This window comes from Tetrao urogallus (genome assembly GCF_951394365.1).
Source record: "Tetrao urogallus genome assembly, chromosome: 1".
Classification (NCBI taxonomy): domain Eukaryota; kingdom Metazoa; phylum Chordata; class Aves; order Galliformes; family Phasianidae; genus Tetrao; species Tetrao urogallus.
The window spans coordinates 68471974-68612667 of NC_136813.1; the positions used below are offsets into that span (position 1 = coordinate 68471974).

General features: G+C 33.7%; 1 protein-coding gene across 3 annotated transcripts; it reads right to left on the reverse strand.

Annotated features, from left to right (window-relative positions):
• Positions 1-13018: 13018 nt before the first annotated feature.
• Positions 13019-121385, reverse strand: NLGN4X (neuroligin 4 X-linked; the record flags this gene model as incomplete). 3 transcript variants are annotated; one of them, XM_079538778.1, is made up of 6 exons in its annotated part: positions 13019-13868; positions 20994-21783; positions 24054-24239; positions 75230-75382; positions 78895-78954; positions 120914-121385. In XM_079538778.1, 6 exons carry the CDS (start codon positions 121383-121385, stop codon positions 13019-13021), a joined length of 2511 nt encoding a protein of 836 aa, XP_079394904.1. The 3 variants fall into 3 exon arrangements, with proteins under 3 accessions (XP_079394904.1, XP_079394905.1, XP_079394906.1); XM_079538779.1 differs by lacking the exon at positions 78895-78954; XM_079538780.1 differs by lacking the exon at positions 78895-78954 and having other exon boundaries at positions 120860-121247.
• Between the last annotated feature and the right edge of the window lie 19309 nt (positions 121386-140694).

Below are 140694 nucleotides of genomic sequence, written 5' to 3' on the forward strand. Positions count from 1 at the left end.
CAAATACTGTGCTATCTTTCTTCTGCTTCTACTTTCACTGTAAGTGTATCTTTCCTTTGGGTTTCACTCTTTTCTTATGCCTTTCCATTCTTTCTTTCCTTCTTGATAGTTACATGACTGCAGAGAGACAGAAATACAGCAACCCTCTTCATTTTCTGTCCCAATGGCATTTATTTATTTATATTATTTTTTGCTAGATTTAACTAGCGTACATAGAGCAGAAGTCAGAAAAAACTATTTCTTGATGCACAGGTGAGGATAGCTTGAAGGATGTTTAAAGTTGAACCATGATGGAGCAGTGCAGAGCTGCTGAATTCTATATCATTATTCCCATCCTGAATAGCCGAGGACTCCTTGCCTTGGTGCAGTAATATCAATCACTTATAAATTAGGAAGCAGAATACCAGCAAAAGAGAAGAGCAAGAAGAACTTTCTAAACTACTAAGACTTTCCTCATAATACCTGTGATTTCTAAATCTGCAAATCATTATGATGTAAGGTATATAAATATCTGCTATTTAAGTGTTATGGAAGACAGCCAGAATATATAAAATAGAAAGAATTAAGGAATATCTGCATTATCCAAATGCTTCAGCAGCAATAAAAGCTTTTTGTTGTTGTTATTGAGATTGCTTTCCTACTTCCAGTTTGCAAACTACACGTTTGAGTTTACAAGTATTCAGTTTTCACTCTCTCTTGTAAAACATGTATATAGTACATACTTCCATTATATAATAATTAAAAGGTAATTAGTTTTGATCTTTCAGATTAACTTATTGTGATAGGGCAATGAATTATGAAAAGTGGACCTTAAAAGAATGTTTTGATATCTAGAGTTCTGATATTCTTGGTATGGCTTATAGATAACTAAAGCTCATTTTCTTCTAATATCACTATCACACTGTAGATATCTTATTTGTTATTTCTACTATGGATAATGTGTTCAGAGGGACTACAGACAAGGTACCACAGAAATGTTCAAAGGACTTCAGACAATAAAAATGTCTAAATGACAGAAACACCTGGTCATTTGAAAGTCAAATCCTCCTTTCCAAAATACAGTAATTTGAAAGACTTTTTTTTAACATAAGGTACTGCAATTCTTCATGCTCTTCAAATATTTCCTGCAATTAAAACCAAAGTATTTCTTTTTCTTTTTCTTTTTCTTTTTCTGTTTCTTTTTCTTTTTCTTTTTCTTTTTCTTTTTCTTTTTCTTTTTCTTTTTCTTTTTCTTTTTCTTTTTCTTTTTCTTTTTCTTTTTCTGTTTCTTTTTCTTTCTTTTTCTTTTTCTTTTTCTTTTTCTTTTTCTTTTTCTTTTTCTTTTTCTTTTTCTTTTTCTTTTTCTTTTTCTTTTTCTTTTTCTTTTTCTTTTTCTTTTTCTTTTTCTTTTTCTTTTTCTTTTTCTTTTTCTTTTTCTTTTTCCTTTTCTTTTTCTTTTTCTTTTTCTTTTTCCTTTTCTTTTTCTTTTCCTTTTTCTCTTTCTTTTTCTTTTTCTTTTTCTTTTTCTTTTTCTTTTTCTTTTTCTTTTTCTTTTTCTTTTTCTTTTTCTTTTTCTTTTTCTTTTTCTTTTCCGCTACCTTTTTTGTTTCCTATCTTGATTTCTATCCTGTTACCATATTAATTTTTAAATTCAGTCTAGTTTGAAGTTAATTTAGTCTAGTTTGAAATCAAATAAATTTGACTAAAATGCTGCAGTAAATCTTATACATGTGAGATTCGGATACTCAGAATAAAGTAATTATCAACTTTGCATAATTTCACTGACCCATAAGGAAAACAAAATATTTTCCTCAGATTTGAGGATATCCTTTTTTTGTTTTGTTACTTGATTTGAAATTACTTCATGGAAACTGCATTATTAGTCCCTCTGACCTTCAACTTTTTCATGGTGATATAGGTTTGATAAATTAAAATAGGATATTTTGCTTATTTGAGGTGTTCAGATGTTCTAACTCCATCATTTAAAACAGCTCTAGAAATGCAGCAACTTAGGTTTTAATACAGTACACTCTGATAAAATTATCAAATGTCAGGTGTTTTTTAATTAATATAATTTCATCAGGAGTGCAAAATAAAATAAAAAAATATTATCTAAGCTTCTGTTTTTTACTTTGATTCTTTAAGATTATGTGTGCTTTCATGCCTATTATTTGTTCTAAAAATGTCATGTTCCTGGGAAATCTTGAGAGATTTAAAACTTTAAGTTAATGATTGTTCCGTAGATGAAAGAGGAAAAGTGAAATAAAATGGGATTTGAAGTATAATTTACACAAATTTAAATTAAATGAAACAATATTTTACTCGTGGTGAAGAACAAGTTTTTAAAATGTTGATTTGTACTTTTAAAAACAGAAGTGATGTGCTCAGGCTGGTGGAAGATACTCAGCTCACTAAAACTGATAAAAAAAAGAGATTTAAAACTATAATACTCACTATGTCTGAAAAAGAAAATAAACCATAACATATAACTATCCATTCCTTTTTGCACAGTCTAGTGAAAAACATGTTGTTTCCAGTTGTAATATTTAAGTAGAAGATGTAAGCAGGGGGAAACTATGCAGCCTAATGCTGACATTCATAATTCTTATCCCCAAAATCTCAGAATAAAAACTGTTATCAAAGTGAGTGGCAAAACACAAGAAATATGGTATTGCCTAGATTTGGTAATGCCATAGGACAGAAGTAAAACTAGGCACTGATTTTGAAAAAGTTTTGCCATCCTGAAAATTAGTAGTAATAGCAGCATTTTCTTGTATACATCCATTCACATCATACTTGAGTGTCTGGCATTCTGTGTTAGTGTCAGGAAAGTATAACATAAAATAAAATGAGGAAGTAGTTTGCCACTAACATGTTTAACAAAAGATTTGGAGTTTTAAAAGTAAGTAACCAACAGATTTAGGCATACTATTAATTCTGTGTCTGCTATATTTAATGAAAAAGGGAAAGCTAGTTCTCTTTTTCCAGTATGTCCAAAGTCAACATTGGGAATTGGTTTCTTTTTTAATAGAGTTGAGCAGAATTTCAAGACAAGTACATGTTTTGCAAATGGCTTCAAGACTTTACAGTTTAGGAAGCATTTTGTGGTTGAAATCAAAGGCAGTGAACCATGAACTGAACATAGAAAGCAAGATAGAATTAGCCTTGACAGGGTGGGAAATGTCCATCACTTTATATCCCAAAGACATATTCATAAATTTCTAGCCTGTAAAATACAAGAGGGACAATAACTGATGCCAGGTTGTGCAGAAGTGTCAGAGCATTTCCTTTGCATCCATAGATCTCTGTGATTTGCTTGGAGACAGGGGGCGCATCGTAGATCTACTGGCTCAGTAGGTATCTTCATAGAAATTGATTCCAACTCTGCCCCAAGACTGCTTATAATGTGAACCAAAGTTTACTTTGTGAGTAAGTTTTGATAAATGGGAATTAGGAGATTTTCTTTTAAAATATGCCCTTATCCAAATGAAAATACTAACATAAACAGACCTTAGAAGTACCGAGTTACTTCGTGCTCTCTGCACTGTTTTCTGAACTATTATTCTCATTGTGTGCATCCTGTCTCCTCCTCTTTTCTGGTGCATCCTTTTTTTTTTTTTTTTTTATTTTCCCTTCAATATTCCCTCTGTTCAGTTAATACAGGCACAAATAACTTCTCTGTTTCTCTTGTGTCTGCGATTAACAGTCTCGTCTCTTCTGTAGCTCCTGCCATCCTCCTGACTCAGTTTTGTCCATTCTGGATCACTCACTTTTACCTACACTATTGTGCATAACCTCACTTCACACAAGTGAATGATATTCATTCTCTTTTTCTGAGGAATGATGAGAACTAGATTCTGCAACAGAATTATGACAGCTGAGGACTCATATTCACAAATTAGTGAAGAAAAAACAAGTTATATTGTCAGGTACCCCTTAGTTATATTTTTTTGTGAATCTTTGAGAAAAACAAGTGTACATTTCTGGGGAAAAAAAAAAAAAAAAAAAAAAGTTTGAAACAATGTGTTCCAAAATACCGGTGAAATGCATTGGTATCTTTCACAGTCTGTGATAATAAATAATTGAAAGTAAGTTGTATAATCTGACATTGAAAACTGGTAGCCAAGAAGTAAATAATAACCACGTATATCAATATGTCATAATTATACCTATACAATAGGTAGATGTAGAAATATGTACTGGGTGTCTAAATAAGTAGCCTTCTAGGTTCCTGGACTAGAAAGTGTACTTACAGTTTGTCAAATAGGATATGATATAAAATGATTTCCGTGTTTTCATGCTTTCAATTTTACAGTACAGAAACTGCTCTGAAACTGGTATGCTAAATTTGTGGAGGTATATAACAATCCCAGAAGTAAAAGCAATACAGTTTTGTTCATTTTATATATTTTTTTTAATTTTTTTTTCATTTAAGAACTATTCTGGTTTACTTTTTTTGAATCAGCTCACATTTGTTTTACAAGTTTCTATATTATCTCCGAGGAAAAACTAAAATAAATAAAAATTAAAATTTTCAAATCCCATCGGGAAGGAGAAAAGTACTAGTATGCCTTAAGTTGATTTTCTTAACAGATGAAAAAAAAATAACAGTCATCTACTTTAGCTCTACTGCAGCTGTTCCTGTGAGATTAAGTGGATAGTGTCATTCTCCTTTCTTATGAAAGCAACATTAGGAAAATTTGAAATATTCAAATTATAGATGTAAAAGAATAAATTTGACAGTTGTAGAAAGATGTATGACACTGTGTATCTCAGAACAATTCAATTGCCCTGTTGTTAATTTTTGTACTTTTAGGAAGAGCAGAGTAGTTTTCTTCAAGATCAAATATGTAGGCCACTAAACTATGCAAGGTGGCATCAAAACCAGATAATTCCAGGGGACACATAAAGATGAGGCAAACAGAGAACTATCCTCAGTTTAGTATAAATCCACAAACTGGGACTTGTGATTATCTATTCCTCCAGGATTACTTGAGGGCTTTACATTATTAAATGTTAATTCCAGTTTCAGAAGAATTTATAGAATTTGCTGAATTACATCAAACTACAATGATTTCATTAACCAAAATTATCTGCATTTTCTGTTTTGTAGTTGGTATTGTCCTTCACAAGATCCTTATTGAAAAGATTTTTACATTTCTTACTGTCCAAGTCTTAGTAAACTGCTGAGTGCCAAGAAAAATGTTTGTAAACCAGCTATGTGAGCAAAGTTAGCAATATATTACCATGTTTTAATCTGTACTGGTCCCTAGATAGATGACAGCCTTCAATAGGAACAAACTGTCCTCCACAAAAAAAAAAAAAACTTTACACACAAGTTCTAGATGGTGTATTGGTAACAGGAGATGAAGAATATCTGATGCCTGATAGAACTGTCAGCTACCCAAAGCTCCAGCAATTAGAGCGTTTGGTTGTCTTTAGTTATGTGCTGCAGGTTTGAGAGCTGCTGGCTGTTATTCCATGTGTCCTTGGCATATATTTATATCCATAGACTCAGCAAGAAAAGGTAAGTATCTTTGTACTTACCGTTTATTGAAGCAGTAATTTATGGAGCTGTTGCAAATGAAATAAAATATTTTAACTATATGCATATTCACCTGATCTGCATTTAGATCCCAAGATCCAAGCAACTCTGACAAATACCATTTGTTATGTCTTAAGGGCCAGTGGTTACTGGAACACAGCATCCAGGAACACAGTTCTAGGGACCTTCCTTTTCCACTCCTCTGCATCAGGAAAGCAGATTTTGAGCATTATCCCTGTCTGTTGGCCTCTACATACAAGATGCATCTCCAGATGGGACATGTGCCTCATTTCTATTTTCATTATTCCCTATTTATCAAGTTTGGCACCTTGTCTTTCTTGGAATTAAATGATTTGAAAGTTTCTTTAGTTATTTACAGACACAAGAGCACATTTCACTTTGCTGTATTTTCTACCATAGCAGCACTATATTCTGGCAAAACTAGGGCATCTTGGGATCTAATTTTGTATTTCTCAATACCCAGAGGAGTACTGTAGATTATATTCAAATCTAAACCCATATGATATAGCGTTATGACACAATGCTTTTTTTCAAAATCCCATTATAAACTAATTATCTCTACTGATTTCATTTGACTAGTCCCTGTAAAAATCTATCCTTTGCAAATTTGTTTTTTTTCTTCTGTTGATCAATCTACATAGAAATCTGTCACATTAACTTCATATCTCACTATGTCATATCATTTGGTATTTCTGCCTGTCAAAGAAAACATGCATATCTAATTCCTATTTATTTTACACTCTTATCCCTTCAGTTTCTTTGCTACTGCTTTTAGGGACTCTTGAAAGTACAAACTCCATTAAAAATGTTTTGTCAGTATCCTGAAACATGCAAATTCCATTCTAGTTTCTGAAGTGGGGTATACAGTAACTGAAGTGTAGAAAGCACTCTGCAACAACTCTCCATCAAATTCAGCTTGTTGCTGTTACAAAATAATCACCAGTGCAGGAAACTAGAGTATGATCCTCAATATCTAAAGCTTCTGTGAGCTTTGACTTAACTGTTGTTTAAACATTATTGATACAATGTAATATCATTTTTAAGCATGAAACTGGTAATTATATTTATTTCTATAGATATTAGAAAGAAATATCTTTATCAGGCGGTATATGGCATATCAGAAATATGCCATAAATTCCTGTCATTAAAGGCTAGCTGTGCCAGGCATCTATTAGTTTGCTCTGATGACAGACCTTTTGTAAAAGGTTTAAGAAATGCAAATGTTTTTGATTATTTTTGCTGTTGTTGTTTTAATGATACAGCACAATTTAAATCGTGTACCTAAACAAGAATTAAAATTATGAATAATGACATACTAGTATTTGAGAAAACTTGGTGTGCAATATCACGATGGACTAGCTTAGCTTATCTTTGATTCACAAACAATAGAGAAAAGAAACAAATACTGACAGTGAATGATAGCAGAGTAACAAGAGAACCTGGCTCAAAGCTGACACTTCCCACTAAGACAAGCACCACGTCAAACTACAACTGTTGGACTGGCACAAAGTGCAGGCAGCATAGAGATGAAGGCATGAGGATTACAAATTGTTATGTAAATACTGTTATGTAAATATTTCTTTAGAGGAACATTCTGGGCACTAAAAACTGCAAGGAAAATGACAGATGAAAAATGCTCCCTCAGTCATGCAGCAGAGAACACATCTGGGGTTAAACATAACTGTTGTGACAGCAAACAAAAACAAAAACAACAACAACCAAATAAAGCATATAAATTCATCTTTATCACTTAGGGAAAATAGATGAAATAGAGATAAGACATACAGAATGATGAGTAAGTACTGTGAGTTGGTACAGATAAAAGCATGACATGAGACATGACAAGCTGAGAAAGTGGTCTCTAGAAATTAGATATTGCTTTAAAATACAGCATATTTAAAGTTCACAGTATTTTTTTGTGCCATGTTTTGGCATGGGGGAGAAAGATAACTACTTGCTAGCCTAAGTATAAGTCTGTTCTAGTCTGGATTTCCTTTACTATTAAACTAGGAATTTGGGTAATGGGACTACCTTGAAGCATCTAGATAAACTCTAATTCCTGATAAGAGGTAGGAGTGGAAAAAAAATTATGCTTTCAGTACCCAAGAGTAGGAAACAAAAAGATATTATCTGTTTTGTTTCTCATTTACCTAAGTGGATATTCAAGAAATGACTAGAACTGGCTGGAAATATCTTGTTATTTTTTATGGGAAAGGGGCAGAAAATAAAGCTGGGAAAATGTACATATTGTAAACATCTGTCAATTTTCAATTGAAAAACATCAAATGTAGCTAATTTATTACATGCTTATTCTACATTTCAGTTATTGCAGTACTAACGTGTATTCTCATTAATTACCTTTGCAGTTCATTTGGCTTCTGACAAAGCTCTTTGTCTGATCTGGGTTTTGTGATTGGATTGCAACAATGAGGGCAGCTCCAAAAGTAATGCCTCCTATTTTATTATGGTGGCCAATGATGTCAGAGGCAAATGTTGGTGTTGTGACAGTAAAGGGGCAGTCCGACAACATGGTGTCCGACATAGAAGTGTGGATGAAGGAAAAGTATGGAACTGAATTCCTCCATGAAGAAAAACCCACCCACTAATACTCATTGACACTTGCCAAATATTTGTGGAGACCAAACAGTGGATGTGAGCACAGTGAAGTGTACATTTCAGCAATGGTGACAGTGATGTGAAAGACAAGACGTTCCAAACGGCTGCACAGATTTTTAATCATTGGAGAAAACACATAGCTAATGGTGGAGGCATTACTTTTGGAGGAACCTACATATGTCACTCCTGTGTGAGCTGGGTTTTTGGATAAACTAGTCTGAAAGGGCCATAAAAAAATGAAAGCATAACTTTCAAAAACATAACTACCAGAGTGACAGCCTTGGTGGCCACAGCTGAACAACAAACAAAATATTTTGAATCAAAACTGCAACTCAAAGTGATATGTTGTTTATTACACTACAGCTCAAGCAAGTTATTTAAACATTTCCAAATCCCTCCCTTATTTTTCATTTGCTTCAATAAAAGGTCAATATCTTACTTATTTTGAGGTGATGAGAAATATTTTTAAACATTACGATATTAAATGCATAATATCATAATTTCTAGTGGGATGAAAATCCCAGTTTTACCAGCTGCTAATGGCCTCTGGAGAGGTTCAGGCTGATGAGATTTGTGATGTCAAACAGCTGTAGACAAAAATATGAGAAACAGTTGACACTAATTAAATAATACAGATGTATATCTACAAATCTGAGACAAGCACAAAATTATCATTGTATTCTCTTGTACAATTTCTATGTGATATAAAATGCTATTTAATTATCATACTTCTAAGTGCAAATAGAAACATACTAATCTGCAGATTTATATGTCAGACAGCAAAGAATGAAAACAACACAATATTTAATTAGCAAGAAACTTCTGAAGCTTTTTTTTTAATGTGAAATCCATAACTGCAAAAAAGGTTATTTATTGAGTTCACCCAGTAATTTAAGGTGAACGCTCACAGAAATGACACAATTATAGCCTCTTTTCTTGTGTATGAATTATCTATCTCTAAGCAAGCTGTGAAATTTCAGTTTACCTGTAATTAAACATATTTTCTGAACAATTCCAAATCTGCAGTTTATTTGCAAAAGCTTTATATACAAATTGAATATTCAAAATTCAAGCTGCTTGATTAAGTCAGTAGGCACATAATATGTTTCTGTCTCAGAAGCTTGGTTTTCATATCAAAAATCTGATATGAATCATTCAGAATTTGCTTTTTGCAAATACTCTTCAATAATACACTCGAAGTTCATCAAACCTTATTGTTAGTACCTCCACTCAATAGAATAATTACAGAAAGCAAACAATATCCAGCCAAAATTACTAAAATGTCTATGTACCTTTCCAGTGGAGGGAAATCTGATTGACAAAATGAATTTAATAGCATAAAAGAACAAACTATATTTGCTCACTGAACTTTTGAAGGAAGAATGATCTTAACATATCTGCAATACATGTAAATCCCCTCCACATATATGAGTAACTTATATTGCTACTCCTACATATTTTTCTTAGAAAACTTGTCATTTACCTGAATTTTAAATATGAAGTGAAAATATATTTACTTGTGGAGGCTGGATGTATTAGATTTTCTGAATAATTTTTAACCTTAGTTTGGAAGATATATTTCTCAGCTGCTAAGCTACACGTTAATAGGGGAAGCTGCTTACCTAAGCTCTTTTTCAGTGCTACAGAGAATACTAAAAGAACAATTAAACCATTGCTTTGATGGGATACAGATGCATCCAGATAATAAATATAAGGAGTTTATTCTCATGTCTTCATTGTCTTACTTTCTTTCCTTTTATTGGTAGCTTTATAGAACTAGAAAAGCCACAAAAGCTCAGTGCTAACTTAATGGTGTGACCTCTGGTATTTTAACATTCGTGTATTGTGTATCAAGGCATCATTTACATAAGATAATGAAGTGGAGATGGGGCAGAAAATGTACGCCTGAAAGACTTTCTATAAAAAAAAAGGATGAACACGTAGTTCTTTGCACAAAGCATTAGAAAATACTGTGATATTTATTATTAAAAATGCTGCTGAAAAGTTTATACATATGTGTCCAGCCATATATATCTTCTATCATTACTTAAGGCAAAAAAACAAAAGATCGCAAAACAATAACAGGAGAAACCATTAAACCCTGCGTGCCTCGTAAGGTCAAGAATATAAGCCTGGGAAAGTACTTTTGTTTTTCTTTTACAGTTTTCAAAGTATATTTTGTTATTATTATTATAGAATTCTAATAAGACCCTATAAATCTGTTCCCTCTATAAATCATATGTCAGTCCAGATGTACTGAATTATTAAATCAACTTGATTGCAATTACTTTTAAAAGCTAAAATCATTCACTTACAGGAACTTTTTTTTTTTAACCCAAATGTCACAAGCCTGACACAGTACTGTACATATTGCTAGCAGAAGACAATTGGAAGTACTAAACAAATACTGTAATTCACATTACAAACATACCCAACTGATTATGATGCCAAGCATCAATACCTTTTTTCTTTTTTCTTTTTTTTTAACTATTTTCTTTTTTTTTTTTTCTTTTTTTTTCTTCTTTTTTTTAATTATTATTTTAAGAGATATGAACTGCTTCATCTCAGCTGAGGCATCACATAGATGGTGGAAATGGTCTGGTCTAGAGTAAGCATTAATCAATATTATGTGATGGATCAGTGAAAAAGGCAGTTGTCCATTTGCTACGACTTGTACTTTGGGCTTGTTGCTTCATCGTATTCCAACCTGAGCATCCAGGTCAGGTAATAGTACATTTATTACAGGTAAGGGATTATATCAGCCACATGTTGTATTTTTTGTCGAATAATTAACTTTCCTTTTATTTCTTTCCTTCAGAATCTGCTTTACTGCATGCTATAACAAGGAGTTGTATTGACTTCAGTGAATCATTTTGTCACCTTTATTCACCAGAAGGACTATTCCAAGATGTCTTATTAAAAAAAAAATAAAAATAAAAAAAAAAAAGAAGTAACAAAAAGAGGTACAAGGCATCCTGTGTTAGATTACTGTGGGACATATGGTATTGATGCAGCTTAGTCATGAATTTATAATACAAAATACATCTGGGATAACCATGTTCAAGTGCAGACCAATTTTGTTCAAATATCTTTGGTTACGATCTCTTGATGACTCAGTAAATTTCTAAGACAAAATGCAAAGCAATCTTCATCTGCGAGAACTTATTTTTAGCTTTTCACATTCAATTCAGTTGTTTGAATCAAATTGCTAAGTTCCTTGTTTGATAGCACTGCAAGGCTCTTCCAGGTGAAGGAAGGGCAGAAGGGAATAATCAGCCAGGAGTTTTGACTTTCCTGACAATAATATTATCTAGAATTTGAAATTACATTCAGATGCATAACATCTGATGACTTTGCTTCTATTTCCATAATTTTCACTAACAATGGCACTGCTGTGTAATAAAGCAGCAAAGTATGTTCTGACAGGAAGATTCTTTCCTCAAGTGCAAAACAGAATACTGGGCAGAGAAGTTCTTTCAAATTTCACTTTTTCTTTAGTTTAGCAAAGCTGAGGAGGTATTTTCTCATCTGAGATCCCTCTGCAACTGCTGGTGAATATAGAGCTATGTTTGCTCAGAAAATGCTAACATAAACAGGGTCTTTTGTTGCTATTGTCAGGGCACAAGACTCTTCCTAATTTATCTCAATAACCAAGAACTACAAACTGGACTTTTGAACATATACTACTGGATGTCTCTTCATTCAATAAGCTTATGATATAGTAATTGTTTTTTGTTTGTTTGTTTGTTTTGTATTATTTTCCATTTTCATATCCATTGCTGTGTTGCAATTTAACAAAAGCTAACACAAAATTAAATTATTGAAAAAAAATGTTTCAGAAAAGAACAGCAATCTCCTATGAATACTTTAACATGCACTAGTGTAACCTGTAAGAGAAAATATGCAGGTCACACAGACAACTTTATCCTCTGCATGACACCATGGCCTCATATAAATGAAATGTTAGAAAAACCTCATGTTTTTTGTTTACCACTAGTAATTAAGAAGAAAATCCTCCTTTGGCCTTGGAGGAAAGAGAGGTGATATGACTAATGTATATACACATAGGTCACAACTGAATGCACAACCTTTCTAAAAGCTCTTTTCAAACTGAAAACATCAATAAAAGCTTTTTTTTTTTTTTTTTTTTTTTTTGTAGTTGTTTTTAAACGCACATCTATGTACATTTTTACAAAGTTTCTTTAAATATAGTTCAGGCTGGCAAGTCACCTCTGTGCACAGAACTATACGTATTTTACTGCATAGTCAGTCCTCCTCTTTTTTTTTTTTTTCCATTTTTGTTATTAATAATAAAATTCTATTTCCCCCATCTGGATTACAGCTTCATATGCTGGGTAAAAGCCCATGATGATGTCTTTGTTTCAACAAGGGCCATTCATCGTATGGCACATAAAGATTTTTTTATTTATTAAAAAGAAACCAAACAAAAAAACCAAAACCAAAGACAAAACCAAAAACAAAAAACCAAAACCAAAACATTTGTACAGTCAGTGGCTCTGTGTTCCAGAAGAGTCTGCTTTGCTCGATATGCTCAAAACATCATTTTAAGTGACTTCTTCTGGCCTCAACTTTCAATTAAAGGGGTTGAGATCTTAAAGCAGTATTGTAACAGCAATGTACACTTTTCACATTTCACAGGGTTTATAGTTGATCTTTAACATCAGAGAGTTTCTTTGGGAAGGAACAGTAAGAAAATAATGTCTGTCCTTCTCTTTTACTTGTTTTTACTTAAGATTTGGACAAGGTGTTCAATGAATGGTATTATAACTTTTTCCTCTTCTTTTTTTTTTTTTTTTTTTCTTTCTTCCAGGTGGCTTGTGAGGGGGAAGGGCTGAGCTATACCCTAGTAGTTGAATGTCCATGGGGCAAATTCGTACTGTTTTGTCCTCCACTGAAGGTGTTGAAAGTATGCAAAGGCTGCATTCCTGTTAATGTATTTGGGATCATGGTTATGGTGTTGGGAGTCATGAGTGGAATGTCGTCTGGAGACCTTCTCAAAGTAAGCGTGTAGTCAGGTGGACAGGTTAGTCTCAGCGTGTCATGGGCCTGCAGTGATTCACACTCATGGTCATGTTCCAGCTGTTTCATCTGCAATGACATGATCTCTTCATTTTGTATGTGTGCGATATCATTGGTTGTGTTCCTCTGGGGGCTAGGGCGCCTGTGAGTCTCGTGACGCCGCTTGTCTTTCTTGTAATATAATGCAGCAAATGCTAAAATATTGAGGAACAGCAAGGATGCTCCCACAGCAATGGTGACGCTCAGCTCAGTAGAGTAATCTCTCTTGTTTTCTATCAGAACTGTTGTATCCTCGGGAGCTGTTTTATGAGTGTCTTTTGAATGTTTGGGATTGTTGGCAGGTGTCATTGCTGGGCGTTTGGTGGCTGGCCACAATTTACCAGGAGAGCGTCGGGTAACATAAGGAAATGATGTCATGTCAGGAGGGGGTACTTTAGTTGTTGTGGAAACATACTGAAAAATTTCATTCAGGTTGTGAAGGTGTGGCACAAGCTCCAACCAGAAAGCAACTTTTGTTGCTCTGTAGTGATCACGAACTCGTGGTTTCAGGCCAATATGCAGATAAAGCTGATCTTTAGGATTGTATTTGGACCAGGCTACTTCTTCAAAGCGGTTTGGTTTTGTGTGGATGAACTTTGTGTCTTGTGGAACAGGCTGGTTTGGATCTCTACAAAAATAAAAAGCAATGTTATAGTCATTTTAGAGCAGCAACAACAATAACAAAATTCTGTCCCTTAATTAAGGGTTAATCCTCCACTTAACCCAAAAAGAGAAGCTTGGAAAATTTCCCAACATTTACACTACACGTTATTATGTAAACAAAAGTCTAAATACTTACAGTACAATGTATCTTAGATTCAACAATTCTTTCTTGAATGAAAACAAAGAAAGGATGTGTTTCAGTTACCAAAAGCTCATCTGGAGTTTTGTGAGGCAGTCACATACACTAAAGTAGTCTTAGAGAAGTATTAATTATCTTCTCCCATAGTTTGCAAAGGTTTAGGCTCAGTTCTTCTCAAGATTTGACATCAACATTCTCAGTTACTATACCACTACTTCCACTGTTGTAATTAGGCATCTAATCTCTATGAAAATGTTGAAAATACATGTGATCATGAAAGTTTATAATGAATGTGTCTTACACAGGGCTTCAAAACACAAGTATCAGGGCTAATACAGGTATTTGGGACAATATGTCCCTGTGTTCCTTTACTGAGCTATTAATACCCCTTTGTTCAGATATCTGCTTTGGGATAAGACTTTGAACTATTTTTCTGCCACAAATCAGTCCATAATTTGCATTTTGCATTAAGTGTTCAGTGCACAAGGAACTATATATGGGTTTAGAAGCTGTAGTTTTGTCCCAGCTCCTATAGATAAGACCTACATTAGCTGACAAGTTTTATATTAGTTAACAAAGTAATGGCATTTAAAAACAATTGCAATTAAATATTTGAATTCAAAAAATGTTATTATCCTTTTTTACTGAACTTAACCCAAATATTTTACTGCAATTATGTATCTTCTATCTTTTCTTCTCATTTATTTCTTTCATAAAGATTCAAAATAAAGACAAGTCTGTAACATAATAGGTATTTAAATGTGGTTAACATACACATACCCTTATAATTTTGGCAAGCCTTACTTAGATAAATATAACTTTCTCTGGGCATGAACAAATAAAGAGTTTAAAATAAATCTATTAGTTTACTATTATGACCTACATTAGTTTTAATCCTCTCTAGCCGTAAAGCATATTTTCAGAGACTTTGTGATATATTTTACTGAGAGCATATGATTTATTTTCTGTGCCTTGCTCTGAAAACTTTCCATTCTCCTTTCCATTCCCATATGCATTAGTTTATTTCCAGTGAAAATGATTCTAATATTTTCCTTTTCTTCCAATATACTGTTATGAATGTTATGGGAATATGAAGAACTACTGTTACATATTTTAAAGCTTTTTTTTTTTTTTTTTCATTTCTGTTTCCAAAGGCCCATAAGCACGATTGCCAAATTTAGTGCTCCTTTGTTGTTTGTAAATATCTATTCCTTAACCGTTCTCAAAATGGACTGATAATTTGGTTTTGATAATCTTATGATTCTTTCATTCCTCTGTTTACCTGAAATATTTTTTCCTTTTTCAAGTTGAAGAAATAATTCATTTTCTGTGTAATTTAAGTACTTTGTTTTGTTTATGTATGTGGGTTTCCATATTATACTGGATAAAGTATTTCCCATCTCAATAGGATATAAACTAAAAGTTCAAGAATGGTAGCTATTTTTTATTATTATTATTTTATATAAATTCTGTAAATTCTGAAAATAGTAATTTTTTATTAATTATTCACTATGGCTGAAGCTTGAAAAAAAAATCAGTTTCCAAGTACTGAGGCATTGGATTTTAATATGCTCATACTTTGAAGGATTGTAACATGCATTGAGGAAGGAAATGAAAGTATTTCTTCTATTCTCAAAGAGCACAGTGAAGGATTTAGCAAATTCAAAAGGGAAGATATTGGCCCAGCACAATATATCTGCCACAGTGCATTTGGGCTCAACACATAAATTCTAAAACAAACAAAAAATCAACATGATTATTAAAATGCAAAGCATTTTTCTTTCAGACACTCAAAATCCTGGAAGAGTTACAGCTAAAACGCCCCTTGTGTTCTTCCCTCTTGCTGTTCTGATTCAGAACAGACTCTCAGACTCACAGACTCTGGAAAGGATCCTACATAAGACGTAAATTAAACTAGCTCATGTAAATGAGTTGTACTTCATTCATAGTAGAGGAGATGAAGAAGTTCAGTAGTTCAGCTAACTATACTTTGTTTCTAATCCCTTCCCTCTTCTCATGAATAGTTTAAGAAAGAGGAAGGAAGAATCCAGGACTCGCTGAAAGTAAAAGGAAATTGAACTTTATCAAAACAGAAATTACCAAAATGTTTAGACTTTTTTTTTAGTGTCCATATACAAATGATGCAGACAATGATTTTAGCAAGTAACTTTCTGAAATGAAAATTCTTCCTCTAGAAACAGCCTATGAATATATAAATATTAACCTTCCTTTTCTTTCTTGCTGTTCTATTTGGTAACTCCAGGTCTCCTTTTTAACTGTCTATTAGGAATACTGATTTGTACTGACTCCTCCTCCAAACACAAGAGGGAAAGCTACAGATACATGAGACTAGTCTTATATACTGGGATTTGTTTACATGGCCATATATTAGCATGAAATACCCCAATAAAACAATGAACAGAAAAAAAAGCAGTCAGTCGTAAACACAACGACTGCATGTGAGTTGATACTAAACCGTATTGTTGGCATCAATTCTAGGGTTAATCAATAATTGAGTAGATGGTCTTAATATTGTGTAACTGAACTTGGAAGATAGGCACCTAAATAATTTTTTCATAAGAAAATGACTAAATATAGTTCTAGCTAAAGGATCTAATACACAGTAACATAACTTACCACAATCATCCTGTGGATGTAAATAAGAAAATTTTTATTTTGTCCCTCCTTCTATGCTCACTGGTGATATTTCATAACATCATAACTTTACAAGTTATGACATGATGAGTCCTTTCCTGGTGATGTTAAACAGTTTATCTTATAAATATTTTTTTCCAGTATCCTATTAAAAAAAAAACACGTTTCCAGTATTGTGGATAGCCATAAAATATAGATGTACAAAGCCTGCTCCAAAAGTAATGCCTTTTATTTTATCATATTGGCTCAAAATATCAGTAGTAGATGATGGTGGTATGGCAGCAGTGGGACAGTCTGACAAAATGGCTTCTGACATGGCGTGTCATTGAATTCCTCCATGCAGAAAAAATGGTACAAATTGACACTCATTGACACTTACTGAATGTTTCTGGAGACCAAACAGTGGATGTGAACACAGTGAAATGGTGGGTGGTACATTTCAGCCATGGGGATAGCAGTGTGAAAGGCAAGCCATGTTCTGGATGGTCAAGCACAACTGTCATGCTACAAAATGAACAGCATCTCAATCAGCTCATCACATTACTCAGAGTGGTGACTATGTTGAAAAAGAGTGTTTTGTAGCTGAGAATTTGCTAGTGTTGCTGTGCTCTTTGCATCTGTTGTAGTTTCCATGGAAATAAACAAGAGGCATTACTTTTGGAGGGACCTATGTAGATACTGTCTTTTCTCCTATACAACTAGCTGTTCAAAAAACTTTTGATCTGCTACATTAACTATAACTTCTGTTTTCCTTTTTTTTAGCCTCTCACATCAATTTGGTGTTTCTGGACTCTCGTATGGTTCCAGTGTGTAGTTACAGAACAAAAGGAGACAGAAGATTTTCCTTTAAAAACACATTCTAATTATGATGATAAAAATACAATCTGAATAGTTTTTCAGTTCTATACTTTTTCATGTAACAAATCTCACAGTGCATAGCTTGGTTCCCAATCTCAGTGGTTGATAGGGAGGAATATTTTTTGTTAGAATTTTTTTTTGTAATTCTTTATTTATCCTATTGCTAGAATAAAAATAATGTTTGTTGTTGCTCTTATTTCCCTCTGATGATTTGTTTTCATAATTTATAGAGTTCAGATTAAACAGATTCTACCCCTGAAAATGTTCCTGTCGTGAAATGCATGAATTTGTCTGAAATATACATGACAATCTTTCTTATCTTACATTTTTTATTAAAATGCAAAATCATCTGACTTCACCTATCACTTTCTTTTTCCCACTTTCAACCTGCACTGCTTTGCTCAATTTAACATGTTGCAGTTTATTGTCATTAAATTCTCACCTTTTGGGTTACAAATGTACATTTTTTTTTCTGAAGTGCTATGAAGTAAATGTGTCTGCAATAAATGCTGACTGAAGAGTAGCACACATTCCTGTTCACAAGAATTAGTAGGTGACCCATAGGGCAAATAAGGGAACTCTATTTCATAGAGTCTTCTGTTTCACCAGAAGAATTTTGAGAAATGTTAGGAAATTTTCTCTTATCCAGAATTCCAAATAGCATGTCGAAATGACATTTTTCTTTTATGTAATTTTGCAAGAGCATTAACTATTAGTCACCATAATGGAATTGTTACATTAATGCATTTCATTTTTGGTGTCATTTTTTTACTTCATCAGAGAGTAAAATGTCCTGACAGTTACACAATGAGTCTGCTTCCAAACCACTGAAAGGCCTACTGGTAATTTATTTTCCTTAAGCAGTCTTCTTTAATACATACTTAAAAAAAAAGAAAAAAAAAAAAAAAAAAAAACTCTGTAGAGTTTCTTCACACTTTCCTTGATTTTTTAAGTAATCTCTCATTATTATTATTGAGATTGCCATTCCTCCCTGAAACACTGCTACACAATCATGGTTTTGCCTATATTTCCTTCCCTCACTTTTACCTGTTCCCACTGTTGCCATACTTCCAATCAGCTATGAGCTACTGAGGAAAGCAATGCATAAATACTGTTTCATCTGACCAACAGACTCGCTATTGAAAACCGTTATTCCTTCAGAGAAAAACATCAAAAGAAATGCAAAGTTCATAAAGGAGTTCACAGAAGATTGATTTGAAAATACATTTACTCTTTGTAAGTTTAATTATGTCTTCCTTTAAAAAGGCAAACTGAACAGATATCCTTAATAACTCAGTTAACATTTTGCTTCAGAATCAGTGACAATAAAATAATTCAGGAGTATTCCTCTGAATTGCAAAGAAATTTGGGATTTGTTCTTTACACGTATATCTTTCCCACATCTGACTTGAGAAGAGATGGATAAGTGTGGACAAAGACTCAGAGTACTTTAACTACTCAAAAGAGGGTAATTTTTAGAAACCTGATAAATGTTTCTGAGAACATAGTTTCATATCCACTTTGTGAAACTGCAAACCCTTCTTCACAAGAGTGTCACTTTCAGAATATCCATTAAGGGCTGGCACACATCCCCTCACATCATCCCCGCTCCCTCTGCTGATGTATCTGCGAGGAGTATAACACACGGCCCTAACTGACAGAACATTTGTGCATATAAAATTACAATTTCTGTTAGGATAGTACTACTGACAGTGGACTGAAGCTTTAAGTGCACCTCTTAATGAAGCTCTCACATATAATTTTCCACACAGTGGAATCAAAAGCCATATATTCATGCAATTTTTATATCCCAAATCTAGTTTGTCTCACCTGCTCTGTAACAAATTACTTCCCTATTTCTAGGCTAAGCTAGAAACAAGGTTTTGAAAAGGCTAACACATGGGTTCATAACTGGATGATGGTTAAGTGTAGCTTGCTGAAATTAGCTTTCAAGTAGAAACAGCTGCAAACTGCTTGCAACTATGAGTAATAGTGGCAGTTGGGGCTGAAAGAAACTTCCTAAAAATTGTTTAGATGCAACTTACTGTACAGGGAATAATCATAAAAGAAACTGCTACTAACAGTGGGAATGTGGAGATCTCTGTAATAATTCCAATCTTGCACATTTGCAAGAACCTCATGTCCTCTACGTACACGTGACACTTAATTCATACAAAAACAAAATCATGATAAAATACTCTTTTTGAATGTGCACTACAGTCAACGTGTGGCATTATTTGTCCATAAGCCAAGCTTTCACCAGTTTGTCTACCCCAATCATCCAACTGATGTCTTATTGTTTCCACATACATCTAAATATTTCACAGTTTATTCGCTTTTGCGTCAGTGCTATGGGATTTCTGCATTCAAAAGTACCTGCTTGTCTACAATGCACCTAAGTTTTCTTTTGCTTTGTAAAGTGAGCTGAAATATTGGATTGTGTTTTAATTAATATCAAGGTTTTTGTTATGACTGCAAAAAGTCTCTGCCTTGAACATCATCTTGATATGTTAAAGATTGCTAAGAGCTGTAAGTTTCACAATGGGCGTCTTTTAATTTTTCTTATAACGCTGCATATTACTAACTGCACTGCAGTAAAGCTGTGATTTTCAGAGTCCAATCCCGCCACTAAGCATGGGAAGATTTACAGCACCGTTGTGCCATAAGTATCTTTGTTCAGTACTGAAGACTCAAGGTCAACAAAAAAGTCCTTGCTGTACATGTAAAATACCAGAATAATATTTAGAGGAATGATACAGAAAACAGAGAAATTATTAATAGCACTCACATATTAAGCTGCTCTGAGGGTTTTTTTCTTTCATGTCTATAATTCTTTTTCCGCAAAATATTGATGTATTATTTTGTAAGCAGAATTAACTTGAATTTTTAACCTCAAAGCAAAATTTATATCTGAGTCTTTTCTTCATCCCATCCCACTATTCATTATGGCCATTACAGCCTACAGAGGGAAAAAAAAATAATCTTTCTAGTGTCTGCCTTTCTGATTCACTTTTTCTCTGAGCTCCCATTCCTATGAAGGTCACTAAAAAGAAAACAACTTTCTTACTTTTCTAAGACATAAGCTCTATCTGCCTGACTGTTCTTTCTTCTGGTAGAATACATTTCCTCTGATTTTTCAGCATCTTAGTGAACTGCTTTTTCTCTAAAAAAGGCTTTTTCTTAATAATTGCCCTATTTCTGAATCAAAAATACAGTGCATTATTCTTCTCACTGAGCTACTGAAAGAAAATAGTTTGCAGGAACACACTAATTAAAAATCTATTAAATATGAATAAGCCCCAGTTACATAGTGCCTCACACATACTAAACAGTGCTATAATCGTAAGTCACAATACAGGCTTGGAGCCACTGCTATGGTAATTTGACTATTTTAGGAGCGTGTTATCAACAAGAAGGAATGCTAGAGGTCAAACTTACCCAGTTTTGGCGAAGTTTGTCCAGTATGTCATAACAACTGCACTGAGCATGACATCATTTTTGGAAAAGTTACAGTTGAACAATTCTGTTGGGCCAATCATAGGAATGCCAAACACATACGGGACTTCATCACCATGAGCTGAATCAGCCCAGCTTGGTTTCATTTCACTTTGGCAGTGGTGATAAAATGCATAGAAATACGTTGGAGATCCATACTGGGCATGCAGATCAGCAGTGGCAACAGCAGGAGCAACCCACTGGTGGTCAGTAAAAAGTGCTACCAGGGTCTTTCGTCTTGTTTCAGGGTTTTCCTTGTCTGCCCAGTCTGTATACATGAATTTAATGGTCTCTCGGAGTGTATCTTTTCCTTCTGGATAACCATATAGATTGTCCACAAAATTGGAGACAGAAAAGTCAAAATCATTGGGAGAAACACCATCTTCATTGTCTACAATGCCATCCACAAATTTTAAACCTTCCCCTTGATTCACACCCAGCATTATATCATAGTTAAGGAATTCGCCTTGCTCCATGAGAATCTGAGGGTCATCTGGAATCACATCTCCATCTATCACAGGGCCAAAGGCAATGTGGTACGTGGCTGGAGTGATGGTCTGTTGAATGAGTTCTTTGTAGTTCTTATTCCGAAGGCATTCAACCAAATCAGTGGTATCCAGCATGTCGCAGCCGACTTTATCTGCCAATATCCGAGTGTACTTGGCAGGCTGATAGTTCACTGCCCAGCTGGACAGGGCTGTTCCACTCTGTATGATTGCCTTTTGGAACAAACCTGCAGGTGCAAATTGTTTAAATGCAAATCAAATTATATTAAAAATAAAATAAAATTAAAAGCAGCTTTCACTAAGCAAAGAATGCTTTTGACTAAAGAATGCATATTCCTATATTTCAATTCAGTTTGCATATAATTTTCTCTCTATTTCCTTTTTACAGTGTCTGTAATAGGCTATTAATTTAAATCTCTCTTGTTCTTGTTGCTCATATAGAGAAAGAATTAAGGTTTCAGATTATTGTTTCAAGAATAAAACTCATGCTTGTAATGCAGTTTTCTTTTTCTTTAATGGAAGTCCCCTGATTTTAGCACAGTGGTAGTCCTGTAAAATTTTTCTGTAAAGGGGTGGCAGCTACAAGCAATCATAACCTCTTTGCCATGTCGATGACTCTCATAAATGCACTCTTCAGTGGTTTAAAGGTCAAACGAGAATTACACACTCTCATTTCTTTCACAGAAGCCATGCATCATTTAATACAAAAAAATGTGCTCTGCTAAAATCAATTTAATAAGCTTAATCCCTCTCCTCTGACATTTTTCTTTACCACCTTGAAGTATACATACGTAAAGAATATACATACATATATATACATATATGCATGATTGTGTGTAGTACTACCTATATGGTGAATTAATACGCATGATTGTATGTAAGTACTACCTATATGGCGAATTAAAATATGTTTGCATGTTTTGGAAGAATATAAGACAAAAATAAATAGTTCCTTGTGGTTGTTTTAGATGTATTAATATACAGAGCAAACAGAGACTAGGACTGAAGAGCTTCTTTGTGACAGCAAAGCACTGAAAAGCAATCGGAGCTTACTGGAAGATCTGCCTCATCTCCTTTTTCCTAGTAAAGTCAGTAAAAAGACCTATTGTATACTTAAATTAAAATGCTTGGGCCTCTTCTACACAAGATTTCTGCATTCAAACTCTTGAAATACCAAAGACAGCAAGAGCTACAAAAGCATTTGAAGACCTTGAAGCATTTACAAGGAAAAATGACTGAGACCAATAGACCCTTGGTGGTAACAACTTACTGCACATATCACAAAATTTCAGTGATGTCATTGGTTAGGCTTTCCATTGTTCCATCTGCCTGTTTTTGGCAGGGCTTACTCAACCGTTACTTACTGTATGCCATTGTGTCACTACCCTAAATTGTCAGGAATAATTCTATGTGCTTCCAAATAGGATGTGTTTACAGCAATCATTCTACAATGGCTTGCTAGAGCTGAGCTTTCTTCCATACATTTCTGTATGATAGGAGTAGCATGGTATTATGAATATGATAGATATTTAGCTGTATTGGGCTTTTTTTACAAAGTTATTAGTTCAGGAAGAACAGCACTGTGGGAGGGACCCACGTGGAGCAGGGGCTGAGTGGCCATGGGGGGGCGGCAAGGATGAAGCATTATGAAATGACTGCAGTCTCCATTCCTCATTCTCCTGTGTTGCTCAGAAGGAGGCAGAATAGGATGGGTGAGGGGAAGGTGTTTTTTTAGTTTCTCACTGCTCTAGCCTGTTATTAGCAAAATACAATAAATTGCATTAGTTTACTTATGATAAGTCTGTGTGGCCTGAGAAGGTAATTGGAGAGTGATCTCCCTGTCCTTATTCCAACACATAAGCTTTTTTCATCACATTTTCTTTCTGTCTTCATTTGAGGAGTATGAGTGAGAGTGGCGCAGTGGAGCACAGTTTCCCACCAGTGTGAAACCACAGCAATTTTTTTGTCTTCTATTATAATTTTTTTTTGCAGTGTTGGTATTACCAACAGGTATCTATGAGGGCTACACTGAAAATAATGCTTCCTATTTTATTATATTAGCGTTACTTTCAGAGAAAATTATGTATATGGTACCAGTTCCATACATTCCTTGTATTTTGCTGTTTTTTGTTTGTTTGTTTGTTTGTTTGTTTGTTTGTTTTCAGGGTAGACATTCTGCCAAAATCTTAAAAATTCTGTGTAGGATCTCACAATAACTGTGGGGAGTTATATTAATTTTTTAAGTTTGAGTTCTGTTGTTATTAATTAAGGAAATAATCTAAATACATGTTGAGAGGGTAGACAAGAATGTTTATGATGCAAAATACAAATCTAGAACAATAAATAGTGGGTATTTTACAAAAATTACAGATGTAGCATAATTCTATCTACTGATTTGGCTATTTTTAAAATATATATATATATTCTGTTTTATTTTGCTTTGTTTTACAAAAGATCATAAAAGAATCATTTCTCCATTACTGTACGCTTTCCTTACCTTCTGAATAGTGAGAGAGCGTCAGAAGACTGACACAGGAAGCTCCTGCCCCAGATCCAAAAATAGTAACTCTTTTTGGGTCTCCTCCAAAAGATCCAATATTTTCTTCAATCCAACGCAAAGCTTGGATTTGGTCAAGCAATCCGTAATTGCCTTTTGCAGCTTGGTCCCCAGTACTTAAAAAACCTATAAGGCAAAAAGGGATAATTTTAGTTCACCAGACACAGAATTGGCTGCAGGATATCCACACATTCACAACACATACTCTCATATTTTCATCTTCTGGGCTATTTTTTTTCCCCTTTTTTTAAAGGTTACGGTCCTAGTTAAATGTCTCCAGCGCAGGCAGTAGAAATAATTCTGCACACTGTTTGATTTTGGTTTGTTTTGCTCTGCTGCAAAGGTTTTATTTTTGCAAAATCATTATTTTCTTTTTCTGAAATAACATCATATCAGTGAAAATATACAGACTGAAGATATTAAACATTTAATAGCTGTATGTTATTAAGGTACAAAAGCTTAAGAAATTGTTTTTCGGTAAAGGCAACACACAGCAGCAAATCATACACCAAATCTTCCACTAAGAGCAATGCTCCCTTAACACATTCATTTAAATGCTTCCTAACCTGGACCAGCATTCTCCTGACCTACATAGCTCTATAAATCACTCTACTTTTGATAAGGACGGACATGCTCAGAAAAAAGAAAATAGTAAAAGGAACAGGAAACAATGACAAAAAATCACACTCAAATTTTTCAAAGGGTTTTTATTAGGAAGACAGCAAGTAAACTGTGAACAATTCAGCCATTAGTAGGGAGATTTTATCTGAACTAATCAGGTTTTGTTTCTTTCCTTGGAAACGGTAGGAAAAACTGTGCTACTGTTTTTTGTTCCTGTACTGTAGTTATCAGATTTTAGAAACAAAGAACGACACATTTGCTGCTTGTCTTGCTGCTTAGAATCAAATGACCAGAAGACTAGGACCAAGATTAATTTGTTTTTCTGAAACCAACTAATGTGAAACATTAGCCACGCTGCCTATCATTCACGGTCTAGACCTTGCGTTACATCACAATTACTGCATCAAGTCACGTACTTACAATTTACACTCTTTAACTCCTACAGACTTTCACTGTCAGACAACTGGAAGTCAGTAGTCTATAAGAAATACCTTAAATCAAATGGATGTTTTCAGGTGGACATCACTGAGTTAGGCTCCGCTGGCAGCAACATGTCAAGTGAAAACAAGGGACTCAGTTACTAATGTTTAAAAGCTATCACTTCAGAAAATTAGCCAGAAAGAGGCCTCACAACTCAGGAGATCTAGAGTCCCAGAGCAGTTTGAAGCCAGATTAACCATCTGCAGCCTTGAGCCACTTCAGCCTACTATGCCAATGTCTTCTGGTCTGTTGGGGAAGGAGACCCAAGACCCCAAGGAAAAAAAACCCTTGTGGTACATACAAATACTGGCAAATGGAAACAGATTTCTTTGTACTGCTTGTAGGTATTTTTCAGTAACAAAAAGGAGGGAAGTTCACGAAGTTTGAGTAATTAAATGACTGAAAATGGAGGAAGTGGAAAAGAAGGTGAAAGTAAAGAAGAAATCGTATGTTTTGAACATTCACAGATGCATTTCCATAATGCTTTCTATGATAAAATTTCTAAAATGAGGTGCAAATCCAGCCTCAATATATAAAAGTAATGCCACATAAAGAACTAAACTCTAAATTTATAGCATCATATAGACTACATCATAGTGACATAAATTTCTACATGTAAGATCAGCCATAAATGAATGAAAAGTATTACCTCTCATATAAAAAAATCATATTTAATTAGCAATTTTAATTGATATTTAATGTCAATAAATGTTTCATTTGTTCTTTATTTCTTTTTTTAAAAAATGTTATACAATTACAGTAATATGAGTCATAACTCTATGGCTAAATATACATGGCTTTCATATAAAACAACAACTAAAACCTCTAACAATCAGAAGCAAGGGAGGCAGAACTGCAGTAACACCTTCTTTCTCTTCCATACCAAAGAGGAAAAAGAAGGAAACAAACTATTAATCCCTCTCTCTCTCTCTCTCTCTCTCTCTCTATATATATATTTAACAACTGTCTTCTTTTTCACATGCCTTTATTATCTTTTTAAGACTGTCAAGGAAAGAATAACCCCCTTGCTGACTTTGTTTGTTGAAGTTTACCTCAATTTTCTGTAATATTCTATAGTTAAGCTTTTATTTAGTCTGAACTATGACCTCCCTGAGAGAAAGTGACTGTTGTAACCTTCAAAGCAGCACAGTATAATTATAAAAAATAATATTCAGATCTTAAACATGTTTCAGCTCTTCTAGCAGTATCAGGATAAAGCTGGTTGATATTTGTAATTTTGAATTCTTTCCAAATGAACTAAAAACTGACTGAGTAAAACTGCAGTCAATGCAGATATGATGTTAGACAAATTAAGATTTTTGTTCGTTTCAACAGTTCTCTGATGATTCTTATTAATTGCAAGAGCAATTTTTCTTAATTTAAAAACTACGCATCAAGGTAAAGTGTCAGCCCCACATGACAAAAACTGAAATCATAAGTCCGTATCTTCTTGATGAGGATATATTTTCTTTCATGTTCTGAATACTTAATCAAATTTTTTGTTCAAATCCATTTCAGGAATTTCAGGCAAGGAGTAGCTATTTGCCCAGAAATATGCAACACTAACGGATTTTTTTAATTATTATTTTCCTGTAACCACTATGAAAATTTCAGAACACTTTATTTGTATGTGACTCTTATGTCCTAAACAATCAGGAATACAGATTTACTTTTAGATTATACTTTGTGCCTTGTAAGCACATGTTTTTAAGTGCAGTAAGAATATTTTCCATTTTTCAGTATGGTACAACTTATAGGACAGTCTGTGAACTGAAAATCCATGGATTAGTACTTTAATAGGACACAGAAGCCCTTCTCACTATCCTAATGAAACAAAGAAAGGATGGCAAGCGCTGAATATAGGCAACAAATAACAATTTTTCCTTTCCATATAATGAACCAGAAACACATTGGCTGTAATACTCCATTCTTGACTTTATAACCTGTTTTCCATTAAATAACTATACAGTGATTGAGAAGGACATCCACATGGATCTCCTGCTGCAAAATGCCACAAACAGCGACAGCAGAAAAAGAGGAATCTGAGCACAACATGTGTGAGTGAAATGTCCCAAACATTTTTAGGGGACATTTGTTCCAAACTGATTAGCCATGTAAGGAGGGCAAGAACGCCACCAGCTGAACTGAGCAGCATTCAGGGATTAAGTGTCTTTGGAAACAACAATCAGTCTGGAGAGAAGTATAAAAGAGGCATGAAAATTTAGAAAAGTGCAGGAGTTAGTGATGATCCTGAAGTTTTCTTTGAAAGTGTGCCAATGATCTGAATTACAGTGCAAGCATGGGCATGCACAGGATCAAAATAATAAGACTTTTAGTCACATGATTTTCATTTGCAAGGAGCAAGCAAATGTGAAGTTACATTTCAGCAGTGCATCTTGTCCATATATAGAAACATTTCTGCACAATATTTCATTTACAATAAATATGATATTGGAATTTAATGTATTCTAAAATTCTGGCAATAAAATTTGCAAACTGAAAGTTATACAATGGTTTATGGGCATAGAATAGATAGTTTATATAGTAAATAGAGATAGTAAATTAGAGGATAAATTTAGAGAGTAAATAGAGGACAATAGCATGAGTATGTCAAAGCAGAAACAATAATAACTGACACTCTTATGCCATGTAGCACTCAGATGAAATGAGGAACGAAAGGGTGTATAGACCACTGTTAACTTTAGCTACCGAAAAGCTTTGTGTCTAATCTAATATTATTAGCACTATCCTGACAGATAGCATGTGAAAAACAAAGCAAAACACTCTCCAAAAACAGCTTCAGATTTTTACACACCTGAATTTGAATGGATAGAATTCCCATAAAAGCAATTTTTTATCCAAGCAGACAACGGTATATGATCAGCTGAGACCAATATTTTAGGCAAGTTTAGATGAAATCAGCCCTACATAGAGAATGAAGCTAGTACTGGTAGTTTCCAGAGTTCAGGACAGCCTAGAAAAAGGGCAGCTTCTGCTCTGCCTTCTATGAAAACACTGGATGACTCCTCTGACTTCACTGCATTCCTGGACTGAAGCATCAGAAATGTTAATTTGTTTCCATCGGAGGGCATTTGAATAACCTTGCTGCCATTTGCTCTGAAGCAAGTGGGCATACTATTGCCATGAGTACAAAACAGACAAATATACTCTTAGATAAGTTAAAGGAGGAAACATCATGAAGTTAAATACAGTGAGTTATGTTCTGACAGCTTTAGAGATAAATGCCATCTCCAAAATAATCAAAATCCTGCGGCAATTTGCATTTATTTATTCCTATGAACTGATTTCCTATGCTTTTAAGTCACTCCAAAAATAAAATATTATGATGACTTTCCTTTTCTATTTCCCAGTCAGTATTACCCAGGATTATATCACTGAGGGAAAAGTCCATTCTTCATCTTTGTATTTGGTCCTTGGACCTAATCCATATCAAATCAATTTGATGGCTGGCTGAAAGCCTACATTTTGACTATGAGTGTTCCTCCATTGATTTTTTTTTGTCTTTCAGTTCTTCTTCTCTGTTCTTTGACTTTATTCATTTATTTATTTATAATTTTTATTTTCTTTTTCATCCTAGACAGTGGAACAAGACACTAGGCACTGAGTTAGTGAACTGTGTTTAATTTTTTTTCTCTTCATTCCTTACTCACCCCTTACACATCAGTCAGCAATTACATTTGAATTTCAATGTCAACACCAGCTGCAAAGGAAAGTTTCCATAATAAAGGCCTTCAAGTAAGGAGTAATTTGCCTGCTCTAAATGAAGAGCAGCACAATGGTAACAACTATCAAGAACACACGTACAATGTGACATTTTTCAAATAAGGTAAATATTACTTCATGTCTTTCACGTCCTCTGTTTAAACTTGCTTATTTTATTCTCATCTTAGTGACATTCGACATACACAACCATATAGTTGCGTATATCATTGTCTGCAGCCTGTGCCAGGGCTAATAGACTATATAATAATAGACTATATGTTGTTAGAAAGCTAAGAGGAAGGTAAGGAAGCCAGTAAAACTAGAAATTGAAAAGATTGTCCTGTTACGATTTTGTGCAGGTTGTCTTTGTGAAACAAATAGCAACAATTTTATCTTATTTTTTCTCAAGAACCAGCGCTTTGCACTACTCAAGAAACTCTTAGAACACATTTTTGTAAAATTTGTAAAAAACAAAAATTTGTACTGCAATGATGGGTATAAAATCTTCCAGTGGAAAAAGACAGGATCTAGTGTGTGAAAGCCATATTTTCTTTCTCTTTCAAAATAATATCAAAATTCACAAAGGTAATTCAGTACTGGAAAATGACACCAACTTTTTAAGATGTAAAGGAATTCACATATGAGAAAACTAACCATTTTATTTGACTTTTACCACACTTGATGAAGAATAATATAAAAATGAAAGACTAAATTTCATTCTGTCACACTGTTTATTAGCTAATAAAAGAAAATTCACAAGTACATCTTAAAATGAGACATATCTTCACAGCAAATTAATATTTTTCCCCTCTTGCACTTTATATATTTTCTTAAAACCAAAATATTCAATTTCTAAGCTTATGATGTTGCCCTTACATGAAATGTAATGCCAAACTCAACAAGATACATTGAACAGCCAAGATATCGTAGTGAAAAATTAATCAAGGGCAAACATATACAAAATAAACAAGTTAGTGAACTTTAATCTATTTCTTTGATTCTTTCTAAACCCTGTTTCATTTTAAATTTCCTCTCTTTATGCCTCTTCACAACTGCTGCCCAGAACTGGGTATCCTGCTCCAATTTATTTGTCTCTCCAAGTTTCTCAAAAGGAAGATTAATTTGTATTATATCTGATCACAAACAAGACATAAGAAATATGAATAATGTGGAAGAGACTATGCTTGGAAGCATAAGCACGTCTTTTTCATTTTCATTAGTTTCATTTATGAAATGCCAGAGGAGGGTATTTTCAAAGCAAAGCACAAATGACAAACATAAAGCAAACTCCTATTTTCTAACAGCTTTTTTTTTTCCCTGTACACATCACATTTACCAATGTAAAAATGCTCCTGCTGAATATAAATGCTAAAATCTTCAAACGTTAAAGGCAATCTGTCAGGATTTCATTCATTTCATTAATTGAAACCATAACTAGTATGTGAAGTCCCTGAGATAGAAACAGTCTGAGGTTAGAGAACTATTAGAGGGAATTGATATATATGTTAGTTACTCTTCCCCAAGCCTCCCCAACAGAGTTCAGAGGTAGGATGCTTTGCTAGATTTTTTTTTATATTCTGCAACACTGTCTCTTAGGTATGGCCTGGTCCTCTAAAATAGAGGTCACAGAAATAAATTTCAGTCTGCTATATTCATCCTATCTGGCTCCAGCTGTCTCATTTGAATTTTAACTCCAGATGTGATGAGTAAAAAGAAAATTGCAGTGAAGACAAGTCATTTTCCAGTTTCCATATAAGTTAGTAGATTGTAGTAATACATAAGACATAGCAATACCTTTTAAAACAATATTCTAACACGAGCTTAAGCACAAAAACAGCTTGTTAAAATTGTGTCTTGATGGATTCTTTCAAATTAGTTCTACTATGAAGACAAAACAATTACCACATACGTAAAGTACAAAAAATAGGTGAGAGAGAGGGTAGTGTGAGAATACTGCTATTTTTAAATTTTATTTTTATTTTTATTATTTTTATTTTTATTGCTATTTTTTTTGAGGAGAAAATCTAGATTCGAATACATTAAAGTCATCTGAAAATGTCCTGAATCACATATGATTATAAGAACATTTAAGGGAAAAAGGATGAGAAAAGACAGTGTGATGCATAATAGCAAGACTTAAAATCCGATTTTATATATATTTCTAAGGAGTGAAAAGCTTCTTAAGGACCATAAATTTATCAGTCTAAGGAGGTCAACAAATTTCCTTCAGTTGAGCTATTATGAAATTTCTATCATAAAATATTTTTAATGAATCCAATTAAAATTTGTACATGACATCATTTTTAAATCTGCCATGTACAGTGTAAAATGCTGTGAAACTATTGTGCAATGAGATTAGGCCCACTAATATTATCTATAGTATTAGATATTGAAACTATACTCAACATTCAATTTTTTATTCTTCTTTCATGGTGAGCAGCACATAACTTCACAAGAAATATCACTGAAAAAGCTTTTGACAACTGTTCTGAATGTAGATTTTTTAAAAAATGGTAAACAAAGATGAGAGCAATAAACACTGCAGAATGCATTGATTGGTCTGTTATCTTTTCATTTACTATTTATCCAAGTGGTCACAGATTAAACTTGCCATTACACAAAATATAATCAATATCACAATAGATTCACAGAACTATAAACACTTTATATATATATATATATATATAAAAAGAAGTAATAAAGAAAAAGAAGCAAGTTAAGTTCAATCTGTCGCTCTAAGAATGCTACTGTCAGGGAAGGAAAAAGAAAAAAATGAAAAAAAAATAATGTGGAGTCAAAACCAAAGTCACTAAACAAGACAAATGCACTCCAAGTATTGAAAAGCAAATGAATGAGAATCCCTGACCAGCAGCCAAGCACCCTCATAGCTGCTTGCTTAGTTACCTTTCACCAGCACAACACAGGGAGAAAATACAAAGAACTAAAGCAAGATGATCTGTGGGTTGGGATGAAGACAATTTAATAGATGATAGAAAAACCCAACCAAATCAAAGGACATTGTTCAACACTTCCCAAAGGCAGATCAATGCCTAGACAATCTGAAACAAAAGTTACTTTGGAAGCCAAACCCACCCCTTTTTCTGCCTTCAGTTTTATTCTGCTCATGGTGTCATATACTAAGGGAAATGACATCAAATGGAAATTTCAATCAATTTTTATGTCTGTGTCACCTATGAGCGTTTTGCCTACCCCAGGACTAATGACCTGCAGGGAATGGGGTTGGAAAAATACAAAAGCCTTACCGCTGTGTAAACACTTCTGCAGCAGCCAAAACATTGGTCATTGGTGTCATCAACACCATAAAATCAAAACACAGCAACGTAATTTAACTCATCCTAGCCAAAATCAGTGTATTATTTCACAGTTATGGTGCAAACCTCCATTTCAGTAGCATCTGATTTCTTTTTAGAAACTTCAGAAATTTTATATTGCTAAGACTTGAACTTTTCATGTTGTGGAATGTTATGAGCTTTTAGACTACTGGACCGTCAACACATAATTTTAAATTAACACTTAAGTGTTAAAAATGAGCAGGAACATTGTAACATTTCAATGTTTATAAACACTTCTTATGAGAACAAGATTACATTTTACTTCTTTATTGAAAAAAAAGATGATTATGTCCTTGCCTTACTTATTTCTATTCCATGCCACTATAAAGTATAGTGTCAATAGCTATGAATTATGCAGAATGCTGTCATGAAAGCTTGTGTAACATGTAGTAGGATTTTTCTCAGTAATTAGACAAATCAGCTCTGTTGATAATATTTGACTAGAATTAGTAATATCCTCAATGCTTTGAAAAATGCTTAACTCTCTGACAACACACAGAGTAAGAAACTGGGGAGAAATGAACCTTTTCACTTGCTAGTCTGACTAATCACTAACAAAACCTCTAATGAAATTCCTGCGAGACAAAAATAAAGTTGAAAAGTGAGACTAATATTAAAAATCTTTTTATACTACACACTCTGTGCGTATCTTGTTAAAATGATTAATAAGTGTACTGTACAGTTCCCTTTGAGATAGGTATAGAACAAATGGTTTCCTACCAGAGTAAATGATTCATAACTTTTAACCACCTTGATCAGTAGGGTTTTTTTGGTACTCAAGTGCTCCTTAAAAATGAGATTTCTAAGATATCCTGCAATATCTAAGATGCATACTAAAGAACCCAGTAAATGGAAGCAGACAAGGTGCTCCATTTAAACAAAAACTTGATAAATTAGATCAGAAGACTAAATAGAAATGTATTAATTCTTATTTATTTTTTTATGCTGGAGGATACTGGAAGGAAACAGAATTTCCTTTGCCATCAGTTTTTAATAAATTCCGGGGGAATGGGAGTGAATACATAAATAAACATACAAACATTTTCTAGTCTTCAAGTTTTGTTCCTTCTTAATATGCTTGATAAAATGATTAAAGTTGCTTTGCATTTGCCATAGCTAAAAGGATTTGCATTTGCCATAGCGGAAAGGGACCACAGAGGAAATGAGTTCTATTGCTGCAGCTACCAAGATTGTTGTATTCAGGGATATTACATTTGGGTGTACTTAATTTTCACAATATTGGTAGGTGTGTAAGTATGTTTCAGATGTCTGTATCACAAGTTAGACTTTGTGCTACCACTCTGATTTTGCAGCTATAGGTAGGGTAACTAAACTTCATTCCTCTGTTGAGGACAGGGCCCCCAGGAAACCCCAATGCCTGAAGCGGCAGATGAGAGCAACATAGCCAGCATCCCATCATTTGAAGATGATCAGGGGTTTGGAGCACCTCCCCTATGAAGACAGGCTGAGGGAGCTGGGATTATTCAGCCTGCAGAAAAGAAGGCTGCAGGGAGACCTCATTGCAGCCTTTCAGTACCTAAAGGGAGCCTACAAACAGGAGGGAAAGGGGTTGAAAAGGTTGGTGACTGCAGGACAAGGGGAAATGGTTTTAAGTTGAGGGAGGGAAGATTTAGGTTGTATGTCAGGGGGAAATTCTTTACAGAGAGAGTGGTGAGGTGCTGGAACAGGCTGCCCATAGAGGTGTTGGATGCCCTGTCCCTAGAGGTGTTCAAGGCCAGGTTGGATGGGGCCCTGGGCAGCCTGGTCTAGTATTAAATGAGGAGGTTGGTGGCCCTGCATGTGGCAGGGGGGTTGGAGATTCATGATCCTTGAGGTCCCTTACAACCCTGGCCATTCTGTGATTCTGTAATTCCGTGATTCATCCCTCACAGGACTCCTATATGCTGACGTGGGAACTCTGCTCTCTCAATGATATACTAAGCAGCTTTGGAAATGGCTAAAATGATATTTCTATAAAGATAAAAAGTTTTCGTGCACTTCTGTCTCCATGTACTATCCCAAATAGAGCTTTAGAAGACTTAAATCAGATCAGGTAATCTTTCAGGAGTAACATAAACAGTTTTCTAGCAATTCTAGCAGTATACTCTTATCGACTGTGACTTCTAATGATAGGAAAAAAGATCCTATATGCAAATATACTTTTTTTTCTTTTTTCTTTTTCAAAGGAACTTTTGACAAAAATATCTTAATGAAATCTTTGACACTGAAGTCCACAGAATATATTAAAATAGATTGTCTCAGATTGGGTTTGCACACCATGAATATCTTGTAAGAAATAAATGGATTTAAGTAATGTGCTTCAGCATTCAGAGTTCTAACAAAGTGAACAAAATCAATGCTATTGCACACTGAAATGTTCTGAATTAATTATTCTAAGTATGCATTTACCATGACTGCAGAATCATTATGTGTTACAATTGATATTCTTAAAAAGAAAACAGAAAGAAAAAAAAAAAAAAAAAAAGATGTATGAAACTTCACATCACTTCCAAAGCCACAGTAACCCAACCATGAGCACACAGAGTTTTAAAGCATAGTTTGACAATACAGGAGTATTCCTAAGAGAAACAACAAATGGAATGTCAGTAACTGTTATGTCATTATCTGCCAAACAATATTCCTTGCAAGTACTAAATTTGTTCCTAAACTGAGGCACTTCATCCAAATTAAAAAAAAAAAAAAAGTTATTTGGAAGATAGACCTCAGGTCAGACATACTGAATTTAAGCACACTATTTTGCAAAGAAGAAACTAATGAGGATTCCTCAGTAAGAGTGAGTGAAGAGCCTGGCACTGAATTTTCATCCTATGATGGGGCATTGGAAGTGTGATATACACAAGTCCTCATTTCCAGCAGTGCTCTTGGGGGGCCTAAGTTATTCTGATGCTGTCAGGCAAAGTTCCTAGACTGGAAAATGGGAAACATGCATCCATTAAAAAAAAAAAAAAAAAAAAGGATAAAAGAAGAATTGGAAAGGTAAAGATCATTGACTCTTGCCTCTGTGACTGGGAAGATCATGAAGTGGATCCTCCTGGAAGCTATGTGAAGGCACTTGCATTAACTGAGTCAGCCAGCATGACTTCACCAAGGGCAGATCATGCCTGACCAATCTGGTAGAGTTTCACAATGGAGAATGGCATCAGCGGACAAAGGAAAAGCAGAAGATATCACCCACATGGACTTCTGCAAGGCCTTGAACATGGTCCCGCACCATATTTCTTCTCTCTAAATTGGAGATACCCAGGTTCAAAGACTGGACTATTTGGAGGATAAATGATTGATTGGTTGGATGGTCACAGCCAATGGGTTGTGATCAACCAGTACATGCCCAGGTGGAGGTAGGTAATGAGTGGTGTCCCCCAGGGGTCTGTCTTGGGACTAGTGCTCTTTAGCAGCTTTATCAGTTAGGTAAGGGCATTGCATGCATCTTCAGCAAGTTTGCAGATGACACCATGCTGAATGATGCTTCTAACATGGTAGAAAGAAGGGATGCTATCCAGAAGGACCTGGACAGGCTTGAGAAATGGGCCCAGGAAAACCTAATGAGGTTCAACAAGTCCAAGGGCAAGGTGTTGCACTTGGATCAGGAAAATCCCAGATATATTTACAGACTGGGAAAAGAACTCATTGTGAGTAGCTCTGTGGAGAAGGTCTTAGGGGTCGTGATGGATGAAAAGCTGGACATGAGCCAGTAGTGTGCGCTCACAGCCCAGAAGGCCATATCAGGGCTGTATAGGCCCATATCTGGGCTGTATCAGAAGACAATGGGAACAGAGGAGAGGGAGTTGATTGTCCCCCTCTACTCTCTGCTTGTGAGATTCTACCTGGAGTACTGCATCCAGGCCTGGGGCCCCCAGCACAGGAAGAATGCAGAGCTGTTAGGGCAAGTCCACAGGAGTGCTACTAAGATAATCAGAGGGATTGAGAATTTCTTCTATGAAGACAGGCTGAAGAATCCGGGCTTCTTTAGCCTGGAGAAGAGAAGACTCCAGGGGGATCTCATTGTGGCCTTCCAGTACTTACATTAGCTTATAATGAGGAGGGAGAGTGACTTTTAAAATAGTTTGATAGTGACAGGAGAAGGGGGAATGGTGTTAAACTAAGAGGGGATCTTTAGATCAGATGTTAGGGGTAGATACTAAACTCAGAGGGTGGTGAGGCACAGGGACAAGTTTACCATAGAAGCTGTAGATGCTCTATCGATGGAGATATTCAAGGACAAGTTGAATAGGGCTCTGGGCAACCTGATCTAGTGTTTGATGTAGTATTTGGCAACCCTGTGAATGATAGGGAGTTGGAACTAGATGATCTTTCAGATCCCTTTTGATCCAAGCTGTTCCATGATTCCATGATAGCAACATGGAAACAGGAAGTCACTTCCTTGTTTTAATAAATTTTTCCAATAAGTTTTCAGTAAAGCTCTATTAAATTTGGAAAGTCATGATCAGTCTTGCCCTATCACATTACATAAGAGATCAAATTTTGTTGCTATTTTTTTGCAAGTCTTGTCTAACATATGTAATGACTGAGAATAAATGCATATTCTTCATTGAGGTTTGCAGCTCTTTGAATTAGGTATAATTTTGAAGATTTTACATGACATTCAGCTAGGCTTACTCTGAAACATAATGTATAAAAGCATATCATAAATATATAATTATAAAATGCACACATATCAATATAACCATAAAACGAAAATATAGAGGAAATAACTTGTTAATTGAACTGCTCTAAGACACTTGCTCTTGAAGGAAAATTGGTTTACACATTGTTGCACTGCAAATACTTTTATCTTTATATTAAATTATTACTATCTTTGATGTTTATATGGTTTTATGTTTACTAAAGTTGTAGTAATAGGTAAGATAGAGTTCAACATTAAAAATCAGATGAAAGAACATGTAATTTAGGACATTTTAATATAAAAACAACCTACTGGTAGCTGAGTTCATGCTACATTTGTCATCATGTTCATAGCTATCACAGAAACTTTCTTCTCTTAAGTTTTATATAACATCTTCCTAATATAATTTCTCTGTGCCTTGGGGAGGAATTAGATTTTCAATGATTACATTCATAATTTAGAAAAGGAAATGTCAATTAGATTTGTTTAATTTAATCTTCCAGGTAATGTGGGATTTTTACCACTAGCATATTTGTACTTGTACATTTTTCTTGTTGTTAAAGGAATTTAGTTCAATATTATGCAAGCAATTTGGCTTGTATAACTCTTTTGCAGTAGCTGTATTTACTACTCTAAGACTAAAAATACTTTTTGAAAATTGAATTTGCAATATATACTTTTTAGCAGTAAATCATTATAAGGGCTAATAACAAGCAATTATCATCTTTTAGTTTCAAACCTCTTTTCAATGAAACTCGGAATAAAGCAATTTATTCAGTGTGGTGGTTTTAGTTATTACATTATTTATATTTATGTATCCATCTAATGATTTTGACAATACTGTGTGAGAAAGATAGAACTGCTGGAATAAAGATGTTGAATCAGAACTGGCTCTAGTATGTACTTCGGCACTTCTAGACATCTCCAAATATTACTCAAATTCTTCTTTTTCCCTCAATACACATTCATTATGCTGATTTCTGTGAGACTACTGGAAATTATTTAGTGATACCCACTGCTTGCAAAGGGGCAACACACATTGCTGTTGTATGTAGAACAGCACATTCCAGAAGCCAAACAAAACAAACCCCTGATGCACTGCTAAGAATATTCACAATGGTATCAAGACTTATTCTTCTCAAAGATATGAGTAGCAGGAGGATCCCAGGATCCCATAAGCAAACTTTTGCAAAGGAAGATTACTGTTTATAAATTATTCTACAGTTATTGGATAGAGAGAAAGAAAGGAAAGAAAAAGAAATTCTACAGGACAAATTAAAACACTGAAGTTGCTCTCCTGCTCTCAGTTGCTACTGGAAAGCATCACAATGACACAAGAAGGGGTTTAGTGGAACTAATGCGTAAGGATTCACCTACCATGGAGAGCACCCGTAGAAGCACACTGAACTCATCTTCCAATACAGAAAAATGATGGTATAAGAACAGAGAAAAAGTTGATCACTTACTGTTCTCTACAGAAACTAGGAGGGAGATGGAAATTACAGGGATTCCTCAGCTCAGAGGGATAACTTGAACGACATGCTGGAGTTAGGCACTGCTGTCAGAACAGTTAATGTTTTTCAAAATTGTGGCATTTTACATCCCATTTATCCTACTACTTCTTTTATAAAAATGAAGCATGATAATCAAAATCTTCTATCTGAGTCTTATTTTTGCAAAATAAATCCAGATTTTTTTATGGCTTTTAAGGGCATGCACTGAATCAGAAAGTACACATGACTTTCCAAACTATTAATCAGTACTGGTGAGATCCTTTGTTGATTTTGACTCTGAGCAATGATCAAGGTGTTAGTGTTAACTCAGATCTCCGTAAAACAAACAAAGCTAAGAGGTACTAGGGCTTAAAATTTAACAAAATAGTTTGGAGAATATCATAATTATCACCCAACAGCATCGAACATAAATGATGATGAAAGAAATCTACATACACCAAAAGGAAACAAGGAAGTATTTTGTAAGAGGTAGTATGACCATTTGCAGACTTTTTGCTGGCTGCTCAGGTAAGATACAGTCAGGTCTTCTACGGCTGAAAATGTATCTGAAAAGCCTATTATGTAACTGAGTTACAAAAAATGAAAATATTTATTTCTTTGCACTGTTCTGATGATTTCAGATTCTTTGACAGCAAAAGACTGAGACAGAAGATCCTGAAAGAATGTATACAATTTATCAAGAGCTAAAATTGCTTCTAGATTTACAAATACATTTCAGATATTTGGAAATTTTAAGTACTGAGTACGTGGACTTTTTTTTCTTCTGTATTCTCATGGTTATGAAACCATGGAGGTTTCTCCATGGAGGGAAAAAAAAATGATGAGGAACTGTTCAGTTTTTCCTAGAAAAATGATAATTTTCTATTTGTTTTTAACAAAAGAATATAGCAGAAGTAATTATATATTTAGAAACCAGTCCTAAAAACCACTTGTTCACATTCTCCTGTTTTGTCTAAGCTCTTTTTTTTTTTTTTTGCATAAAACTTTCTGTAGAAAGTTCATTCATATTTGTTGATTCCAGGATTTCACAAGCTTCAAGAAGTTCATTTTTCATCAGTCCAAACACAAGAAAGTGAAAAGGTGCCAAATCCAGACTATGTGGTGAGTTTGGTAGCACAGTCCAGCCAAGATTGTCAATGTGCTCCAAGATATTCAGAATTGGTATGGGGCCTAGCATTACTGTGTTGCAAGAGAAAGGATGTTTTCTTCTCTGACCTGACTCTGGAAGTTCAATCCTTCAGCTTAGTCAGTCTTGTGAAGTAGTCTACAGAGTTGACGGTTTGTCCAGGTTCCAGGAAATCCAGAAGGATCACTCCTTTCCTACCCAAAAAGACAATTTACATCACTTTACCAGCTGAGGGCTGCATCTTGAACTCTTTTTTCAACTGAGAATTCACGTCACCACTCCATGGACTGCTGTTTTGACTCTGGCTTCTAGCAGTAACATCATTCTAGTCACTGGTAATGATCCAAGAAACTGTTACTTTCAGCCTCATATGTGTTCAATAGGTCTTCACAAAATTGTAAACAATATTCTTTTTATACCTGTGTGAGGATTCGTGGGACACACCTGCTTCAAACTGTGATATTCCAACATTGTCACTGTTCCAACATTGTTCATTTCAAACACACTGAAGCTGATATTTAGCTCCACAGAGTTCCCTGGTTGTAATCCACTGATTTACACAGATGAGCTGACTGAGACCATCTTTGTTTCGTGGTGTGACAGCTACACATGGGCATCTGGAATGCTGCTTGTCTTTCATGCTGAAACACACCACCCACCACCTCACTGTGCTCCCATCCACTGTCTGATCTCCAGAAATGTCCAGCAAGTGTTGATGAATGTCAGTGGGTGCTTTTTTTTCCACACGGAGAAATACAATGACACACCTTTGCTTCATCTGCACTTGCATGTCAAACACCATTTTGTCACACTGGTCCTCTGCTGCCATCTGACACACAGCAATAAAATGTAATCAAATACTGGTGGAAACGTCCACCCTCTATTGCCATACCACCAACATCTGCCTCTGACATTTTGTCACTGCACAGTTAAACAGGAGGCATTACTTTCAGAGCAGTCCTCATAATTTTTCCCTTTGGTCTATTATGTGAAGTATTATGTTAATAAAATGATAAATATAAAATAACCTTAAAAAAAAAAAAAAGTGATTTGTTCTCCTAATTTGGATCTTTAGAATTAGTTGTTTCTGATCTACCTACATACAGAGGTTAAAGGTGTGGCAAATTTGTACAAAGTTTCTTTCTACTACTTTACTAGAGACATTTTCATATTTATACTTTACTTTGTTGAAAGTTTTCTTTAAACTGATATTTTCTTTTTATTCAAAAAATAGGTTTCTTGCTTTCTTTTAACCGTAAGAGAAGGCACACAAATCATTTTCTATTTTTAGTTTGCAAGACATGCTTACTAAAATGATTATTTACTTTTATGCTTTACTACTAAAATTGAATTATCTTTTATTGCCTAGGTACAGAACTGTGGGTTACTTTATATAACTAATACATAACCAAATAAAGCAATCAGAGATGAAAATTGCTAATTCTTTATCCTGCCGATTTCTTTACTCTTTTTTTTCCTGATTTTTCATTATCACTGTATATAGTGTGACAGTAATAACATTCTTACCAAATATACCTACAACTTAGAAGGATTTCATGGTCTTTTTTTTTAAATTCAAAGGATCGTAGTAGCTAATATTCACAGAATCACAGAATCACAGAATCACCCGGGTTGGAAGGGACCTCAAGGATCATGTAGTTCCAACCCCCCTGCCTAGCAGGGCCACCAAACATACACATTTAGATCAGGTTGCCCAGGACCCCGTCCAACCTGGCCTTGAACACGTCCAAGGACGGGGCATCCACAACCTCCCTGGGCAGCCCGTTCCAGGGCCTAACCACTCTCCTTGTAAAGAACTTCCCCCTAACATCCAACCTAAATCTTCCCTCCTTCAACTTGGATCCATTTCCCCTAGTCCTGCTATTGTCAGCCCTTTTGAAGAGTTTACTCCCCTCCTGGGTGTAGGTTCCCTTCAGGTATTGATAGGCTGAATGAGGTCGCCCCGCAGCCTTCTCTTCTTAGTTATTGTGCTCATTCACTAAAATGTTTAAAAAAGAAGATAGATGAGCAATGGAATTCAAAATCCCTACCCTTACTTGTTGCTCTAGTATTATTTGGATGTAAATATGATGCAAAATATCTTTCTTTAAAAACCCACAAGATTAATTTTAAATCCACTTTCAAAATGGCTTCATTGTAAAAATGTAAAGAAATACAATTTATTTGTATCTGTTCTCATTAAAAATAGTCATCATAATATGAGATATAATAGAAGAATACATTATTTAAAATATTTATTTGCAGAACTACACAATTTCTTACTGCTATTATGCAGAAACTGTAATTGTATTTCTGGTTTTTATTTTGAACTGTACTTTTTTTTTTGCTCTGCATGTATTTTTAGTACATTCAATGTCCAGCACATCACTTGAGGTTTTAAGTATTTATATAAATTTAACTACTGTGTATATATATATTTATTGTTCTCTAAGTAACAACAAACAGGTAAAAATAGGATCACACTAAACAGGGTCTCAATAGTAGAGCTTAGTGGGTTATAGTGAAGGGGCTACATATGGCTGGAGGATTTTCACTAGAAGTGCTCCTCAGAGATCAATTGTAGGGACAGTTCTGTTGAAGGATATGGATGCAGTACTGGAATGCATTTTCATCAGGTTTGCTAATTACACTAAACTGGGAGGTTCTGTTGACTCCCTGGAGAGATGAGAAGAAACCTTGCAATGGAGTATAAATAGACTGGAGCTTTGGGCATGAAGTTAAACAAAGAAAAATGCCAGGTGTGCACCCAGGATGGAGTAATGCCTAACACAGGCACAGACTGGGAGAAGAGTGATTGGAGAGAAGCTCAGCAGAAAGGGAACTGGGGTGCTGGTGACAGCAGCTTAGCATGAGCCAACAGTGTGCTCTGGGAGGCAAGGGGCAAACCACATTTTGGGGTGAATTAAACAACTTATGGACAGTTGGTCAAAAGAGATAATTCTAAGAGATATTTAGCATTGGTACAGTCTTACTTGAAGTACTGTGTGTAGTTCTGGGCTCCACAAGATAAAAAGGATGTTTAAAAACTTGAAAGAGTTCAGAAGACTGTAGAAAAGTGAGTAAAATGGCTAGAAAGCAAAGTTTTGCGAAGAGAGGCTGAGGATACTTGGATTGTCCAGCCTGGAGAAGAGATGGTTGAGAGATTACCTCATTGCTTTCTGCAACTTCATAAGGAGGGAAAATGGAGAGCTGTGTCTCTCTTCTTCCCAGTAAGCAATGATAGCACGCATGGGAAGCAAAACTGAACGAAGGAAAATTCAGACTGGGAATTTGGAAAGAATTCATTACCATGAGGGTGGTCAAACAGTAGAAAAGATTTCATAGACAGGTAATTGCTGTCCTATGCCTGTCAGTGTTCAAGAGGCATTTGGATACTGTCTTTAATAACATGCCCTAACTTTTGGCTAGCCTTTTTCCCTTCCCTTCCCTTCCCTTCCCTTCCCTTCCCTTCCCTTCCCTTCCCTTCCCTTCCCTTCCCTTCCCTTCCCTTCCCTTCCCTTCCCTTCCCTTCCCTGAGCCATGATTTTTTTCAGATGATCTAAGTAGCTATTCCAATTCCCCAGAGATGTCTACTATCCCTCAGAATATGTTCCCTGAGGCTAAATGAGTCCATACATTACATTTCCCAAAACTTAGGTGAATACTACAAGTTTCTATATACTGCCTGCTCTATGCACAAGTCAGACTGGTTCCCAAGAGGAGGCCATCTTCTACAATGACTGCTTTGTCTCAAGAGAAACCTAAAAGCTGCCTTCAGAGCAGGTAAGACTTATTTATTTATTTATTTATTTATTTATTCATTCATTCATTCATTCATTTATTGTAAAGTATTGTAAAAATTAAACATCTAAAAGGTTCATAAAGGTACTTTCTGAATTGTCCACCTAAGCTAGGACAAGTGACTCAAGGATCCATTTGCCAAATAAACACATCAACATCTCTTCAAAGATATAAAGCAATCTGTCCAGAAGTACTGCTTACTCTTTCTATACATATATTTTATCTAAAACCACTGAGCACTGAGCATTTATCTCATATCTCTGGAAAAGAGAAGACTTTTCTTTTGCCTGGTTAATGCGTACATAATACATGAATAGTGCTGAAGCTGCTAATGGTAATTGGCATTTGTCTAGCAATTAGTGGAAAATTTAAAGCTTTGGATATATTGTGAATGTTCTTTTATGTGAGTTGGTGAGCCTTTTGTTGTCATCTGCTGTTTGTATGGCATTATATAAAGAGACAATCTGTTTACAGGTTACTTTGAGATCAAAGTAATGACTCACAAGAACTATTTGTTTATTTGTGACAAGAAGTCTTTGTACCAATATTCTTACAGAATAACAAAGCTCCCAACAGGATGCAGAATTTTTATGGTGGTTTCTTCATTCTCCAGCTATTTCATGGAAGGTCACCAAAAATTATTGTAAGTGGGTCACTGAGCTCATTCACAGTTATTTTTTTTCCCATATTTGCAGCTAAGACTTTTCCTGACAGTAGCAGCCACTCAAGAAAGAGTTGAAAAGACATATGACATCCAGTGTATAGATTTGCCTTTCTCTTCTGACCAATGTACTTCTAGAATCTCTTGTTATTTTTCATATCCCTCACTAGGTTCAGTTCCATCTATGCCTTTGCTTTTGTGATCCCATCTCTGCGGACAGCATACCTATATTCTTCTCTGTCCATCTCATCTTTCTTTCCACTGCCTTTACATATCTCTCTTATCCCAGCAGGTCTTTGTTCAGCCATGTCAGTTTCCTTCCTCCTCCACTTGGTTTCTTATGCTGGGGGACAGAGAGCTCTTGTGCTTTCAGAAAGGTCTCCCTCAAGAGCTGTCAGCTCTGCTCCATTCCTTTATCATTAAGGACAGCTTCTCAGGGGACTCCATCCAGTAATTTGTTCAACAGATGGAAGTTTACATTCCTGAATTTCAGTGTCCTGACTCTACTCTTTGCCAGGCCTAAATCATTTGGTTATTTAATTTTAAAACAATATCACAGACTTATCTACTATATGTTTTAAACTGAGCAGTTCGTAGTGGAAAATACATTCATTTTCCTATTCATTAAATGCCTCACAATGTTTGTAACAAGGATGTTGCCAATAGAATGCAAATAAATCAAAACAGACACCAAAACAAACAACAGATTCACTGGGCTGCTGTATTAAGCAAAATAAAATGTTCAGATCAAGAATTACCCTAACTCTTCTAGATTAGCACAGCTATTATAAGGTGCTATTTTTAGGCAGAAAACTTCCTTAAATCCTACTCTTACAAATATTTGTCACAAGAATATGTTTGCACACTTGACTAAGCCTCCTGAAATCAACAGACTCAGTCACATGCATAAGTGTTTGCAAAATCTGATAGTATATCCTGTAGGAACCACTTCCCAAATGCAAATTCCTGTAGCTGTAAATCTAACATTTACCATAACTCATAACAGTAGGCCTTACCTAAACAAAAACAGACTGTTCCACTTTGCAAAAGATACGAGTTTTTCTGTTACTTCTTTTCTTGATTATTCCAAAGCTAAACGATGTGAAATTGTCATCTCCATTTGCAAGCTCATCTGTACAGGTACAGGTCATAAACATTTTTAATTTGTCATAAGCAAATGGTAGCTTGTTTAACAAAGAGAAAGGCAAACTTACGGGCCATGTGTGACAGTGTGCTTTCCCTCCTGCTCCCACCTTCCTCATTAAGCTTGGTCATTATGCTTAAGGCTATGCTCGTACAATGAGGTGCAAAAGACCTTGCCCTTGCTTGGGAATAATAACAGTCAAGGCATCACCAGAGACAGGCGATCCTGTCTTAGCAGAGAAACATATTCTTCACTTTATAACCACACCTCATTCGAGTCATTGTTTTATTAGCAGTATGCACATTTGTGAGCAATTGTCAGCAGTGAAGTACATGAAAAGTAAAATTTCATCAAAGATCTCTGATGAACAGCTTGTGAGCTCACTTAGAGCTGCAATCACTGCCATCAAACCATGGTGATGCATTTGTTTCACAAAAACAAGGCCACATATCCCATTTGTTTAAGCTTTTTTTTTTTTTTTCCCCACTGCTTTAAGAAATATTTTAAGAAGAATATTAATTTTCCTTCTTCAATTTCTATATCAATGATCCAAACTTATACTACAGAAAAATAATATGTATACTTTTTATTATTGAGGCTTTCTTGTGTCTATTCCATTTCTACTATTAGTTAGCAGTCTTTACGCTCAGTTATTTTGTTCTTGCTCAAACAAAATGTTTTAGCAAATCAGTCCTTCTGACAGTTAAATATAATGAATACATTCTACAGTGACTAGATACCCAAATCCTGAAGGAAAATGCTCAGCTGTAATAAAATATTTACCACAGATTACAAGGAAAAGTATTGTTTCCATTTTTATTATTTCCATAAAATGAAATATTATTGTGCATTTTTCAGCAGAGATTGTAACAGCAAGACATTAATCCAGTTCCCTGAATGCAGTGTTCTGATAGGAAAGGATGTATTAAAAGGTTTCAACAAAATAAAGAATAAAATTCAGTATGCTGTTTGAAGGTAGGTTGCAAATGACTGTAGTTTATAGCACGAGACCATTTTGGTATGAGAAGGAGTGATTAGATAGTGATATATGACATGTTTGATATAATTTATCTGCCTCTTATTCTTTGCTGGGACCTAATCTACATAAAGGTACAAAATGAGTTACAGGTCAGTAAGAAAAGAAAATAGATCTGCTAGTGAGAAGGAGTTTAGTCAGCAAATAAGTTTTTCAGATTCAACTTTTAAGATATTCATTGTGTAAAATAAGTTGTACATTTGCTTTCTGACTTTCTTTCAAACAAATATTGCTAAGAAAATCCTAAATTAAAAACTACTTAAAGAGAAGAAAGTTTTTTGTTTTGCAGAAAACTGCAAAGAAATATTGGAATCATAAGAGAATAATAAAAATATACTATGATATATTAATTCTTATCTCTTACATGATATGTATTTCATGCTTTATATTAAGATACTGATGACATCTACCCATTGAATACTTCATATAGAGCTCTGAAGCAATAAGTATTGGATAGCTTTAAATGACCTTTGATGTGTCCTCTCTCTGTCCCACTCTACTCCTCTCTCATTATTCCCAGAAAAGGATGGTAATTAGTAAGATGTGGATGGCAACTGAATAACACACAAGGGCTGTTCTGAAAGTAATACCTTCTATTTTGTCATACTGGCTCACAGTTCCGTTAGATTTTATCTACAGTATATATATAAAATACACATAATCTTTATTTGACATAGACACTCAGAATATTTTAATAAAGTCAGAAAGGTGTTACATGCACTAAGACACAAAAATGAAGATCTGTGTTTACGAAATCTTCCAGAAATGAGGGAAACAAAAATAAAGTGAAATATCAGTTTTACAGGTTACTCTAATAAAGCCATTCTTTCATGTCACAGCACAGAACATCTTTCATTGGGAAAAAAAAAAAGAAAAAAAAGACTGAATGAAAGAGTCAATTTTCAGTTTTTAAATGAATTACTTAATCATCTAGACAATGGACAAATGGACAGGAAAACTGCCAGCTCTCCCTCAGTGCTCCCCCAGAAGATGCTTGTAAATAAGTCTACCCTGAGTGTAGCCTCAGAGCTAGTGTCACTTATTTAATTATGTCATTCCTTCTCCTCAATTAATTTTAAAAGTAAAATATTCAACACGCTTGTAAGTAACCACATTGTAAAAAATGTGAGTAGAATAATAAACATGAATGAGCCAAATTCCAAGGCCACTCTTGAAAGTACAACAATTTTGAGCAATAAAAATGGAATACATGTGCAAAAATAAAGTGCACGTTAAACTTCTCTTCTTCATAGCACTTAATGTCTTTATTTTAACTGAGGAGCAAAAACATTTACTCTGCAACTTAACAGACTCTTATTTTAAGTCTGAGGGAATTTTAAATACTGATTTATTTAAAGGGATATATTTCATATAACTTTGTGTAAGAACATTCCTACATATTCCTATTCTTTTTGAATAAAATAGAAATCCTCAGCAATTGTCCATGTGTTCATAGAGAATAAATAAAAGTAAGGAAGTCTTGCTTGATGTTCACTGCTGTCTCTGAGGGGGAGAAGAACCACACAGCATTTCCCATTATGGTGACAATAGAGCATCTGGATGTACATAATGATGAACAATAGCATTGAGCAATCACTCTGGTGGAAAACAGTATTTTGCTGAATATTGTCAGCAGGTGTTCTTCATGGATTCAAGGGAGAATGCCATCACTTTATTTGTTAAATTAGTGAGTAATGTAATTATTAAGGATATTGGGCTTTTAGTTCAGTGTTCTCATAAAGCAAAAGAAGCAATAACTTTTCAGTCTTTAATAAATCTGATACAAACGTCTAAAAGTTTGGCCAAATTGCCAGCTGAAAAATGGATTATACTTCAGCTACATCACTGTATCTGTTTAATTTTACTTTGGCAAAGAATGTTGCTATTTTTGCAATATCATAAGGAAAAATCTAAACACAAGTCTGGTATGTTGGTGCCAACAAAACACAAAATACTAATGCAGAAAATAAATCTAGTGTGTAGAGGTCAACTAGGGTAGAGCCTGGTGGCAATAGTTGAGACAGAGCTCTTTTCAAATCAGTGTAAATAATATATGTAAAATCACTCTATATTCACAAGAAAATGGAGTTAAAAATAATGTTAAATAAATAAATAAATAATAAAAATAAAACAAAACAAAACAAAAAGCACCCCAAAAATGAACCAACCAAACAAAAAATCCCCACCTTTCGGCAGCCAAACAAACAAACATACAAAACTGCACACATAGATAGAGAAGGGCATCTTTAGCAGAGAGTGAACAAATTATGAGGTTTAGATTTTCATCCGCATCATCCTTCATTTCAGGAAAATGCAAGTCATTTAACTTGCCTTGCTTATACAGTCCATTTGAAATTTAACAGATTCAGTACTGCTGTTAGGTAGACTGGCTTCCATCCTTCTGACTCATTATATAAGCCATTGGACAAATCTCACTAGACATCTTTAAGATATTAGTGGAAGTTGAGATAGCAAAAAATTAAGAAAATTTCTCTCTTGTTGATTATTGGTTCTGCCTGACAGGCACTGAAACAATATTTCGTACACTCTAGAAAAATGCTTCAGGAATAAGGCTATTGAATATTCTAGACAAAAAGTATTTTTTACAAAATTTGTTCTCCTATTGACACTTAACTGAACAAACAAAAATTCAAAAGGCATTAACCTGCAGAGGAAATTCACTACAACCATAAAAAAGAATGCATTGAAAATGTTCAAAGGAGCACAAGTGATTGATCCTTTGGATTATATTTCTATCTAGTATTTACAGTACTTAAAATATGAACATTTTTAGCTGTGAAATAGATAGATTTGATCAAATTACTGCAGCTGGTACGTTTTCCCGTAAGTAAGATTTAGGTTCTAAATAGGGTTATCAGGAAAGATTCAAAACCATTCCTAAAAAGTAATCAAAGGGAGGGGAAAGAAAATAAAAATATCATCCCAAAGTTATAAACAGAGGCTAATTTTGAGAGTTCCTGAAAGCTATTTTTACATCATTTTGAAATCAAATACTATCAAATATTCTGTTAGCCTACAAAGTTTGTCAAATTATATTAATATATAATATTGTACATTATTCTGCCTTTGCGCTTTGACTAGAAAACAGTGTGTTCAGAGAGTCATAAAAAGGCTCAAGACTGAATTTCTTTGCAATACTGCATTAAAGACATAAATTCTTTCCACTTCATTCCTTATTTTCTGTTTTTGCAAGTACATTTAGGTTGATCCTATCTTTAGAGCGGTAAATCTCTTGCCTATCCATATTAATAATAATCATGTGAATTTGTTCACTGCTATAATATATTGGAGTCCTTTCAGAATTAGTATTTATTCATTTCAAACATACATAAACTGAGATGTCTTCAGTGTCAAGGATAACATCTAACATGTCTATGTTCCCATTATAAGTTACAGAGTTCTAAACAACATAGAAATGGAACTCTGTTGGTCTACCAGAGGTAGGCATCTACTTCAGTGAGAGCTGACTGGCTCTCTTGACACTCTTGACTGAACCTAACTTGCATAAAAACTCACACTGAAAACATGTAAATGCTGTTATTTGAACCTAAACCTCAGTCTCCCCTTTATCCACTAGGCTGTCTATTATCATATTTTTCCCTTAATTAATGATTATTATTATTTTTTTATTTCATATGGAATTTGTTCTTACAAATGAAGTTTCATATGGTGTGAAATATTATTTACTTCAAGCATGGTAGTTTAATTCAGCTTAAGAGGTTATCTGAAAAGCTAAAATGTAAAGAGGCTATCTCACAACTTTGTTCTCCTTTCTTTCAGAGTCCTTCTTCTCTTTCTAATCTGAATATAAATTTCAGATGGAAATCTGAAACACTAGGAAATTTCCACCTATAATAATATTTAATAGAAAGGAAACAGAATACAGGTCACATCTATCACAACTAGCTATGTCTGATAAATATATACATACAAATGCTGTCCCCTGTACTACATTACTACTACACTATTTTTCACTTCCTCATGCAGTCCTTCTGAGTTAGTGACCAAAGAGAGGATTGTAGCCTTCTACATTGTATACTGGTCATCTACCCAGAGCAAGACCACCCCCTGATCTTCCTGATCCTACATAGAAGTCAGGTGCATATGCCAACTTTTTGTAAGCAAATCATAAAGGAATATGAAGATGGCACAGTATGCAAGATATGAAGAAATACAATACTCAGCTATTGAAGTCCTTAATTTCAGTCTTTAGAAGTATGACTAATGGGAGATCACATTCAGCATTGCTCACACTCTTTAAAAACAGTTGCTGTGCTTCTGTAAATCATACTGTCTGTGAACAATGCTGATAAAAGTTGTTCCTCCCAACAAAGACTGGTGGTGAATATGGTTGGCTCTGCAACATGCCCTTTACTTGTAGATGAAGATGAAGATGTCATCTATATCAGGAAATTTTAATTTTTGATTTCATTTGATTTCATTTGATTTCATTGATATGCCTTTTGTGCATGATAGCTGGTAGGAATACTAATGTTTTTTCCATTTTTTTCCTACTTGTTGGCAGGCACAGGAGTACTTTATACCTTAAGAACTTTGCATAGCAATGCTGCTTCTAATTTAAACAACTTAAGAGGCAGTGAGACTGTAAATCTCATCATTCTTGAAATGAAGTATAATTTGTTCATTCTATCTGTAAGTGTCATACACTTACATAACTTTTTTTCTGGGTATTTTGCATAGAAATCTGGGTAAAAACTAATTATAAAATTGTAATTGTGTATACATTTCAATAAATGTGATTATCTACTTTTATATGCATACATACTGAGATTTATCCTCAATACTGTTAATTTTCAACTTTGGAAAAGCAAATTATTGTGATTACATTCTATATAGCTTCATTCTCTTGTAAAGGACAGTCTTCTTCATCTTGTGTGTGCTAGAACACATCATAACTCCTCACTTGGAGAAAGGAGACAATACATGGGTAGAGTTTGAGTACAGTCTGGTAGGTGAAGTCTACTAGAATTGAGGAGAATGCTGTCAACAGTCAAGCATATTCAATTTCATGACATTATTACAGTAGCTTTAATGTAAGATATTATTTGGTGTGTCGATTTAAAAAACAATCACAAAGTTCTGTGGAACACAAAATCAGAGAAAAATTTCAGATTATTTCAGAATTGCTAATATCCATTTATTCTACTTTTATTTATTTGAAATAATTGCTCTGCACTCAAAGAAGAAAAGGTAAAACAAAATAGTTCCTCCCTTCCATGATTGTAAGTTGCTATTTTCCCCCAGTAAATCCTTTTTTTTTTTTTCTGTTCTGGGATGCTAGAAGACAATTCAGTTTTAGAAATTATTTCAGTAATTAAAAAATGTGCTTCAATTGTCCAAGTAAATTAATATGATCATTTAATATATTGTGATAGTAATGAGCTAAATGAGTTGCTTTCTTTTTGAAAGATATTTATTGATAATATGAATAAAACAACAGCAGAAATTACAGCCTGCCATTTGTAGAATGCAGCTTGTTGAACAAGTTATAAGAAATCAATGTCACAGTTTCTTTTTAGTCCATATTTTGTTTTTCACTTATACTCCTTTCTCCTTTTTTGAGCTGTTCTTATATCCTAGGAATTAGTTGGACGTAATAGTCTAACTACTTTTTACACAAAACTGTTTATGAGTTTGCATATAATTGAATATCTAATGTTATAAATAAGTCAAATATGTAACATCTCGATTACAAACTGAAAATTGCTACATATTCATGACAAAATAGGAAAATTATATCATACATACATCATTTTATTAATTTGTCTTATTGACCTGAGAAATTTTTCCAGAAGCTTTCAGTTACAATGAAGATATTCTCTTCTGCCATACAAACAGTCTTATTCATTGGATTTATTGCAATGGATCTAATAGTCTACAAGACCATTATGTGAATAAGACATTATTGCTAGTGGGGTCAACTGAAAAATAAACTCTTTTCAAATTGTTGCATTCAAACTATGCGGAATTTTGCAATATTTTTCAATATTCTCTTTCTCTGGTATAATGCTTAATTGTTATGTAATAATGTAAATTGTCAACTTTGTGGAAGGAGGAATATATATTCATATATTTATGCTTTGCTCTGTCCTGGATTTAGTTATGCTGAAGGAAATGGTGACTCAGTCACCCAATTCTGACAAATCCTTTTTATTCTCTGCATTTAAATGCTAGAGAGACAGATTTTTTCTTAAAGGTTAGACGCCAAACAATGGGTGTCCACTTCCACTGTCAAGGTTATTAGTTCTGTCAGCTCTTCTCCATGTTTCTGAATTGAGATGCAGTGTTCCTATTATCTGTTACGTACATTATCCCCTCTGGAGATTGTGTCAAGATTCCTTCCATTTGGCATGTCTTGCATTGTAAGGAATACAAAGGTGTGGGTTACTATGCCACTTCCATTTGGTGTTTCACATATATTAATGCCATTTTTGTCCCCGTACTGTTACATTGTCCCTTCAATCAACTCAGGAAGTAATAATACAGAGATGAGAAGGCTGGCTGATAACTGTTGCAGAATAAGATTATGCATTCTTGAAAATCCCCTTTCATTAATACTTACTAGATAGTCAAGGACAGAAATATAACATTGCTTTAACATAACTTACAAATTTTGTTCAAAAGCTTTACATCATTTGATAATTTGGTTCATTTTCTATTTCAAAGTGACATTATTTCCTGACAATAAAAATTCTTATTAATATAAATATATATATAATATATATGTAAATAAATATATAAATAAACATAAAAATTACTAACTGAAACAATGAAAACATAAATGATGCTCCCTGAAAACCCACTAATAATGGATAAATTCAGCCTGAAATGCTCTTTTCATTAATTTTTATTACAATGAAAGAAATAGCACCTTCTTCCTATATTCCCAAGAGACTACTGCTTTTCAGAATCATTCCTTCAACAGATGATTCTGAATCATTTTCAGGCCTTACCTTTGTCTTGTCAATTATCCTGTACAAAGAAACAGAAAAGAGATATCTTCTTCAGTGTTTTAAATTCCATTATACATATACTGTACTCTTCTAAATATTTCAAGTCTTTTGAAGGCTTACAGAGTAGGATTTTTCAAAGTTGTTACTGTTTCTTGAATGTTTATTCAGAGTTTTGGTTGACATCACTGAAAAGTGACAGTGCCAAAAAAAAAGAATTTTTAACTTTTTTTTTTTTTTCAAAAAGTGTACCTTGCAAGCATGTTAATATTTTTGTTTTTCATTTAGCACAATTTAAAAATAAATTTTCAAAAAATTTTGTTCACTCTTCTAATACAAACAGCTTTATTTATTGTAATTATCAATTTTGGAAAATATTTCTGACAGAACATTATTTTCAGTTGATATCATTCTTATTACTTTTGTATTCCTTGATATTAAAAAGGAATACAAAGGAATTAAAAGGTACAAATTTGTTTATTATACCTTTTTATTTCCTATGAATATTTTAAAACCCTTCAAGAAAATAAAAACTTTAGATCTGCGATCATGCTTTGAATTAATCACAGAGAAGTTTCGTAATTTTTTTGTAATCTTAAACAATTGTTGGAGTATGAAAGGTCACTTTGTAGATCACCATCTCCTATCAAAAAGATGGCCAGAAACTTTTAAGACTCTTATTAATTTTATTTACACGCTGAAGACAACATGTTCATCTAAGGAAAAGTTTGTGTATGGAGCAGAAGCATAAAATGGCATTGTTCTAGAAATTTAATTGTTTTTGAGTCATTCTAAATATGTTTTCATAACCACCAGTAGAGTCATACACATTTCAGTACTTGTTTTATTACGCTATGCACACCTCTTATTATACCACTGATTTCATACAGCTATCTACTCTTAAAAACCTTACAAAATAGAACATCAAACTCTTATAAAATGCATTTGACTATACTGAAGCAGTCAAAATAATGATATCATTAATGTTAATTAATGTAAGAATGACAGCACCACAAAAGAATAAATGAACTTGTGGTTTAGAACTAATATTGAAGTTTCCATTCATAAAAGTACCTTTGCACATATGTACACACACAGAGATACACAAAACATTGAAACATCTTTAACTAGACAGTAGTTAAGACTCCATAAAACATTCCGTGGCGTTTACTGCCAACCTTGGAAAACTTGAATTTTAAAAAAACAGTGAAATCTTTGTTTTAATTTGATTGTCATTTTTTGATACTAAAGTTCTGTGTGAGCATTCTGTTACTTCCACAGACACGTAATTTAGTAATCAATGCTGGCTGAAATTCAGTTTCAAAGTCAAGAATTGTAATCTGTTTTCTTGTTCATGTTTTTTGTTTTTGTTTTTAAATTTGGTATCTCATTTAGGCCCTTTTCATAGATATTGAAGGTTATCTACTCTACTATCTGTGTCAGATAGTAACTATCCACAGAATATGGGAAACAATGCAACACTACTCACTAGAATTTGAGGCTGAAAGAAAATGGCTGAAGGCGCTAAAGAAAATAACTTAATTATTCAAACAAAGCAGTGATGCCTGATTTTCATATAACTGCCCTGTTCATCAAGACATACTGTATACTTGCATAAGTACTCTCCATTCTTCCTTTCCACTACACTGAGAAATATGTGGTTGAGAATGCAAAATTTCAAGAATAGCACAGAAAAAGATGAGCAAGTCCAACTCTACAGTAGTGTAGAAGAAGGAAGAAGTGAGATTCTAATCCATTTTAGCATAGCGTTACTGGTTGCATTTCCCACAATACTAAGGCATAAAACACCAGTTTCACTCTTTTAACCACTGGATTATTATCTACCATGGCTATCAGGTCAAAAGAAGCTAGTTATAATCCTGACCTTATCTAGCCTTTAAGGTTTCTCCTAGATCCTCAGCTCCTTATTTTAAATTGGTCTGTACTGGATCTTAGTGTAGCAGATACGTAATTACATGCTTAAAAGAAGAAAATCTGGATATTCTCACATCAGTCAGAGATTCTCAAACAAAATCACAGAATGCTTCACTAAAGGTTTTACATGTTTCACATTAATATTTCAACAAAAAATGATGGTAATATATTTACATAATATTTAATACAGTGGTCATTCAGTGACCTTACAAAAACATTAGGTAAGACTAGGCCTTCTCTTGATAACACTAACAAAAAATAAAATAAAATGTAAAAACGTGCAAGGAGAGAAAAAATCTTCCTACCTAGCTTTCCAAGAAGTAAAACAAATCAAATGTTCTGAAATCTCTTCTAAGTTTAAAAGTAGATCTTTAACAACTTGCCTATAATGCCTCACTGAATGAATGAGTCTGCTGTAACCGTATCCATAGTTTTAGAATTTTGCACTGCTTATTTTTTTGTTTTCTTGTTTTCCCAAAAATGAAAGTCCAGTTTATTTTAAGTCGTCAGAAAAATGCATGAGATTGAAGTAGAAATGAAATGTTTTTGTGAATCAGAACCACCTATTCAGAATTTTATGCAGCCAAATGATAATTTATTATGTGACTGAGCTACCATTTACACGGAATCATAGGGGTTGGATTGGATTTCTGTCCAGTCTAAATTTTGAAAATTAAAAAATTATATCTTTCTACATATCTATATGTATTTCTATGGCACTCATCTTTAAGTGATTTTCTCGCTTTATTCCTCATTTAATTAACTTCATGTACGGTTGTTTGCACATTTCAGAATTTAAAATAATTTAAAAGTCAAAATCTGAATAAAAATAAGTAAAAATCTGAACTAGTCTTCATTTTTTATATAGTAGTTTTTAGTTATTGATTTAAAATATTATTTTACAATCTTCTGATTATATTCCTACTGTTTCCACATTTCTTTTTTCTTTTTTCCTTAGCGTATGCCCACAATAGTTTCATGAGAAACATATAAGTCTATGTAAATATTATCAGTGTCTCTCACCGAGTTCTTTACATCCTATTTTTCCCAGCTCTCTCTTGAGCTGGAGTGCCCATCTCTTATAAAACAACAACAGCAACATCAAATATGAATATTTATCTTAAAACAATTATTAAAAAAAAAACTTTTTTTCTTCAGAAGGAAGGTTTTGATTTCTTTTAAGTGAGGCAATTGAATTTAAGTACTTATACAAGAAACATACTCTTTGCTGTTTTACTTTTGTATTTGGTGAGATTTTTGGTCACTTATTCAACTGAATCAAGTTCCTGTAATGAAGGAGCCTAGTTTCCCTTTCTGAGTATACACTGAGCTGATTGAGACTAGGATTCTACTTCACACCCTTGTTGCTATCCCTTCAGTTCTTAGAAAGAAAGTGAAAGAAAGTTGCTGAATGTCACAGGTAGCAAAAGGATGTTTAATGTGAATTCTGATGGTTCACCAGACACGCTTAGCAGTATAAATACATTAATGGAAAGACCAATAGGTGTAAAGCACACTTTCAACAGATTTTTAATTTTATGGGGATACTGTTTAACTCCTTGGAAAAGACTTTCTAAAGGAAACTTAATTCACAGAGAAATTAAAAAAAAAAAAAAAAAAAAAAAAGTGTGTCATAAACCTTTTCTAAATACTTATCACCCAACTCATATGCTTTTTATCCTGGCAGCAAAATCTCCCTTTTATGCAGAAGCCCCTTTATTTAACATTGCTAATTTCAGGCTTGAAACCTCAGTCCTCAGCCAGACTTTATTCATACTTGTGGTCTCCTTAATTTTAGAAGATGAAATGCCATTAAGCATTATTAGCATGTCAATTATCTTCTGGATTCAATTCTATTACTCTTCTAGGGACAGTATATGACCAATCCTTCCTTCTCTTGGCTGCTGTACAGATCAGTTCACATGGTTATGGATGTGGAACACAGAAACACAACAGAGCACACCCTTCAGGGCAAGTTAAAAAAGATAAATCTTGTTTTCTAACTAAGTGAAAGATAAGTATATAAGAAACATGTCTGTCATATCATTTGTCACTAAGCTACAGCATACCAATAAATATTGACAGGATTGAAGAAGATGCTTAAACTTTTCCTTTTGTATTTATGTAATGTGCGTTCTCACTGGCAATTTTTTAGTATAGTTTTTCCTGTTTGAAGGCTGGGATTAGATTTTAGAATAAAATGAGCAACAATTAATAAACATTAGACAAGAATTTAATAAAGCAAATCAGCCTATGAAAAAGGCATTTATGAACAAACAAATGTGAACTGTACTTCTTATTCCTATTTAAGAAAACAAATCCTAACTTTGGCTAAGGAAAGAGACTGAGTATCCTTGCTTTTCTCTCCAGTTCGTACTGTAGATTTGTCTGTGATTATTAAAATCCTTAGCATATATCCAGACGTGCATAACACCAGCTTCTGTTAAGTATCTTCTGTTTAATTAGATTTCTTTTATTTTACAGACTTAACATGCTTTCCATGTCAAATAGTCAGCCTTTGTTACAAATATGCTTGTTTTAGTTTTTGTTTGTCTTCTGCTTTTTCAGTGCTACCACTTAAGTCTCTTCTTTACTGCAAATGGTACATGGCACAAAAATTCCTTTGAATTTCTTTTAATTTTTAAGTGAGAAAAAATTTAGAACAGAAGTTAATATATGGCAAAAATACAGAACAATTCTGAATGTGCTTAGAATGTGATTTGGAAGAATTAGAATATTAATGCCTTGATACATCACCCTAGAATCAATACATAAAAAGAACCACTTCTCAGTAAAAAAGCTACTTGTTGATATTAGTGGCGAATGCTAACACTCCCACTGCACTAAATGATACTCTTCAGAAGCAAGTAATTTTTTTTTTCTTTTATTTCTGTCATGGTCTTTGATTAGATTTATCCATCCATGAGAAAATCTTTAAAGTATATGCTTGTGTAATGTACTGTTGTTTTTATCCCTCCTTTTAATGAAAGTTGTATTTTTTTGTTGTTGTTGTTTCGTTTTGTTTTGTTTGAGAGTAAAAAGTAATTATATATTTAATTGGATTTTTCTTTTTCTTGGATCAAGTTACGTATTCCAGGTCAGAATGTTTCCTAAATACACAAGCTTGTCAATCATACAACCATAGCTTTTATCAGACAAGTTCATATCCAATTTAGTGATAGCCACGGAACACATAATTCTGTCTCAGAGGACAAATATTTCCTTCAGTATATATTTACAGTATCCATTCAATATTTACTGCAACTCAGGGATTGCAGCATTGAAACTTCAAATAATTGAGCAGTTACAAAAATGTAGTAGAAGGCAATTTGCTTAGTAACTAAAAGAGCATCATATAAAACTGTATTTAAAATATATATTTTTAAAATGTTTTAAAATATTAAAATATATTCAAATATATATTTAAAATTTTAAAATTAAAAAAAAATAAATTATAAGCAATATTTAAAAATATTTAAAAACATATATAAGCTATATTTACAAAATATTTTAAAAATATATAAGCCATAGCTACTCTAACAATTGGAGATAGCTTCATCACCATTCCAAATTCTACAGGATAATTACTGAGATCCTATTTGGCTGTATTTTGTTTTTCTTTCATCTGCCACTTGAGTATTTTCTCTGCTCATTGAACTTAGTTTTACCTCTTTCCATTTTGGTTTTAGGTTCTTCTTTTTCTAAGAGCCAATAAGCCCTTGAACATAAATGTTCAGGAAGTACATATGGAAAATGTGCAGCATAATTCAGAAAATGATTATGGCACATTGTGCAATAAGGCCTTGAAACCATGTCAGACATAACCTTTACCCCTAAAGTCTATAGGCATTATTGAAGAAAAGTCTAATACTTATACATTAAAAATAATAAATAAATAAATAAATAAATGATTGTGATTCCTAGGTTACCACAAAGAACAAACAAACATATTATAAATAATATAAAACCAGTTAGCCTGAGGAAATAAAACTTTTTGTTTGTTTGTTGTTTGTTTTTTTTTTTTTTTTGTCTTTACATCAACAGGTAAAATTTTCCTGCTTTTCATGGCACAAGTGATATAATACAATGAATATAGTAAAAGAAGAACAATGGCATGAACCACTAAGGCTTTTTAAATTTTGTTTTCTTTTTACATTGCAGCTGGTAAATCTGCCATTTTTCATGATCTGAGAGAGAGAGAGAAGAAGAGAAGCAGGTAATAAAGTATTCCGATGGACCCACCACACTTCTGTACCAAAGAACTACAGTTCCAAAAAATTGGGGTTACAAAGGTTTTGATATGATAGTTTTCAGAGGTACTAATTATTTATACATATTGTCTTAAAAATATCCAATAGATCACTTTCATGTTTGTTTTAAACTTCAAACTGCAATAAAAAAGCCTCAACTAGCATCACAAAGTTTCAGATAAAATCAATCAGAAGCTATAAATTTTAAATGAAAGTGAAGATTACAGAAAAGAAAATATAGAATAAAATTAACATAAGTTAAAGAATTGAAAACCAAGAGAGATGGCTTTACACAAGATATCACTGTTATATTTCAGTCAAGAAACCAGACACTTTTTCCTAAGATAAGTAGTAAAGAGTGTTAAAAATTCCCTGAATAGTCAAATATTTAGTTGGTTCTAAATAGTGACTACTTGATGATATGCACTAATATCTTAGCTTTACAATATAATAAACTGTTAATGCCAAATTATTTCATATTTAATGTGTTAATTTAATAAAAAAATGTACTTCAGAAGACACAAAAAAAATTCACTACCCTAGAGAATTATCCATGTAAGAGAAAAAAATCTTACAACAGTTGCTATTAAATTATGTGACCTTATTGCTTCTGTAGCCAAAATTAGAGAACCATATAAAACTGATTTAAAAAAAAGAAAAAAAAAGCATCAAAAGACTACAGGAAGAAATTATCATTCCTGTCAATGGGTTCCTCAGTACTACTGCTCTATTTTGGTTATTAAGATTTTCATATTTTAAAATTTCCAGTATTTTAATATCAACTGTATATGCAAAGCATAACTTCTGCCTGGGAATAGTATCCTATTCTAGAACATAACTATTTAAGTGATGCAATGAATAAAGGAGCATGAGTGATATGCCAAATCTTATTTTGCTTTTAATGCAGTCTATATTCTCCAGAAGTATTGTGCTTCAACACATTAGTAGATATTAACTATGTCACACCTGCAGTTTCTTACAAACCCTATACTTTTAAATTTTAAAAATGTGACTACTTAAATTAATGAAGGAATGTTATTTAAAAGCCTGTCAATTTCATTTTTATGAAGTTGTAAACACATTTCTCAGAATCCTATAAGAACCAATCTTCTGCATAACACTGAAAAATAAACTAACTAGGGTCCAGCAATTTTTTCATTTTTTATTCAGTAATTAAGGAAGTGGGACAGAGACAGATTTTTATATATATATATATATATATATATATAAAATATAAATATAAATATATATATTTGTATTAAATTAAAAGAATACATTTCCTAACAAAAATTAAAAATATTTTAAGCAAGTTTCGTATTTAATTAAATATACTCATTTTGCACAAAAGCTTACCTATGGATCTTTCAAAGAGAAGAAAAATAAATAGATGGAAATCTTTTTTTTTTATTCTTTCTCTGGAACTGATTCTTTCAATTACCAATTCACTCAAGAGTGGACTTGATTTTTTAAGTCTGTTGAAGGTTTCTATAGCAGCTATGTCCAAATGATAATTGTCTATTACAGAACATACTACCCTGGAATTCAAAGCATGGAATTTTTATTCCTCTATTCACCAATGGTTTTCTGAGTGCCTTTTTGAAATTATTCCCTCTTGCTATGTCCTCACCGTTTCTGCTTCTAATTTTTAATGCAGGTATATAAATAACTGTTAGGAAGTTCAGTAAATTAACAGTTTTATTCAAGACTATGTATTCTGACTCCTAATAGTACTGTATGACATTGACAGAACTTGAAGTTTCTCTTCAAGCTCTTACTTCCTGGTAATTCTCACAAGCTGAAGTGCTGACTGTGCTTCCAGAATAGGTATCGTGTATTTTGTAAATATTCCAGACTATTGCCTCACATGCTTAGACATATTTCCATCTGCAGTTCCTTATGTGAATTCTTGCTGCTGATACTACTGCTGCTTTTTGAATAACTCAAGAATTTCTTATTCTGACATTGAATAATAATTTACAGACATTAATAACTTGGCTGTACCTATAAATCAACATTTTTTTCTACTAAATGCTAGTAGAGTGGTAAGGCAATTAAAGCTTCAACCGACTTTACATACTTTTTCATTAAGTGAACAGTTATGGTATATATTTGTTTTCATGCATAGTAAGAATTCAGTAAATTATATATAATGACATGATGCAATATTACCGAATGCTTACTTAGATCGGGGTTGGGAAACATTGGCTACATTGTGAACTGCATTGCCCACACTGTCTTTTACGGTCTCTCATCAGCAGTTGTCCAACCCTGACTTCAAAGAGATGTGAAAAGAGCTCCAAAAGCCTTCCTTCATTCTACAGGCACAGAGACACCTCTGATCACATTAACAATCACTTGGTTACCAGCAATTAACTTGATTTGTGTCACATCACTAGATTTGTTTCACATAGATGTGATGGGCTGAGTTGGAAGAGTTACCAGATAAAGAAGACAAGAGGGCACATGTACCAGAAACGTTCCTCTGTCAGTCTCTCCAATTCTCCACCCCCAAGGATACAGAAAAGAGAGTAGCAAGGTGATGGAGTACATCCAGATCATGGCTGCATGCATCTCCATTCATTAAACTCTGAGATTCGTTAGTAAAATATCATAATGTCATTCCAAATATTTTCCATTTTCAGAAAATTTTAGCAATATTTGCAAATAAAGCAACAGTCAAAAATGTATGGAATGAAAATGCCAACATTTATTGAACAATGCCAACATTTATTGAACAAATATCAAAATGTGAAAAAATATAAAGTATGCTTAAGTTGACGTGAACATCACGTTGAAAAGACAGAAAGAGTGAACATAAAGCAAGAGGCCACTAACTGTTCTTGCTATTCCATGATGCATTCAGAGCAAAGACTAACAGTATTATGTGAGAAAAGGTAGCCAAGTTTTCTGGCAGAAAGCCTAGGAAGATGTAGATGTAAAAACTATATTGTCTTCCTGAAGAGAACAGTGCTTATAGTATTTCATACATTAAAAACAACGGATGTATCCAGGACTCAAGGTACATGGAAAAAACTCCACCTCAAGCCAATACATTTTTATGCATTTTTTAAAAATCTTGTGCAATGTCCCTGTTGCTAAAGTGCAAATAGCTAATTACAAACAACTTAATTTAACAACTGCAAGTTAGTATTGCTTCTTCCAAGTGTCACCTGCATTTGATGGATTGTTATGCTTCAAACAAACAAAAGCAGATCAACAAACAAAACCAGGAAATCTGAAAAACAATCATATTTAATATAAGCTCATAGTACACTAATTTTTATATTGTTCTTTGAGTACTGACTCAAGCACATACTGCAGTTTTCCTTACAACTGAAAAAAAAAAAAAATCCTTACTTGCCTAACAGCATGTTGAGTAGAGTCTAACTTCTGTTATCATATTCTTGAGTACAGTAACATTCTGGTGAACTATCCTGCTTCAATTGCTTATTTAACCAATGCCAGGCATCTGTAATGCGTGAGGCTAACCAAAGATACTGCTCAGAAATTTTTAATGATCTTTCGCTCTCTTTATAAGCAACAATAAATAAGTTTCATTTCTAAAATAAAGGGAAGATGTTTGGTTGTTTTCTAAGCACATGTAATTCCTTTAAATACTGTCTTTTGACAGGTACTCAGATACTGGCATTTTGTTGCTTGGTGATTCAGCCTTATATGTAACTGATTATGAGACTGAGATACATCACTGATTTGCTCCCTGTTTTCCTTGCAAATGATAGAATTAAGTTGTTAAAATGAAAGGAGAATATTTTACAGTAAGGAAAGATATTACCTGTAAGAAATGCAATCTGAAGATGAAAACTACATGCCATATTCTGAAGGGCAGAAGTTGCATTGATTTAAACTGCAAGACTTCATCATGAATGAGACAAATTTGCCCCATGAGTTACTGAGTGTATTGAATGTAGTTATGAAACAGAAATAGCAATTTAACTTCTATGCAATTTTAGCAGGCTTGCAGGATGAATTTCTTCATCTCTACATTTGTTTTCTTTCAAAATACTGATGTAAATTGATAGCAAAATTTCCATGATTTCCTTAAACATATCCTATATAAATGTCCTAAAAATAAGGAAGTAAAACACTGACACATTTTGAAGAGATTTTTTTAGCAAATAACTTTATAAAGGGGTCTTAGAGCTAAAAGAAATAACACTCCTAGAAATACAGAAGATTAGCAAGGCTTGGTTCTTTTTTATCAGACAAAGGCATGTCTAGCTGCCTTCAGTGGAAACTATAAGGATGTCAGTACAGTTTGCTTGCAATTCAACTGAACCTTGAATACAATCACAAGAAGAATTTAATGTATGAGAGTCTGTAGGATTTTCATTCAGAAAAGAAAATTTTTTCTTTCTTGATAAAATAACCAATGCTGTACTTCTGACAATCAGCAAAAAAAAAAAAAAAAAAAAAATTCTATGCACCAAGAAATGTAATTAAAATGTCTTTCCTTTAAAAAAAAAAAAAAAAAGAAGAAGAAGTTTTGCACTTCCAAATGAAGAGGAAACCATTTCTGGGGAAAAAAAAAAAAAAAAGGGAAAAAATGGGTGAGTGTGGCATAGCAGAAATCACAAGTATATGCAAACAGATCTGAGTGGGCAGGTTGCAAGCTAGAGCTGTATTGTACTTATTGTACTTGCATTATGAGGCATGAGAGCAAAGCCATACAGAATCTTCTGGACCTGTTTGTGCCAATCTGACATTTGTGCCAATCTGATACTGTCTGTTCTTAGCCTCCAGTACAACAGAAGGGGGGCTCTTTTTCCTCCATATTTTAATAATTTGTTGGCATTATTAGGTAGGAGCAGTAGTCACAGGCATGGACAGCTCTTGAATTGAATAAAATCATCAGAAAGATGGTTCTTTCCCCAGAAACTTAGATGTAAGTTGGATAGCCATGCTAACAGATCTTGGTTATGACTGCATGGGGAAAATTTATTTTCTTACTTTCACTCTTCCACTACGAACAAATACATTTTTCCATTCATCTACATGTAACCCAGAGTAGAAGAAAAGAGAAAACTTCTGCCTCCTTGAGAAGTCATCAAATGAAGTAATGTAATTCCTCTCAAGAGCAAGGGAAAAAAGATGTAATTAGGACCTTATGACTCATAGCTTGTTCTATTCTAGGAGCACAACATCTGCAAGTTACCCTTTATTCAAGGATATTCAGAATTAAATTCCTTGTATATTCATCAAGGGCTAATCCAAGGCCTTGCTGAAAAAATAATTAAAAGTCTAGGGCATAATGAGTGTTTGATTCCTCCTATTTTCCAAAGAGTGAAAATAAAAAATAGAAGAGATTGGGAGCTTGTAAGGAGTTAGGTATCTACTTGGTATTAAATATTAAAGCATTATTTTCACAGATCACAAATATTTACAATAAAACATTATTTGTTATAGATAGAGCACAAGTGAAATGTGAAAAAGCGTATTTATGAGGATGTATCAAACACTGAATCACATACTTGAATAGATATTAAGTATTGCTTTAAGGTTTCTAGAAGAAATGAAGACACAAAGCTATGCAGCATACTTATGGATATTGGTTTTTATTTTCTTTAAATGTGAAAGATCCTACTTAATACTATACATAGATGGCTTGGAAAACAAGAAACAAATAAAAATGGAAAACTCTAAAAACATATTTTTTTCCTGTTATATGCCTTCCCACTCTTTCTATAGTAATTTTATTATATCTTGCATTGCTATATTGCAATATAGGGCCACAAAGATGGTGAAGGGCCTGGAGCATCTCTCCTATGAAGAAAGGCTGAGTGAACTAGGTCTGTTCAGCCTTGAGAAAAGAAGACTGAGAGGGGACCTGATCCAGGTCTATAAGTATCTAAGGTGTGGGGGGCAGAATGGCGAGGCCGGACTCTTTTCAGTGGTGAGTGGAGACAGGACAAGGGGAAACGGCTGGAAACTGCAGCATAGGAAGTTCCGCACAAATGTGCGCAAGAACTTCTTTACAGTGAGGTGACGGAGCACTGGAACAGGCTGCCCAGGGAGGTGGTGGAGTCTCCTTCTCTGGAGATGTTCAAGACCTGCCTGGATGCCTACCTGTGCGACCTGGTGTAGGGAACCTGCTTTGGCAGGGGGGTTGGACTCGATGATCTCTGGAGGTCCCTTCCAACCTCTACAATTCTGTGATTCTGTGATATTCTTCTAACTGATCTAAGCTCTAAGTAAACCAGTGTTACCACAAGAGATCTGGCAGAAATTAATGCCAAAAGAACACATTATTTCGATTCTCTAAATGGAAATCATCATTTTCAGTTAGAAGGTAGAAATGAAAAGATGAAAATTGATTACCTGTCTCAGCTGCTACCCTTTGCCTGCAAATATATACAGAAGAATCCACTTTTAACATCCATCACTGAGGAAATCTTTATTCATTCAATACTCTCATATGCCTTATATAGGAGTTAGGAGCTATTCAAGGGAAAACAACATTGTCAGTTTGGAAATGGAAGCCCCAAAAACACATAGGGAGCATTTATTTATTTCTGTATGCTGTATCTTCACATAGTGACTAATGCAAGAGAATTAGGGCTTGAAGAAAAGCAAGAAAAACACTGTAGTTCTACTGTAGTTTTACCATTACTACTTTTGCTATCAAGCACTTAATGCATAAAATGTTGCAAAACTCTGCAAATTATGGAGGATTTCATATGAAATGAAGGGTTTAGTCTGTGTTTCTTTTGATCAGACAGAATCTTCACATTATTATTAAAAGTTTTCAATTAACATTTTTGAGGAGACAATGCAAGTCTTTTTGAAAAAGATGTTAGTGTCTTTTCATGAGATAAAGGGAGTAAATACATAGAAATCTTGATCTCTTTGAGCTGACTAGTAAATTTCTTATTCACTTCAATACCCTTAGAACTTCAGCGATTTTCGTTTTTCCTTAATTATGTAAATACAAGCAACATATTTATTATTATATTATTATTGAATTGCTGCCCGATATTCTTAATTAGTTTTAAAAGTCTAAGAATGTAAAATAAAATATTCAGAAAATATTTTACATCTATTTCAAGACAGTATCTTAAAATACTGACAGACTCTCCTTTATTCCTGTAAGAGATTATTCTTTTACATCATTGTTTCAAAGCTTGCTGGGGACACAGATGAACAAGTCCAAGCAAGTCCTGGGCAAGAGTTGTGAAATCCTTTGTCTGAAGGACACAGATGGACAAGGCCAGGGGCAAGGAGAGAGAGATGAGCTGCAGCTTAATGGCCGTGAAGCGGTCTTTCGTGTGGACTTGTCTCAAGGAAGATGGCCATCTCAGGAGGTACTCACATGGCTTTTGCTCAAGTGCCCAGGGATGTCACGTAGACAGGAGAAAAAGTAGGAAAAAAGAAGAATCGAAAACCATGAGGTTTAAGGTTTTCTGGCAACAGATTCCTCATGAAGAAGAGGTTTCTTCCATGAGAAGCCTCACAACCTGACTCTCTCCCTCCTGCACTTGCTCTGCGCTCTACCACAATGCTGAAGAAGAACAAAGGTGTCTGCCATCAGATTCCTCACTATGGAATTCCTGCATACTGACGGACTCTCCTGGGCCTGCTACCTGAGTCCTGCTGCTTCCTCCCAGATTGGCTCTGCGACTCTTTCTGCTACCTGTTTGCTGCCCAAGGCTGGCCACGCTGCTGCTCTCCCCCCCTTGCTGCTTTTGCCTGGGACCTTCAAACGTCAAGCAGCAGGACCGCTGCTGGATCCCGGTGACTATCCCCACTTTATGCAATTCTTGCTTCTTTCCTATCTTTTCTATCGCCCTGCTTCCCTTCCCTGGATTTATAATAAGCTGGTTGGACTAAATTTGAACCATTGTTTCCTAATCTCATGCCGGGTATACAGATATTAAAAGAACCTCATCTCCCTTCTATAAATTGGAGTGAGACAATTCCTTATGCTTGCTCTACTATATAAAAGTGCTCCAAACCTTTCATTTTCTTTGACAAATATGAAATCAAGCATAAAGCTTCTGGTTTCAATTAAAGTGTTCTTATGATCCACACTGACAAGATAGCTCATGTACATTGCAAAACAAATTTTAAAAAGAAAATAAAAGTGAGAAATTGACGTTTTGGGATATATCCAGTAGAGTCAAATGATTTACTTCAACTGTGAATTTAACCCATATATTTTAACATTATAAAGAAGGTATAATGTTCTGACTAGCTCTCCATAACATGATTAGAAAAAAAGAAAGCAAAGAAAAAATCCTGCCTTTCCACTTAAAGAACTGTTGCACAGATCAGAAGTTTCAGATTTCTCACATTTTCATTTGCACTCCTTTTGTTGTTGTTTTTCCGTTATTATTTTTAATGTTGACATTACAATTCCTTAAAGGTAAAAAAATAGATTTAATTTATGCTACTGTAAGAGATTTTATTACTGTTCTTAAGATACATACAAATGAACGTATCAAGTAACCTTAAGCAGCATCTGATTTCAATAAAAGCCTGCATAAGAAACGGAAGGCTGCAAGTAAGTTCTCAGAAAATACATTTAAAAATGGGTCTTCATTCGAGTTGCTTTTAGCAACTTGTCGCTTTCAAAGGCAAGTTCAGCTTTGTCGGCATTATGGTATGAACTACAGCTTGTACTTCATTATGGCTTCCAACCTCTTTTAGAGTTCCAAAACTTGCAATATTTAATCACATTAAATTTTGCAAAAAGGTGTATTAGTAGCATAAGGAAGGAAAAGAACAGCAGTATGGTCAATAAGTTCTAATGCCAGCCACATTTTTTTCCTGAAAAACTGGCTGCTAGCCATCAGAGGCTAAAGTAAGTATGAAAGAGAAATTAACAGCTGAATAATTTATAAAGTCTTTCCTTTCTGCAAAATTAAATTTTTGAGAGAAGTTGCAGTTCAGTCTAGAGCATCCTTGGAAGCATGAGCAACCAATATAACTTTCATTATCTATCCTTAGAATTTATAGTGAAATTCTTTTGTTGTGAGAAGAACAACTATAACTCCATGTTTAATTAGATTTGCCAACAACAAAGATGAAATTGAATGTTTTATAGCACAAGCTGTGGTTTGTTTTCTTCCTTTTTTTTTTTTTTTCTTTCATGTTATATGTGGTATATAAGTTGTCAAAGCAAATTTAATCTTCTCTTCAACTTTAACTTCTTTTTAATCAACTATAATTTTGTAATGACAGTTGCCTGATCTCAGCCTATTTCAATATCTTTATGGCCTTCTGCAAATTGTCACATGGTATGGAACCCCTTACCTAATTTAGATGCCCCTGTTCTGGCTTCACCCCATCCTCTGCTGCCTCACTACAAAGGCAGTCGCTTTTCCCTGCCAAGGGGCATGGTCTAGCCTTGGGTGTGTCTCCATCACAGCAATCAAAGCACTGGTTAACACTGCTCAGCTGAAACCAAGACAGTAGGTTATCAATGTCATTAAATCAATTTCTGAATTTTGTAGTGGTAGTGTAAAACCATGAGTTTAATGCAAAAAAAGAACAATGGGTACTGGGCTATACTCCAGGGGTTTAATAGGCTCTGTATCTTTTATTAGTTTATGTGATCTCTTCTCAAACTTTGAGGCAAAAGCTCCAATCAGCTAAGTCTAATCAACTGAAGCTACATTTAAATGCAGCTCCTGTCTATAAAAAAACTACCAGCAATCTAGATTTGCTTCTTCTAAAGTATAATGTTTCACCCATTTTCTGCCTGCAAATTCATTCTGCAGTACTTTTTTTTTTTTTTTTTTTTTTTTTTTGTCCCCTAAAAGCCTTAAAAAGGCAGTGTTTTTTGTTGGTCCCGTCCACCTTACTAAGAGTTGTTTCTTCAAACCTTAGTGAGAGGCAAATTGCAAGTACAGAATCACTACTGCCTGAAAAGCATAAGGACACTATTTCAGCAAAGGAGTTATAAATTCATGGAAAAAGATAGATGGATCACCCAAAAGCACAACATTTGAAAAACAAACTCCACGCTGTCAGAAGGAAAAAAACAAACAAACATGAATTCATAACAAAATGGATATATACTATGAAAAACAAATAACTTTTTCATAGATTTCAAATAATAAATCTGTTTTACATTAATCTAGATACAGCAGCATTTATCTTGACATTGCTAGAAATGTTTAAATGATGACTGACATACTTTCAAATATACACAATACTAGGGTATGTAGACCAGCTGGCAACAACCTACTTCACAGCATCTTTACATGTAAAGCTAGTGGGTCACTGGTTACTGTCCATATTTTAGAGTTACAATAGTGATGTTAAGAATTCAAAACATCAAAGTAAAATTAGACTCCAAAATCAATGTTATTGAACAGAAGATTAAAACAAAATGTCATTTAGATTTTATAAAAACATGCCTTTTCTACAGGATGCCTAAAAACAATCAAAACAAGCAAAGCAATCTTTGAAGATCTGTTGTGATTGAGAGATATAATCACTGTGCTGCCATGTATTCTCTTTATGAAATTTATTTCATGTTAGAAACTAAACGATTGAGCATATAGTTTCTAATGATCCTGTAACACATAATTATTTCTGATGTTATAAGCAAAGGATGCAGTGACATGATAGTCCCTAAATCATGGGATCTGGATGGGGTTTCTTAGCTGCATTTGTGCAAATCCAATTTCTGACTCAACAGTAGATTTTAAATAATAACACAAAATAAGAATAAAAATAAATACATAGCAAATAGTGTGTTGATATCAATGGAAATCATATTTATTCACTATTGCTTTGAGCAAGAGTTTTACTTAAGCAGAAGATCGGCTATGGTAACTGACATTAGCTGATACAATTATTGGACAGTTAACAAGACAGGCCAGAGACCAAAATAATCAGGAAATCATCCGCATGAAACTGAAAGATGTAGGTGAAGGAAAGTAGTAATGCATATGTCAACATCAGCAATACTAACATTCACTATAAGCTAAATTGAGCTTAAGTGAAGTTCCCTTCTTATGTGCAAGCGTTGAACTGTGATTTATTCAGCACACCCAAACTCTGGGGTTATTCCCATGAGTCTTAATCTTTCTCTGTCCCTTTCCAGCAACAGATCGCCTTTACATTTCCTGTATTAGTGGAGTTACACACACAGGAGATAAAAGAAGGGTTGTCTGGAGATAGGGAAGAGATATAAAGACATCTGAACTTAGAGAAAAGCTAAAAATACAAGCATAAAAGAGCCACTGTGCCACAACTATACTGCCAAAGAAAAAAACTGATATGTTGTGTAATAATGTACACTCTGTGAATATGAAGGAATCTGGCTCTGTTCTAGATGAAAATGAGACCATATACTACTTAATTTCTTTGACTACTTCTGCAGAGCTTCCAGCATATATTTTTCACAAATTGACAATATATAAAAGTACTAACAAAAATGATACCTTGAAAGTTAGGCACATTAATAGTCAATAATTTTTTATTCATTTTACCTGGAAAAACTTCTTCCAAATTGCTACAAGGAAATTAGTATTTTACTCAAAATTTATCTCTGAAAGCTCACTAACCTCTCCGTTTTCACTCATATTCTTTTCTTTTAAACCATAATGACTCTGAAGAATCCAGAAGATCATCTTATGACCCATTTTGTAGTCCAAAGATGTACCTCCGGTCAGTCAAATCCAAAGCAGTTCATTTACAACACTCAGTGTTTCATTGCATTGATGTTCTAACTCACAAACAAGAAAAGCAGTGAAGAAAGGTAAAGTTCTCTACAAATTACGTTAGAACACAGACTCCTTGAGAATTAAACTCTGATTTATGTACACTGACTATTATGATCATTTATAGTGAGTTATAATTGCATGTGGAAAAAACTTTTGCTAAAATGAAGTCTAGTCTTTTAAGACAGTAGTTAAAATGGATGTTTACATCAAGAAAGGGGAAGAGATAAGAGACAGACTATTCCTATCAGTAAGATTTAGAATCCTAAAAGGAAGAAAATACAAAATTACAAGTGGACTCTGTAATGCTAAAATAAGTTTTATAATTTTGAACTCTGAATGTGTCTCTTTTACTACGCTAGATGTTTCATTTTACTATGGCTTCCAAAGTACATAATTCATATTCCTAGAATTCATCTTAGATTTTGCCTGTTACAGCTAACACTAGATACTAAGTTATTTAAGTATGTTCACTTTTCTTAAGATTGTTGTTAAGATTTTCTCATCAAAGTTTGTAGCATCACTTCTGAATGTAACTACATAAAAATAGTGCTGGGGTTTGTGTCTTTATTTTTGTTGTTCCTTTTTATTTGTTTGTTTCATTTGTTCTTTGTTTGGATTTTTTTTTCTTTTTTTTTTCCACAATAGAGAGAAGAGGAAAACCTAGGCCTGGGATATTCTAAGTGGGGCAAAGGCAGGATCCCCCAAGTCCTAAAGTGTTGCACAAGGCATAAACATGGCATCACAGTACAGCTCTGCTTCTCATAGCACCCCTATAGTAAATAAAAAGAAAAAGCTAAATCTTCTTTCCACTTTATTGACCCAGAGGATCCTATTCAGGAGTTATATACGAAAATGTAAATTTATTCTCAAAGGGAAAATATTTCCCTCTAAAGCAATACGTACAATACATATTATCACAGTATACTTAGGAGTCTGGAGATCCCAGGATGAATACCCATAGCAGTACTTTTGTCCAAAGGATAGAGAGGAATAATTATAAAATTGGAAAGCTTTCAGTCCAAGTGGTGGTTATTTTACATCAGTGCTATTTGGATGCAGATAGAGTCAAGATATATATTCCTAGAGCAGTTCTGAAGTCCTCCAAATGGGAGATTTTAGTTCTTTATTCTGGATGTATAGAAAAATATTACTCAGAGCACTATCCGAAGATTTATATTTCAGCCAAATGCAAGAAGTATAGATAGAAATGAAGATAATTATACGTATCAGCCAGTTTAAATGATTTATAACACTAATGCTTACCATGTTATAGTTATTATTTTTTTTCCACCTGGGATGCTTTCTTTCTTGTTAACTTAAGACTAAAAGTTTTGATATCTCAGTTATAGCCAACAGACAACTAGATTTCAACTTAAAAATTCTATAGTATCTGTAAAGGTGGAGAATTCTTGTCCTAAAAAGTTTTAGAGTTTTAAAACTCTAAGGGTGCAGAGCCATGTGTTGTTATCAGATCTTTTCAACGACTTTTAATAACTTGCAGCATAAACACAGATTTCATTAATAATAATAATTATTATATTCAAAAGCAATAAAAAAGCCCATATAGTTTATATTCCATTATCCTGACAAAAATTTAATGACTAAATACGTATTTCTAAAGGCCAGACACTGTGTGTCTTTGAAGGACAGTCAAGAGAACCAAGTGTCCTTAGCAATTTTTGTTTTTTCTCATCTAGGAAGATGAATTTTCAGAATACTGTTTGATTAAACATATGTAATCACTGTTACAAAACAGTTTTCCAGTTCTTTGTTGATGATATATTCCTAGGATCTCAAGTTGAAAATAGTCTAGCTAACATTTTACAGTGGCCATCTAGTAGATTTTACATCTACTTCTGTTTATGACACAATATAAGCTGAAAGAAAAATTATTAAATATATCTTAATTACAGAATATATATACTCATAATGTCAGGCTTTCTTCTGCAAAAGAGTGGTCAGGCACTGGAACAAGCTCTCCAGGAAAGGTGGAATCATCATCCCTGAAGGTGTTCAAGAAACGTTTAGATGCTGTACTGAGGGACATGGTTTAAATGGGAAATATTGGTGATAGGTGGACAGATGGACTGGATAATCTTGGAGTTCAATTCCAACCTTGGTGATTCTATGATTCTATACTATAAAAATAATTATACTCAGTAGCTGGGTACATTCCAGTGCAAATTTTCCAAAGGAAGAAAAGATATATACACGAACAATTCAGTTACTTGTTATTATGTCTGCCCTGTTCAGTGCAAATTCCTCTATCACAGGGTGTGATAATATCAATAGAACTACATAGTTATGACACTTAAATCTGGTTTGCATGTGTCCTCCTATATAAAAAGTCACAAATGAAACAAACTCAGAGAAATAAATCTTTTGAAAAGAAGACAATTCAGGCTAGAAGAACTGGATGCAAATACTGTCAACCTTACAAATGTACATGTTATGAATTATAAAACTTTTTAAAATTTTATGAATAAATATATTTGCTTTCCATGTGCTTATGTACTTTATATTTTCTCTGTCCTTAAGAAATGACACAATAGTACAGGGAATTCAATTAATATCTTCCAATCTCTAGGCAGAACCAAATGTATTTTCAAGAATCACATTTACATTTCACAAAAACAAATAATAAAAAAAAAACAACAAAGAGATACGCTCACAATTTCTCTGAGCTAAGTGATATATGCATATTCTGAATATCTTCTGCTTTTCTGCTTTTTTTTTTGTTGGTAGTTTTTTTTTCCTAAACACCACAACTGTCTGCCTCTCTTTCTCTCCTTAGTCTTCAGTATGAATTCACATAACAGGAATATATAAACAAACATATTGAAAACTTCCTTTTTCTTAAGATTGATACGTAATGCTAGACAGTCAAATAGCTTAAATAACTTACAGTCATTTGTATCCTTCAAAAATTTAATTTTAAGAAACAACAATAAAAGCTCTATTGAGAACCTTTCAATAAACATTTTTAACAGATCAATAACTATCACTAAGCTCCTAGGCAAACATTTTATCTTACGGCAATAACAAATCCAATTTAATGAAGATTATGTACATACACATAAAAAGCGTTTTGTTTGTTTTTGATATACTTCTCAACACCAAAATTTAATATATATACAATAAAATATACATTTTTCATTCCTGCCTTTATGTCTACCTTTAACTTTGAAAAAAATGTTCTTTTTTATTTAAATAAGTCTCAAAACAGGAGTAAAAACTAAACAAAACAGTTTTCATTGCTCTGATGAGAGAATATATTAACCACTTTAAACACATTAATAGATAACTCAGCAAAAGTTTCTTCTTTTCCAAAATAATATAGACCAAGAACCTTGATCAGCTTTGCTAATAAGAAAAGATTTTAAATGCCATCCTAAAAACACTCAAATAACTTTTTTTTTTCTTCTTTTTTTAGTAAAATGATGGAAATGTGAGCGTATAAAAGAAAAAAAGGAAACAAAAATCTACATGCTTTTTCATCAAAATTACAAAATCATTCCAATGTCTGCTATTATTACAATGAAGAAATGAAGCATCATGGAACCATGGAGAAAGCAGAAAATTAATATTTTTGGCATTCTCTTCTGGATGTAAGGGTATTTTGGCATTCAATATAATACTGACAGGAATATTTACAATGTCATGAAGATGTTTTTCTTGGTGTCATTGAAAGGAGTATTACTTTTTCTTAAAAGTATAAATTTTTCATGTGGAATTCCTCAAACTTAGAAGAAACTTCTTGATTGCAGTAAAAATTTCAGTAAAAAACGAACAAACAAAACCTTCTTAAATAATTGAAAAAAGAGCAAATATGATACAGTGATAAATTTAGCTTAAACTATCACTAAGGTACAAAAATCAAGTGATTTTTTGTTTATGGTGAAGACAATCAACAAGAAAATGGGTAGACGTAACTCAGTCTAGTTTCCAGAAAACATTGAAGTATTCAGTAGGAATGTAATGCATCAAACTAATCACCTTCAGGAATGCTCTGTTTTAAGGTTCAAGTATATATGATTTATCAGTAGATTTAATTAGTAATTAAATATTTATATCAAACTGGCCATTTAATGCCTTCTAAATCTTTCAATACAAGTCTTGTGATGAAGAAAAGAGTCACTTACCTAAAACACCCAGCCTGTAATTGAGGGTGACAACAATGACATTTCCATAACTTGCAAGAATGCTCCCATCAATCATGTTGCCAGTACCCTCCATGTAAGATCCGCCATGGATGTAGACCATAACTGGTTTCTTGCTGTTCTGATCATGAATGTCTGAAAAAATTCAAGTAATGAAAACACAATAAACTAATAAAAAAAAAATGAAATCTGGCATTAGTATTTTTTAAAAGTGCTAAAATTATTCAGTTGTTTCTCATGTTTTCCATGTCATCATCACCACTTTATTCAGCTATTTTACACAGTTCAGGATCATTCTACAAACCCAATATTTTTACACTTTTCATATTTCTTACTTCAAATGCCATTTTTATTAAATGTTTTCAGAATCCCCTTAAAACTTTTCCATATTACAGAAATTTAATTTGAATGTAAACATCTAAAATCCAAAGGAAAAAAAATAAAATTCTGGAATAATCTTGACCTTTTTTTTTTTTATAATATATTTCAATTTGGTTCTATTTCAATTTACAAATATATGTACATTTAATAACAAAATGACAATAATGATTCATACTTTCCCATTCCTCAGTGAGACATATTTGTTGAAATTACATTTCCTACAGTTCAGTAACAGATAATATCACAAAAACAAATTGTTCTGAATAAGCTAAACACAGCAAAATATCATTTCTTTTTTAATAGCCTAGGAGTAAAGAAACACTGAGAATTTAAGTGAATATTTGGCTCAGATTTTTTTTTTTAATGTAAATCCTGATTTTTATTTTTTTATTTTTTTATTTTTTTGGCAGCTAAGCATTAAAGAATATTCTTATATTTATGGTCATGAATTATATGCATAATCTTTGGTACACAGAGAAAAATTACTTATAGCTTTCATGCAGATAAACAGTTGGGTCTTACTTTCCAAAATAAGGTAACTTCTGAGTGAGATACAAAGTTGGACTAATCAATAATTTAGGCATTTTTTACTACATTTATATTTCTAATAATGCAATAATAAGCCCCCTCATCAGACTAATTAACTTAGGAATTAGTTCTCGCCAAACTGTGGGAATAATATACCTTAGAAAGCAGAACGGTATTCAGCAAGCTGCTGTTAGAATTAACTATACACTGTTTACAAACAATTCACTGTATCTGCATGTGGAGTAGGACCACTTGTTTCAATTAAATAATACAAAACACTAGAGAAAGAAATGTCTCTGACTACATAGTCAGCATTTAGAAACAAACAGAAGCAACTGAGCTCTCTTCTGAGTAATTTTCAACAGTTGTGTTGAAAAGTGGAAAAAATAAGAGGAAGAATAGGCTGAGAGGAAAGAGGAGTGACTTTGAAAGCCTTTAAGGCTCTCAGCTCCCTCAGATTTGTTAGGATTAACTCTCAGTTACCAAGAATGCAAGCAGCAATGAGCCATCCCATATACAATATTTTGTATATGGGGAAGAAATTTGAAAGTATTTCAAGGTAAATTGTGACTGGTCATATTTCTTTGGCAAAATACCACTTTGCTCATGCAAATATCAGAAGTCATCAGTTGAGTGAAAGGCCAATATGGCCAAGTGTACATCTTTATAGCTGTTAGAATTTAAGACTTCTCATAGAATCTGCCTTCTGGTCATGAATATATATACTTTACATGTTGCATTTTATATGTTGCATCTAGGCAGCACAAAAAAAAAGCTGTATGATAAGATTTGTGTAATTTTTGCAACTATTAGAGGGATTCAGACATTAAAGAGGTCATGTAAAGCAATGAAGTACATAATAATAGATTAGGTGTTTTTCTCTTTGCAGCATTCGCAGCAAAGTACATGAAAAGAGTTTCTTTGTCCTGTGAGGGCTTAGCTCTCAGAAAATTAAAGCAATAAGTACTAAATGAAATTATTTGTGTTACAGAACAACCTTCCCTTTCTCTCCACAAAAGTCTTGTGGCATTATTCGTTATATTCTATCCTTTCTTATTGCAAAGTACTTCCTCAGGGTTGAATCTTTCATCACTGAAATCAATGAGAGATTTTCCCTTCAGTGGGAACATGATTAACTTCAACATAAAGGAAATGAGCTTCATGCATTTTATGTATTTAGTTCCTAAACTCTATGTCTTTGTTTGGATCTGAAGTTGGATACTAACACTTCATAACTTTTGAAGAAATCTGAAAGAATTATTTGTTCATAATCAAATATCTGATTTTTAAGAGCAATTTTCTTTTCACTTGCTATTTATCTTTTGCTTAAAAATTGACCATAGAATCTGTTATATCAAATGACAATACTGTCATTTTGAAAAGGCATATGTAGAAACACATTTATAAACAGAAATAGAACAAAATTCAGACAAGAGCAGAAGAAGTCTGCAGAGCATTTTTTTGTTACAATAAATAGTGTAATTCAGAAATGAAGGTTGTGCAGTAGAGGACAACCACTGTGAATTGAAGACCAGAGACTCCTATTGTGGTATTTCATACATGGATAGAGTAGCTATAATTGAGCTGAACACCCAAGCAAGAGGAAATTAAAAAGTAACGTCAACACAGTATGCACAATTCTAAGGGGAACCAATAGGGCAAAATTTTTCAAATGCACTTGAACTTCAGTTTGAAGAAAACTATAAAGGCACTTTGGAATGGTCAAGAAAGAGAAGGAGACACATTACTGCAAAAACAGAACAACAAACTTCCTAAGGTGGTGATCTGCTCATTTAATTTGAAAATACTTTTCTTAATTTGTAAGTACAAAAAGTATAATAAAATGCCAGTGTAACATAAATGAAAGGGATGGTGAGAATAGAGAAATATTTCATGACTTCTTTCTATATCAGGGCATCCTGCCTTTTCTGTGTCAAGGCAAGACAAAAGAGTATTTCCTTGCAAAACATTTTGGGGTACTTCATTGTGAACTTTATTTCCTTTCAGGGAATCCAGTCCAACTCAGAAAGAAGTCAATGAAAAAGATTGTCATTGATTTCACTGCGAATGTGGTCATAGCCAGAATGAATGTATCTCAGAGGCTAGCTGATTACAGGGAAAACAAACAAACAAACAAACAAAAAACAATAAAGCGACATCAACAGCTTCTTTTACTTTTATATCCTAGAAATAAATGACATCGTGTGAGAAACATATATAAATTATAATACCAAAGATGAAGCACAACGCAACTGCATTTAATGTACAGTAAGTGCACTGGGGAAACAGTGGAAATGAAATAAAGTATGTATGCAAGCTGTTTTCATGAATTTCAAACAGGTGAATTTACAAAAAATGTAAGAGGGAGAAGAGCACATGCATGTTTTTAAATTCCATTTTCTCACCAAATAAAGTATATGTGAGGGGAAGTATGTGATTTTCAAGAGTGTTCTTGTTACTCACTTCACATATATTTAGGAATAAACTTTGCACTTATGTTACAAGGGAATTTCAGTTATCTAAATGTTAATTTGGATTTTAAGAAGAAAAACAATTGATGTTACCTCTAAAGAAGAAAATAAAAAAGCACACAGAAGTGTGTTTCTGCAAATAAGGGACTAAAAATCATGTTGAAATAACAGTAATAACAATAACAATAATAATCAATATTATTATAATAAAAATGTAAAAGTTTATGTTCATGCATCAGGGTTGAGCTTTGAAAAAACAAAAAATACCTTCATCTTCACCACGATCATTACTGGTTATATCATCTGCGCTTTTCTTTGTGTTGGCTCCTGGGATCATAGTGAGGAGGAGAATAAAGGGAAAAAAGAGAATTCAAAAACAGCAGGTTCTCAAAAATAAAAATAAAAAAACAACTAGTACAAAAACAAAAAAATGTAACAAAAATATCAAAATCTGTTACATTTGAATTTGAAAAACAAAAAAGATGCAAACTGCACATAAACATAAAATGTCAAGAAGAACAAATTGAAAATATTTGAAAAAAATGTATCAGTCTGTGACAATGCAGTTACTTCAGTTAAAAGTGATTGCTGCAAAAAAAAAAAGCAAAATTAATGTGCAATTAAAAAAGAATATAAACCAAAAAGGTATATTAAAAATTTTACGAAAGTATGGTTTCTACATAAGAAATGAAACTGATTTAATTATGTTCTGTTGCCTTGAAGAGGCTTCAGTCAGTATCTGCAATGACTTCATGTTTTATTCATTCTTGTGAGGCTTTATTAGGAATTAACCTAAATCTTAAATGAAACCAATAGAAATAAAATTATCATTAAATCTTACACAATTTGAAAGGACCAAGAAAAAACGTAGTGGACTTCTTTAAAATTTAGTTTTCCTTCTCATGGGAGCAAAAAGATATTCAAAACAGAAAACTGAAAACAAAGAAGAAACACAAAATTGAGTCAATCCCAGACATGATTTTTTTTTTCCAAAAGTAGCCCTTGTTTGTATTATGCTACTCAAACTCTGTAGAAAACATAGAAATGGAAAACAGGTACTTACCATGAGAAAGAATTTGTGCTATTTGATTACAAAAAAAAAAGCTAATGAATAAATTTTAATCTGTATTTAATATATTTTCACAACATACTTTTGAGGCACATGAACACCTATCCCACAGCACACATACATGTATCCACACACACTATAGCCTGTGTTTATGGAAGGTAGATGAAATAAGCCTAACCATTTTCCTCACCCCAATCCTTGGTCAATTTATCTGTTTTCTGACTAAAGAAATGGCACTAACTTTTGCATACTGTGTTTCATTATGCTGTTATTACTCCGCTAGCAAGTGTTTTGCAATTAATTAAAAAAAAAAGGTTATGCAATAAAGAATGAAATATGAATCAGAAGCTCTATTTCTATCTTTGTACAGAAATCAAATATGGCTGTTAGGCAAACAAGTGGTCTAAGTCAACGTTCTACCAACTTTTTTTTTTTTTTTTTTTAATTGCCTTTTTTAGGGTCTGTATTTTCAAGCCAGACTGAAAAGGAACAATAAACTTGATTGACTTCGAGTTTGCACACCAAGTGTAAATATGGCACATATACAGCAATGCTACAATATGATATTTAAACTATGAGCTTTAGATTTCTACATAGTTGTTGGTCATTTCACTCTGTCCCTTTCCTTCAAAAGCCAAAGCATATGTTTCGCTGATTTGGCCGAACATAGGAGGGACAATTTTTGGAACAGCTTAATATAATACTGAAATGTATTTAATTACAGAATATTGAGTGGGAATGTTGTTTCCTTACCTATTGTGTAATGCATTTTCATTTTTCTGTTAGTAACTGAAGTATATTTTTAAAAGTAAGTTCTTGTCCAGGATGTTGGTGTGAGGATTATTTTAGTTCTTTTTGAGATATCATTTAATCAATATGTTAGAACATCAATATGTTCTAAAAGAGGCTTCTATGTTCCTACCACATCGTATATTGTGCGTACTAGCCAGTACTCACATACAAGCCATATCAGTATGAATCTGCTTGAAGAGAACAAAAGTGTTATTGTTGGAATTATTTCAGAAGTATCAAAGACACATAAGATACTTAGGAACAGTTCAGAAAAAAATCATATTGACTTTTTGAAAATATAAGCTTGCAGAACTTTATTAAAGGTAGGAAAGATTTGGAATTTTCCAAGTAAGTTTTCTGATTCTTTTAAAATCTGGAATAATTTATCCTGAACCTTCTGTAAGAAATTGTTAACCTCTGTGATAAGGGGAGGAAGGGGGGAAAGAGAATAACTAACTAAATAAATGAATAAGACATGCTACCCATGATTAGTGTAAAATTGCACTCGTGTCCTCAATCAAAAGAGACAGAATGGGAATGTGACACAGATTCTCCTGGGATGAAAATTCAGTTCACCAAGATGAACAGTATTACTTGCTCTACAGACCAGAAAGCCCTCCTCCTTGAGGCTTCTCTTGAGGGGGGTGCTGTGATGATAGTATTTTTTTCCCCCATATAAATATAAAACTCACTGCAGCAATTTTAACCTTTGGATTCCCACACAATAGATGAGCATTATCACTGATTTATAGGATTGGTTATTCTGCAGATTAACAACTATTTATCTGTTTAATGAATATTTCCCACAGAAAAAATATAGATGATAAATCTTAACAGTAATCTTGGAACCAGCAGAAGAGCACAGAAGAGTGCAAATACTTACTAGTGATGATCTAGTGCAATAAGGACTAATTTTCAAAAGTGTCTCTATTCAGATATGGAGATATTGGTGTGATACCTAGATATGTTCACAGAAGATTACATTTGTAAGAGCGCTGCATATTAAATGTTGAGTGATGTCTTGTCATTTGTCCTACAATTCCATTTTTTTCCTGAATGAAACTAAAAGGCATGGCATAATTCCTCACTGAAGTGCGGCAAATATATTTTTTTAAGGAAATTTGCTTGGCCAATTTCTTATTGTTGCTATTTTTTATTTTTTTTTTTTTGCAGGGGGGGCGAGAGGGAGGGGATATATTTTGATATTATAACCACATATGTTTGCAAATGTGAGCCACTTCCAAAGTTTTAACAATCAGTCTAGATGTAACTGTACAGTATTTCATTTGGGCCTCTTTATTTCTCCTTAAAAAGCTTTTTATGGAATGCAATTTTAAGCTTTAATTCAGCAAGCATCTCTCTTTTAAAGTATTTCATTCTGAAATTCTTTACTAATTGAGCTTACAAAATTAATTAATTTCACTTATCAATGAATGAAAGTTGTTCCTGTATTATTAATTATGGATGTCCATATATCTTTACTGAAAATGAAGAAGTCATACCACTCAGTCAGTCAAGAGTTCACTGTCTCACATTCCCTTTTATTATGAATAAGAATCTCATTCAGAAGTAGATATTCTGGAGCTTTAGGTTTTCCTAAATATATTTGCAATTTGTGCTAAATCTTTCTCCTCTCAGATATATATCATATATGCGCAATGCATTCAGTTCCTATGCATGCAGTTTACCAATGCATTTCAAGTATCCATTCTGAAGATTAATGACAGCAGAAAAATAGCTACAGTGATAGCTGAAGCTTTTTTTATTTTTTGCATTTTAAATGTAATTGTTCCACCTATCATATGTTAACCTTTTGACACCATGTAATTTTGAGAAAGCACTCAGTTTTCAGGAATCACACAGCACATTATGAATAATACTAATTAGACCTCCCAATTTCATACGCTTACTCAACTTTCTCGATAGCTCAAGCTCAATCTAGATGAATACAAGATTTAATTGTCATTCTTTCAGTGATATGTGATATGTCTATTTACGCAGCTCTTTCAACAGATCTCTAAAGCTCTTGGTTTCCCATCCCAGGAGAGCTATCACAGTTTTACAGTCAGCTCAAGTCAACAGTTCACTACTGTCTCAAGGGGGCAATAGGAAAGCAGAACTGTATTTTCTGCATTTTTCCCAGGACTGCTTTTTCGTCTTTATCTTGATTTTCACGTAGTGTACAAGCCATAAGTCCTTGGCTTGCAGCTATGGCCAAAACTCTTCAGCTATCTTTGTAAGTGTACCAAGAAGCTCTCATTTGGCAGCTGAAAAAAGATCAGAAGAGGCATGTAGACATTTCAAATAAAAGTGGAGGAAGAAGATTATTGAGAATTACAGCTTGTCAAACTGTCTTAGAATCTGTCTGTGGATCATGTACACTAGGAGAGATCTCAAAGAAAGGCAACCAGCTCTTCATGTATCTCTACTTTAAAGACTGTTGATTTTGTATGAAGACACACACTCATAACACCTAGATTTGAATATCCTTTAATTTTTGTCTATTTAATGAATACTGCCAATATGTAAGAGCGTTTATAAATGCATGCATATATTTGAAAAGTTTGTATGCAGACATATATTAAAAAACTGTATATAGTTAACAGTGTTCCAGAAGGAACACAGGTTTATTCTATGGCCCTCTCACCCCACAAGGGTGGCATAATGAAATGAAAATCTGTCTATTTTTCATGTGAAAATTTAACCTGTTGCTGTCAACGTGCGTAGCAACTAGGAAATGTGATTTTACTTTTTGAGATCAGAAGGATAAGGAATATATGTACACCCTGGAGCTCCCACATTGTAGTATAACAAAAAATATAAATAAATAATATTGAATTTGTGTTCATCTACAGCACTTTCTTAATGGCTCCAGCTGCAATACTTGAAAAAAAATCACTAGAATTTCAGACTTCAGCAAGTGTGTGTAGCTGCATCAATACAGACAAGCAATATTTATTTTCAAGAAAAAGAGAATTAAATAACAATTTTGTGTCATGTTCAAAATTGAATGGGCAGAAATAAATTCCTCCTCCTTACAGAATTTTGCATTTCAGGCATTAGTGAAGATTACAAAGAAAAGAAAGAAAGAAAATGCTGTTTCACAGGCTTCATTCAAATGTAATTTTAGAGAACAAATAACAAATCTCCATAGAGACTTCTACAGAAAAGGATAAAAAATCACAGATTGCAAAAGGTTTGCATGAAAATATGAAATTCTAATAAACTCAGCTTTGTACATTGTGTACAGTTTTCAACTTCATGATTACATCTGCTTTTGTTTCAGACAGATTGTTTGCATCTCTCTGTGCTTTGACATTTCCATGTATAGAGAATGAAAGCAGGATGAAAGTCATAATATTTAACAAATCACAGTACTCTCAATATTGTTCCTCATAAATAAAGACAGAAATAATGATTCCTCTATGTCCAAAATTATGTGTTTCTCACAAGCCATTTCCTGGGGCAACAATAAGTGCATTAAATTAGGCAGTAACTAAGATTGGCATTCTTTAAATGAGGCTATATCTTCCAACAGGTTAATGCAGGGCAGTGGGATATACTAATTGTCACACAGAGCAATTATGCCATTCCAAAACATTCCACAAAAGGAGGCAAGCACTTCTCAAAAGAAGGAATGTTGCATAAATAATTATTTATATATTCAATGTTAGTAACTAGTTCTGACTGATTGGCGTGGGAGTTGTTTCCCTTACAAGTTTATTCCACATCAGTGAGTTAAATTGGATCCATCTCACTGTAAAAAATTGTATTTATGCAGATTCCAGTATAGAGAAGATCTTCAAATATCTGTACAAATGAAATGGGACTCTGATCACTGTTTTGGACCAAAATGAACTTAATAAATACAGTTATTATTGAAGAGATTGTGTTGCTACAAAAACTTCTGTCTTGCTTTCACTCGGACATTACTATTCTGCATTCATGCTAGCAGTTGATTCCTATTTATACTTACTCCACATAAAATTCAAATTTTTCCATCTGTCAAAGTTTCCAGAGTTTCTGATGTATATTTCATGTTAGGAAAGTGAGCCATTCCTTTTAAGATTAATAAATATGGGTCTATGATATAGTTTAAAACTGGCATTTATTTTTTATATTTATTATAGTTACTAAAAGAAATACTATAGAAATCTATTTGTTATTCTGAAAATATTTGCATTTATTTAAATTGTATTTATTCATTATGAAAAACATGATGAAACTAATCAGTTTCATCTTTCATTCTGTGCTAATAAATTTCTATGCCTAGTTCTCTTCCATCAGATTTTCATGAATAATTCATTATGGCACATAAAGAAATGCTTAAAATCTGTAAGAGATTTATTTTAATCCACTGTAATTAAAAATGCTTTGAATAAAAAATACTGAAAATAACCCTTTAAAAAAACTATCTAGTAAATCAAACTTAAAGGTTATTACTTTTCCTGATAATTATTAATATAGAATTCTCTATTATTTTAGAAAATTAATAACTGTCATAGAAATGACTTAGCTACATATGTTCAGTAATATATTTTTCTAGGATCTTTATCCTCATTTGTTACACAATTACATCACAGCTAGTACTTAAAGTCTTCTAAATACACTATATTGTTTTGACAAAACTGGCTGTAATGGCGGAGAAGAAAGAAGGCTTTGTGCCGCCTGCTTATCCTTTCAGTGACCTCCAGAAGATAAGGGGAGTGTTTCTTGTGCTTCCACTGTAACTCTGACTGAGGACTGGACTGAGCCTGCCGTGCTTACTGACTGAATAATGAAGCACCTATTAAAAATCATAAATGTACCATACAGTTATTCAAATTAATTCAGACAGAAGCACTACTTTTTTTTTTTTTTTTTTTTTTTTTTTTTTTCTGTACAAGCATCAAGAGGTACACAGTTTGTATGATAGTGTGACAGTGACCTCAAACAGCTCACATTTCTCTGCTAAATTGGTGCACCTGATGAGGTGTGAATGTAAAAATGCTGTGTGCAATATTGCTATGTAACAGCGCAGCATTTGCTTTCACCTACCTCACCTTTCTCTCCAGTGAAGCCATTTTGCAATTCAAAACAGATATATACTAGTTTCTTGAATCACAAAACCTAAAATCTAGCAGTTCAATATATTGAAATCTTTCAATACGCACCTTTTCCTTTTCTGTTAATCTGCTGGCTTTAAGCTGCCAAAACTCTTAAGAATATGAGTAGTTTTAAGCATATTAACAGTCTTGTTAATATCTTAAGCATATGAACAGCTGACTCAAAAGATAATACCATTATGGACTGTGATCAAGTTGGCTTCAGTCCTGTCTGAAGACCAAGAACATAAGCCTGCACTTAAGCCTGCACTAAAGATCACAATCGAGGAAGTCCCTCCAGAATATATAAATCTTATTGCAAATTTTGTCCAGAAGTATATGTAATATACCACAAGTGAGTGGCAAGTGAGCAGGTGTAAAATGTGGACAAAGTGTAATTAGCTGCAGAGGTGCAAAATGTTGTTAGTATTCTACTACAGTCCATTTGCAAGAATGTACAGCACCTAAAGTTGAAAGCACAAATTAACATTTGCTATTAATCAAATTTCCCAAGCTCAGAAGAAACTACATTCTAGCTAATGTTGGTAACTAGACTCTGCAGAAATAATTCAGTCGTGTTGGAATAACGTAATATCACTTATAGGTAAATAACTTTAAGAGATAAAAAGGAACTCTTTTGTCCCATATAAATTAAATGCAAATGGATGTGTTATAAAAAAGTGAATAACAACCAGTTTTAATAACTGAAGGTATATATTACACTCTTTCCACACACAACTGAACTCCAATAATATATTATTGCATTTAATAACTGCTAGTGAAGTTGTGTAAATTCTCCTTTGGGGTATCTGTAGGCACCACCAGAAGCTGTGAGATAATCAGATCTTAAGAATATCTATTGATGCAGCTATTTTAATTATGCAGTTTGAGCACAAGCTCAGTTTGCAGCTGCCTCTGGAGAGTTCAAGAAATAATTATGTTTGTTATTTCACAGGATCCTACGAGAATGGAATTTTATTCCATTGTAATATATGACAGAATAGTTTTGACACCATATTCACTTCTAATTGTCTCAAACATCTTAGGTTTTCTCTGGGATTCATGTATATGTTAGTTACAAGAAAGTAGAAAGTCTGTATAAGATATCCAAAGGAGAGACATGCTAAACTTCATTCAGTGCTCTTTTTAAAGTACGTATTGTGGTGCCGCATGTACCGCCTCAGGTTTCTATAATGTCTCCATCTAAACACAATAATGAATTAAATCCTGCTGGAATTAGCACAATCAAACCAACTAAACGATTATGCTATCAAACTACTAAAATATTAAAAGGAAGGTATAAATTAATATTAAGATAATATATAATATATTCTCAAAAATTCTTGGAAAGCTAGGTCTAAAGTGGATATCATTTAGAGCTTTTGAACTTGAAATATAAATATTTAGTTATTCTAACACCTTCCACTAATACTACACATGTAGAAAAGATTTTCACTCGAGTTGAATAGAAATGAAAATAGGTGTGAAAAATTGGAAAGGAAAACATTTAAACAATTTATTCATTGTTACGTAGTACTGAAAACATATACAACTTTGCCAAATAAAAATTAGTGTCTCCCTAGAGCTGTGAGAAAATATGAAGAGAAATAATGAGTGCCAGAACTTCTTAATAAAACATATCTTCAATATTTGGCCACTTATAAAAAGTGCAATTTTATCTAAGTACCATGAAATTGTTTCAGAGTGAAACAAGGAGTAGATTACTTTTATTATGCTAAAATGCAGAAATGAAGCCTAATACTTCCAATGTTGGTTTTCTTGATTTACTTAAAATTTAGAAAGGAAGCAGAGTAGCTTGTAAATTATCACTATGTGACAAATTTATTAGACTAAAAGCAAAAAATAAAAAAATATCATATGGTATAAGAACTACATGGTGTACTACATATGTTAACGTATAATATCGTGTTGATTATATCAGTGTAATGTAATGTGACTTTACGATTTTGACTGAAGAGAGACAAGTTGAATTTTGTGTTTAAAGGGAATGATTTGAATCATACAGAATTGCATGTACTATGTAATATTGTATAATTGTATGTAACAATTGCATGTATAATGTAATATTGTGTAATTGTATGTAATAATGAGAAATTATTTCATATCTTCTTTTTGTTTCTTGTAGCAATGCTACAGGCTTGGGGCAGAATGACTGGAAGACTATGTAGAAGAAAAGAGCATAGGGGTGTTGACTGACACTCGCATGAACGTGAGGCATTAGTGTGCCCAGGTAGCTAAGAAGGCCAATGACATCCTGGCTTGTATCAGAAATAGTGTTGCCAGCAGGAGCAGGAAGGTGATCATCCCCCTGTACTCAGTAAAGGTGAAGCTGCACCTCGAGTGCTATATTCAGTTTTTGGACATCTCACTACAAGAAAGTCATCAAGGCCCTTCAGAGACGGGCAATGAAGCTGGTGAGGAAACTGGAGAACTGGTCTTATGAGGAGCAGAGAAATGGGAATGGGATTGTTTTGTCTGGAGAAGAGGAAGCTCAGAGCAGACCTTCTAGTTCTCTGTAACTACATGAAAGGAAGCTGTGGAGAGGCTTGGTCTCTTCTTCTGTGTACCTAGTGACAGGATGAGAGGGAATAGCCTTAAAGTTGTACAGGGGAATATCAGGTTGGATGTCAAGATAAATTTACTCTCTGAAAGTGTGGTCAAGCACTGGAATGGTCTGTCCAGGGAGGTGGTTGAGTCATCGTCCCTGGAGGTGTTCAAGAAACGTTTATATGTCGTACTGAGGGATTTGGTTTAGTTGGGAAGTATTGGTGGCAGCTGGACAGTTGGACTGGATGATCTCGGAGGTCTTTTCCAACCTTGGTTGGAAACTTATGATTCTATGATTCTTTGGATAAATATAAATGAATAGTTCTTATAAAAAAGAGCATATCAAGCTTTCCTTCTTTTGGTTTTCTTAAGGAATATCATTGTACATACATTGGCATTTTTTACTGTCTCACGTATTTCAGATGATAAAGGAAAAGTTAGAACTTAGTACTGCTTCTGTACTCAGTTGCAAGAGAGATCTAAATGCTTTTCATCACAACCAGTGTGATTTACAATTTAAAACATACCACCTCTTCAAAGAAAATAAGGATATTGGATTCAAGTATAAAAATGTAGAAATCACTGACAAAGTAAATTAGTGAGAGTGTCTAAAGATAAAACTGGCACAGCAGTCCAAACCATACTTGTCCGTATGTGTTTGCTACTCTGTCACTCATATCAGTACTAAAATACAATTATAGAAACAAGAACACCTAGCACTACAGACAGCTTACCTACCACCGACGGGAAAAAGAACAAGGTATCACACTACAAAATAGTGAAAGAAAAAAAAACCAAGCTCATCAAATGCCTCCAAGTACTAGTTTTAGAAACTAAAGTTTAGAAAACTTTAGTTTTCTCTTGAAATCAACAAAACCTTCTTTCTAGACATAAAGTTCACTGGCACAGACTCCACTTTATTAGTATGTGTATATGTGTGTGTATGTGTGTGCCATGATGTTTACCACGTCCTCCATGCTGCTCTTAACATGCCACGCTCATACTTTTTAGCAGCACGGGAAAAGGCTGAGTATTTTCATTGCTTTGTGTTTTGCTTTTCAGACGCTACCACGAGTATTGCCAGAAAGCTGTTGTAAAACTGAACATGGAGATTAGAGGAAGAGAAAAGAAGAAAATTCAGTTACTGTTTTCCTGCAGAAAGAAGAGCAGCTGTGAAATGGCTGAAATATTTTATGTGTGAAAATTTTGTGTTTTGGTTGAATTTAAAGATAAATTCTGTAATAGATCCTCATACATTCAGAATAATGCTTAAATATAGTTTAACAGAAGCTTCTCATATTCACTTATGGGCGTGCTTTCATTTTGCACATTTTCTAAAATTTATGACACATTAGTTTTGGAATATGTTTAACTATTTCTAAAACAACTGTATGATGGGGCATTCTGCGGAAGTACTATCTAGAGTTCAGCATTTAATTAAAGCTTTGCTGTCACCCACATTTTAAGTCTGATGATATAATATACCTAGTGACCAAAGTGCACTACTATTCTCAGTTCTGTATTGCCTTTAACACATTTAATTTTAATATCTGTTCACAGATCTCTACAGGTTATCTTTCTTGCCTTTGTAATGAATTTCTGTGTAGTAAAAAGCAGCAATTCCAGAAACAACTTTTAATTTCTGATTCAGACGTCTTTGAAAATAAGTTCTAAATTCATTAATATCAATAGTATGGTACAAAACAGACTGTTAAAGTGGTTGATAACATTCCCTCTCTCAACAGTAGCTCATACCAAGAAAGTGACATCATCTGATAAGTTCTTTCGGGTATTTCTTCATTTTGTTTTATGTTACTGCATCCTCTAGCACCATACTTTCTTCACAGCTTCCTAAACTGATGCAAGTCTTTGTTCCTTCTCTTCACAGTTTTATTTTATGATGCTTCTTTTCTTTTATTCTTTCTTTTTTTTCATTTAATTATACCTTAGTTTCACGCTTAGCTACCCATAACACATACTCTACTACCTTAGACTATTGAAATAATCTCATGCTGTCTTCAGTTATTGCCCATCTTTGGCAATTTTGTTGTTATTAATGATATTAATGTTATTTCAGTTTCTGTAATTTTGTATTTGTTAGTTTAAGTTTGTTCTTCAGTTATTTCTTCTCTGGATACACATTTTAATAAGAAACAATAGGATTATCTTAATTTATCTAATTGAACTAATTTAAGATATATACAAGTAAATTACAGTAACTCACATTTTGAAAAATTGAAGTGGCAGAAGAGGAAATGCTAGCACATAGGTGCCTAGATATATTAAGAATAGAACACTACTGTATTCTCTAAAAGTTTTAAAGAATAAAACTGTTGATCTGTCAGAAAAGAAAAAAAAAGTTTCAGAGGCTAATTAAAATAAGTTACTATAATAGAAGATCAGTAGGAACAGATAACGTTTGTGTTAAAATCATGAAAATCAAAGTTATTATAGCCTAAGGAAAAAAGCAAATAAGAGCATCATAAATCATTTAAATACACTTATAGAAAATAATGCAGAGGTGTCTTTAAATTAATTAATTAAATAAATAAATAAATAAATAAATAAAACATAGCTCTTCAACCTGCTAGAAATCATTAAGTATCCCTATAGAATAATTGATATAAGAAACATGTTGGTAAAATAAATCTGGGTTTTCAAAAAGTCTTTGATAAACTCCTTTTCATGGTAAAATATTAAGAACATAATGATACAAAGAAAAAGAGGCTGAAGTAACGTCATGGTTTTAAAACAAGGTACACAGACTATGTTAAATGGTAACCAAAGATCACTTCTCAACATAGCAAAAGATTAATGGTACACTGAAAAATTCCCTAAATTTCTCTGATGCTATTAAACATTTTGTTAATGATCTGGAAACAAAGGATGAATGATAGTATTTTCCAGCAACAGGAGCTACATAAGTCATGACCAGAGGAAATACGAATATCTTTAAAGAGAGGTTTAAAAGATGAATGAGAGATTATACGTAAGGTATTACTTTTCGAAAAGAAGTCAAACTTACATCTAAATATCTATAGAATATGACCTATTTACCACGGGCATTCTCCACAGTTAGTGCGGAGAAAGAATGTCTGCCCTAGATTGAGATAAACTGCAAAGTAGGTGTGCTTTTTTCACAACTTCCAAGGAAAAACGCTCACACGTTACTCTAGTCATAGCAACAAGAATTGTAAAAAAAAAAAAAAAAAAAAAAACAACAAAAAAACGAATAGTCAAGAATAGCCATCAGAATGTCAAAGCGTAACATAAAGTAATTCTGTTCATCAGTAATTTTGTATATGAATGCACAATAGCAAGTTATGGCAGGTCTTATCAGGAATGATACATTCTCATCAAGTTTTATTTTCACACAAAACATAACAAAATAGAAAGTCTTGCATCAGAACTCTAAACTGCTGGAAGACAAATGGATTTTGTATTAAAATAAATTTAAATTAATCAGACCTACAGAACATAAAAATGAAAGGGATATCATTATTATTCACTTAAAGTATTTATGTTCTGCAAACTTAGCGTGTATAAAATCTATTCCTCTTCAATTCTTCAACAATAAAAGTAGATTATTTAAAAAAGCAGTAAAGACATAAAACAAAGAAATATGAAAACAATTTGTATTAAATTTCAAGCATGTTGCATCATTTAATGACACAAACTACTCCATAGAATACAGATGAGATGGTTATGACTATTTTTGTTTTTTGTTTTTTAAATAAGAGACTGAACGTTCAAAAAAAAAAAATAAAAAGCAGAAATCATGGATTGTGTGTTTCAAAGAATAAATCAATCATCTATCTGGGAAGAAAACTGCAGTGATGGCTAGATGTGACAGAAGTCTTTTACACCATCAGGATTTCTTACTCTCGTGCATGAGAGCATAGACAGTTTGAGAGAGGGGAACAGGATAAAAAATACTGGTGTGGTTTTGTATAAGTTTCAACTTCAGATTTAGTGGTAGCATGGAATCATAGAATCATAGAATTGTTCACATTGGAAATGACCTTAAAGATCATCAAGTCCAACCACAACCTAAGATAATTTCATTTTCACAGCAGCAACACAGTTATTCAAGGTGTAACAGCAGTGAATCTAAAAGCAGGTGTTAGACTGATACTAGGACTGGAGACAGTACCTACTACTGTTTCTAGTCCTCATGTGGAATGGTTTCTCTAAGTTTAAGTCAAAGACCTGGAAGGTAAACTTGATGCCAGCTTTACATGTTTATTGTGGGATGATCCTTTCAGTCTTCTCTGACTCAATCTCTTAGAGCAGCAGCTCCTCTCTTTCACTGATGTCCCCATGTACAACAAAGGATGAAAGCACTAGGCATACAATAGAATTACTTTATTTCTGACTATTTGAACACAGTCTCTAAGAGGAAATGATCATCCTTCTTTTGTGAGTGCATATATATTTAATGAGCAAACAGAAGCAAAGTTATAATGAAGAAATTACTGTATTAATTATTGCACAAAATGCAATTCTAACTTTGGCATCATTAAAAAACCTGTGTTGCTAAGGGATAAGATCTTTACAAAGTAATGTAATGCTTGCTTCACAGTTGTCTAAAAACACTTTCTCAAAACAAAAGCCAAGTACAAAATACTTGTATGCAAGCACAATAAAATGCAAAACATTTTTTAAGGACAATTCAGATTTGTAGAGTTAACTGTGTGGGCTGCTAACAACCATATTTCTTTGTTTAGATACAGTAATTAAAGGCATACACAATCATCTGCCCTGAAAGAAGCACAAGGCAAATCACAAAGATCAACGCAGAAAATAGCCTTGAATAAAGCAGAATTAAAATAGCCTTGTAAAAAATACATCAAATTGTAAAAGAATATTAAAAACAAAACAAAACAAATAAACAAAACAAAACAAAAACCTCAAGAAAAACTGCAAGACTGGCAACCTTCTTACATACAACTGCAATAATAAAGATGTATTTCAATTGTGTGAGTTAAAATCCACAATTTAAAAAAAAAAAAAAAAAAAGGAAAAAAAAATCATAAAATTGTTTGAGTTGGAAGAGATTTCAAAGATCATCTAGTTCCAAGCTCCCATCATGGGTAGAGACACTTGCCACTAGGCCAGATTATCAAAGTCCCATCCAAGGATGAAGCACCCGTACTTCTCTGAGGAATCTGTTCCAGTTCCCTCTGCCCACCATCTAAATACCAGATACCCAGTACCCTGAAGAACACCATTCATCGCTAGTCTCCACCTGGACATGATGTCATTGACTGCAAGTCTTTGAATGTGACCATCCCGCTAATTTCTGATTCACAAAGTGGTCTATCCATCAAATCCACATCTCTCCAATTTAGAGACAAGGATGTTGAGAGGGACAGCATCATATGCTTTGCACAATTTCAGATAGATAATGTCAGTTGCTCTTCTCTTATCCACTAATTCTGTTATTCCATTGTGGAAGGCCACCAAATTTGCCAAGTATGATTTGCCTTTAGTGAAACCATAATGGATGTCACTAGTCATCTTTCTCTTCTCTATGTTTTACCACAGCTTCCAGAAGGATCTGCTGTCTGATCTTGCTGGGCACAAAGGTGAGACTTGTCTGGCATATAGTTCCTTCTTTTTTCTCTTCTTTAAGTGAAGACTGTTTTCCCTCTTTCCAGTACTTTACCATACTGCCATGACTTCTCATTTATGATGGACAGTGACTAGGCAATATCATCTGCCAGTTCTCTATGGTCCCTTAGATGCATCTCATCAGGTCTTATGGTTTTGTATACTCTCAGGCACCTTAGTCTCAAATCTGACCCTCTGCTACAGCGGGCAGTTCTTTATGTCCTCCTTCCCTGCTCCTGTCTTCCATGACTTGAATGGTGTGGCTAAGGTAAAAAAGTCATACTTAAGCCTTCTGGATTGCTTATGCCCTGCTGTATTGTTCCTCCAGCAGACATAGTGGTGGTTGAAAACCCCCATGAGGACACGGGCTGGTGAATGTGTGGCTGCTCCTCTCTGTCTAGATCAGGTGTCCTTTCAGACTCCTAGCCCTGTCTTCCTTTACCCATATACACTTAGTCTGATTGTCTTCCATTCCTATGCACTCCAGATGATCATAGACTTAAAAGGTGATGACCCTCCTAATCTCCCCTGTGTCCTTCCTAAAAAACATGTATCCTTCCATCCCAGCACTACAACCACAGCAGTTGTTCCACAGCTCTGCAGATGTACGCACATCTCTAATTCCTCTTCTTCATTTCCCACACTATGCACATTTGCACAGAGACATTTAAGTCAGGTCCCTGATGAAAATGTTTTTTCAGATGAAGTGGTGGGAATTCCTCTGTGCTGCTCTTCGTATGCTCACCCACCTGATCTCTACTTCTTTTCATGGCTCAGGACATCTATTACTGGCACCAGAATCAAATCAGTAAGAGCCAGGTGGATTGAGATATCCCTCCTACAGAAATTTTAGCTTAGAGCTCTGTTCATCGTGTTGGCATGCCTGCAGCTGAAGATGCTCTTCCCCTGCTTCAACAGATGGACCACATCAGTCCCCTATGAGAACCAGATTTCTCAAAATCAGTCTTCACAGACTGTCAGTGGAGATAGGTTATATATCCCTGGAAGAAGAATAATTCCTGGAAAGGGACAAAGGGAATGCTGACGTTTCTCTAAATCTCCAACGTTTCACGACGCTTACATCATGCTGCGTTGGGTTACATCATGTTACGAATAGTGATATAACCCGTCGCAATGCAATGCACACATCGCATTCAGTCAACTGTTTTTCGACCTCTCCACATGATCACCATGGCCAAGAGAGGCCAAATGCTAGATGGCATTTGGTTGTGTTAAGTTGTATTGTTGTTTTTCTATAGTATTTCTGGGTTTTCCTTATTTTAAATGGAAGTAAAATATTTTCTAAATATAAGAGCAAGTGTTTAGAGCATGCAGATAAGCTTCGTCTGACAGTGGTATGAACAGCCATTCACATTAATATATTAGGGCTGCTCTGAAAGCAATGTCACCTGTTTTATTACACTGGCTCACATCATTGGTGGATGGTAGTCGTATGGCAGCAGTTTGAATCTCTACTCCACTACATGTTGCTGCTCTGTGACACATGGCAGCAGAAAGGCAGTCTGACAAAACATTATCTGACATGGAGATGAGGATGAGTTGAAAGCATGTCCTGAATTCCTCCATGTAGAAAAAATGGCACCCATTGACATTCATCAGTGTTTGCTGTATGTTTATGAAGACCAAACAGTGGATGTGAGCACAGTGAGGTGGTGTGTTTCAGCTGCAGTGACAGTAATAGTGGGTCACCTCCACTGACACAGATTTTTAAAAGCATGTCATGCAGGCTCTTGTTCATCGCTGGTGAAAATGCATAGCTAATGGTGGTGACTGCTGAAAAATAGGGTTTTGTAGCTGAGAATTTGCTCAATCAAATAGTGCTATTGTTCTCTTTGTATCTGTTGTAGTTTCCATGGAAACGTAATCTTGTAGCAATCTACATATTATGCAGTAAATATAGAAGCAAGTACATTGAGAGAGAATTGTCAGATGTTTCACTCTTACTGTCAATGTTTCCTCTTAAATTACAAAGTACTACTTTTTGTTGTTTTCTTTTTGCTTTGTTTTTAATTTTATGTGCTAAATGGAACCTTAAAGTAAGTTTTAGCAAAAAGTGTTTTTTTGAGTGTCAGTGGTGCAATGTTCTTGTAATTTCACACAAGGCTTTGGCTTTAGGTGAAAAAACTACTTCCAAGCACTGGCATGAAAGCATCAAAACTGCCTCATAGTTGCACCCATGGAGCAGTAAAATTGCTGCTGCCCAGGTTACTCATATAGCTGGGGGCAGCAAATCTGATTAGAGACAAATATACCAAATACACAGTAATCATTAGCGTAAATATTAATAAGGATACCAAAAAAGCAAGCTTAGTCTTTGTTTCACTTTGCTCTTTCTTTGCCATTCAATCTAGTCCCAGTGCCAATCCCTATTATTCCTATTATGCTCGACAGCAGCAGTTGGAGTTGTTCTGTCAAGGGAAAGACAGCTCTGGTGAGATCTTACAGAAGACTCCCAGTACTTAAGTGGGCTATAATGAAAAGATAGGGAGGGCCTCTTTATCAGGAAGTGCAGTAACAGGACAAGGAGTAATGATTTGAAACTAGAGAGTGCAAATTTAGATTAGACACTTGGAAGAAATTCTTTAGGATGCCCAGTATGGATTCCCAGTCCTTTGAAATGTTCAAGGCCAGGGTGACTGGTGTGTTGACTGGTGCATTGAGCAACTTGATTTATCAGTACATGTTCTGTTCATGGCAGGGAGGTTAGAACTAGATGGTCCCTTCCAACTCCAATCGTTCTGAGATTCTATTAGTTAAGGAAGTTTACTATTCGGGGACTAAAACCTTCCATTTCTGCACCTTCTTTCACGTATTTATTTCCATCCTCTTGCTGGAAGATAATTCAATTGTACTTGTGATTTTTTCAGTGTTCATCTCATTTAAAAATGTGTCATAGAACATAGAACAATACATAGAGCATAGAACAATTCTTGAAACTGATTGAGCTAAAACACTGTGACTGAAATGGGCTAGGAGACAGTCATCTGAGTAGCTTGTCTAACAGAAGCAGCAATTGCTATCTTGAAGCCTAACAGTGACTTGGCTGGCACAGCTCAATAGGGAAAGAATTTATTCAGTTCCTTGAAATATTTAAGCAGGTGAGAAGTCATTAGCAGAGAAGGAAGGATTAAGAATTTGCTGGAGAATGATAAACATTAATTCAATGTCTAAGAACAGAATCAGAAAGCATTTTGCCATCAGGAAGCAGAAGCTACAACTGATAAGAGTAGATGACAAGGAATGACAAGCCTCTCTGCATTTTAATACAATTGATTCCCCAAAATCTGTGATTCTGAGCTTCAACAGAAAAATGCACCATTTCTGCACGTGTTATTGCCAGTCCTTCTACTTTAATGACACACTGTATCAGTGCAAATCAAGTATGCATTTTCTTTAGTGCATCTTTAAAAAACATGAGAAATGTCAAAGTAATTGTCTATGACTGAAGTAAAAAGACAAATACATTTATATATACCAGTTTATATATACCAGTTTATATCTACCAGTTCTGGTACTTCAGAAAATTTTATGTGTGTGTCAGGCACAAGGAACCTTTGAATTTAAGGCAATTTGCAATCAGTTTTATTCTCATTAAGAAAAGTAGAAAGGGCTACATCTTAAATGACCCACTCTAAAAATAGAAATAAAGAGCAACAGTAAAAAAGTAATACAAATACAGTGGTGCAGTCAGAGCAATTATATTAACATGGGTAGATTTACATAGAGAATAAAATCTTCAGATGCTGCATTCGAGCAGCAAGCAATTTTTACCTCTACTGTGTTAAAATGACTGAATCCCTGTAGCAAGTAGGGAGCAAAAAGTAGACTGAGCTTACAGGTTGTCTTGAAGGAAGTGTAGCATTCAGGACTCTTTCTGGGATAATGCTAATTATACATCAGGTCTCACTCAAGGCTTTGCCCGAAGGCACGTTCTGGACATAAATTGCTTGTATCACTGACCCCAGTAAATACCAATTCTCTTCTAAAGAAATTCAGAATCAAGTCAGAATCCCATAAACATTAAGTAAGATGAAAAGCCTCCTTTTCTAAATTACGTAAAGCCTCTAAAGGAAAAGAAAATGCATTTATTGATTAAATGCTTGAACTGAAGCTTATGTTAAAGCATCTATGTATTTCTTTAATTGGTACAATTTATTCCTGATTTTTCTACATCTTTGTTGAAAGCAATATGCTCTTTCTTCATCATGACCAGATATGACCCCACCAGAAATTTTTTGCATAATATGATTTATTGTTCTGTATGCTGAATAAATATATGCCCTTCCCAAAATAGACACTGAAAAGCTGTTATATTGGCATTATTTTAATCGTTATCAAACTGAAGTCCCAATCCCTGTTTTAAACATGATAGCCTTATTGTTTATTGTACTTGTAGAAATGCATCTTCATATAAGAGGTTAAAACAAATATTCAATAGCTACGAACTACTGAACATTAAATCTCTTTTCACATAAATTATCATTATTTATTTGTATAGATGGATAAGATAAAGACTATTTTATGGTATTAATTTGCTGTAATAATACAACATTAGCTAGAAAGTAGGCTTTCAGCAGCTTTGGGAAAATGATCTACAAAAGGACAAAGTTGCTAAATTAAAATCCCTCTTCCTCATCTCATAAAATTTAATATCCTCTCTTTTCCGAGATGGACTATATTGTGTATACAGGAGTCTTTGTAGATTATAGAAGTCGTAAAAAGGATCAACAGAGAGCAAAGAAGAAAATAGGCTACTTAATTCTTAGTCTTTGCTTTCCCCTCATCATACCCATGCGTAACAGGAGTTTTGCTGGAAGATGTATTAGGGCAGTTACAGTGTTTATTCTAGGCACAATGAATGACAAACCATACATATATTGGAGGTACTGCCTCATCCATTGCTTATACCCATACAGCAAATGGAAACCTTTAAATGATAATGAAAGGCATGAAGTTAGCAGAAAATTGTAAATTGTAACCTTAGGTCCACTAGGAGCTTAAAAGAGAAAAATATATATATTTACTGCCTATAAATATATATTGTACATCTTGCGTTCTAACTCCTTACTTCTGTTTCTCCACTCAAACTATGGATAAATATAAATTAAAAATTATTTTCTAGGCACTGGACTATGAAGAAGTTGTTTTAAAATCAGAACATGCTATCAAAAGCCCACATAAGTCACATCACCATTGTTCATGCAAGTTACTCTCAAGAGTTCCAGAATTAAAGACTCTTTCCAAAGTTGATGTATGTGACTGAAAGAGAAATTAGACTGCAAGCCCTACCAGTAGGAGCTATATTAATGGTTCAATTAATGACATGAACTGTGTTTATCTGAAATCCCTGATGGGACCTTTATTATTCCTTGAAAACTTATAAAAATACAGAAATGTCAGTTCTTTGGAACTACTCTCCTTCATTGACATGCTTCCTCAAATCCCACTGTAAAACATTACTTTAAATCTTCTTCCCTTGGGAATTCCCTCTGAATATAGAGTCATGGTTGTGGGCCAAAAACTGCTATCAGATTTGTTTTTGAAAATCCAGGACAAGTAAATCATGAGAAAAAGGACTGCATATTCTAGGTACATGTCATATCATATGAAAAAGTTGTATTGCCTAAGAGGCTGGATCTGAACAGGAAACAAATAAGGTATCAGAAGAAATACTACAGGAGTAATAATGGTAACCATTCCAGTAAATTTCAGAATAGATGGCCACAGTGAAGTATCTCCTTGCTTTACACTATATTCAGAGGCATAGGCAAAAAAGAGCAACGAAAGTCAGAACTCCGTACATAGGCCCATGCAAAACCTGTTAGAATTAACTGGAAACCTGTAGAGTATTAATTTTGTGAGAAGGAATTATGAAAGTAAAGAAAATTAACAGAGTAATTAAAATAACAAGCAGACAATATTCTCATTACGCGTCACAACTAGGAATAACCATTAGCCCAGGCCCCAGATTTCAAAACTTCAGCCTCTCCGTAGTTGTGCTCTACACAAATCCTTTACTCTGTTGTGTTCTACACGCATCTGTTAATCTATAGTTAAAAGTTGGATTTTTTGGATTTTTTCTCTCTTCCCATACGATACAAAAAACAAACAAACAAACAAACAAAAAGTTTGAATAGCCAGACATCAATGATCAATGTAATTATTCACAGAAGTCAACTTTTACAATATTAGATAATGAACAGAGAACCAGGAAACAGAGAACTAAGTCTCAGTCATCCATACGTGTCAGAAGCTGTAAAAATTCCTTTTTACTTTCAAAACCTAATTTAGGCCCCTAAAGAAAAGAAAGAACTGAGTCTCCATGAGCAATAGAGAAAGGAAGCGACTCCAGGAAGCAATTCATGCTACCAGTGATGGGCACAATTTATGAGCTCAGCAGTTTAGCTCTAAGACTTTCATCTACAATTCTCTCAGAAACACAGTTCCTATTATCCAGCCAGAAATTCAGACTGAAGATCTATTAATAAAAAAAAAAAAAACAAAAAACTACAATACACAACACCCAAAAACAAACAACAAACAAAAACACAACAAATTTACAAAAACAAATAAACAGATGAAACCCAACAAATGTGCAGATTCCATCACTGAGTGGTAAAACAGACAGAAAAAAGACTTTGAAAAGTAAAAATCAAATTAGCACACAGAAGCTTCAGCTTTAATTAGCCTCTTACAGACTGTCAGTGACATGTGAAGTTGCCATGTACAGCTCTGAGCTAGCACCAAACAGCCTTACTTGCAACTGGAAGCAGAATAACTACTTCAAATCTCTCTTAACTAACTTAGCTATGTGCAGAGGCAACACTTTGTTAGGATGCAGCAATATACTGTGTTCCCCACTTCCTCATACAGAACTGCAAAATTTAGATATTAATCTAGTTAATTTAATTACAGACATTCTCACAAGGTTTTTTCTCTACCAGATGAGTTCATTTGCATTATATTAATTCACTGAAACACCTAGCATTTCAAAGTTGGCTGTGGATATATATATATATATATATATATATACTTATGATCATTAAAATAGCTTATTAAAAAAAAAAACACAAACAAACTGAATTTCTTCAACTCACAAATGGATCCTTTTGATGGCATCTAAATGGAATATGGAAATTTGATGGAATTTGGAACTTGGATTTGGATCTTGGAATTTGAATTTTGAATTTAAATGGAATTTGATTATATCAAGTGGTAATGCAGACATAGGGAAAAAAAATATTTTTGTAGAGGAAAAGCTGTTTCTATTAAACATTACAAATATTTAATCATTGTTACAATTTAACCTGAACAATACAATGCATGTACAATGGCAAAAAAAAACATCTGTTTCTAGTAACTGCTAAAGTGAATTACTACTATTTACAAGAAATTAGGTTTTCATTTGATCTTTTTCAAATAATTTTTTCCTACTTACTTTGGACAAGAAAAATCAACTTCAAGTAGATCAGTTCCCTTCTTTCCCTCATTAAAAAAAACAAAAAACAACACTCTACTTTAACTTTGCCCTTGAATTATTTTTGAAGGTAAGGAATTACATGTACATATATAAAATACATAAAGCATATATATTTCATTGTATTCTCACCTAAACTTGCCTAAAATAATTCAAGGTAATTGGAAAAATACATCTAGTATTTAAGATAAAGAATTTTTCTTCACCTTGTGTCTGTCTTTCTGTTCCCAAGAGGAAATATACCATTTATTTATCTGTGTTATTTTCATATGGGTTCAGACCACTGAAGTCCCACATGCTATGCCCTTTTGATAATTCTCAGTGCCAGTCATCCTGGCCTCACAGTCTCTCTCTGTAACTGTAACCTTACATATTGCCGACACCAAAGCACTGAGCTGTACCTTGGAAATGGATCTGCAAGGTGACGTGATGAAAAGCCCACACTGGAGAGACACATCCCCAGCTCCAGCCCTGAGTTTCACACTGATACTTGCAGCATTAATACCCTCTGTTATGGAGCTTTCCTCCATAGTTTACTACACTTACGTCTTCATGCACACGCTTACAATAGGATTTCAAATATTCATCATTTGTAATACTGAGAATTCTACAGAAATGTCAGACATTTTGGCATATATTATTGAATAACACTGAAATACCAAATTCTAAATCCAGAAATAAAACTCAGCAGTGAAGGGTGCTGCACAGTATGAACTAACACATGTACAGTGTAGCCTCCTATAAATCAACAGTGCACCACTTACTCCCAATTTGACCAGGAATTTCATTTCTCTTGAAATAACTGCAACATTCCAAGTAGAATGTTTACACTATGTTATCACCCTGACAAGCTTTCAGGTTAGCATCCCCACAAATTAGTTGATGTTTCTTCCAAAACTGAACTACATACCTGACCAGTTTAGTGTGGAAAAATATTACACTTTTGTGAGATCCTCTGTAGTATTTCAATTACAATTTTTATTCCATTATTATTATTATTGCTATTATTATTATGTAAAATATTTTACTCTGTTGCCTTAATTGGCGATCTAGAAGAGAAAGCAAGAGACCCCTATTGCCTACCTAATATTACTATTCATATGATACTGCTGTTCTTAGCTCACAAAGAATAAATATGGTCCACAGGAGTTTTCCTGCAATCTGCTTATTATCAATACAAATCAGTTTTACTCTGTTTTGCATGAATATTGACAATTTCCTGATATTATTTCCATGTAGTGCATATATTTGTACAAATACCTCTTGTGTCAAACTTAGAAAGATGATGTGAAGCATCCCACGACAACTAGAATGAAAGATCTTAATTTTTGCTACAGTCATACACATAGCTGTTCTAGATTTTTTTTCTTTTTCTTTTTTTCTGAGAAAAAGTAAGATTTATTTTGCAATTTCATTTTTGGCTGAATTTTATAGGGAAATGAACCTTGTGGAATTATTTCCATCACTCCATACAAGTAATTACACTGCTTCAATTGCTACACGTTTTGCAAAAACAAACAAACAAACAAACAAAAAAACAAAAAAAAAACCAGTAAATCAGTAGTAGAAAAGATCGAAACAAATACACTCACAGAGGAAAAAAGGGATTAATTCAGGAATTCTACCTTCTATACAGTAACAGTCATAAGCCCAGTTAACATGATCATGTTAGTGAGTGCAGCCCAACTAGCATGAAAGTCCAAAATAATCAAAAATAATGCCATGTGTTATCAACTTGAATTGCCACACATGACATGGAAAAATCTGGGGAATAACATTGTGAAAAACAGGGAGGTAGACAGATTGGAAAGGAAAGGTATAAACATCTCCTACAGTATTCTAGAGAAGTTGGCAGACCATGGCATGGAGAGATGTACACTTTTGCTGGGTTTAGCCAAGCCAGAGGGTGGTAGTGAACAGAGTTATATCTGGCTGGCGACTGATCATGAATCATGATCCCCAGGAGTCATTTTTTCTAAAACTCAAACTGACATTCCCCTGTTGCAGCTTCATGTCATTCCTCACATATCTCACTCTCTACACCTTTCACCATCTTTGTAGACTTCATTCACACACTCTCTAATATTTTCATACTGTGTTGCCCAAAAACTGCATACAGTGATCAAGGTGAGGCTGCACCAATCCAGAGCCGAGAATGACAGTACACTCCCTAAAACAGCTGTCCCTTGAGGTCCCTTCAAACCTAAGCCATTCTGTAGGTCTATTATTATATTATTTCCAAGATGTGAAGGTGAGTGGATAGATGTGTTTTCTGACCTCCTTGGATCTGCAAAACTGTATTCATAGAGTCAGTTCCATACACACAGCCTGACTGAAGATTCTGGTAAGGATAAATTCAGCCAATGGAAAGATGATTCTAGTTATCTAACAAGTATTTTCTAAAGCATAGAAGAAAAAGATGCTCAAATGTGTTTTAAAGTTAAGTGAATATGTAACTCAGTATATTCATTTCCTTCACAGACTGTACTGCTATATTCCACTCTGATGAAACTGTAAGCTCAATGACTTGCGTTATATTAATTCACACCATAGACAGACATTCCTAGCGTGAAGAATAATTTTTCAATTTTATAAGGATTATCTTAAAGCCAGCCAAGCAAAACAAAATAAATAATAAAAATACAAAGTCGAGATTATTTCCCATTTGTAGTTGTCTCACTTTTGAAGTCTCAGACATTAGTTCTTGCTAGGCCTTGTCTAGCAAGGCCTTGTCTAGCAAGTTTAAGAGGGTTTTAGTGCTTGCTATTTTCTCCCTGTGAACACACTTAAAAACTGTAATCAAATTACTCACAATCTTCTTCCTGGTAAACTAAACAGAATGAGTCCTTTCAATCTAGTGCAGTGAGGCATTGTCTCTGGCCTCTAAATAGCCTTTTTCTGCATGTTTCAATTTTACATCATTTTAAAAAATGTAAGCTCTACAGGTAATGTAAAAAATACTGAGATTGAAAATAGCTACCAGATCAATTATTCTGCATTTCACAATAATAAAATACTAAAATAATAATCACTAGGAAAGGAAAAAAAAAAAAAAAAAGGATAATAGTATTTGAAAGAATTGAACAGCTAGTAAGCACATAAAATTGAAAAATAAATCCAAAAGGCTTTATGGCTTCTAATATATGAAATATTAAAAATATGTATGCTTAAAACAAAGCATATCCACCTACCTCGACTTTATTTTGTATTCTACTTATTGTGAAGCTAAGCTTTGTTCTGCCATTTTCAACAAAATTATCACTACTAGCATAATATGCTCTGGGGTTGCGTAAGCAGAAAGGAATTGAGTGTCAGGAAGGAAGGGTTAGAAGGAAAAGATTATTAATATACAAATACAAAGGTATGCCTCATTAAAAACAACAGAGAGAAAAAAAAAAAAAAAACCAAACAACTAAATTACACAAAAGCTTTACTAAAAGCTATCTAAATTTTCATACAACTTGGAGGCTCCCCTGCAAGGTTTGAGGCAGTTAGTCTGCTAATTTAAAATGATTAAATCTATTTACAACTCATGAATGTGCTATGCTGGCAGCTCCAAAGTCAGAAATATTCTATTTATCTACAAAACTGATACAGAAGAAAAATTATGACTGTACTGAGACAGATAAAGGATTCTTGGATCCCTGCCTGTCTGAACATGATCAACAAAAGTGGAGCCATTTTCTTGCAGAGAAGATATTTGCAACAGTAAAGACACTTATATTTTATTTCCAAATACTTATTTGCAGTTACTTATATGCATATTTTTGTAGAAACAGGTAAAAGAAATTAACTAAGATATACTAAGCTAATTTATGTTGACTAAGGAAGTTATCAATCTTGTGAAGGCATAATTTTGTGTTTCTTCAGCAGGCCAGTGAAATCTTAAGCATACAATGTGATTCTGAAACCTCCCATCAATACAGGGTTTTAATCATAAATGGATATATACACAGTTAGAAGTGATAAAGATAAAAAACCTTGATAAGTCTTCTTTTAAGATAAACCTCCACGTGGACTGTTAGAAACAATACAGAAAAACTAAGAACGGGTAGTCAAATGGTCACTGCGTGCAATAAAGTACAATACTTTCATTTTCAGATGAATTTATGGGACACATAGGAAAAGCAACTAGTGATTTGAAGAAAAAGAAGTCCAGAAAATAGCAAAAATATAACAGACATGTTTAAACTTCAGGAATTACTAACACTTCCATAACAAAATGTAACGTATAAAAACAGTTGTTGTAGAAAAACAACAATAAAAAAAGGAACAACAGTATATCTTCAGTAATACTATAAGTGAAGATGAGTGAGAATTAAAAATTTGAATGAGAATATGCATGATGCTCCAGATTGCAGTGAAACATGAGAAGTTTCCAACTGCCCAGGTAACAGATGTTCACTAATAACAGCAAAATTACTGCACTGAAAGCACATGTAAATGGATTAGCTTGAACTACTTAAGTTTCCTGATTGAAAGTAGTAGTGATCTTCTCCGAGATGGAAAACTCTCACCAGCCTTTAAAAGGGATCAAGCTGCATCTTCAACTAAAACATTTCAGTTAAGGTTGCTAAAAAGAAATTGAAATAAATATATTTCAAAATCTATGGAGATACTTGGATATACTAGATCTATATTACCATGAGGCAGTCTCACCAAATAGAAGGAATGATGTGCTCTGACTATTCTGACCCAGTAAGAATTTGAGCCAGGTCTTTCAAATGACTGTAAAAACTACTGAATTTTTTAGATGTCACTGCTGCTTCCTCCTTCAACAACTATGCTAGCAAAGCAGTACTGCTCAATGAGGTTCAAAGTACAGAAATATCAGTTTCCTGCTTTGCTGAAGTGTTGGATTGCTCCCCAAACATAGCTGGCTTTTCTCATCACTATGCCAAAGTATCTACCTTGGGCACACTGGGTGGCTTGGCTGCTATCAGATACTCCTTCCATGGGGAGCTCTGATAGGATATTTGGCAAGATCCAACCTAACATCTGCTGAAGAAATACAGTGTTTAAATCATAGCTAACTAAGCATATAATTGCCCCTCCCATCTCCCATCCCTCCATAAGCCTCCCAATAAAAAATCTCAATGGCTGTACTCAATTAAAGCTTTCCATCCAGAAGAATTTCTTGCAGATTCCTGAAGTAATTTTCTCCAATATGCAGTACTGACTTCCCTATTCAGAAAACAAAGATTTTAATTTTCTTTACTCATTTCTTAGGCCAATGACCAAACCTATGGAAAGTGATTTTACAGCAAAAATGTGGAGCATATCCTAGCTCTTTGTCTTAGTTAGGCAAGCCTGTTCATGGAATTGCTTTTGATCAAGAACCTGGGTGGATGTGATAGATAATGCAGAACAACAGGGATGTCCACTGTGTAACTCAAGGTGATTTGACGCTGGATGAGAACAGTAAATTATTTAAATTGTATAATGTTAAATTACTACATAGTGCTAAACGTTATCATTATCATGAACATTATATGTCTTGTTAACAGTAGTACAGTAAGAATTGCCCAGGTTAAAGAACGAGCTCCAATGAAACCACTGCAGTAACCTAACACCGTGAATCATCCCTCCTGCAGGGATGAAGGATTGTTACAACAGATGAAGCACGAAGTTATGTAACAAATGAATATCATGAAAATTTATATGTATAATCCATAGATTATGAGAACAATATATGTGTGTGTATATATATATATCAAAAAGCAAGATAAGTGATGGTAATTAGGATGAGTAGAAATTGTGTGAGCATAATGTAAATGATATGGAATAAGGGATGGATATTGTTTTAGTTCCAGCTGGGATGGAGTTATTTTCTTGAGTGTCTGGTATAGTGCAATGCTTTTGTTTTAGGAGAAAAACATTGTTGATAACACACCAATATTTATAGCTGTTACCCAGCAGTGTGGTACAGAGCCATGGCCATTCTCAGTGAAGGGATATGGAAGGGGACAGAATTAGAACAGCGGACTTTAACTGGCCAGAGGATATTCCATACCATATGACATCATGCGGAAGGAGTTTTGAAGGGGATGGCAATTCATCTCTCTCACTTCCACTGCTCAAGGGGCTAGCTGGGCATTGATCAGGGGGTGATGAGCAACTGCTTGTGCATCTCTTGTTAAATACATTATATATATGATATATATATATATATATATACGTTTGTTATAATTATTATCCTTTGCTTTTCTCTATCTTAGCAAAAGTTTTCTCATAACTCACAAATTCTTCTTTTTCTTTCTTTTCAGTTCTTTCCCTCATCCCACGGGGAAGCAGGGGAGTGAGTGAATGACCATCTGGTAATTAGCCACTTGCCATATTAAAACACAGCACTCTCTTACCTGATTCTATCTATGCTACCCTATTGCACAGTAGAGAGGTAGGAGGAATAATAAGAATTATCTGAATATGCAGACAATTTTGCATGAAATATCAGTCAAATATAAGGGAAACTTCCAAAGAAATTATCAGCAAATAAGTTAGTGATTTTTCATTCATCATGAAAAATTCACAAGATGATACACAATTTCCAGGCTATAGACACGCCAGTACATTTTTGGAATACAATAAATACTGTTCTTAAACCATTTCTTCAAAAAAAATGTAAAAACTATCATAGCACACATATGAATGACAAGAACACTGCAGTATTATGTCAGTCACTCTGTGTTTCTAAAAAAAGTAATAATAAATACTGGTCTTAAAATACTCACCAAAAACCACGGCAAATAAAATTCATAGCAAATTGCATTTACTGTCTTTCTGAGTATTCAAATGACTAAATTCATATTACTGACAAGAAATTAGAAAACTTTGCTGATTCATTTGATCTTCTAGAGTACACTATGTGAGGGTGAGAGGAATCAATTTTATGCTGATGAGCATTGCTATTTTATTCTATTTCAGCTGAATTCCCTATTACCTTAAAATACAATGAGTAGGATAAAATTACCAATAGCATATTCATATTTCTTCTTGATTACTATAGCTGAAACATGTTTAAATTGTCAGGGTGTGAGTCATTACCATTACAACACAGCTGTGGCTGTTCATAGGCTGTGTACCCTAAACTCAAAACAAACATAAGACAAAACACATTAGCGTAAGCATCATTAATACTTTTTATGTTTTGGATAAAAGTCAATGCATCTATAATAGATGAAAAATTGTGCACACAGCTCATTCTTTCACACCTCTTATACTGCAAGAGCATACTTGCATCTAAGCTCTTTTCTGCCAATCTTGATTGTGGGGAAGTTTCAACAATGTGCCTGTCAGTAAAAAGGAAACTCATTCACCATAGGAACATATCAGCTTTGAAATCAAATCAAAGTTGCAGACAAGGTTACAGATAAATGATCAGAGAAATCTAGTCAGGGTTTACGTGATCATATTATGCATTGTTAAAGAAAAGGGAACCAGGGAAAGGTGTGATTTTTACTAATAATTACAATATCTTCAATTTTACACAAAGAAAATGTGAGGTGTGGAAAAAAATACAATATCTTTGAAGAATTAAGTGCTGGAAGTAAAACATAAAAATAGTACATAAATAAAGAAATAAAGCAAGTAGTTGCTCCATTTTCATTTGCTTAACAGACACAAGAAAACTGAAATGGTTACCGCAGGCTAAAGCCTCTGGTGTACACTGTCTTACCTCACTGAACAGGTCCCTAAACAAGTTCTGTTGTTAAAAAAAAAGTTTTTGGAGTTCTCAAAGTGCTAAGCATACGTACAAGTACATATCCCATTAGTTACAGTCTCGAGGGTGTTCATAGGTCATTGCAGAAGAATCTGCGAGGGTTATGCCAACTAGGTCATAGCCATCTGGCAGATCTGTTAAAGCAAATACTTTATATTGTACTCCAGAGTAATTTCTTTATTAGTTGAGAGAAAGTAAAGAAAATTAAAGGTCTGATAAGAAACTTTTCAAACCATTATGTTGCATATGTAAACAGCACGATTTGTCCCAAAGTCCATTTCTGACTATTAAATTTTATTATGTGATTTGCTGTCATTCATGCTTTTGGTACGCTTTGTGAGAGAAGCCTAATAGCAGAAATCTTTCTTGCACCGACCAGAAAAACTATATTTAAAAATTCTCATGTATTAAGATTATTCATAGCAGTGAACTTAGAAATAATCTTTCTGCATATCCTAAATCACACACTTTTAGAGACGGAAATCTATTTCTGAAGTCCTGACAATTCATATTTGGTTCTTTGCCTAGAAAACAATTCAATTTCAATCAAGATTTGTTCCTACAATGATCAATTAAGCAGGAATTTGTCTACAGAGAGCTAAAAAAATATATGAAATCAGAAACCTAAGGAATAGAAAATTATTATTTTTTTTCTTGCTTTTTATTTTTCTGGGCAAAAATATATAAATATGGTAAAATAATATTTTGATTATTCTCAAAAAGGACTGGTTTCACAAAAACAGGTATCTAGGAAAAAAAGGCTTTAAGATAAATGTTTTACTTGAATTAAAGAAGTTTTAAGAAGTAAAAAAAAAAAGAAAAAAAAGACAATATCAAAATCAGCAGCTGTAAGACATGACCAAACATACAGTACATTTAGTGGGAAATAATAAATAGATAGATAGCTAGATAGCTAGATAGATAGATAGATACAGGAATGAAAATTCAAACAATGTTGATTTTCCTCTGTGTATTCAAAAGAAAACTGCAGTGAACCTTTACGTAAAATGGAAAAGATACACTATTAGATTTGTTTGGTGCTGCAGAAAAGTTCAAAAACAATACAAAACAAAACAAAAACAAAAACAAACAAACAAAACAAACAAACTAACAAACAAAAAAAAACTAGCCAAAAAAACAAGATTGCTTGCAATAAAATAACACATAACACATAAGAAGTTTCTAGTAAGTGCTTCAGGGTAAAAAACGTGCTTCAAAGTAAGCCTACTTATAATGCAAAGAAAAAATTTCTATCATCTGCATCCTTTAAGGAAGCAGTAGTGGGGCAAAGCCAAAAAAGATCACGAGAGAAAGAAAGTAAAATTAAATGAATGTATATGTATGGAGAGAGAGAGAGGGAGAGAGAAGCAAATCTAAAGCCTATTTATTTGGATTTTAAAAGAAGTCATCAAATAATCACAACACTAAGCCATCCTGATTATTATTAACATTATTAGTATAATTAGAAAAACAAGCATGGTAAAATAGCATGCATTTAGAAGTTTGATAAAATATTAAGAGGCAAAATGTGGAAGCAGCACTGAACAGAGGCAAAACCTATTTAATTAATAATATTTTTAAAGCTTCATATATGCTGTTATCTTTTACATTTATTGACATCTTAAAATACTAGAGAATACGAGAAAATTGTATTTAGAACTACAAGCCACATTATCAAAGGTGCTGAAAGATGAAAATGACTGCACAAACTCAAGCAATATGGATATTAAATAATGTAGAACTTTCAAAGTCTTTACAGATGCTTAGGCATTTTTGTAGGCCACTGTGTTCATTTAGAGAACGATATTTTCAGTATCTGAGCATAATCTCTGTCTTGAGTCTTGCAATATCCCAAATACATGTCGAGCATATTTATACAAGGGAGTGTGTGACAAGCATTTGCTGATGTCAACAAAAGAGTTATTAGCAACGGTTGCTCAGATAAAAAGGAAAAACAAAAGAAAAAAAAAAACAACTCACATAAGACTAAACTATGCACCCATGCACCTTCATAGACTTTGTGAGATCCTTATGTAGTGTTCTGGTGAGCAAACGCTAGGCATGACAGAGTGATCCACTGAAGGAATCCAGTACAGAGGGAGTAAGACATGAAAGAGTAGTAGGCTTCCTCTTATATCTCATTCATCCACACCCAGTGCACATCTCATTTTCTAGTCCACATATTTGCTAGCTGTCTCCCTTCCAAATATTGTTTAAGAAGCTTTGCTGATGTTTCCTCAGCTTTTGCTCCTTCTTGAGTGCAACTTTAATAAAACAGGAGATAATGAAAAACATCTGGATAGCACCTTCTGTAGAAATACAAGCAAAGAGACTGTGAAAAAACTTGGCAGTAACAATAGTTGCAAGGAACAGTGAGACGTGAGACTAGAGGAAAAGAAATATGGCTTGAACATGCCTCAGTGTTTAGTGTGAAAACAGTAAAAACAACCAAAAAACAAGTGGAAAAAAAAAAAGTTAATTACAATGAAGAAAAAACTTACATATTCAATCCATATACCGTGTTTTTATTGTGGAAATAAGACTGAAGGTATTATGGACAATCACCTCACAATAAAACTAAATAATAAAAAGAACAGGGTAATTTAAAATATTTTTTTTTCTTTTTTTCTTTTCCATTTTTTTCTTCTTTATTTCATATTACTAATTTATTTGTATTCAATTGTTTCTTCAATCTGTTTTTATTAAAATGTTACTACTAGACTGCCCTACTAAGCTGCTTTCTTCTGTACAATGCTTGTGACATTTCCTTTGACTTAAATACACTCTGAGGTAATTGTTAGTGCCAAAGCATAATAAATATTCTATATGAATGGTTTTAGGTGCCATCATAATAAACAACTGATGCACTCCAACTCCCAAGGGACACACACTACTCATCAGTTACTACTCAGACTCTTGTATCTATTCTCTAAAGGCAGCACAAGATCCATTATTAAAGTAGAAAGAGTACTGATGAGAAAAGCATCTCAAATCAGCAGGAACATAAAGGTACCAGTGAGATACATTAACAGTGGAAGTACATTATGCCTGGAAGCACGGTATTTTGGAATTTGGCACTTTAGATGGCTTAATATAGATTAAATCAAGCATGGTAATACTGAAAATGTTAAACACTCTATATTGCCAGTGAGGACAAAACTTCAGTTTGTGTAACATTTTTCCCTCAGTGAAATTTAAATATGCAAAACACTTCTGGTATTTTACATTTAATACCGAAAATGGAGAGTCAGTGGCATTCACTGACAAAAAAAAAAACAAAACAAAACAAAAAACACCTGACTAAGTAGAGGTTATAAATAAGGAAGATAAAATGATTTTAAGTAAGAATATTTCTACTAACTAACCATAACCTAGGAGACCAAACGTTTCTGCCATTCAAAGCTTTGTAAGAATTTCAACTCAATAGAATAATTTTGCTATTTGGTAACAAATGCATGCATCCTCATCATGTTTTTCATATAAAATTTATTATTTAATAAAAATGAAGTATGTTGTTGTAAATTTGTCTGAGTGCATATTTTGTTTGGGTAGGTTTTATTCCATAAATGAATTCCAGACCACAAAAATAGAACCAACAGTCCAAGCGTTGCTAATTTATAGATCTGCAAATGTGGACAGAATCCCTTTCTATCTGCTAAAGGGCATAAAGGAGAACCTGCATGTTTTTCTACTGTGTTCACCAGCATCATTTGTGAGGCTCTCAAAAAATGTGTGCTGGTAACCCGTGCTCCCTCTGCTGGCAGAATGAAGCAAGAATAGCAAGTCAAAGCAGAACCATTGGGGCAGTCTTGTCAATGCAGCATTATTGCTAAAAAATTTATAGCTGTATCAATATAATATAACTAAATATACCATATAAAAGATAATTTGATTCTAATTTATTTGTAAGAGAATTAAATGTATATATTTGGATTGTGATTTAATTTGTCCTATTGCACATTTACTAAATCAAACAACGTATCTGTGATTTCCAGCTATAATGGCTTGTAAACATTACAAGTGATTAATCGTATAGTTACTTGAGTTGCCACAAAGTAATTTCTCTCCATTAGATTAAATTTGTCACACCCCATCAATTAAAAATCCATTTAACACCAATCCAGCAACAATAAGCATTTTGGAACGAGACGTCAGAAATTCTATTTGTGACTAAAATTCCCTATGTACAGTGATAGAAAGTTGGCTTAGCATTGAAAATAAAATTGTTCTTCACAAGTTTGCCTACAGCATGAACTTTAGAAGATAATTTTTCCTGTATCATAACATTTCTATAATGGATTTTTAACACAACAGCACCAACAGATAACAGATTAGCATTAGTTAATTTTCATGGTTTTGTATAATTCCTTATTGTTTATCATTTTGTGTACCAGAAGCGACCTCCACATTAAAAAAGCCATAATTCCTAAGAAAATAATTATAGCCGTATTCTCTCAGATAATATCACAAATGAAATGAGCTCTTTTTTTTTTTTTTTTTTTGGACAAAAGCTAATACACAAACATCACAAATGTGAACATATTTAATTGTAATTGTCTGTCATTCTGAGAATATTAAGTTTATCTGGAATCATAAGTGCAAAATGCATTTACAGTGTGAAGACTTGATTGCTGGAGGTCTTTCACTTTAGAAAGGATGACAACCTGAAGGACTGCACAATGAGCTATCATGTTTAGGAAATGTTTTTCACTTGCAAACAATTCTGCCAAGAGCTCTGAGAAGCAAATGATAGACATTTACATTAAAAAGAAAAAATAAAATAAAACCTGTTGACTTATTTTGTAGATATATAAATAATTATAGAGCAGAAAAATGTTTGGTTTACACACTACCTATGTCTATAACATCATTGTTTTTTTTTTTGTTTTTTTTTTCTTTCTATGTTTCCAGTCTACCTTTGAACATTTGGTGAAAGCATGCTTTTCTTGGAAAATCAGCCCAAACCTCTATTATCTCTGAAGTTTGTAACAGATCTAATCCCTGCAAGACAGAAAAGGGACAATTTTTTTTAGCATTTCCATAGATGCAGAATGATTCATGAGCCTTGCAAATAAGTTGAGCTATGCAGAAAATGTTGGTTTTGTCTGAAGCTGCAATTAATGCTACAAGGGAAATTGAACAAAATCTAAAGAAAAAGATACAAATAACTTTCAAAAATTGAGCAGATTTATGCAAAACAAACAAACAAACAAAAAAAACCCTGAAGACTAATAACATCAGAAAGCCTTAATTTTTCTAGTGCATTCTATGGGCAGAATGAAATCAAAGCTAATTGAAATAGTATGATCTAGAAGCTACTAAAATCAGAGTATGTTTAATGCAATTAACTAACAAGACATCTGCCAGGACCCACTAGAACAGAGAGCCTCAGTTTTAGACGGTGTCAGGTTGATTTGTGTTTTGAAAGAAAGCAAGAAGATGCAAAGTGAGAAGCAGCAGCATATATAGGAGTGTTTTGAAGGAATGTAGAGGAAAATGTGTTTTGTTTGTTTGTTTGTTTTTTAAAAGAAACGAGGAAAGAACCACCCTGCAGAGACTAGTGAGAGTAAATGAACAGAATGAAGTAAAATTGCAAGTCTGATCTCTCATGACCCACATGACTGAAGTCTGTATCTTTTGCGTCACTGTGCCAAATGGCACAGCCTCTGCAACTACAAAGACACTGTACTTTGACTAAAATGATAACATCAACTTGTCTTTGTGAAAAAAACATTAATTTGTATAATTTTAAGAACACTCCCTCCATTCTAGCAGGTTTGTCAGTACAAAGTAGTGATGATACTCTAGGAAACTGTGCCAAAAATCCTGTTCAGATTAGGTAACGCCATGCTAAATACCGAGATTTCTCTCTAGGTTTTGTTGCCATATCAGTTCCTGAAAAGGCCATTTGGGTACAATCCTGTAAAGTGCCTGTGGAATGGGCAACTCTTGGAGGGAAGAACTGCATTCTGAAATCAACAACTAAATCTGAGTTTAGCTCTAAGGATTTAAGAACTTTATTTCATCTAGATTAGAGTCCTGTTCTTCAGTGTCAGAAGGTATTTGCGACTGTTAAAAGCAAGAATGTAAAATAAAGGCCTGGATTACCCACAGATTTATCCTAGTAGGCAGAGGGTAGTGAGACATATGCCTTCTTCTTTCTCACAGATGCTGCGATATTTCTGGATTAGGAGGAGGGGACATATTGGACCCTAACATTGAAACAATTGGCTTGAGGTGCTTTGACACAACAGGGACTTTATCTTTTACAATGGTGAGCTATTTTCTCTCTGCTGTTAAAGTTTGTATTTCTATTTAGCTGGGATTATACATAGTAATTCTGGCAATATGATTTCATATTGTAATTTTTATCTGTCATTAATCCCTCTCACTTCCGATAGCTATATAAGTATTTTACAAAAGAATATGTCTTTTTCCTTACAATGTTTAGGGTATCTCAAACAATTTCTGAGTAACAGGGCAATTTTGATACTCAATATGTATCTTTCAAAAGAAGGCAAAGAACTAACTGAAGGGCAGAATTTAAAAATAAATCAATATTGACAGAATGTGGCAATCTTGAAACTGAGAATAAATTGTTGTTATATTGTGTTTTGGTAGAAAAACATTATTTGTAATGTGGAAGTGTTCAAACATTATCATTTGTTCAAGAAAACACCTCCTACATATGCTTTTTTAAATATTTAATCTCCTATGCTTTAAACTGAACCCAGAACAGACAACAGAGGTAAAACTGTACCTATCTATAGTTCTTATAGAACTAATAGAAAGTTCTAAAATTATAGGCATGTAAACCGTAGACACCAGATTCTGGATTTCTTCAAAAGATTTACATAAAATCTAAATTTAATTTCTTAAGTAGCTACTCATTTATGAAATACGTGGAAAAAAAACACAAAAAGACTAAATTTTTTATATTATGTGATAAACACCAAATAAATATCTACTGAAACTGTGAACTACATATATCCTAGGAAGGTAAAGATTACAGAAATTCAAGCGTATTTGGAAAATAAATGTTGCTAAATTTGCTATTATCACCTACGAATAAATCAACAAAGATAATATGTATTAAACGTTATGTTACTATTTTTACTCATGGATTCTTATTCCTCATAATAATAAAGAAGCTACTGAGTAGTTGGCTTTTTTGTTTTGTACCATCAAATAGTTGTCAAAATTAGACTCATCTTGTTTCTTTTTACTATCTTTCTCTTTCTCTTTCCCTCCTCCCAATAAGGAAGTCAATTTTACGAACAGATTTTTATCAATTTAATTTTATCAGTATGATTTTTGTAAAATACTTTTTCCAAACTAAACAGATGATGCAATTAAACTGAAATGATGTAGAGAAGGCTGCAAATACTCAGCTATATATGAAGCAGACAAGGTGGCACAGCATGCAAACTAGAAAATCCACCAAACACATCTCTTCTTTAACTGTTTTGTTCAAGTTTCTTTATTACTTAGTGGACTAGAGACAGAAAATAAAGTTGTAAGTGCCCTTCCTTCACACTACTGCTCAGAGGATAAATACTGTTGACCCACACTAAACATACCATTAATCCCAGACAATTTTCTCAATGTCCTAGTCTAATAGAAAAATTACACCTTATTCATTCAGCCTTAATATGTATCATTGCCTACCCCCTTTTGTTGTCACTTCAGCTGTTTATAGGGATGTAAATGAAATAGAAGATCACAGAGTATTTTTAATGAGAAGACCTCAGAAGATATTAAATACTTAATTAATTAATTCCTAACAGATATGGTGGTTTACTAGCTAATCACTGTAAAATGAACCCTCTTCCTATACATCAAAGTAAATACGTTTAGTATTGATCATGCATAGAAAACAAAATATATATATATTTTTAAATTTTCTGTTTTTATCTGAAGAGAGTAGGTTTTAAAGAACAACAGCAACAAAAAAAAAGTATGTTTTTTTTTTATCTTGACATTAATACAAGTCAATTTTTGCATGAAAGAAATCCAAATTAAAGGTATTTTCTATTTACTTTTTCCTATATTTTTTTTCCAGTTATGATAGGAGTTAGCAATCTCCTTCAGCATCCACAGATTCAAATGATAAAGGCCAGGGATTAAGCACAGCCGATTAACAGTCTGTGTCCTCTTCAATCTAGCATTTCCACTGTAGATAAACCCATATTCAGACTGAAGTTATAATAAACAGACTGTCCTCAATATCATTTCCCTAGATGACCTCCTCTAAACTGACATTCAAGTATTCTTGTGGAAAATTACTGTTGATCATAACTGAAAAAGTAGAGAATACAACATACATCCCCACAGAAGTGATATTATTTATTCAGATGACCTAGCTAAATGTTTGGACAATTATTTGGATAGAATAATAATTTTACTGTAAGTTATTTTGTTTCAGTTCTGAGCAATTTCTAATGATTATAGATTTGACAAAGGACTTAATTTTTTAATGTCTATTGCTTATAATTATCTTTAAAATAACTGCATTTTAATTTATACTTATTATTAGGAAATAAATGTATCTTGGTAGATTACAACAGTAAAAATTCTTTCCCTTTCCACACAGGAAAATAAACATTGAAATTCTCAGAATATACTGGAATATAAGTGTCATGCTACAGAAAATGTCAGCATAACCAATTTGCCCAGTGAACAGCTGTGACAAAATGAAGTACTATATGGTCAGTGCTGACAGAGTAGCCTGTTATATATATGTTTTGATTTCTGCTGCAAATTATGTTTTTGCCTAACATTATATATATATATATATATAATCTAAAAACAAAGACTCTCAAAGACTTTTGTTTTGTTTTGTTTTCAGTCACATTTTTATACGGAAATTCTGACATAATATTCAGATACTGACATTTGACATCCAGAATCTCGTGGATAAAACAAACAAACAAACAAATAAATAAAAAGCAATTACTGATAAAGACATAGAATGCTTAGTGGACATTTAAATTTCTTTACCTAGATGCTCCAGGTATTTTAAGAATCTATGGAATTTTGTATCAGTGTGTTTCTTTAATCTGGATCATTAGTATTTGAAACAATTTAATTAAAAAAATAATAATAATCTTATCTACACAGTTAAAGGGTCTGGATTCAACTCCTATTTCCTCTAGTTTATATTGGTGGAATTCCAGTGAAGCAATTCTGAAATCAGATGAATGAATGAGTGCATTTATTCATCAGTTCTTCATTCAGAGCACGTGATTAAAATTTGGTTCCCTTTGACAGCTCAAACAATAAGAAACAGGCTATACTATACAGTGGCAAACAAAAAACAAAAACAAGCAAATGCTTTGATTAGTAATTTAATAGAACTGCTTTGAAGTAAACACTGCATGTGACCACAATTCATCCATTACAGCTGAGCATCAATTCTTTTTACTGAAGCTTTTTTTTTTTTAAGACAATAAAACAATTCAGATTAAGTTTAATAGCCAGAACAATACTTTCATATGGATGTATGGATGATTACATGCACCTTTTCTTGTAGATGCAAGACTGCTTCAAAACTCTGTAGTAAATCTGTAGTTGAGAAAGAGCTCAAAAAATGAATTTAACTCACTTACTTTGAGATCTCACTTCAAAAACTAACTTTGTGGTCTATGCCTGTAAGAACTTATCTCAACCAACTAAAACTCACAGAATAGTGTGTTTAATCAGACTGTATGGACTACAGCTTAAGGCTACTTATGTTTAGCGTGAGTTGGAGACACACTAACTTGTATGTTAGGATTTGTAGTTCAGTTCTTCTTAATCATCTTTGTGAGCAGAAGGTTGCATATTTTCCACACCAAAAGAGTTTCAGTGAATTATATTTAACTAGGGATAAGATTTACAACTTGCAATTAAAACATCATGTATTCCATATATTCATTTTTAACTATCTTGTTCTCAGTAGTAGCCTGTTAAATATGCTTGTCATATTGCACAGGAACAATCTTGCCTTCAGCTCATCACTGACACCAAACCTAATCTGTCATTACTCAGTTATATTTTCTTTTTTCTTTTTTTTTTCTTTTTTTTTTTTTGAGAAGTTATATAAAGGAAAATTGATTACCTTTACATGCTATTTTTTTAAACAGAAAAAAAAATCTAAAATGGGGAGGAGGGGCTAAATGGACATAAAGTTGTAAAAGCATACAATTACATTTATCAGTCCTTTTTATTTAGAAGCTAATAGGAAACCTCATTTACTGTTACACACAGCACAAGGAATTTTATAGGCTGTTTGTCATTCAACACACAGTATTTTATTATTCTTCCCCTAGAAATTTGCATAGGTTTTTCAATTTCTAATTTTCTGTCTTCCTTAATTATTGGGAGAAATTTCTTACTACTGTATTGGACAAACATGTGGTTTTATTTACACTGGATTTTAAAATGATACTGTGTCAGCTGAGCTGATATTCCTTCAGTAAGAACAAATAAAATATTAATCTGAAATATTTTCTTAGAACAAATCATCACAGTAACCCACTAAAGGCTACAGGACAAAATCCAAAATATAAAGAGACTTCAGAGTGACCCGTCTTTGGAAATGCCCAAAGAGTGAAATGAAACTCTAATGGTGAAAGAACTTGAAAGAGTGTCTCTTTCAAGTATTTATGTATACTCGTGTACACACCCACACCCGCATGCACACAGAGCTCCATACCACACATTTCCTCTCTGAGAACTTTCATTTAAGCAGCTTCACAGTATTGTAGCAGAGCTCACAGTATTCCCAAACTTTTCCCATTTATTTTTAGATTCCAAGTCTTTTTTCATCAGCTTCTGAGAACAAGAAAAGAAGGTGGTATACTTACTGCTGGCAAACAGCTTGAAAATTCTGAGCAAAGAAGCCAATCAAGGCAGAAGGATGAAAATAAAGTACAGAATTTGCATATTTAGAGTATGGTTACTGACAAATAACAATGCATTCGTTATGCAAATCAAACCCTCAGCTAAAGTGAGGGGATTTGCATATCTGTGAGAAATCTGCCATGTTACACATCAGTAACTTCATTTTAAGTGGCTGAAAGAACTAGCTCTTAGCAGAATATTAAATATAACTGCCAATAGATTTTGTTTTTATTTTAGTTGTGATATAGAATAAACGTTAATCATTAGAGGCCTGATGAAAGATGATTCTGGTTTTTTTGGTTTGTTTTTTTTTTTTTTTTGTAAGAAGCAGTACCATTCGGATGCTAAAACACTGCAATTTTTAAGACTGAGATCACGAAAACATTCAAAGACTGTGCGTTGCTATTTGTGTTCATCTTTTAGTGGATGAAGGTGATTTAAAGTAACCCTCTTGAGTGAGGAATGCAGAAAACATGTAAGTTTAAGGCTGTTCAGTTCTGTGTAATAAAACTGTGCTTACTTAGTTTTACATTTAATGAGTGAAGAAAAATACGTTGGATTGAAAAGTTTCACAGGTGAAAATCCTAGGCTGAAATAATACAAAATTTTCTATCATCTACTAAAATAATGAAGAGTTAACTGTAGGCATATTGATACTAAAATAAAACTAAGGGGAAAAAAAAAGGAATGTTCTGCTTTAAAATGAGTATACTACAGCATTTTTATCATTAATGCAATGAAAAACAAAATGTTACTTCTGACTAATGTTTATTTTCCCTTTCTTCTCTTGTGAATGACGATTAGCTGTAGTTAGGATGTAAGCTTACACACCCTGCCCGCTACCTGTAGATGAAATTGTGATGTTACACAGATCGATCAAAGTGAATTCATGCAAACTTGTTCAATCTACAAATTATTCCTTTTGATGAGTATTCAAAGACATGATCCATTTCCACAGATAAAAATGGAAGAAACTGTGCAAGATGCTTTAAAGATCTTGCTACTTATCCCATGCAGAACTGGTAAGTGAGCTACAGCACCATCCTTAGAGTACTTACCATCTTCTGTGGGCACATAGATATTCAAATACAGGCAGTCTTCATTTTGATCTTGAACATATGTCACCACAGTATCCAGATTGGCTGTAAACCAGACTGGCAGCATGTCGTTGAGCAATGACCTCTCATCCAGGTACTGTGGGCAGACAGCAGCAAATTGTGTGGCGTTACGGACACCTGTCCAAGATGATGGTGGCTCTGGGGGCTGAAATCGCCTTTCCCCAGTTGGAGGAGAGGCATAAGGAACACCCAGATACTGTTCCACTGGACCAAGGATTTCATTGGGCAAAGGTGTTCTTAAACCACGTATTTTGCCATAATTTGTGGTAACCACTGGGTATTGTGCTTGGCCATCAATAAGAGTAAATCTTATAGCCAGTGCAGTTATCCATAGGAGGAAGTTGGAATTCAGCATGACATACACTGGAGTGAAGATCAAAGGCAGCCATAGGAGTCCCATTGGTTTCGACATTATTTAAATCAACATCAGCAGGACTCTTATTTTTCCCACAAGCAGTAGAAAAATGAGTCAAATAAAATGAAAATTATTAATAAAATAAAAAACTATTCAAAAATAGCATAACCTTTCTCAGGCAGCGAAAAACCAAAATTTGATGTGTGACTTAGTTGATTGGCTATAGACAAATTCCAGAGTCAGAAGAAATCAGGGAGTGTTTGTCCCCAAGGCCCATCCCAGTCTTGAGTGTCGGCTTAATCCTGACAATACACAGCACGTCCCAGCCAATAGAGTGAGAAAAGAACCACAGTTACTCCACTTCCCCAGGAAAATGACTCCCTCCAGTGAAGTCCAGTCCACTCAGCCTGTAGTCAAGAGAAAGCAAACAATTAAAATCAACGGATACGTTAATACTGATGTACATCTATACAAAAGGAACAAATAAATTCATACTATACTATCCCACCAAAACCAATACATCTTTCATGAACTCTAGCCACTATGCTTAGCTATGTGTTTCTGAAAATACATAAGGTAAGAAAACTGAAAATAGAAGGCATGAATTTGTGCAGGGCTAGAAAACAAACCAAACACTTTGGTTATGTATGTTTTCACACCAAATTCTACATTTAAGTGCCAGTTCCAGGGTATTTTCTGCCCTAAATAAAAGCATCTCCTTTTTAATCAGATTGGCAGTAAAGTAGCAGACGCTCATTAGATGTTTTGGTGCACTGAATAATCTCTTTGTTATGACATGACTTCCATGTGGTATCTTCCGCAAGTATGCATAATGTGTAATCCAACTTACCTCCATGTAATTCAGACATTCTAATGAATGTAACAGAATTACCTTAATTCAAAGAAAATGTGACAATACCATTAATTAAAATTACATACTAAATATTGGTTTTCACATCTGCTTTATTTATTTTATATCTGACAAAACTGAACGCTAACAACTGAAAAAAGTGTGATACAATCTCTCAGAAATCAGATCTTGACCTACACACTTGTAGCTATGTAAGTTTACTATGCTCCCTTATCTTTAGACAGAAGGAAACATAAATTCCGATATTTTTTAATGAAATATGTCACATACCTTTGTGCTAACCATTGCAAGGGGTGTAAGTTACATGTAAACTACATTTACATTCTTCTCTCTATGCAAATAAATTGAGTTCCTTTTAATCAATTTTTCTACTCAAAAACAGACAATTTCAGACTTTGAAAAATCCTTATTACAAGAATCTAGCACTTTACATTTAATGGGATGAATACAAAATAAAAGATAAATCATTTATATATTTGGAAAATCGGGTTCTGTACCAAGACTCTGTGTCATGAAGATATAAAATCACCTTTCAAAAGCAGAAAAATCCAACGTCAGTAGTTAAAACAGTGATTTCAAATTATAAACAAACAAACAAGAGATATCTAAGAATTATCTATGTTGACACTTTAGGACAAAATAAGCATCTGAAAAAAAAAAAATTGTTCTTTTAAAACCCGACATTATTCTTTAATGACTGTTTCAGATTTTATATCATAAAATACTTATGAAATACCTGAACACCAGAGAAATATTAGGTACATATTTTTTTCTGTAGAATAAACATTTTCATTGATAGTTTCACTGATAGACAATAGGCCCTAAAGAGGCCTCCGTAGGACTTGCAACGACAATGCAGTTTCTGAAGACAAATCAATCTCAGTCATGTGTTATGTCCCCAAGGGTACCATTTGCACAAACAGGCCCTGCCACACCCCACTTGGGGCCTTCCCCATCTTAGCCCAAGCAAGGGCTGTGAAGCCCAAGCCATGATGCATACCCAGCCTGAATCCTGCCTGGGCTGGGCCCCCAGATCAATCTCTGACCTGATGTCTCACTCACCTGATGTCTATCTAACTGCTGGGCAGTAACAGGGTCCTCCCACCCCAACCCTGATAGTGAGCTGTGGGAAGTTGCCTTGTTGATGAGAGCACTGCCCTGCCAGTGCCATGGGTGTCCACAACAGCTGGTTCATCTTTCCTGGAGAGCTCCCTGGCACTCAGGGTGGCCAACTGGCTATTGGTCACCTGAAAGTCCTCCTCAAACACTGCCTTCCTGTCCTATTTCTGCTACTGCTTTTAACAACAGAAAATAGCATGGTAACTTTCTTTTCAAATGAAATATTGTATTTTCCCTGTTAATTACTCTATGGAAGAGAAGTAAATATCATTTCTGGGTCTACCTCTGGACCGGAAAAAAGTCTAACTGGATAATGGAAAATTAGGCAACTTAGACATATGCTTGGAATAAATTGATAAAACAATTTTTAGACAAATTAAGGGGAGTGAATTGCATTTCTTCCATGACTTTTTTTACATCTTCAGGAATTTAGAAAAATGCGTGCAGACTTGCTTGTAAAAGCAGCTCCTAGTTGGAAGCATCACCCACTCGAACAATCCAAACTAAAATGTTCAGTTCAACATGGCAATTTTTAGCAACTTGACACACACAGAGAAGTCAAAGATCTGAACCTGTATCCATTCATACACAACAGTTTTATTTGAAAAGCAATGTGTTTTGATGCTAATAGAATACTTATGGCCCTTAAAGAAAATGCACTTGTACAATCTCTAAAAACGTTGCTTGAGTTTGATCATAAATCTGTTCCACAGGCAATGCTGAGAGATGCTTAAATAGTCTATGATTCTGGCCTTCAGGTTTAAACTGATGGTTACCAGGATGAGCAGTTAGTACCTTTCCACAATGAGAGGATTAATATTATAGCAGCTCTAAACTAAATCTGTAACCATTGGGGAACTATGACATTCAGCTTAAAAGTCCTCTTTGCTCCAAGGTCAAACATCAGATTATAAAGTGATTGCAAGTTATTGTGATCTGCTTGTGCAGGTTGTGAACAGTAAGTAAGAAAACCAAACAGATAACAAAATCAAATAAATGCCACCAACAGCAAACACAAATATAAATGATAGATATGAACACAGGAGATGGAGGACTGCACAGATTTCCTGGAATTTCTCAGGCTTTATCTAAACTAACCATACATTAAACATGTACCTCAATTTTCTTTCTCTGATCATTTCTATGTCCCTCACTTTTAAACAGTTTCTGGACGCTCTATCGCATTTTGCCAGTGAGAGTAGATTTCAGCAATATATTTATTATATCAATTGCCTAGAACCTGGAAAATATTATAAATATTCATCTAAGTGAATTCAACTAAACAACATCGGAACAACATAACTACATTAATGGATCAACCAAGTTATATGTTGCTGTTATTTCTGTGGTATTAAACTGCTGTTCAACCACAGCAGTTCAGTGGGTAGTAGGGATGGAGAAGCTTTTAATGATTTCTCTTTTACATTACATTTTACATTACATTCTAATGCATTCCTCATTAACTCATTCTCTTGAAGATTTAAACATTAAAAGTTAAATGAAAGTAAGATATCAGTGCTACAAGTTAAAGAACTATGATGCAGCATTTTTTAGAGTAAAAAAAAAAAAACAGCTGTATAAAATCATAATGGATCTTGAAGTTGGTCTTAGATTTATGGCTAGCAATAAGAACAAAAGTAGATAATTCACATGCTTTTAAAAATAGCACTAAAACCTGAAAAACAATACGATGTATGTATAAAAACATTAAAACAGGTTTTTTTTTTCAAAGTACATGGTACATTCAGTTTTCTCTTTTTTTCTCCAGAAAGCCTCTCAGATATCATCACTATTTTTAAAAGAAAAGGAAAACACTTCTAAAGCATTCTGAAAAAAAAAAAAATAGGACTTTGGATGTAGCTACCCAAAGCTGTTGTTGAATAATCACAGATATGGCCTTCCCTTTTCCCTTTCCCTTTTTTCCTTGTATTTAAAATCATAAAAAATCATTAGCCCCAGGAAGACAAAACTAACAGGAAATGCTCAGTTAACATAGTTGCACTTATGCCACTGATTAAAAACTGTACTTATAGCAGCTATTGCACATAGGAAAATGAAAAAAAAAACATATATATCCATGATTAGTCATTTCTCATAATTCTATCTGCTTCTTGAGATAAATTGATGAAGATCACAAATAAATGAGGTATCAATATTGGGAGTAGGAAAAATAGCATAAACTGTTTCAACTCTTTAAATTACTAATCATCTTCACATTACAGGTGTGCTCTACTCAAATCAAGATTTGACCACTGCTTATATGAATTTAAGTTTCTTATGACTGAACTGATGCTGCCAGATTCAAATATCATACACCAGAATTCAAATGAAGACATAAAACATATATGGTCATGAAAAAATATATATCAGCAACGAACTTTGATTGCAAAGTATTGTGACAGAGTACTTAGCCTTTATTTGGTCAGAAATAGTCCAATGCCTAAAATATGACCACAGACATTGATTACAGTATTTATTTTTTTGACTATCTTTGTCTAGTCACGGCTGCAGAATGAAAGAAAACACAACTCCTCATGTATGTGTCAAAAGGAAACATACAAAAATATCATCACTGCAATTTAGCATGGTTGTTGAGTTAATTACCGGCTCTTACTTCTGATATGACCTTGTAAAAGAAATATCACACCTTCTAGATCTATTCTTATTTCTTTTCTGAACTTCCATTTTTTGATATTAAAATTTATTACTCCAAAAGAAAAGCTTATGATCTGAAAAAGAATGATCAGCTCTGAATTTCTGCAAGGCAAAATCTCATGCAGAGTAAAATTTGTTATATCTGGAGTAAAAGAGATGCATACAAAAAAAAAAAAAAATCATTACATTATGCGTTTTTTAGATTTGCAGAATAGACTTTTATAATTCAAATAACCCTTTACAAATATCAAAGTTCATAACCTATTACCACTGCAAGACACACAAAAGCATGTTCCTAAAATGCAATAGGTATAAACTCTCTTTTTAAAGAACGCACAAATGATGAAAAAAGGAAAATTCTTAAGGTAATATCTCATTTTTGTCTACAAATCAATCAGGAAAACTCACAGATCTCATCCCTCTCTCGTCTTCTCCATTTAGCCTGTATGTGTCCTTCTCAAGGATGTACGAAACTAAAATCCTTGCTGGAACTCATTGAGAAGGTGACTGAGAGACTGATTGTTATGCAATTTGATCTCTAGAGACTGTTTAATGATTAGAATTTGATATTTGTCTGTTGGCATTTCAGTCCAAGCAGAAGAAACATTACAAGCATTACAGTAGCCAAAAACATGGTGAGAAAAGCAATTCAAATCACTTGGGCATATAACTTTTCCTTACCCAAACATGGCAGAAAAACGCTGCTCTATTGTACACATTCATAGAATTGAATTATGGATGAGACACAGGCATTATATTTTCATTGCATTACCGAGTTCAGTTACTAGGTGGTGATACTGTTTTCATTTATATGATAATGGCACAATTATGCACTCATTCTGGAAATGGGATAGTTGAGTGAGTACTCTTATTAACCTGAAGAAGTCTAAGCCCACACCTCCAATCTTTCATGTTATAAACATTAGTTTTGAAATAAATCTGGGATAATTGTGGCAGCTAAGTGTAACATTTTCAGCTCTAAACTGAAAGACATGGCTTGCAACTCTCACCTTTGAACTACAAGAAAACTATGATTTTGCCAACTCATAAAACAGAAACTCTTCCAGATAAGTAATCTCACTTCCAAGGAAGACTTAATACAGTGAGTAGTAGAATCACTCACTGCATGTAATACAAATTGAGACTAGGGATTATCTTTACAATGATATCAAATCATTAAGTCTTCTCTCACTTTTCCCCTTAAGCTTTCTGTCTTTGCTAGAAAGTGGACAATTTCACTAGCAGAAGAGAAGAATATCCTCCAGGTACTGCTCCTGTGCTTTTTTCTCACTTAGTTGCCTTTATCCCAGTAAATGCTGGGTCAAAACTATTACACTTAAGAAGAGAGACAGCTTGCCTCAGTAGTGAATGTCTCCACCAAGTTTTATGTAGGACAGGGTCACCAGAAAGCTAGATCTTAGGAGTCCAGAGCAAGACAACCATTCCTACTATTCCTATGCCATCTGTTGCCTTCTGCTCTCTCCAACACTGAGCTCAAGAATCCACCCAGAAGAGTCTGTTATACATTGTGCTTAATGGCCTGTGCTTGCTGAATACACAATGAAATGTGATCTTCTCATTAGTTGACTTAAGAACTTACAGTTGGGATTTCTGTTCTGTAATTTGAACCTCTAAATGCAAAGCAGGATATACCATACAGAAATCTTGTTACAGTTGCAGACCTTAGCCTATTCTCAGGCTACTGCTGTAGGTGTAAGCAATAAACTAAATGGGGCTAGAGCACTGCCCTGCCACAGCATTCACTCTGTATTGTTAGCAATCTTCCAGGCACAGTACTTATTACCTTTCTGACAGTTTCCAGGGCATAAAGAATAGAACAGGCTTTTCAGAACTTTAACATATTTATTACTTCGTAGTGTGTAGAACTGGTACCAGAGTAGAAAAGGAAAGCCAACAATGAATGCAAAAACTGTTATTTCTTCTTGTTCACCCTGCCACTCCCATTATTGCAAAGTTTCCAGCTTCACCTGGAACAATGAGAAAATACCTCCTTTATACTAAGCTCATCAGCAAAGTTCATGTGCTTCTCATTCAGGTGGAGAAAAGTTAGATACTCTGTCAAAATCAAAAGCATACACTTCAGACAGCAACCCCTCCTATTGTAATTTATTTAACATTAAAAATGGGTTGAAATCAGCCACAGTAGAAACATCCTGAAAGTTACGTTTAAGAAATTCAAATACAGCTGAAATACAGAGTGATGATTTCTTCTCACTTTTTACCAAGACATAACCATAACACAGAATGTTGAGAAAAGCTGTAATTTTCCTATCGGTTTCATATGGGAACCAAGTTCTGATGACTAAAATCAGGAAGAGGATATTCTGCTCTGAATTTCTAATAATTTTCATCTGTTCTCTGACTAGTTCCATATCACTAAAAATGATGTCACATCCACTGATAAGAAGAAATTCAGTATGGAGAATTTAGACTAAAGCTATTTTCTTTCATAATCTTCTATTCTTTTTATCATCCAAAACCAAATCATCCTCCCAAAAGCTGACTGTGTACTATTTAAACAGAAAAGAAACATAACAAACAAACAAATAAACAACCTACTGCATAGTATCCTCCTTGAAGTAAAGTCAAATTTCAGTGAACAAGGTTATACATTCATTTTCATCACCTACATCTAATGTTGGTCTTTACTAACATAAAACTGATAGGTTTTGAGGAAAAACATACATTAAAAATGTATGATTACTATGCTTCTATCTCTCAACTAGACATAAAACAACTCTTTTTTGTTTCCTGTGACCTTTTCATATAGTTAGTAATATCTATGAATGACTTTCTAAAGGACCCATGCAATACTGTTATTATCATACTTTTTAACACACTCAACCTGTTTCCACAGGAAAGCAAAACTAAATGATTACTGCAGAGAGATTAGTCATATGACTTGTCATAGATTTTTCTGACCTACTCTTTTCTTCTCTCATTTGTTCCTATCTTCTCTCTAATATTCTTTTTAACATATATAATATATATAAAATATGAATACTCATCAATTTACTCAATGTATAACTGATTTTTAATTGCAAATTGAATCTTTTTTCTTTTTTTAAGTTTAATTATTTCTATATATTGGATGATTCTGCAGAAACTATGGAATAAAAAACAACTTGCAGCTGTCAAGTTAACTAGGAAGATCTATTTTTCCTCCCCTTAGTCAAATGATTTAGGTCAGGACTGAAAAACATATCCTTTGTCACATGGCAGGAGTTACAGCATCCTGTATGCTACTATTATATCATCTTAAGAAATCCCACTAATAAGATATAATACCAACCAAAAATATCTACCACAAACTAATGCAGTCAATTAATAGAACAGATGGAGGTCAGGGCAGACAATTAAATCCCTTTGACAGAGGGGAAGATTATTCTACCTCATATTGGAGATATGTCAGTAATTCCTGTCTGATCTGACTAACACTTTTATTCTTCAAAATAATTCCCTCTATAATGCCTTCTTTGGCACAAGAGGGAGAGATGTATCATCTAAAGGGCTTGCAAAATGCTCTATATAATGACTTATTTTTAAAGTAGTGGGAAAGTGCACAGATGATTTATCAGCAGTATTTTTAGTGGTTCTTAGAGAAAGAAAATTAACTACACTTTTTGCTTTTACTTAGCTACTATTCTTCTTGAAGTTTGCCTCTCAAAGAGCTGAAATAACTATCTCAATTGCTAACAATTTCCTTTTTTGGAATTTAATATTGTTTTCCATATATATGGCAGTATCTAGAAGTCTTCATTCATTATTTCTCTGGCACTGACTTACTGACATATTGAAATCCTAAAACTATTGCAATGTTTGTAACTACTATGTTTCTTAAACTTAGGCACCAAGATAGTTTTCTTTCTGTACATCAGGTACACTGGTAATACTAAAAATTCAATCTTGTTCCCTTATTCTGACCATACTGATTAAATATTTCATATTACCAAAATAAAAGATTTGCATTGCAACATACTCTTGAGTTATTTCTATCTTTTCGGACTTGTTGATTTTCTGCATATACATTACAAACAATAAGCTAAAGACTACAAAAAACTACATGTAAAAATTATGCATGAAAGAATTTAAATAAAATTTGTGAATGATTTTTTCTCAAAAAAAAAAAAAAAAAAGAAAGAAAGAAAAAAAAGGCTCAGTGTCAAAGGAACCTTAATTTCTTTTTAAATAGGAGTGACTTGGGAAGACAGTTAACAAAAAATAAGCTTCCAATTCATTTTTTCTTTTTAAGTGTTACTACTTGGATTGCACAGTCCCAGCTCCAATTTTCATACTGGAATTTCTTATATGTTCATTTTCCTCATTAAGCTCATCTATTGAAAATTGTTGCTTTGTAAGGTAAAATTTTCTGCAATCTCATCAAAGCTTTGTCTTTCAGCTTTCTGTTCTTTAATGAATTTTACTTTTCAATTCATTTGAAATTTATGCTAAGAATAGCAGACTTGAATTTCTCATGCCTCTGTGTACTACATTACCTCCCTGCTTATACTTTTCAGTTGTAGTGGCTTCTGAGTTTAGGGAAAAGGTGTTTTCATTCTGCTATTGGTAAAACTTTGTATTGTAGTCTCACATCATTGCACTTGGTTGTATTTCACTAGTACTTCACTAACAATTCTAAAATATAAAGTGATTTCTGTAGCCTTTAAAATATTTACTTTTTATTTTATTTGGTTAAGAAATGTATATTTGTATATGTATATTACGTACTTGTGCGACCTGGTGTAGGGAACCTGTTTTGGCAGGGGGGTTGGACTCGATCTCTGGAGGTTGCTTCCAACCTCTGTGATTCTGTGTGATTCTGTGATATTTCTTGCAATTCCCTTCCCTTAATCAGGTTTAAATGTACAGTACAGTTTCTCAATCTCTAATTACCCAACCCCTATCATTTTAAGTGACTATCACTATGCAAACTTGTAATACAATGATCTTTTTTGCTGTTGACATATCATAGAATCATAGAATGGCCTGGGTTGAAAAAGACCTCAAAGATCATCTAGTTCCAACCCTCCTGCTATGTGCAGGGCCACCACCCACTAGACCAGGTTGCCCAGAGCCACATCCAGCCTGGCCTTGAATGTGTCCAGGGATGGGGCATCCACAGCCTCGCGGGAAACCTGTTCCAAATATATATTTTTAGTAACTCAAGGTAATGAAAGAGAAAGGAACATAAAGTTACTTTAAGAACTTTAAGTTACTTTAAGTTACTTCATGGGAAGAAGAATTGAACTGCTCTTAAATGGAAAAAGAGAATCACAGACTGGTACTGGAAGAAACTTCTGAAGGTCATCTGGTCCAAGATGATCTGCTCAAGTGAAGCCATGTAGAGCTGGTTCCCTAGGACCATATCTAGACATTTGAATACCACAGAGTTATTAAAACTTTCTCAGTCTCTCTGAGTGACCTATGCCAGTGCTGAAGTTTTCAATCAGAAAACTAAAATTAAAATTAAATAAAATCAAGAAAATAAATTTTCTTGTATAAATTCAATTCCTTAAAATTAGCAAGAACAATGTACTTGTATGAGAATAACATGAGCTTCACATACAGAACACTTAATTCCCTCAAAGAATTTTGGTAATATGCATGCAATCAATCTGCAGAAAGGATCCCAGTGTAAAAGGAGAGAAAGGCAATTAAGTGATTAGTTTGTACAGTATTCCAATTAGTTTCAGAAAAGCAAACCTGGATATCGAGATAACTTTTTTTTACCTTAAAAAAAAAAAAAAAAAAAACAAAAAAAAAACACCTAAATAAACAAAGAATCATCTTTTTGTTCCTTGGATTAATAATCTATAAATATAGTGCAAGTTTTTGCTTGCAGTGAAAATTAGCTGGTAACTTTAATTGGAAATTAGTTATGAAAATAGGCATTTCTTTTTAGATGACTCATTACAAAGTAGATGTGCTTCATTTGCCTACTGTCGTGTTATATCTCTTTCTAATGTGTATATCTCTATATTTACTGTGCTATGAACTCTTTCCACCTTTTCGTTGAATTTAAATTCTAGGCATATTTCATAGATTTCATAGAATCACAAGGTTGGAAACAACCTAAAAGATCATGCAGTCCAACAGTCTTCTCATTACCACTGCTACCACAAGCACAAAACCGTATCTCGCAGCTCCTCATCCAAATGCCTCTTGAACACTGCCAGGGATGGCGACTCCACCACCGCCCTGGGCAGCCATTCCAGTGCCTGACCACTTTCTGAGAGAAAAAATTTTTCCTCATGTCCAGCCTAAACCTCCTCTGATACAACTTGCAGCTATTTCCCTGGGTCCTGCTCGTTGCCAGGTAGAAGAGGCCAAACCCCTCTTCACCACAACCTCCCTTCAGGAAGTTGTACAGTGCAACGAGGTCTCCTCTGAGCCTCCTCTTTTCCAGACTAAACAATCCCAGCTCTCTCAGCCGCTCCTCGTAAGGTTTGTGCTCCAGACCCCTCACCAGTTTCGTTGCCCTTCTCTGGACATGTTTCAGGGCCTCAATGTCTTTCCTGTAGCGAGGGGCCCAATGTGTATACATGTGTATACGTATCTGTTCCCAGAGCCTTTATACAAAGTTTTTTGTATTTTATGTAAGAAAATATTAAATTAGAAATAACTACAATGAAAGAAAGGAATTATAATTCTTGAAAAACTTCAGTAATATTTCTAATGAAGACAAAATTGTGCTCTTTGCAAGAGGTCTTGTGTTATGACACTGCATGATAAAGATGAATTTTGAAGTCCATCAAAATACATATAAATATATAGCCTTAAAGACTTAATGTCTTGTTAACATTCTGTAAACAATTGTTTAGCCTTTAAATCCACATTCATGTTCTGAGCACATATGGATGAATCTCGATCACTACCAATGGATCTACAATCAGGTGAAAAAGAAAATAGGCTTTATCTCTTCAGAAGCAGACACTATAATGTTTGAAAACAGATGGAATCTAAATTTGACTTAAGTAGTTTCAAATACATACAGAAATTTTGAACTTTATTTCAAGTAATAGATAACACTTATACCATATTCCTGTTCTGTTTTCTTCCTTTGGCTTTTCCTTGGGAACTAATAATGGAGTTCAAAACAGCACAGATTGAAGAAAATTTTGTTTTTTGTGTTTGTTTGTTTTTCTTTTTTTTAAAGAATGAACATTGTTGAAAAAAAGTATTTTAGTTATTTTTGGCTGTTATATTAAAGACTCAATAGAAAAATGCTGCATATAACCATTTTGTGAACAGGTAGAAAATCAAAGCAAAATGCCACTATAAAATATACAGCTGAAGAATACTACATGTCTGAGTCTAAACTGGCATGCAATTAAGGCTAAAAGTACTTTACATTCACATATACAAACAAACAAATTTACCTTCAGAACCAGTGATTTTCAGTTCTAAGATATTTCTGCAAGCAGTTTGACTTTCTGATAGCGAAAGCATTTTAATTTTCTTTTTTACATTTGAAAAAGAAATAAATTATCTTCCCTAGTCACTCAATAGCTGCATCAATTTGTTTTCAGGGCAGTGATTAGCATAATTGTGGTGGATTACTTGCATTTGGCACAGAACAGAAATAATTCAGTACTTTTCATCATTAAAGAACTATGCTACATTGTTTCCTCTAGCAATACAATACTAGCATTTTTAAAAACACTTAAATATCCAGTCAGTTTCTCAAAACAAAGCCCAGACTATTTTCCTCTCCTCCGGAATTTTCCGCGACACCAGCGTTCCAAATTCATTCCCAGCAGTTCAGAATAGCTACATCTCATCTTGCCAGCTCCTAGAAGACTAAGAATTCCTCTTCAATTCTCTCCATCCCATAAAATGAACAAGGTCAAATCCAAAAAAGTCCTAGATATCTAAGACAAGATTTATATCCAGAAGAGGATCAAAATGGTCTTTATGTTTCTTACTAGTTAACCTTAGAAATACATAAAACGTTAGAGGCCCACTCTTTTGTATCATAAAGCACAGTGAGGCTTAGAGCCACAAAAATCTCACCTAATATTCTAGATACCTGAAAAGCCCAGAGGAATAATAGTTTTCCCTAGAGACAGAAAGATATGCTTCTGCATGCAGCCAGCTGTCCAGTCTTGACTGACTAGTTTACTGCTTGCCTCAAACTTATGTTTGTTTTCAGAATTAAAAAGTAGGAACAAATTTTAGTTCTAGATAAGTGGATACATTCTTTGCTGCCTAAATGAAGTAGCCTGCCTGTAACCTAGGTCTCTAGCAACTCAGTGGGGATCTACTCTACTTACTTACTGGAAGTATAACAGAGTATTGCAGGTCTCCTGAAGTTGCACTAGAAGTCTGCTTTTAAGCAGCCTGATCTATCACAAAGATCCAAAAAGCTAAATTCTCCTGATATAATAACTATGTGATAAGCAGAAGGGATCCTTGTTTAAACAGGTTTCATCTTTAATTAATTACTTAAAAATTTACCAAAGCAAAACTTTACAATTCTAGATTTATTTTCCACCTACTTTCTCCCTGAATTCCAGTTCCTATGTTGATTTTCTTAAAGTTCTACATGTGTGTTAAAAATTACCTGTCACGTACATACAAGATCATTTACTTTGGGACTCTTACATGTTTAATAAACATGGCCCTGGTTATCATAACTTGTGTTATAACTTGTATTAAAAGGATATCATTATTCAGTTGCCTTCAACTCTAGAAACTAGAGCTGATGATTCCAGAACTAAAATGGTATTTTGCAAAAGATGTCGAAAATGGTCTCACTTGTCATATTACTGAGATATCCAAACAAAACATGACAGTTGTGCAGTTAATGAATGAAGACACAGCATGTTGTGAACTTAGCATGAAGAACAACACTGTATGTAATTTATTTACAGTAGGGCTTTACTGTCAAAGGATAGTATTCTACCTTTTATAGCAAAAAGAGGTGGGTTTTTTTTCTCCTTAGGTTAAAAATTATTAGCACAAGCTAATAAAACATCACAACTTCTTCAGTACAGTACATTTAATTTTTATGAGTTACAGTGATAAAACATGTTCCCATTCAAGCATTAATTAAAATACAAAAATATTATTTATTTTAAAAATATATATATATATAATTAAATATATTAAATCTGGCACTCAAGTTCTTTGAATTTAACATGACAATAAAAAAAAACAAACATTTCTAATTACTCAAATGAGCAGCATATGCAAAGTACACCGTATGATTATTTTATATTTCTTTTTCTTGCTTGAATATTTCAGTATTATGCAGACTGGATGGCTAATTGTAATTCATGGAATTAGCCATCCAGTCTGCATAATATTGAAATTAGGTAATTTTAAGTCCTTTGTTATTGCTGTGGTACAATGCTCTAAATAATGCACGAGTTTTAAATAGTTCAAATTAATTGTCTAAAATATCAGTTGTGTTTAAGGAATCATTACTTAGATAAGAATAGTTTATACATCTTAAAGTTTTAAAGGAATCATGTGTCAGATTTTTATTTTTATTTTTTTATTTTTTTATTCACAGTAATTATTTTAGGCAAAAGTGTTAAATACATTTAATTGTATTGCCACCTGAAATAAATTTAATCCTCTGGAATGTTTTTGTGATTGTTACATCATAATTACATAGATCTAGATTACTTGGATTCTTCATAAATCTACATTTTGGTGGAAATCTTTACAGTGTGTCTACATTTAATTAGTTAGGTCAGTTACACTGAAACACATAAACACTGCAATAAAAGAAAGAATGGATATGTCACTTCAAATTCCCATATCACAGCATCAGTGATGTCATGAAGCTATTGAGACTGCTACACATAATTTGCTAAGGTTCAATTTACCAATCATCCAATGAAAGCATTGTTTAACAAGAGTTTGCATTGTTCAGCTGAGTGCTTCCATTTGTGGCCATAAATCATGACAATAGGAGGAAAAGCAAAGATTCCATTGAACCACATTGAATCCTGAGATTTGAGAAGGAGTTATATTGTGCCCTGACTTTCCTCAGACAGCTAAAAAGTGATCTATTTCTTAAAATTTCGTGATTAGAACTGGAGTGATTTATTCCTGCCTTCTAATGTGAAGGCTTCATTATTCCTTCACATTTGTTACCATAAATGATACAAGGCAAAAGGCTTGATCAGAGTCTGAGACCATGATCTGACAGTATGTGGCTACATCAAAGAAATTACACAGCATCCCACAGATTACCACAGGGCTCCATCTGCACAGTCAGCTGTCAGGTCAGGATTTTAGAATGAAATTGTACCATTTAAACTAGCTTCTACCTGTGAAGTAAGATCAAAATCTGAGGACCATTTACTTGGTTTCATGTTTGTTACTATATTGGACATAACCAGCAGGCACTCACTTGCATACTCTAAACACTAACTGCACTTTTCTCTCCTTGAGGAGGATCATTTTGATTGTAGGATTATGGTGAAGAATTTTAGCGGGAGTTCTGTATGAGAATGATATCAAGAAAATAGTGAAAGTTGTCAAGGGGTAGGGATTCCTTTCTGTATTTTCTTTACATATAAACAGAACAATACAGCAAAAGTCATAAGAACTATTATTTTTGAAACACTGATAATGATTCCCACCACTCTTCCAGTTCTTCTGATCATGCAAATGGTTCCCTGCTCTCCACTACAAATATATCATCACAGTTGGTTTGGCTTGTGCTCTCTTCTCAAAACCTTCAGATCTGTTTCATTTCTTGACAACCTCCCATGAGAATACAATCTTCTTCCAGACAGAATATCAAATTCCTTAGCATACACTAGCATATTTCTGTTGTGGTTGTGGCGAGTAATTTAGGATTGGCAACTGAACATATATGCTTGTGACAATTTACACTTCAAGAAACCAGCAAGCAGAGGATCTGCAATAAATCTGAAGTAGATTTAAAACTTCAATTTTAATTCTCTTAGTTTATGTACAGTCCAATTATCACTTCACACAAGCAAGGAAACTTTCAAAAGGCACACGTCTTCTGATGTCTAAGGTTAAAATACAGAGATCAGTAGGCTCTATCTCACTTTTTTAATGTTGTTTGTTTCCCTTTCTTCTGATTCTCCATGAATTTCCTTCTCTGCATTATTAGGAAAAACAAACAACATGCTATGAAAACATTGAAAACTACAATCACACCATCCCTTAGATTTCTTTCCTGATTCCTCCCACCTTCTGTCATTTATCTCAGTACACTGTGATAGATCTTGAGATTATTAGACTTTCTGTCCCTTCATGGGAATTGGCTGTAGCTAATGTTAAACATGAACTGTCAGTTCCAAAAAATCAACTGATTATTTTGACTTTAACTTCAGCTGTGTTTTATTTATATCAGCTTTGCATTCTTTAAATCAATTGTTTTGTTTTTTCCTGATTCTTTTCAAAATCACAAGTGCTCTGAGGAGAGTGGGTAATTGAATCTTTCGTATGTATTCATGCATACATGTACTATTATTATAATAACCACTAAGAGTTCAGCTATGACTGTGGTCAGCATGGATGCTAAACTATTAAACAGGCTCCTATTCATCAAATGTTTTTTACTGTATTACATTTAAATTACAATAAATTGAAATAAATATGGTTCAGTGATGCAAAAATCACAGGAGTTTACAAAGCTGTTATTTTCTTTGTCTGATTTTTACAATTCACATAATGGTATCCTCATCTTATAACCAGTCTGTCATACTCCGAATTATTGCTTATTCACAACTCTATTATCATATCAGACACATTGCTATTTCTTTTCCCTAAATTTAGGACCCAAAGATAAATTGAAGCTGCATCTGGTGCAGTGATGGTGTTAGGGAAAAACATCTCATCTTCTTCAAAGCCTACAGAGCATAAAATGTGAGAAGGAAGTTCTATGCTATCAGATCCTTATTATTAATCAATAAACCAGAACTAGTACAAAAGAAAGACTGTTAGATAAAGCCGATGATTTTAAAAGTCTATGCATAGATTTCTAATCTAAATCTTTGTTACATATTTCATCTCGATAGTATAGTAATGCATAAATGTGTGTACATATGTGTACGCATTTGCATATATGTGTGTGTCTATGTGTACTATTAAATAATGTTACCTCCTATTTTACAAATAAAGTGAGAGAAAAAGATATGTCTTCTCATGCCTATCTGTCTGACTGACTATCACAATAGCCAACTTTAATCCAGTATCTTTTAACTGCACACTGGTACTGCTCCATATTTCCAGAACTGAAAAATATACAAAATTCCTACTTACCATGAATAAGCACATAAACAGCATTACAATTTAGAATGGACTGGATTCCAGATCTTGTTGTATGAACACATGATAAATCATAAGCATTTTAACTGGAAGTATATATTGCAAACACATATTTCAAATAAATTTAAGGACGTCAGCAAGGGAGGTTTGCTATTCATCTATGTAATATATTTTTCGAAGAACAGTATTGTTCTGACCATAATTTTAGTACTTACCACTGTGTTGCATCTTTGAGAAACCTTCAGAATCCCCCCAAAGGAGGCAGCATGCCGTCATTTTAGTTACAGCACAAATGTTGCCTGTTAGAAAGAAATATAAAGTGTTCTTCAGTAAAAGAAGGAAAAAGAGCAGACTTATTAGTCACAGTTAATGACAAAAAAAAAACACTTATGATGTTACCTGCAATATTGATTTTCTAGATTAAATATGTAGAGGTAGATAATCAGAAGATACAAATATGATGATAATCTATTGATGTTTGCCATAACAATTACTAGAACTTTTTTTTCTGTGCATAGCAATCTCTCGTGCAAAATGTCCTTTAATACTTAAAACCACAGAGGTACTCATTTTAGGGAAAGAAAATTAAGGGAATTACCTTAAGATAAATAAATAAAAAAAAAAAAAAACTTTTTTACATTATTAATATAAAAATATTTGTTTAAGCATATACTGTAAATGTTCAAATGGAGAGTATTAAATCACGTGACAGTTATTTGTTATTTCCTGAAATCATATACTATAGACTTCAGCAGAAAGCATTACGGAAAAATAGCAATAATGCACTTTCTCATCTGATCCTCTATAAGATTTAGATATTTAAGTCTTAGTTGAGCATGGTTTACTTCAAGAATTTCAATTAGTTTACCTGGATTCAACTATCTTTCACAAAAATGTAGTATTATTTTTTGTTTGTTTTCTACATAAGTAATGATGACCAGAAAAACACTACACGTGTACCAGACATTTCTTTTTGAATAATCAGTAATTCACAACTGGAGCTTATATTGCAAATGACATTTTAATTGGTAATTTATTTATCAATAAACTATCCACTTAGATATTTGACAGACTAACTACCAATATTTGCCAATAGTCTCTTCTTGAGGACTACACTGAGATACTGGAATTTAAACTTCAAAACATAACATAAAAAAAGTTACTTCAAATAATTTGCATTTGTTTGAAGACTGCATCGGCTGAAACATCTTCTCACAAAAGTCAGCACAGCAACAGTTATGGCACTGTACATATGCTACTCGTATTGGTTTTTGTTTGTATCTCTTAGTGCACCAAGATACTACATACCATTTATTCATATTTTCACTATCTCGATCAATACAGACAAAAACCTTAAATGAAAACTATAATTGCAAAACAAAAGACGGGTGAAAGCAAGGACATAAAGTAATCCTACTATTCTTACTGCTATTCTATATCAGGTTTTGTACTTAACTTTTGACCACAACAAAGTGTAAATGAAATGCTATTGTCATATACTGCAATCTTAATCACACTGAATAATTGTTGCCTTTTTTTTTTTTTTTTTTTTTTTTTTTTTTTTTTAAACTTACTACAGCCAAACCACTCATGGTAAGTGCTATTCATTGGAACAGCTGCAATGAAATTCTCAATCCTATGTAACTAAGATGAGATTACCTCTAGAACTATGTACCTGTGGTTGGATATCTCAGTCTCTCAGTCTGGTTGGATATTTCAGTCTGAAAAGAGCTAATTTAGGAACATGGAGTCAAGTACAATTTTTTATGATTAAAAAATGTGTGAAACATTCCAACTAAACTGTGAAAGTGTCCATCTGGACACTTATCACACAGGAAACCTGGCAGCAGTATACATTTTCATACACACCCTTTGAGGAATCATGTTGAAGCTTAGGGCATTCTTTATTCCAAGCTATGATAATGCCTTAAATCAATCCATATGACAGTGTCATTTCTATTGGAGATTTCACTGCTCATGTAGATTATGCCTCTTATTTATAACTTATCTCCCTAATAGGCAACTGCTCTTTAAAAGAGAACTGCAAATACTGCACTTCTTTTCTACCAGCATGCTCTTGTGGAAGTATATACACACATCAGAAGACTAGTAGTCAAGTTGTAAGATAAAACATGGAAGTTTTCAATACATATTTCCTTTTTTAGAAACTACTTTTTTTTTTTTTTTTTTTTTTTTTTTTAACAAAAGTCTAATATAAATGTTAAGGGAATTTGACAGTCCTTCTAATCTTACTTCCTGAAGCCTTCCTTGAGAAACAAAAGCTCTATCTCATGGAAAAAAAAAAAAAAAAAAAAATTTTTTTTTTTTTAACATGATTGCCTCTCTAGACATCCCCAAAACATGTGATAGCTCTTCACAATATCCAGTTGAAAAGTAAGATTTTTTATTTGTTCTGTGATGCTCAGTTCTATTCATCAA